Source organism: Acanthopagrus latus, chromosome 7, assembly GCF_904848185.1.
Source record: "Acanthopagrus latus isolate v.2019 chromosome 7, fAcaLat1.1, whole genome shotgun sequence".
In the NCBI taxonomy this organism is placed as follows: domain Eukaryota; kingdom Metazoa; phylum Chordata; class Actinopteri; order Spariformes; family Sparidae; genus Acanthopagrus; species Acanthopagrus latus.
This window is the reverse complement of record NC_051045.1, coordinates 18,126,134-18,270,312: the sequence shown is the minus strand read 5'-3', so window position 1 is coordinate 18,270,312 and position 144,179 is coordinate 18,126,134. Positions and strand designations below refer to the sequence as shown.

Sequence of the window (144,179 nt, the reverse complement as noted above, 5' to 3'; positions counted from 1 at the left end):
AACATTCCTGACCAATATCCCATAATGTCACACTTTCTCTAGCTAATCACAGCTAGTGCACCTGAAATTCAATACCCCTGTATCCAGTGCCATGTTCACTGGGGAAACACAGAACTGATTAGGTCCAACTCCATATGTGGTAATGGAAAATTAAAGCAATTTCTTGTTGTTGTTGTTGTTTGCTATATTGAATGTCTACATAAGCTCAGGAAGGTATGAGAATGCCATTTGTCATGTAATTGTAGTAATATTCCTCGCTTTTCTTCTTCAAGATTGGTTAGGAGGCTATTTGTCACTTACTAGCTGCTATGGTCTGCACTAATGGAAACATTCATCATGCTTTAAAACTGTACCACAGTAACTTACATTAGGCCTAATTTTGACCATTACTGGATTTCATTTTTTGACACAGCAGTGTACAGAGTACATTTCTGTACCTCATAAACACATCTTACAAAATGTAGTATAAATGTAATAATATGATTTCATTATTTTGTTCACAGGCACGATATACATCTCGATATTTCTTGATCAAAGCAAAGTATGTGTGGGTGATGGGTGTAATGCTGACATTCTTTCTGATCAATATAAATCTGGTGACAAGTGCATGATAACTACTCTGTCTTTGCTTATATAGTATCTAGATAATACAATAAAATGTTAATGTAAAAGTATAGTAATCTTTCAGACCAGTAACTCCAGCACATAAACTGAAATATACCACTAAGAGCAGCTCACATCTTTTGACACATATAAACACTGCTGTTTAATTGATAATTCTGTATCAACAAGAAATCATACTCAGTGAAAATGAATTACTATATACATCTATAATTAATTGTACACTGTTTATGCAAACATTTAAATTGGATGATTTTTCAGTCCTGGAAGAAGCGAGAGCACCAACCATCTATGGGAGGAAGATTCACTGGGGAATATTCCACATCTTCACATATACGGAACTTCAAAGATGCAATAAAATCCTTGCTTAAGGATTCCTAAAAGGCTTTGCCATGTTCTGATGAATCAATGAGGTAAGTCAATATTTGAAACTCCAGTCGTCTCTCAGGCGCTCACCGGGGGATACAGAGCAAAGCAAATGTAGTTTGAAGAGATTCTGATGCTGGCCAGAAGCAGCACTTCATTTTCACTGCTATCTGCTTTAAATGAACAGTGGTGGCAGTAAAATTACAAGTCTTGTCTTGGGAGCATTTGTTTTGGGTACTCGTAGCATAGGTTAGGCTCACATTATTTCTGTCTTAAAACAATAGTCACATTTGCATTTAAACAGTTTTCGGGCTCTGTAATCATTCCTCCTGTTCATTCTGGCTGTGAAGAGATGAATATTATTTCAATGTGAGTGATGTGGGGACAAAATGCACAGTGTTCTTTCTGTGTAGCAATGAATCCTAGCATTTAAACCAAGCTACTATCACAGCTGCAATTGTTGTTGCGGTTTCAATTAGACAAATCAAGCAGTTATCCTCCAAATTTACAGTCTTTGATGTACAATATGTGCTCGTTTTCTTACTGTGCCACCCTGCAGCTCAGCGGGGAAATATTTTGTGGGGAAACAACAACACAAGGGGATTTCTGCCCTAACTTGAAAGACACCCACTAGATAAGACCAACTCAGGCTGTTTGGAGCTCATATAAGCTTCAAAACTGATTTTTTTCAGAATGAGGACTGATGATTTGCCTTGAGGACGTGAATGAACAGGAGGAACAGTTATGGCGACCGATAACACTTGTATTGTGCTTCTGGATTAGAGCTGTACTGAGAAAATGATGCTCCGAAGCTTCATTAATAACATTAACATCTGAATCCTGAATTTACATTCATATGCTGCACATTTCTTTTTTGTATTATTAGGGAAGCATGATATGTTTTATTTGTTAGCCAACACTGATAACAACAAGAACCTGTTTCTCATGGCCAATAACAATAATATTACCAATAATTTTAACACATATTTGTATTCTAAAAGAAGGTCTCTGTCGAAGCTTGCAGACTTTTTTCCATCTCCCAACCCTTGTGGAACACGTGTTGTAAAAAAAATAAAACAAAAAACAAAACAAAACACTGTCCCCGTGTTATTGGCCAGTGGCAAACCAGCTTTCAGGGTGCAACCAGCCACCTGCTGTGGCAGAGTTTGTAAATGCTGCGCCTGTTCAGTGAATAAAAGCAATATTGCTTCATAATTTCTCCATTCATCAGCTAGAATTTCACAGATTCACCAGTGCTGTATTGAGATGGACTGTAAAATGTAAGCCTTTATACAGTAGCACAACTCAACACAACCTTCAATGAAACCATCACATAAGCGTCATTGTGACTGCCACGCATTTCAACAGGGCAGAATGAAATGTTATAACACCATTGTTGAATATTTGAATATGACTGGCCAGTAAACACAGTCAGAGGGGAGTGATGTCTGAATACTTGAATATCTCATCAGATCAATCCACACTCAACTGTGGATAACTTAACATGAATAATTTGGAATTATTCTGAGAGCCAAACATCTGATTGTTAGTTAAAAAGCCTTAACAGCAATCGTAATGGATTTGTTTACATTTATGTTTCCAGTGTTGCTAAATTGTAGCCCTTCAATTCCAACAACAGATGTTTTTGTGATTTTAATCCTGCCAACATGTTTTAGGCAGATGTTTGTAAATGCTTTCAAACAATATTTTGCATCAAACTATTTGTGTTTGTGAGAAGTGGTTGTGTAGTGAGAGGGAATATGTACAGTGGGCTTCACAGCAGAGTCTGTGTTTCCTGATTTCTCTTTCAACTCTTTATGAATATTGCCGTGCATTAATTGAAGAAACACTCCATCTTCTCTCTCCAGTCCTTCAGGATAATGAGCTGCTTGTTGAATAAACTGGAGCTTTGTTATTAATACATCGTTGTGAGCATTCTCTACATAACCAGGTTACGACTGCATGACAAACCCACTTCTGTCAGTTGGAGACAGCTGATGGAGTGCTGGAAGTGACTTGCTGTGTGAAGGTTAGCTGTATCTGTGTGGAACAAACCAGATGCAGCCCAACCATAGCGCCTCTTCTCTGTTCCCTCGCACTCTCTCTCTCCTACTCACTCACTCACACAAACAGCACACGCCCCTGCCTTGGGCAGTTCAGACCCTCGGGGAAGGGGGCTGGTTAACTCCCAATGAACTCACTACGGGAACGACTTCCCCTTGGCCCTACTGCTCTCCCACGTAGCTGATGCCGACTGTTTGAAAGAAACGCTTCCTAGTCTGGTTAGATAAATTACTTAGAAGCACCTATCTAACATTCTCACACTGTGCTTTCTCCAGCCGCTGGTGCACATCGCCACATAATGCTTATGAGGTCTTTCTCATAACGTTGAGACTTTGGGGGCCTATCATTATATTGCACCATACTTGTCTTGGAAGCAGAGGATATGTAATGCAAAACCCTACTGAATATTAATGCTAGGTTACTCTGTGTTACCAACTGTGCGTGAGCCTCAAGAGTGAGGCAAGGGCTGTGCAACACAATGCTTTTCAGAAACGATTTGCCCTCTGCGCCTTTGTTCAGCACTAATTTGCTTTGAATAGATAACTGACGGTGTTTTCCTAACGCCATGATTGAAAAGGAATGTTCAATGGTCGTGTGCAGTTCAGACTGCAGACTTGGATTGTCTCCTTGAAGCTGTTTGTCTGAGATCAAATCTCTGTCAGGTTTGTGACATCACCATTCACTTGTCTATATATTTAAGAGAAGGCTTAAGTAGGACATAATATGTGATCCAGACTTGTGGTGTAGATCCTAATCCCACAGTGAGTCACAGTTCCCTGAGGAGAGCCTCATTAGACATCCGCTGATGTGTATTGGATTTAGTGATAAGTGGTGCTAATTGCCATGTAGGCAAATTTAGTTTCCTACGTGCGGTTGTGCCTTTGAAAAGAGATGCGCGTGCACAAACAGATACACACAGCGGCAGTCACACACACACGCACGCACACTAATTATTTTAGGTCCCAGCTGTGAGGAGGGGCTGCTGATTTGGAGCATGGCAACATGAAAGATTACTCATTCCTCAAGATACTGTGCTCATGCGACAAAGCCCTTATTCATCTTGTTCTGAAGAGAACTAGCATTTGACCCTGAACAGTTTGTAAGGCAGGAAATTTAGGTCTCTCATTAAAAGCAAGATCAATGACAAGATTTCTGTACTACTACCAGTGCAATCTCAATTAGGGCAACAATTGAGGGGCTCTTTAAAATGAATGACTGCACATTCCACGGCTAGATAAAGCCCCTCTGACAGAGATAGAAACCTTGCTTATTCTTCTCCATCAGAATTCACGGCTGGGGGAAAAAAAAAAACAACAAAGAGAGATAGCTGCTACACACAACTGAAGGAATGTTGTATGGCTGCCTTCAGCTGCCAATGAAAAAAGACAACAAGATGAACCTTTCCTCATATTTGTAAAATTGGTGGAAAGCTTGGGGTGCTCTCTTTGCCATAAAACCTCTTAGTTTTCCATTTTACCTCTAAGTGCCAGCTGCTCTATATGCCAAGGCGCGATCGCAAAAAAATCTATAAATATCAATTCATAGCTGCTGTGCTAACAACATAAAAAAAGATGTTTAGGATGCTTACCTGCCAGACAATCCACCAATGACAGCAGCAGAACAAGTTTCCATAGCAACTCCATTTTAATGGTCTCAGGTCAATACAAGCTCACATCCAATCACAGGTGTGTAGAAGCCTGGCTTTGTCCTTTGCAGCACTTTCACCGTTCTTCTGTCAAATGAAAGGAAAAGGAGGGGGAGGCCATTAGACATTCAGAGCCACTGGTCACTGGTCTCATCAGATGGGGTTATTTCACAGGGGCAGTGACTGTCCGTGTTTGCCAGGCGATGAGTTTAATGATATAAAAACACATGAGGACAGTAAAAATCACATCCTGAAATGCACAACTATTTGCAGATAACAGTAAATCTTTGGGGACACTCTTCAGATCTAGATGACAGTGAGTACTATCTCTGTTATGATTTGCAGATGCTGCGATGAACCGGGTACGATGTATATCTGTGAGAATAATCAAGAAGCGGCACAGAGAAAAATGATTTGTGCAAGCAAAGCACTTACAAAACACTTGTGCTTTGGAGTTTGCTTAAGAGTGCTTAACATTGCATAATAGGGATCATGTCTGCAAGAGGAACATAAAGGGATTGCTTGCTCGCACTCAAACCTGCTGAGACAAAACAAAAAGCAAGCGGGTTGTCAGACACATCCCTAGCATGTAATAAAGCACTGTCCTGGCTCCTTGAATCTGTCTGAGCTAGAGGGATTATGTATTTCTGACATAAAGAGATGACTGTACGCTGGGCAAAACCATTTTCAGTCCCCCAGGAGACTCACACAATTGATTTTCTCAAGGACTTAACTGTAATCTATCCCTGCTAAGACTCAAATGAAGTCCCAAAAAGAAAAAAGTTGTGAAATGATAATGAGACATACTCCCACTATCGCTGACAAAAACTGATGTATTTATCCGTCTAAATACCAGAACACCGCCAACATGTTGATGGGTAAGATCCCTCCTGATAAAGCAGCAGATAAATGTTTGCCTATGATAGGACAGTTATGGAGTGAGAGGATGAAGAGGAGGAAATTAGCCATTGTCTTTGCTCAAACTGACTCTGCCTGCTACATTTAACTGACTGATGGCACAGTTCCCTCTGACTACACACCATGAGCCCGCTGAAAGAAATGAGAGGACAAAATTAATAAGAAAATGCAGTATAGTCTATCAAGAGGCGGGTGCCAAAAAAGCAGAGACAACTGAAAGATTACACATTCGTAGTTTCTCAGTTATCTGCTCGGCTCTTATCTTTGCACCACTGAAAGGCATGACAGAGCATACTGATGCTTATGTGAATAAATCAGCTGCGTCCCTGACACGTTCGCCTACACTGCTCTTCCTTCTGTGTGTACCAAACCATTAAAGGCAACACTTTTACCCTATAAATCTCATTATGGAGATTGGGTTTAGAGTGTCATCTTAGTTCCAACTTATCTTGCAGTTATTAGGATGCAAATGTCATGAGTAAATGTTGGCTTTTAATAATAAAACAGAGAGACTTCAAATCCCTTCTTATGCTCCTGGATATTTTTGGAGTGCTCCTCCTTTGAGGGAATAATTGTGCAAGATGCGCTGAATAAATTACTCCACACAATGTCTTTAAAAGAAAAAAAAAGAGCAGCCTAGAAATTCAGCAAAACTTTGTATTCCAGCCTCACACTTCTACCAAATATTTGGTTATCGTCTAACATTTCTACACAATCAGACAAATTACAGAGTGTTATTTTGACGACACAAGTAAATACATGTGTTATCATCTGGCTGCAGATTAACAGTTACTGCAATTCATACACTTCTGACAAGTGCTTCATTTTCATCAAAAACTTTTCTGGTAATTGTTTTGTCAGCCGTGTAAATGTTTGAGACGCCGGCCGTCTAAAATTAATTCATCCTGCCTTGACAACACCACAAGCTAACACAACCTCACCATGTGAACTGTTGACACACACCATACATAAAGATATCTGTTGGCCCCTAACAGCAATCTCTTGATCTCTATTACTCTGCAAGCACTGAGACACAAGACATCAGACGGCAGGGTTAGCAGGGGGGATAAAAGACAGCCTTTTGATCCAGAGAAGCTCTGATGATGGCTGGGGGGGCCGGGGTGTCCATGGCAGTATTTGACTTCCCCTTCAGTACAAATTAATTACCCTCATGACCTTAAGTGGTAGTGACAAGGCCAATGACTTACTTTCATCCCAAATCGATTCACTCATTTGTTTGCTATATAAAATGAAAGTTAATGATGAGGAAGGCTTTCAAACTTTGCCTTTCAAGTTCCACCCTCTTTCATGTCTTTGGAAAAAGCCAGTGGTTGAAAAATGGTAAATGATCAAGGCTGGAATAACAGTCCTAGCTAAATGTTTCCTGACCTCATTTGTGCAAACTCAACAGCATTTAAATGGAACACAACGCCGATACATTCAGTCTCCCATTTCACAGATATGATGACACAAATGAAGAATGATTTACAAAATCTCAACTAAAAAAAATGATGCAAAATTACATATTTTTCTTTCTGAGGAATAATTTAACCACTGCTGACCGTCTAATAAGGAAGCTGCATGCAGCATTCTTCTTGTCAAGTGCCCCACATTTATAACTATGAAGCTGACATTTCAGCTCCAGTACTCACACAAACATGTCAATAACTGGGGGAAATATAAATGTGATTTGCAAAAATTCAAAAGCTTTGGTTTAAGTTGGTGATTGATGTGAGGAGATAAAACATTTTAATTAGACACTTGTCATCATGATGAGGAGATCTGCAAAATGTCAGGTGTAGCTCAAAGAGGTCGTCTCTGACTTCATGCTCTGTGGGAAAATAGATGTTCACAGTTTCTGGCAAAGTTGTGTTAAAGCCCAAATGTCAAGTAATATCATAATAACACACTTCGAAAATTATGTCTCATCTTATATGAAGACTTCAGTAAAAGAGCAAGACCTGTGCAATAAAATGACAGCGTAACGTTGAGGTGAGTAATATCAGTAGTAATAAGGATACTAACTGATATTAAAGTTTGATAGTGTGATTAAAATATATTGATGCAAACTGCAATGAATCAAATAAAACCTGGCTTATTAGAAACATCATGTCTTTTGATAATGGCTTGTGACATGTAAACAGCTAATCATTTAACAGGTGTGCACCATCAACTGACATGTGACACAACAACAGAAACAGCCTGGAGTGGTGCCGATGGTGAGGGAATTATTAATAAGAAGGGAGAGTGTAACACAGCACTAAAAAAGTGTGGAGGCTGAATGGGACTAGATCACCAGTAGTTAGGGCAGTGACAGTGACTTCACTACAACAACTGGACTCTGCTGCAGTTTTTTGGCCACTGTTTGCACTCAGCTGTTGGTGAGAAACGTTAGCTTTAGCAATCAGTAGTTTATTTTTTCCACAGACAGTTTCTTGGATTGTATTAGTAGCAATAACAATATGAATATTTTCAACATCCAATAGAAAAGCACAATTAAGTCTTAACATTACTGCACGATAAAACCCTAGTATACCCAAGTATTGAAAGAAAAAAGTGGTAAATTCAACTGTTTTTCCTCATGGTCTTTATTAATAATAGGTCTACAATGGCACAATTTTAAAAATTATTGTTATTGACTGAAGTGAAACATTTTATTATGATACATTTTCATTTCATCCAGCTGCAATTACATCAACAATTCTAATTTCTAAAAAAATATCTATTTATACTATGTACCAAGCAATCAAGCAATTCTACCAAATTCATCAAAAATGAGAATTTGATATTTTCATTTTTTATTTTCATTATCTCTTTAATATTGGACTGTTGGTCAGAGAAAACAAGGAATAGGATGACTTCACCTTAGGTTACTTGTGCTGCAGGAAATTGTGATTTTCCTTTTTGATTGATGACACTTCAATGCCATGTAGTGGAGCACTGAGCACTTCAGTTTATTTGACTTTTTAGGAGATGCAGCTGCTTTGAGGGAAGTCTCGTATTTGTAGAAACAAAGTCCTTCTCCAAAACTCTGTGTTGTCAAAGTGTAACCTCTTCTCCTCTGCCTCTCTGACAGCACCAGCTGGAGCTGGTAAACCACAGATTGTAGTTCAGTCAGCCACAGACGCTGACAGTGATGGCAGTTGATTTGACCCTCTTCACTACATCTGATCTCTCGGCTGCCATCAATTTTTCAGGGCTCAAAAAATGTATTAATAGAAGAGTTCTCCAGGTCCCGTTGGTTGAAGAGTCCAGATGAAGATAAAATTCACACTAAAAGCCCCCCACCCCCCGCACACACAAACACACACGCACATACACACACCCTGGAGCTCTAAATCATGAATGAGCCCAGACTCCCACACTCTGCAGGAATGAGATGAGACGAGGAAAAATGGCATACAATGCTGCATCTTTAATCACCTGAGCTGTGACTTCACTTGATCTGCAGACACCAGCTCGATCAGTGTTTTCCTGCATGTGAGGCTCATCTCACGGCTCTGAGTGCCTCTAGTCATTTAAAATTCATTTTCTGGTGGTGCTCGAGTCGAGACTAGTAGTAGCAGGAAACGTGAAATTTCTACTCAACCCTGCATACATTGATTCACTGCATACGTGAATCACAGATTAACCAAGCGGCTCTGTGGAAGAGTGGCAGCAATAATGATATCAAGTCGTTGAGCCATTTATAGAGCTCAGGTTGTTTTGCACTAAATACTCAATTATCAAATCAAATATGTTATACAGCAATTAAGACCATTGTATGTCGTTTTTGACTGTGTGGGCTTCTAGGGCTGCAACTGTGAATAATCTGTCCAAACCAATGTTATAAAAGATACTTCTTCAGCCAACCAACAGTCCATTTAAGGTCATTAATGAATAGATATCTGCATATAATTTGGCCGGAATGTTTTTATTTATTTTTACTCTACATTAAACCCATCCCTAGGGAGCAGTGAACAGCTGTGACGAAACGGTGCTGACCACTGTGCCACCATGCTGCCTCCAAAATTAGCCTATTAGTGTGTTTGTTGTCCAATATGCGCAGATATGAAAACTTTTTAAAAAAATACTTTAATGCTAAAAAAAACGTTTGGGGTCATTTATAATTATAGCTGATTGCTGTAAAGTTGTTGTTGAACTGTCAAATATCATGCCTCTGCTACATATCTTTGCTGTGTTTGATTACCACATTTGAGGATTCACTTGAATCAATGTATGTATATCAGCTGATATATATATCAATATCTGAATTTTTTACTGCATGATTTTGGTATTGGCATCGACCCAGTGACAATGGAAAGCAGCCCATCCTCACATTTCAGAGCCTGTTACCCACAAATATTTGACTTTGTGTGAAAAATTAAAATAGAATTTAATTTAAACAGTGACCAAGACCAGAGCTTGTTATCATCAGAAACATTTTGATACCAGTTACAACGATGATTTTTCTAGATTACATGAGCCCTGTCTCTTTCCGTAACTTACTAGTAGTAGTAGTATAGTAGTAGTAGTATAGTATACTAGTAGTATTTAACCTGTATGCCTGGAGACAGCCAATCATCCGCATTATCTTGGTACAACAAGCATGACTAGGCTCAGTGATAAGATTAACTCTAACCGCAAGACATTTTTCAATAGTCGATAGTATCAAGGTTATTCGGTCAGTGTCACATATCGTAAGTTGTGTTATACCTACTGTATGTTAAAGTGGCTGTCATGTCTGTTGATCCCACAAAACGTGCTTGTAGCCTCCCGTACAACCACAAAGAACAATGACTACTTCCGTAGGTATTTTGGAGGTGCTTACTTTTGTTTGTACTGACTGTCAACATTGAACTCAAGGGTACTTTAAAAGTTGCAGCGACATGACAAATCCACCCAAAACATTACCTCAACTTCCCTCTGCCAATCCTGCTCTCCAAGAATCTATGCAGCCCATATCAATGCGCTCATAACTTTGGTGAGCTGAAGCTTTGGTGCGTGCCAACACAATTTTTGACACTCTTCTCAAATGGCACGCCACAGGAGTCAAGGAAGTGCCAACGTATTCCCAAGCCAAGATTCCACCTCAAACAGTGGCACAAGACAAAGAGACTAATGGTGTTTTGATCTAAGCACACAAGCCGCAGGCATGACATAACACATGCCAGCTTCTTCATTCCTCCAGACCACACCAGGGGCTCTCCACGAAAGAGTTCCTCCCAATCTCCCCTGTGACAGGAGTGACTGAGTCTGTTGAAAGGTTCTTCCTGCCTGCACGCATGCTCCCACATGATGAGCGCAGTATATGGTAATAATTTACACCGGTATAGAGCTATTCATCAAGATACAGTCATAAACCCTTTAATTATGCATGATTCATTAAACAGTTAAACCTCAAGCAATGGACTCATTTTTAATACCCTAAAATAAGTCACAGAATTACTTGAATTGAAAATTAATTGTGATTTTTTATTTTGTTGGAACTAACCTTGATTGGACTGGAGTGGCCTAGATTTTAATCACCCCCTAATTAGGCACCTGCAGTACACATATTGTGTGTTCATCCCACAACTGATGCTAACTCTGACTCAAAGTGTTTGTAGGCACAAGTGATTGACTATTCCAGTGCACCTGTCTTTACTAGGGTACTAATCATGGATCCCATTAGGATTTAAAAGCCTGCCAATTAATACTTCATTAAATGCACAGATCTAGGTCTTTGGCAAAACACTTCGGTGGAACTCTGTAGTTATCATGGGAGGCAACTTTAAGCACATGATGGAGGAGAAGGTAGGCTATTAACACTGTAAGTAATGAAAAATCCTCTTACAGACAGAGAACCTTAAGTGTCAGATTACAACAATCTTCAAAATGTGTTTTGTGTCTGATCTAAAGCTGATGTTAAAACACACGTTCACTTATTTTACTTGCTTGCAAAAACAGGAAATAAAAGACGTTCAGCAATACTTATCAATCCCACCACAACTTGAGAATGCTTCTTTCAGTTTCTGAAAGTGAAAGCTCAAATAGCACAAAAACCAAGAAAACACAAATAGCGAGCAAATATCTTCTTTATCTGACTTTTATGATTCCCCATGCTGTGGAGTCTTTCGACATCGTATTCTCATACTGAGTTTGTCCGTGTGCTTTCATTTCTATGGATATTGCACCTCATTCTGGCACTTGATACTCCTACTACTCATTTAGAATTAGTACATAATATGCAATTTCAACGGATCGGTAGACAGAGTAATCATTGGGAAATTGATGCTGCTCATGCCTTGTTAGAGTGGTCAAGATCTGGAAAATCATTCAGACATTCATTTCTCAGCTTGTAGCTGACAACTGTTAAATAATTATCAACTGATTTGATAATAGATCAATTGAAGTGCCTGAAATGCCTAGCCAGTAGTCCCACCTTCACATCTGTGACTTGACATCACACTACATCACACATTTTCATAATTTATGCCTCTATTCATGGTAAATTTGAAGTCAACTGGAAGCTGAAAACACAATAAAGCTGACTGGAGACACGGTGAGCAGTACTGGCTCAAGCGTGTGTGAGTTGACCAATCAGAGGAGACCACGTATTAAGAAGGAGGGGCCTCAAAGAGACAGGAGTTGAACCGGTTGTGTTTTTGGAGTGTTTAAGCATGTGAACCTATTCTAGAAGTTATTCAAGATAACATTTTGAAAAATGCGCAAAATAGGCCTCCTTTAAAGAAGAAAAGAGTCAAAATTCTCTGATTTATATGTAAATATCTCATGGTTTCTTCCGGTTGGTAACAAGCCATCTGAGGTCATCGTCTTTGGCTTTTAGAAACACTGATCCACAACAGATGAATCAACATGGAAACATTTTAGTTGACTGCAACCCCTTATCCATTTCACTCACTTTATATAACAATTCTGTGGAATTGTTTTGAACATTTGACCAAAAGTGTGAAAAGCACAGAAATACCTTCAAAAGCAGCAAATATTAATATAGAGAGTTTGTGTGGAGGAGGAATCATCTTCTGCGACTTGTATGATTTTTCTCTGCCAGCAGAAGATTATGTTTATGGATGGACGAGTCTCTGAAGATGTCGCTGACACAAAAGCAGGCTGGACAATGAACTTTGTAGCACCTCACTGAGCAGGTGTGCATGCGAAATGGTAAAAACAACAGAAGCAGCAAAGGAGGGTATTTTGACCTGCATTATGAATCAGGGTTTGCAAACATTTTGAAGGCAATAGGTCTATGTAGATCAGAATGTTTTGGCATGCTGCTGTTTTAGTATTTTATTTAGTGGATCCCTCAAAATATAACTGTCTCTGCCCCCAATGTGCTTAGTTTTGAATAAATGATAAAGATTAGTTTAGCTCTGTGTCTGCGGGTAAAACCCTGAAGAATGAACAGCAGAGACATGAAGACAGATTTTCTGTAGAAACCATGTAAATCATACGACTACCCTAGCTTGAAACGCTGGAAAAATAATAACCCCTGCTTGCACGCGATCAGAATGCACATAACATTACCTGCATCCGCCAGCAAGTCTGTTTTCCCACTTCGAATGCAGAACAGGCTCCATTCAGTGAGCTACTATGAACTTCATGTTCCACCCTCCTCTTCATTCTGAGCCAGTGACATCACCAGAAACGTGTCCAGCCATAAGCATGCTTCCCCGAGGAGATGTGTAGTAGCTCTACTATTCCAACCACTTGGATGGAAAAAGGTAAGAAGAGCAACTGCGCTCTACTGTAGTGTTTGTGTGGGGAATCAAACCACGAGCTTTTGTTAGTAACAGTTGTGGCTGAGGCACATCCAGCTGGCATTAAGTCAGCAGGAAACACAAACACAACACTGGGACTTTCCTTGCAAACAGCGAGGTTGAAAATGACACAAATTGTTAAGTGCAGGACAGGAGAGAGTTAACTGTCAGAAGATCCCTGAAACCACCTCTAATTGTCTTAATAGTGGAATCATGATGTGCAAAGGCAGCTCCCTCTCAGACATATGGACACTTGATTTCAGGAGGATAACCATTTCCAGCAGAGTCGCACGCTAAAGGACTTCAGACAATCTGAGCTGCAATCAGGCACGGGTGCAATCAAAGAAGGGGAGAGATGATGAGACTGGACGGAGTCCAATCCCCCTGTTGATCACTGACGACAAATGAGATCTGCCAGCCAGAGGATTTAAATGAGGAAGAACTGATAGGTGGATTTGTGCCCCTTTTATAGAAGGGGGGGGGGGAAACGATGCATGGCATAAATAATGGCCATGGCAATTAGAGGACACAGAGAATGTTATTATCTCTGATGGATTATGTGGAAAATGTACAGCTCAATAGGGAAATGGAAATCTGTTGTTCCATTTATTTAATTATTTATTTATTTATTTATGTTCTAACTGACACATGGCCATAGATGCATGGACACACTGCGTGCATGTGCAGTCACAGGCTGGACATGTAGTAATATTGTATGTGTGTGCTGCCTGTTATATAGCCTGTGAGAGAGAAGAAAATGAGGATGAGGATGATGATGATGATGCTCATGTTGCTGAATGAATGTGAAGAATATTGGGTTCAACGCTGCTTTACTGAGCAGAAGTTTGTGGGTTAGGGTACGGCACGAATAAAGCAGAACATGTTAGGAATATTTAGAGAGGGGCATACAGTTGAAGTTATTTACCTGTGTGCGTCCCCTGTGGTGTTCGCCGATGTTTATCCCCTCTCGGATATCCATGTTACGCCGCGCGTCTCCTCACTCCTCCAACAGCTCCCAGCATCGGGTCGACGGCGACGCTGAAGTTGGGTCTCTCCAAAGTGCGGGTGTTGCCTCTCGTAGGAAAGAAAAACGGCCCCCAAACTCTCTCCTCTCTCACCTCTTCAGGTTGGGGCAGGTTTTGAAGAAACAAGGGACGCTGTCGTCCACTCTCTCCACACCGAGCGCCTTTCGGTGCTCTCAGAGTCCGAGTGGCAGCGAGCAGCCTCCGACCCGCTCTCCTCTTCTCTCCGCTCTCCGGCACATTGACTCAGGGCGCCCCGGCAGTCCCCGTTCCCCCCCAACTAACCCACCAGGCACTTACGAACCGAACCCGCAGCGGTGGTTTGTCTGCGTCGTGCGGGTGCTGTTAAAGCTCGCCGTCTCGTTTCATTTCTTCCGGAGCAGAAAGTGTTCCGATGTGTGTTTGTCGGCGGTGTGCAGTCGGTGTGACCGTCCGGCTCGTGCACACGATGAGGACTGGACTTGTCTGCGCGCGGCGGCGGCGGTGGCACATGGGACAGAGGTGGACTCACTGTAGGTGTGCTGCGTTCACGCTGCAGGTTCACGGTGTGTTCTCCACAGTGTCCCGTCCTCACCAGCTCACAAGAAAACTGTTTGTGTGGGAATGAATGAATTAAAAAGTAAAACAAACAAGTGTTATGTTCTTTGTCGGGATGTACGCTTTAACATTAAGTTGAATATGAAACACGATACAGTAAAGCATCCTGCATTCAAACACATTCTTCTAAACAAAAATAAAGCAGCCTACATGTAATCGGGGGGAAAAAAGTACAATAGAAGGTGCGGTATGTAGTTTAAGTGGGAGATTCATCATCCCTTTTAAACTCTTTGTTTTCATGACTGAATAAAGTGAATGAAAAAAACTGACCTTAAAGGACAGCACAGTTTCACACTGTTTCAGTTTGTTTATATTTGACAGACCCTGCCACCTTTTAAGCTTCAAAGAGGTAAAGAAAAAAAAAATTCTTGGTGCACCTTTGTTCTTCTGAGAACAGCTTGTTTACTCAGTTATGGACAAAGTATTATTGTATCATCACATTAGAAATATTCAAAAAATAGTACAATTCTAAACCTTTAAGTATCAGATTTAAAGTTGCAGAGAGGACGTATTATCTTTTGTACATTTGATTTATAGCTGATGAATTAAAGTGCAAGCAGCCTTCTAGATGGTCAAGGTAGACCAATTTCCAACTTACTCAGGCTGCCTTTACTGCCTGATGATTCAATCAATTAACCAACACATCCTAGTTTTTCATATATTTTGTGTGAAACATTTTAACAGACAAGTGTTTTCACTTATGCCTCCACTTTACAAACAGTGCTTGATTCACATCTTCCTCACCCTTACCCTTGTTTCATCATACCATTTATTGTGGGGGCCGCCTGAGCGTTCATCATACTTATAAATGAGATACCTTACGAGAACATAAAGTTGGGTATTGTCACGAGATAGACCCTTTTTTTCCCACGGCAGACATCTTGACCTGTCAGAGCAGGGAAAGCACAGGTTTGGCTTAACAATGTGAACAAGGGCTCCACTCTATTAAGTAGTAAGCCATGTCAGTGAGTGGGCCTGCACAATGGACGACCAGAGCTCTGGAACTGGCTCACCTAAATAGAATACAGCTGTCATTTTTTTTTTTTTTGTCATGAGTTTCACCTGAACCTTTCCCTGCTCTGAACATGTGCCGGGAAAAAGAGGTCTATTCTCAGCCGAGCTCCACTCAGCATACACCTGGCTAGAGCTCTAATCAGCCAGAGTCAGTGGAAACAGCTGTGTGGGCATGCAGAGCCTGTAGTTGTGACTACAGCTGTCAAACATATCAGGTGGGGCTATTTCTCTCTGGAGGTAGTGAAGGAGAAGTATAAAGTAGTATAACATGGAAAGACTTCAGTAAAGTCCAGATAGCTGAAGATCTGTTGGAGAAAGTGTACTTTTTTAGAAAAGTGGCCAAGGCTGAACTCGCAATGGTAAACAGTGACTTTAAGGTCGTCATTCTATTGGCTTACATCCTCCAGCCACTATCAACAGCATGTTGTCCTGAATCAGCTGTAGGAAAAATGGTGTAATAAATACTTGGAAGAGACTTAAAGCTTTAACTCAGCCACTGCTTGTGGGGGTCGCAGTAGCTTCTATACAACACTGTATAGAGCGCTCGAAGCCGGTTGTTTGTTTACGTTGGCGGATTCCATTTCGAAGGTATCGCTAGCTACCACCGCAGAACGAGCATTAAGTCGCAAGGAATCTGACCCGAGTCCTCCACAAAGAAATCCGCAGTCTAGCAGAATTGAAGACCTTTTAACAACACTTCCACAAGTTATTGAGCATCAGGTTTTTCATGGATTTCCATTTTGGTACTATTTTATACTTCTACTCCATCACATCTATTCTACAGCTATATTTCTTAAATATACTTAGAGGAACATTACGTAGAAATTGTTATTTTGTGCAGGATTTGGCACCGTCCCCCCCATTTCCAAGTGTAAAAAAACCACTGTCGAAAATACAAATCCCAGGTCTGTAACAGTTTAGATGTACTGTATGTCAGATGTACAATGGGCACTAGCTACAAACAAAACTCATTAGGTCGTGTGTTGAAAACTTGTATGTTGAGGTAAACATGCATGTAACACTGTGATCCGACCCTCTCACTGAAGTAACATAGTGCAGAAACAAGTGATGGGGGGGCGGAGTGGCTGAGACAGAGACACCATTCGCCCCCTTACCAGACACCATGCCATCAAAATTACGCTGAAGCCGAAAAAACATAATGTTGCTCTGACAAATTATACAATTTTCCACGTGAAACATATGATCAGCTTATGAAATATGACAGCTAACCCCCATGTGCATTTGACTGGCAAATTAAATAGTTCTGCCTTTTTTTTCTCTCTGCAGATGCAATGGGCGTTAGGTAACAGAAGACACGCTTTATGCCTCCGGAGATCTGTTTGTGTCCTGCTGCTTTGAAAGTCTCACAATGGAGCGATGATTATGGCGCCGCGCCTTCGTAGCAGCGGTTGTAACTGTGATAAAATAAAAAAAAAAGAAAAGAAAATTCACAGTCTCAGCAATCGTACATGAGGTGTTAACGTTATTTTTCCACCTCCTGCGTGCACAATGGTAAATTAACGCGCAATTAGCATGAGACATAAGAGAATGAGATTAACACGGCTCTGTCAGGTGAGACGTGCATTTGTTTCTGTCGTTGCTGTGCTTCCGCCGCACAAAGCAGGACAGACTGCCAGTTCATGAAGCTGGAATAGTCAGAAACACGTTATGTGCACTACGCCTCTGGCTCATAATCCACTCAATGTTGAGTGGGATTTTAGAGAATCTACTTCTGTTTGAGCCAATGGGAGAGTGATAATTACAGCAGAAATTACTGAATACCCTGCTGAGCCTTGGAAAGGCAAAAAAAGGGGGGAGGGGGGAGACTATTTGGATTAACCAACTGAATGAACATGAAGTGTTCTTTGGCCATCCATACACACAGCTGATAATGGCACGTGAAATCTCCGAGGAACACTTGATGGTTTAGATAGGCCAAACACTAATACCTGCAACCAGGCTTGAATTTTTCATGAATTCTTTAATGCTCAACACTGGAGGGAAGTTTTTTTTTTTCTTTTTTTTTTTTTTCTCTTATCGTTTTTACACTGATGATTTCCTCCAAAGGAAAAACAAACTGAATTTTACCTCATGCGGTTTTACTCATTTCCCTTCTGCTCTCCAAGGGGACAGATACAGCACGCAGCCGTCTCTATGTGAAAATGAGCTTTTCATTGTTGTTTGGGAGATGTCATTTAAATACGCGAATTACGTTTTGTCCCGAGGCAGTAAATGAGATGCTGAAATGAGCAACTTGTCAACGCAGCCAGGAGTCAGAGAGACGAGCGTTCTCAGGGCCATGTCTCCGAGAGCAGGGCGGGAGGCTGGTTGCTCTCGTGCAGAGGTGTCGCGCTGACGCTCTCTCGCAAGACACGCACAAAAGAAACGTTAAATGAAATATTGTCTTTAATCACAGTTTCACCGACCTGCCGTGCTGTTATATGTCGAGGCTCTTTAGATCTGCTCTTGATTTTTCCAAGATCAATTAAACTTCTAACCTAGTTAACTGAAACAACAAAAATAATATTCATTATCCCCTCATTAGTTCTTTGTCTTTTAAACACTTACTTTTGTTTCAAAAATAAACCGACTGCCTACATTGTTTTTTACAAGAAAGAAGCAAATGACCTGTATTCCCGTCGGCATAGTGGCAGCGGTGGCTTCTATGCGGAGGCTAATGTGGATGCAGCCATTTTTTTCACTGGCCAAAAAAAGCTCCTTTAATATCCTGACACAGTATTTGTTGCTTCTCCATGGCAGCCGTGATACATAATCTGAAATTGCCTTGCTCTAGTAATCCTGTTTTTACATTACAATCATTTTCACATCTTTTTTATTTGCTCATTTTTCCTCTCTTCAACCTGCATTTTAGGTGAGACCGGTTTAATTAGCGCTCGCCAGAAGCAACTGAGGTGAAGAGGGATTTCACACGGGCCCTGCACTGTCTGTTATAGAGCAGAGTTTTTGGCACAGATGGCAGCCAGGGTACGCGCTGACTGAGTTAGGGCAATCCTCCCTGCCCTTGTCTCTGCATGGCGTCATTCATTTTTAATCGAACGAAGGACAGTCAACAGCTCCGTCACCTGCTCAGAACTGCAAGTCTGCAAACAAAACACCGTCAACTTTCTCAACTGCTGTCCCTCAGAAATGGTCACGTTGAGCATTGTTTTATTATCATTGTTTTCATATTCCAAATCATACTTATATTAATATTGATCCTCGAAGAACAGGGCTGCTTTATCTTTGATATTTTTGTCGTGATGTGTCTATTGTTATGCACCAATGCACCAAAGCAAATTGTTTGTATGTGAAAATATATTTGACGTTAAATATGATTCTGATTCTGAGGCAGGCAGCCCCCCGGTGCTTATCCTTCAGTATAGGGGACATGGAGGTAAAGGTGCAAAATGTTGTCATTTTAGTTGAAAACATTTAAAAAATAATTTTAAAAACATGTATCTACATATTGAAATAGATATCCACTAAAATTAGCATGCTAATTAGTCAGCATGTCCCAGTCTGCAGCTCCTGTTCTAGCAGCGTAAACACTAACGCTCCTAATCTGGGCCGACAGCTGCAAGGCTAACTTAGCTAACTAAAAAATGCTGACAAACGTGAAATGCTGCCCCCCAGTTTGTTTAGATTTTGGATTTCACCGGCAGCCAATTCTTACACATTGCGGACTGATATAAGACTGATGCCTGATGTAATGCTAACAGACTGGCTATATCGTAAAACATGGAATAAACACACAAATGGTTTGTTTTTGTCTGTAGTAATATACGAAGAGTCTCTCTGGTACGTCACACCAGTTTTATGGATTGATGATGATGTTGTTTGAACCACCTTAAAAGACATAACCTTGGGCTCCTGGAGTTTGTGATGGACATTTTACCCATTCGTGAATTCACTGTAAAATCAGTAGCTGCAGTGCTGTCCATGTGAAAGTGAATTCTCTTCTCAACAGTCCACCGTCATCGACTGATTGATTTTTTTCGGACCCGCAGTTCACAAGTGTTGCTCGAGAGGCTTGATGGACAAGTCGGTACACACTGTATGATCAGGGCTGAACGTAGGAGAGGAGGCAGCACACATCCCTCTGGCACACCTGGGCAGGCAGCCGGGGTTTTGCAAAGTCGGTGCCTTCGATCTGTCAGGAAGTCTGACCCCCGCCCACTCATTTAGGTCTAGCAAATGTACAGCTGGAACACATTGCTGGAGAACAGGTCTGGGATAATAGTATTAAAGGCAGACATGTGGCGCATAAATGGTATCCTGGCAGAGACACAAGGAGCACAAAGTGTGGGGCTTTATGTGACTGTATTTATTCTACACTAAAGGGCAATACTGGCAAACTCGAAGAGTCTGAAAGAGCACGTCTGCACCAGGCAGAGAAAAGGTGAGTGCCAGCAGCCTGAAGTCACTGACGCAGGCGACACAAAGAGTGTCCTTCATGTGCAAATGAATGGCAGTGGTCTCTGCAGAGATACACTTCAAATGAAGACAAATACCTTTTTTAAATGAGTAATCAACATGAAGCAGAATTGTAAGTGCAAACTTTGCCATCATCACATGTGTTTTGAAGGACACATGACTGCGTGCCTTTTGACAAGAGGAAGAATGCACAGAATAAAATAGACAATATCGATAAACACATTTGTTTCCCTGCTATCAAAATATATATGTGGCTGTTGGGCTGCAACATGAAAAGAGCTGTTTGTTTCCACTTTGAATGCAGGGAACGAAATTTCCATACTGCGATCAATAATGGATAACTCAACTTAGAACTGTTCATTAGGAGTGAAATCCTAAAGTGGATGCTGTGCAGAAAGGAAACAAAATACATTAAAAGTGAGCATTGTGCAGATGAATTCAGCATCCTGTAAATCATCATGTTGATAATGAAGATACAGTACGTTTGTTGACAATGCAACATCATTAACAGCTAATGGGATGAGAGGTAAGCACCGGATGCGCAACTTTTACCGTACAGCGGAAATGTCTAGCGAGCTACAGTACTGGAGTCCATTTCCATGATGGCACAGTGTCCTTTTTTTCATATGCGCAGCTGATTTCCCTTTAACACCTTAAGAGTTGACACGCAGCAGACCTCTGCTTGGGCCTTTAACATAAGATGTACTTTACAGGCCTTTTTCTGTCGAGCATTCTGCGTATAATATCCGTATGAGATAAATGCTTCCATCTTGGTTTAGTTTTCGTACTAATTAGTTTGACAGTTTCCCATTGACTGCTCCGTATGAGCATGATTTATGCTTTTACTTGCGTCACTTTTTGCGGCTATACCAGCTGCTCACACTTACCTGCTGCTGGTCATGTGAAGAGAAAACCGGAGCGAGCCACAGTGTTTGCAAGGTTTTGCACTTAGTTGAATAAATAACTGCAGTCAACCGAGACATGGTGGTGTGTGCTGTAATTACTGCGAGATCACAGTTTCTGCCAGTTTCTCTGTCAGAAAAAAAAACAAACAAAAAAAACAACCCCACTCCTTATGAATGCAGCTCAACTGACCTGAGCTTAATTAAGGAAAGGAAGTGTTTTGACAGGTAAACTTGCTGTCTAATGACACACGTATAATACCAAGCAAGCTTAGAAATACCTCCGCAGGAAGACTTGACTTTTTTTTTTTTTTTAATTACTCACGTTTGTGCGAAGTAGTGGACTTTGGTATTGAACTGCGACTCCTGGCACCTCAGGGCCAAATTGTCTTTTTGGAGGTATCTCACAGAAAATCAAGAGGTAGAGGCTTTCTCTCTTACCTCCAGCCCTCACTTGCTGCACACTAATGACTGTCTAGCCAAAGCATTTAACCTTGAGCCAATCTGTCTTCTCACTTAGAAAAAGCTGAGCTCTTGAACCATGAAATGGAGGTAGTTGTCCCTCTGAAAGGAGGTTACAACCCAGACCGCTTCAAGATAATCAATTATTGCCATTTCAAATGTCGGGAGGTCGTCAGCTGGAAACATTATCAGATTTTTTGTTATTTCATTCTGCTTTGGTTTCACAATAGATTTCCGACTGAATACGGTTAAAACGCTGGATCAGGCTGTGCGCGACGGGTATTAAAACAGGTTTACGTGAAAGGACTGCATACCTGTCCAAACTGCAGCATATGCAATGACACCTAAGCAGAATTCATTTGTCAGATTCATCCTGATCTAAAGGGACTCAGCTGCCAGACTTGGTAAACTTTATTTATAAAAAAGTGTGGGTCCAAGCCTGTACCCAGCTGTCTCAATGCGACCAGGGGGCCATGTGAGAGAGGAGGAAGGGACGTGGCGGAATCACCCACTGAATGTAACACAATCAAAGCAGACCCTGCATGAAGACTCTGTGTGTGTGTGTGTCTGTGTGTGTGTGTGTGTGTGTGTGTGTGTGTGTGTGTGTGCATTTGTGTGTGTGTGCATTTGTGTGTGCCAATTTTATATTTCTGAAACACATCACACTTCTAAAAGGGGAATCTGAAAAGCACCAAAAAACATTCATCTGATACCCATTTCTCCTTGAGTTCTGAGTCACCGTAGTAGTTAAGAAGTGTTTCAGATGTGAGGTGACAGCTACCTCTTCAAACAAACTGACTCAATCTTTCCTGAGCATTCAAATCAGAAGAAGTTGTGTGTGTGTGTGTGTGTGTGTTGCGCAGCAGGTACATGCATGTGTGTGTGTAAATGCATGCCCTTGAGGTGTTTTCACTGATTTCTGTGAGAGGTGTATAGGGGAGGGACGTATGTGTTCGCTATTCTATAATTATTTCTACGTTTTCGTGGATGTTTGCCAGTCTCTTTGAATGTACAAACAAAAGCAACCCACTTGCTGTTTGTGTAGAAGCTGCATAATTAATAATAATAATGATGCATTTAGCCCGACTTTAATGAGCTACGGTAATTTTAAAAAAATTATGTCAATACACTCTTCTACTGATGATGATCAGTCTTTCATATGCTATTTACAGTGGTTGTATGCTGCTTTTGATTAGATTCCTCGCTCTCATCTCAGACCTTGGAAAGAAGTCGTTCTATAAATGAACTGAGTGGCAAAGCGAATCAAACGATGTGTTGTGACAATGACTGTACTCAGTAAAGCATCATCCATTTATGCAGGGATATCAAATACAATTCCTCAAAGTCAGTCTGCCCCTTGGGTCATGCTAACTTTCCTCACCTACATCACTGTTTATCTATGTTGGTTGACTGCAAAGGGATTAACATCTGCCGTCTTTTCCCTGCAGCTTACAGTGTGACGTTAAATCACAATGGGTCAAGGACGGGTGGCAGTAGCACGTCCGAACCATAAATGCCCCTTTCTTATAAAATGGAGCCTTGATCATTTGATTGGGCTGGCATCTGTCTTTTTTTCCCCTAGTTAATTGCTGAGAAGACGGTATAACTGCAGTGACAGGTAGCCACACACATCAACAAGCCGGTGTGTCTGGGTGGAGAAGTCAGAGACGAGTGCTTCATATGAATCTGGTAAAAAACAGCTCTACAACAGAGTTGGCAAGTGCATGGTCGTCATGACCTGTGTAGTCAAAACAACTGGGGGAAATGTACCTCAATTTCTATAATATTCACCCTCAGATAATGACGCTCGCTTTTGTACCTCCTATGCTGTCAGAAGTAGTGTAATGCATTTGAATTTTTAGAGGTCCAGCAGCTGGTCACCGGGCAGTAACCCTCAAAGCTCCACCCATTTTTACCCCTTTACAAGGGTGCATGTATAGTGCTGATATAGTCGGTATCTTAAGGGTGCAAAAATGTATCCCTGGGTGACAAAAGTGGACCTTGGAAATTAGGCCGATTTGGCCTTTTAGATGATACTGCCCCAGCACCAAACAGCATGTTCCTTATGATGGCAGGTTTGTATCGAATATAACAGTCAAAAATAATGTTTTATCACGTTTATTAAGGTAAACCTTCATTACATCGTTCATTATTGACATTTTTAACACTTTCATCAATATCTAAGGGTTTGCCGATATTGCTTCCCACAGAAAGCAACCTCCTCCTGACGTTCCACAGCTCCTCACCTGACTGACTATATAACAGCAGCAACAGTCAGCAGCACTTAGCAGTTCCTTCGGTGATGATTACCAACAGGTGACGGATTCTTACACAAGCCCTTCTTTATGTCAAGGTAAGAGCTAAGATTTCTTCTTTCCATTCGCATTAGCAGTTTTGTACTTGAATTTTTAATGCACAGTGATCATATATGTACATTGGCTTTTGGCCTCAGCACAACAAGACAGAGAACCCAGCGGGCCTGCTGCAGTAAAGACCTTGCCCTTGTCTCCATTTCGAATGTTTACAACGACATCAGAAGGCGCGTTTTACCTTCCCCGACAGAGGGAGCGACAGAAAGCTTAACACAAGGAACTGCAGCACCTCCGCTCTGAGATTTAAAGAACGATACGGTTAAGCTTTCGTATTCTTTGTCTCCTGTACACCTCTGCAGTGGCAGCAGTTGTGACTGTGTCTCTCCTGTCTAATGAATAATGCACACAAAGACATCCTGAGTTATCCAAAACCAAGTCCCTCTTATCCCTGTTAGAGTGCATTGATTTCCTAGCTCTCACCAGCATCTGCAGCGGCTCAAAGGCTCCTCCTCTGTGTTGGTTAAGGGATAAAAGACCAACAACACGGCAGGCATTACCCTTGTAGTGCACTCATGGACACTCACTAAAGTTCACTGCCCTGCGCTTGGATGAAAGTGCAGGTCACATCATTATAGTCCCTGTGATGACGTGGCGTTAGAAAAATTCCGTTAAAGCTGGTCCGCGGCGCCAACTTCGCTGTGATCATCCGCCAAACAGGTAGCAGACGCTTGGCCCTGGTGAGGCTTACCCCAGTTTCAAGGTGAGGCCTCGCAGTAAATCCTTTGTAATTATCTTCTGGCACAAGGAGAAAGCTTTTAATGAGCCGCGGACGAGGATGCTGAAACAGCCTCTGTTCTGCAGTTGAAACCAATTCTCATTTTTCACAATCAGTAACATCATTCACCCAAGAGAAACAATTATATGCAACATCTAGTGTAATCATCGTGGCATATTAGTGAGGATGAGAGCAACAATGGTTTATTAATTTGTTCAATATTAGTGGCAGCGAGACAGTGTGTATTTACACGCACATTCATTTCAAACTGTTAAGTCTTATAGCCCAACAGATATATCGGACACTATTTTTTTTTATAGAGCTTATGATACAAATAAAGATGCTTGAGGTGATTTAAAAAGATGAAGTCCTAATAAGTTTACGATTTCAGCGCAAAATTAAGATTATTGTTAAACTTCAAAACACCCTGAATCCATAACAAATCTTTATCACAGGTGCTGGAATTTTTTACTTCCTATTATTCGTATCGGCCGGACTCTATTAAGTGTCCTCCATGACACTTCATATTTCACTGGGAAAGTTTCAAAACGAGGCGTCATCAGAATCAGAATCAGAAATACTTTATTGATCCCAGAGGGGAAATTGCTCGTGTTACAGCTGCTCCCCTTCGAAAGTCTTAGATGATATGCAGAAAAAAAATACTATAGATATGCAGGAATAATACAAATAAAAGAAAAAAGAAAAAAGAAGAAGTCATGCCTGCCTGACATTGTTGAGTTGCTCAGACTGTGCTTCTTTTGTCATTTCTCCTTAATTTTTGTGCTTCTACTGTGGCAGAGTAGGCCAGAAGTTAAATCGCTTTGTTATTTGTCTTTTTTAAGTTTATTTTCAATATTTCCAACCTTGCTGTGATGTAGACCACCAGTCTGCACCCCGTATCTGATTTTCAAAATTGACCGGACGCACTATGCTGTTCCACTCTGACCCTGACTTCCTGTTTGGCTCAATCTGGTCCGGTAGAATTTGGGGGTCACATCTTTTGCTGTAGTTTCTGTTGTAGTGCAGCATTTTATTTAAAGAATTATTCATTTGGATACATTTATGCAGCCAAATGAAACTATGTTTCCTCGTGTACAACTTTCAACTTTATGTCTTGACGTGCCTCTGCTCTGGTTAGGTTTAGGACACTTGGTTAGGGTTGGGAAATGATGATGTTTGGGCTTACCTGATTCTGTCGCCACAAACGGCCAGAAATTGTCCTGACGTCCCATTAAAAATATCCAGCGGTTTCACACTTGCAGATGTCAAACGCAGACTTGAAAAGCGGTATCTGGCTAGGCAGCAATCAGCTGTCACACAACTGCCAGTGGACATCTCCTGACATGAAACATGACAGCTCATATACATGTTATGTGAACACGATATGACATGCATTGTAGAGATGTCAGTATGGTACATTTTGGTTTACAGGAACATACAAGAAAGAGGCTATTTCTAGCTAAAATGTTACTCAGCCCCTTGAGGAGCACTCTGCATTAGACTGCAGAAGGCTTGGCTCTACACAGAGAAGAAGACAGACACCAAAGAAACACAGTGCATTATACTGTAGACAACGGTTTCAGAATTCAAGGTCTTTCTACTGTCACCATCTGTCCCATATTTAACAATTTCAGATTAAATCAATATTAATCTTCTGCTGACCAAAAGGGACTTCACTTCTATTCAAATGAACCAATCCAATTTGATAAGGAGCCAGACTATTTGGATAAGCGCGGCGCACAAATCAGCACGAGATACTCTCTTGGAGATTGTCTATTTTTCTCTTCATCCTTGATTGCTTTAAGGACTTAGTGCACTGGAAAGTAAGTTTAGTGGAGTTTTTCGTCCCTGCTGGGGTCGTTTGAGAAAAGGCCCGCTGAATACTCAATAACTCAAGTGCTGAAAGGCCACACTAGCAAAGTATACGGTGCAATCTCACCTCTTGAGTCAAATTGTAGGAATCAGAGAAATGATGAGTGGCCTCCAGAAACGCCCCATATAATCCAACTCTTGGGAACATTTTTCACTGTGTTCCAAAATGTATAGAAATCAATATTTAATCTGCACCAAATATTGGACAATGCACAAAAAGAGCCTGAGATACTAAACGCAGGGCAGTTACAGCGGTTGGCTGTCAATGGAGTGACTAAGCTTTTGGAAAGGATTAGAAATAAACTTCGTGCCTCTGTTGCATTAAGTGGATTTTGGAATGCCACACTTTGTGTTTGCAGTGGCTCGGATCTCCCATCAACCTTTGCAGGAAGCAGAACAATACGTTTACCCTTGACAGTCACTGGATTCCTCGCTGTCACTTGATGAATAAGCATTTGCAGGGGGATGAGAAAAATATTCCGTGGCGGAAAAACAAAGCATCAGAGTTGCAGAGAGCATCGTGCCACACCTTAACTTGTTGTCTGGTTGAAGGTGACCTCAGCATTAGACAGAACAATAAGTTTGCATGACATTGCGGCTGCTGTGGGTGTGATCAAGATGGTAATTCATGCCTTCACTGTATAACGCCTTGTCTGCCTGAAATTGGTTTGTGTGTGTGTGTGCGTGTATGAGCGTGTGTTTGTGTGTGTGTGTGTTCACAGTTCACAGTCTGAGGGATATGTCTTATGGTTGTTCTAATAGGCTCTGCTCCAGTGAGTGCAGGGCTTACAGGTGTATTGACACACACACACACACACACACACACACACACACACACAGAGTAACATTAGGTTGCAGGAGTCATCTCACCTTACTGCTTTGCATGCCATTTAGGGAGAAGCTGTTTTCGCCACACTAATAAGTATACTGTATATTCAAATGCAGTTGCCTTCCAGGAACTGCAGCAAAATATGTTCTTTATATTTTCTCTAATTTTGCATACTTGTGAACTACAGTATGAAGTAAAAACAAATGAGCAAAATATGATTAAAGCTAAAAAATGGACCCACACATTGTGCTTAAGGGTCTAAACACAGAGGTAAAAAAAAAAAAAAAAAAAAGAGCTGCAGCATTTGATATCAGTTTGCTATTGTATTGGGCCCATTTAGATCTGCATGGACACCTTAGCCCTTTCATATGTGGTGTCTGTTACACAGGACATATATATGGAAGTTATTTTTAACGATTTTAGCTGAGATAGGAAAGGTGAAGCTAACTCAATGACTCCCGCTGCCTCAACAGACAACGAACGGCAAGAAAAGATATTGTCAAGCTAGGAGAACAAAGCAAGTTCAACTCATGTTGTAAGGCACATCACAGAAAAGGGTTGGGTTTACTGAATTCAAGAGCATGAGGGATGTAGGCTGACACCAGAAGAGCACGGCCGAGGACAGGATGAACAAGAGGTCCACACGAGGAAATCCAAAGTCCCACCTGAAGTTGTGAACGCCCTCGGCAAATGATTCGACCAAACATCAGCATCAAGGTTGGGGCCAGGAACAGAACTCGAAATGTTAGGGATAGGGTAACCCAATAAAATGAAGATGGTTAGGGGGCAGCATTGGGGCACAATGTCCACACAATGTCCATCTGGACAAATGTACTTGTAACATCTTAATTAGTTGAAAAACAGTTGTTTTTTTTTCATGTCCGGTGATGGTAACACTGATGCATGTTGTCCACTGCATCGGATATTTACATAATTCCTTCAAAATAACATATATTTACAAGGAATTTATTGTGATTATTTTTCACTTGATTAAAAGTAAAAAACAAACAAACAATTTAAAATAATTATAACTTTGTGATTTAAAGGTATAATTCATAAGAATTGGCCATCTTGAAATCATCCCAACAAATAGTGGCTGTATTGTGTTTACACATCCACGACCATAGCTACTTATAGCTTGTTATCTCAGTTAGCTGAGCAGCTACCAGGGGGTGTTGGTGTTTACGCTTCTGCTGTAGCACAGGAGTTTTGGGACCACTGGGAGAAAGAGGTTTTCAGGCCTGGTACTAGCTCATTAGCATGCCTGCTTCTACACAGTACATGGTTTCTTCATATTCTATTGACAGCTTTGGTAAATTTTCCATATTGCACCTTAAATAATAAATGCATGGAAGGGTTCATGCTTCGAGTACTCACTTGGAAATACTGTATGTGACATCTCAGGCTGAGGACATGAAAGCTGGGCCACTAAACTGGGACACCTGGCAATACACCTGTCACAAATGTGTTGCACACCTCTTGGACTGGGTAGCAGAGTGGACACATGATCCCAGAGAGCAGAGCTAGCAAAGCCCCGCAGGAGCTTCCATCCCTGACAACAGGTACATCTGTTCCTTAAGATATGTTCCATAAAGGACCAGTGGAAACACATTCAGCGGCACAGAGAAGGTGGGTGCAGGGAGCAACGTCAGCATAAACAAGATTATGTTTCCTTGCAGTCACGGAGTGCTCGTAACTTTCCCCTCATTATACAGACAGTTGGTCAATTTGGCAACAAAGATGTTTTTATAATAACTTAATGACTTCATTGTTTGCTACTTTTAGATATACGTTATTGGAAAAAAAGGAATGTGTTGGCAACATTTACAGGCCTGTCACTTAAAGAAAAGGGCCCAGTGAGAGACGGACAGCCGGCCTCACAGTTGGTCACAGCGTCATCTTGCCAAGGTTAGGAAAGGTCAGCGTCACCACATGCTTCCAAACCAGAGCCGTACTACTGATGTACCTCCAAAAAGCCACATTAGATGCACAAACAAAAAAGAGGCAGGGCCCTAAGTGTTGTTTGTAGTCAAGAACAAAAATGAATATTATATCCTGGATTTTAGCACCATCTACTATCCTGTCAAAAAGAGAATTACATATGTAGTTATGTGTTATGAATCATGAAATAACAGTGGATATATATAAAATAAAATAAGCCTGCCCACGGACATGTCTGACTTTTCTTGGAAGCTCAGTATTATGACAAATTCACAGAGGACGCGAAGCATTAATACTTGAAACAGTCTGCAGGAGAATTACGCCAAGCACAGCTTGGTCATAATGAACACTTAAGCCCCCAACAGACTCAGTGACAGTGTGTCTCTAATAGACCACGGATTAATATTTCATGCACATTAGGATCCTTAAATTATAATGTTGCTGTAATTTATATTAAGCAGAGCACCAATATATGAGAGAACATTCAGAACTCTCTTGTTATTGGGTCAACTAGAACATAAATACTGCTTCTGCATTCAAATATTAGAAGATTGTTTGCGATAAATGCTTTTTCATTTTCATATTTTGACAAGTGTCTGTAATTCCAATCCTTTCACTATCTGTAATTGCTTATCCTCACCCCCATGCAAATGATGTCCATAAATGTTGTTTTTACATTACTTTGTGTCAATTCAACAGTGTTAAAACAATATTTCCACCTTATTATCACATATGGCAAGTGCTCATCTTCAAATGTATTGAATAAATATATATTTGACAATGTTTTTCATGGATTTTAAGAATATAACCATGGCTTTGTATCTTGTAATATATGAGGTATAGATTTTAGAAATAGATTTTAAATAGAGTGTCAGTAAATGCGTGTGAACTCTTTCACTGGTTAGAATGTATTTTTAAGATATTGCATCACATTTTCAGTATACCTTATGTCAATACATGGTCTGTTGGGGTTGAAGTGGTTGAAGGGTTGAAAGGTCGTAGCCAATCCCAGTTGACATTGATTTGGAGCCAGGACAGGTCGCCAGTTCATCACAGGGCTGGCACACAGTAACAGGGCAAATTAGAGTCACTAATTGATCCACATGTCTCTGGACTGAAGCAAGTGGAGGACGCTCACGCAGACATGGTGTAGAAAATGCAAACTTCACACAGAAAGGGTCACGGTCCCAAAATATGTATATATATTTACACGTTTCAAAAGTGTTTATTTAAAGGCGCAATATGTAATATTTGAAAGTTGAAAACATTGAGTGTTGAAAGCTCTGATGTTATGATGCCAGTGTAAGCATACCTAGTGGAGTTAGCATGCTCATTATCATGCCCCAACACAAATACTACCCCAGATCCCCCCGAACACCCAGTTGGGACCGCTAGCTACAAGGCTAGCGGAGATAACTAGCTAATCGCAGCTACAGTTAGCAGAGATTAGCGGTCACACTTGCGATATGCCGCCCCCTGTTAGTTTTTTAATTTGACAGTATGGTCAGTTTTTCCATTCTGTGCCTTTAATGCGTTAAGCCCAAGTTGTATTAGTGGAATATGATTCTCGGCTGCACCTCAGGATTTCGTAATACATTTTCACTTTGGAGAGGGTGAGAAGGAGAGAGGCATCCATTTAGATCCATCTGGCTGACATTCTGACATCAATACACAGCTGAGAATAGTTCTGTTGGTAAATAAATCTGCAATATTTTTCTTGCTCGTTGAACCTCACTGTGGGTTCCAATACACATGTTTTTACTGCTTAAATCACTATGTAGTTCCAGAAATGTAAAAATATAAGGCACAGTACCTTGGTGTATACACTTTTTTCTTCATTTGTATTCTCAGAATGCCCCCCAACCACATCCCTTCTTTGTTTCAGTGTTATTTAATCCGTCATGTAGTCACTGGAACCTCACTAACTTATAATGAAGACGCGACATGATGTCAGTCTTCTTGCCCAAAGTCCTCCTGCCAGTGCATGATATCCTGGAAGCCGAGAGGACGGGGAAGTGACTTGGGTGTGTGACTCACTGGAGTGGACATTCAAACAGCGGGCATGCAAACACGGCTCAGCACATAGATCTCACTCAGGAGAAGAGGCCCCCCGCAGGCTACGACATGCAGCTAAAGGTGGAGAGCTCATTGAGGAACATTATAATGATGTTTGTCACTGCTGATGATTCTGCTTGAGTAGCGAACAAGAGGGGCGCGAGTGGCTTTGGACCCAATGGAGCAGAAGAATGGCTGAGAGAGGTGGTGGTGGTGGTGGTGAGAGAGGGAGGGCCGGAGGCGGGGTTTCTTTATATAGGTTGCTACACTGAGCCGGCCAGCGCTGGCTACTGAGTCGGTGTGTGGTGGGAAAAGGTGTGTATCGAGCGGCAAAATCCCTGCCGATGACCTTATTACGTGAACATCAGCTAATGATTTATTGGGATATAATTACCCAGATGTTGTTTGTGACTGTGTAGTGCGCTGACCAGCGCGCACATGAGGCTGTGGCGATGTTGTGGCATACTGGTTTGTTACTCAGAGCAGTGGGAAACATCAGATGTGTCCTATTATGTTTCCTGTTCGGATGCAGTCACGCCACAGTGCAGACCAAAGGCCGTAGCTTCATTTTGATTTGATGCGTATCCCAGTAACCCTGCTGTTTGACCCCATTCAGTCCCAATAACTGTAAGATAACCCAGACTCGGGGATGGACAGCCCCCTAGGCATCGTTGTGGGATCAGTGGCATGACCTGACAACATCATAGTGAACAGTACTCCTTGAGGGAAAAAACCTCTAAAAAAAACCATCTGACTTGAGGCTTAAAACCTAAACCTGCAGTCCTGAGGGAAGTGTCGGGCTATTCAGCGGCTTTGTAAGGTACCTGGCTCAGACTGCAAGGAACCTGGGTGTGGCACAACCAGCTGACCATCACTGCCGACATCAACATACAACAGCATGCTGGACAGACTCGTTCCCCACATCAAGAGGATATATCCATTTATCAACCAGGACCTGAAGGCAAAGACAGGCTCTTGTTTACAACCTTCCCAAGTTCTCCCTCATAACACAGCTCCTCTGCACCCTGCTTTAGCTACCAGTGGCTGCTTGAATCCAATTCTTGTAATGTCCTGCTTTAGCAGCCACGGCGCTATATCAGTCTACATAATGACGTCATTGTAAATGGTGCCATGTCCCAGATAACTTATATCTAATAGCTACAAACAACAATTTGAGCAAGGAGATTAAAAGATAAGCAGAATTCCCCAGATTTCCTTAAAAAAATTGCTTGAATTTTTGAGTTCTTGCGTAACAAGGAACTATTGAGATGTTGCGAGATTCTGCCTATTACAAATTCTGAATTTTTTGGGCCGAGTTGTAAATTCGGCATATGACATATAGCAATTTCTTTCGTTCTTTCTGTGTTTAAAAAAACACTGTGTCCCAGCGATGCACATGTTCATTTGCACAGAACGGAGAAGTAAGATCTGATGACAAGTGGTCACTCGAGATGCCTGTTGAGACGCCTTAACGCCAGGTCAGAACTGATGATGCATGTTAATGCCAGATATGAATCGCCTCATTGTTTGATAACACAGCACATTGAGGATACAAATTCATGGAGGAGACGAACATATATGAAGTGGATCTGCCTGTTTGTCACAGACTCTAGTCTGCAGTGTTGTTCACTAGATTGATAAGGCACAGAGCTGAACAGCAACTTCAGGATCAAAGAAAGTTTTTGTGTCCCTCTGTTCTGTGTCCTTACACTCCCTCTTTCTCGCTCGTCCACACAAGCAGTCCAGTAACAGGTAATGAGCTTGACAGCAGGACGGCGGAAACTGTTCACATCCTCTGTTGCAGGCTGGAAACTCATCTGCTCAGACCACACCACTGCCCATTACGAGAATTATTTCTCTTACTGTTTCCGAATGTAGCACTTCAATCAGTCCAACATATTTAATGAGCGTGATTCTCGCAGATAACTGTAAAATAATGAATGCCGAATGAATGTTCCACTGTTTCCCGGCTAGTCCATTAATTCATTAAACAACATTATGAGGTTGGTGAGAATGAACAACTTGTGCTGTTGCTGAAGTTTGGTGCTGTTCTGAGCACTGATTGTGGCTTTTTGATGGTGGTGCCTTGGTTGGAGGCGTGTGCTGCGATGTACTGTTGTCGTACGGTCATTTCTCAGGTTGCTAAAACTACGTAAGCTAGCGGTCTGCAAACTTGGCCTCTCGGGGGGGTGTGTGTGTGTGTGTGTGTGTGTGTGTGTGTGTGTGTGTGTGTGTGTGTGTGTCTTACTCGGTGTCACGGTGTGTTAGACCATGGATGAAACCCAGAACGCATTAAGGCAGAAGGGATGTTCAGATTGAGGTGATAATTCTCTGCAGGCTCATCACAACAAAAGGCTCCCCATCACACTGTCATTTGATACATCATTAAAAATACAGATTAAAGCTGCTCTGAGTTTATAGTGCAGAAATTATTCCCAATTAAACTGGGTGTACTGGCTGTGTAACCGGCTGTCGTGCATGGGATTTACTGAAATCATCCCTCATCTGAGATATTAAGCAATGGCTTGGTAGAAGATCTTGCGAGGGAGAGAGCGAGGGAGAGAGCGAGGGGCGACGCGTCTCCTCCGTGTCAGACTGCCATAGTCGGCAACAAAAATCTTGAGGACGAAAGAAATTGGATGGCGGATGTGATGTTTTCAGTCAGGAGAGAGTGTGAAAACGCAGAATCATATGTTGCATATGATCGCGGTGTTGGCGAGAACGCGGCGACTGGAGCGGCTGCTGTGTTCAGCCGCTCTGAAGAGGATGCACCTGGCCACTTGTGTTGGCCGGGGCTCGAGAATAGACGCGCAGAGGAAGGAGAGCAGGATCAAACGCTGAAAGATTAAAAAAAACAAAAACAAAAAAAAAACCCATCAGATCAGAGGAGGTTGTGGAGGCGCCCCCTGGAGAGGTTAGAGAGGGTGAGGCCGTGTGTGTGTGTGTGTGTGTGTGTGTGTGTGTGTGTGTGTGTGTCGCGCCGCTCCTGTTTTGTGTGACCCCGCTGCGCAGAGGTTAATCATCATCACACCTCGCCAGCTGTTTCGGTGTCATTCTGTTTTACTTGTCTCGAACATCTCGACACAACAGCTCCATTAGTTTCCGAATGGAAAAAGCTGTTGGACACATGTTGTTTTTGTTGTTCAGCGGAGACTGACCGGAATTTCTCTCGAAAATGACTTTGCGGCAGTTGGAAGCGGGCGCCATACAACGCGGCCGCCGGTTTCCGTCTGTTCCCCCGCGCGGTTAAAATCAGCGAGGCGCGGCTAATATCGTGCATGATTGTAATTCACGCTTGTTCTCCTGCTGGCGATAATTGTGGGTGTTAACATTGACTAAATGTGGTGAAGCTCAGTTGTTAAGGTCTGCGTTTTATTCCAGGACTGTCCCTTTTGACTGTCTGTTAGTTATCACCTTAACCAAGAGTTAAGTTAGCATAATGGTCTTCATGGATGTAGCTGAGATATATACAGTGAGTTATAGTCTTGGTGTTCAATTGTAGATGAAAGCAAAGACATGAAAAGGGTGAAAATAAGCAGCATTTTCTTGTTTTAAATAGACAAAACACCAAAAATGATTAAAAACACACTGGGATCAGGTGGATATAAAAGGAAATTGATCGGACTCATATTGACCGGAGTGCTCGGCACTCTGGGGTGCAGTTCTGACTGGAGAGGTGGCAACAATGTGTTCGACTCTGAAGCTGAGATTTAGTGTTTCCTTGTTATATTTCAGATATATACACTCATTTCTCCTATCCCGTAATAATAACAGTACTTAAGCCACATTCAGACACACTCAAACACTCGTAGCTACATTATCAAGCCTTTGTGTGTTGGGCTGATTTTCACTCAAACTGCTAGTTAGCCAGAAATCAGACAGATTTGTCACACTGGAGCAGAAGACGGCATGCAGGGATATGAATGGTACAGGCACAACGGGATGAGGGAGAATCAACACATGATGCCACAAAGACTGAACTAAAGACTGGACTTGATTACAGACCAAACCGACGAGGGGATGAGGTGTGGGAGAGGACACAGTTGGGGTGAATGAGAGGACGAACCAAGAGAGCAGCGAAGGAGCAGAAAGGTTAGAAAAAGAAACACAGGGAGCAGAGCACACAAGACACAAAAGAGATGCTTTGCAGGCGGGGAGGGAAAGCAGACCGTGGTTTGTGATGTTTTTTTGTTTTGTTTTGTTTTGTTTTTTAATGAATGGTTTACATTTTCAATGTGCCTTGATTATACAGTGTATTTATGCCTTGCACTTATTAAATTAGTGCACATGCTGTTTTGTAAATTTGCATTGCAATATATTGATTGCTTCTTAATTCAGGTGAACGATGTGGTGGGTAAAACGAGGAAACAAAGCAACATAACTGTAATTATCTAATTTCCTGTCAGCAGGAGGTGTCCTTTTATTCACGCTCTCTTTTCAGGGCCGGAGGCACGAAGCGTTGATGGGCTCGAATAGGCAAAAGCAACAAACAATGCCAAAAGCTTTTACTCTTCGTATTCTCGCATCTCCTGAGGTTAAGCCAAGTCGAGTGGTTAAGAAGGCTTATCTTTGTAGACGTATTTCGTGTCTTCGGTTTCCTTTCTTCGGCTGGATAGGTGCAGCCTATAAAGTTTTAGGTCACGAAAACACTGAGGCTCACCACACAAACATTCTAAATCCTCGAGGCAGCACGAACACTTCTGAAGAGGCTCAGCCGCCCTCATATCCACCTCTTGCTGGGCTTGAATGAAAAACACTGTATTAAACAATATTTGCTCAACCTAAACCTAGCTTAAATGATCTTTTTATAAGTAGAGAGGAGTTTGTCTACATCAGCTTCACATTTCATACACGATGACTATATGAAATTACAACCACAACCCCAAAACGTGAAGACATCATGTAATCATTTGCTCATCGTTTTTGACATACACTCAAACGAAAACAGTACAAAGACAATATTTGTAATGTTTACCTCGTCCACTCCATGCACTTTTGTTAATCTATACTTCACGTCAGAAACAAGTTTCAAACACATTTGTCATGTCCATTAAAAGCGGGAAAGAAAGCTGATTTTTTAAACTTATGTTTAATACTCAGCATTAAACCGAGTGAACTGCTTCGTGTTGGTTTGCACGTAACAGTGAACACAACAGCCGTGTGCTGGAGGTTGATCTGAATGTCCCTCTTTCATTTGTCGATCTCACACAAACCTGTATCACTGTGAGCCTGAACAGGATGTCTTTGTGTCTTTGGTCACCATAAATACACACACACACACACACACACACACACAAAAGCTCGGGAGTGGCTATTGTGTGCACCTGAGCATGTGTTGTATGTGGCGTACGGCATCCACCCACAGTCAGTCCCTGCACCCCCGGCGTCTGACTGAAGATTTCGTCCTTGGCTGCCTTTATGAAATGAGACACAAATGTGGGATATCAATGCTGAAGGCAAAGGCTCAAGGCCACTCCACCGCCCTGACCGTCACACCCTTCCCTTTTTACCTCACAATAAATATGAAACCATAAAAACACACTGGGTTTGACTGTGACCGTTGATGGCGCCTTCATACCGTGCTATTAGTGTTATTCGGCGAGAAGCAAATAATCAAGCAATTATTAAACAAAGACAAAACTGCATTCTTAACTATTGCCTCCAATCCCGTCACCTATCATTTTAAGTTAATGACATTTGTGCATAAAAATAAATCTGTCTGGTAGGAGCGGGGCATCTTGCATGTGGATGAGGGCCTGGGGTATGAAGGAAGCTCCCCATATGCCTTCATAAAAGCGGCCATTGGGATAGCAAAGCGGCTCATTTTGCTGGGACAGATGGTGGGGCAAGAAGAGACAAGAAAAGCATCCATTCACAGGTCAGAAAATAGAAAGTAATGACAGAAAGACAAAGGAAGGAGGAATCAGCCAGGCATGCACTCACAGGCGATATTACAGAGGCAGTGACGCTTTCGACGGAGCTTAAGATGGCTAAATCGTTCCAAACACGGTGGTTTTACCACTTTGCCACAAGTTCCGCAAGTTACCTCGGCCTGTCAGAGTTAAGAATCATGGAAGTCGAAACCACTGAAGAGCCAACCTGTTGTGTTATGCTCGTTATAACTTAGCGCTGGTTCAAAAGCGGTAACGACGCCTTTGAACAGGGAGAGAACAATCAGCTCTAACCGAGCTTGAACAGTGCTGGCTGTAATAGCGTCATTCGAGCTGTGCCTGATCACAAAACCACAAAAATCTACCGCTTTGATACAATTCAAATGGCATTGTGCTGTTGTTGCACACCAAAAGAAAAGCCTCCATCCAAATTTAGTGCAGATTTTAAAAGAATTTGAAGTCAGGAAACGTGAAGGGGGCTTTACGTTACAATTTGTACTAATTCATATGTGTTAATCCCTTTTTCATTGGCCATATATGAGCAGATTGTAATGTGATTTGAAAAATAACACCTTCCCCTAAACAAGCCAGTGGATGATTTGTTTAAGTTGTCTAATGCTCCTATCCTGGACTGGATTTCATTTGTGAAACTTTTCCGCGAAAAGTAAATCGCTTTGCCTCTCTCTGCTCCGCTAACAGAAAGAAAAAACAACTAATAACGATGGTTCAGAAATGGCAACATAAACTACCAGCTTCTGGCAAAGCACAGGGGTTCCACTGAGCCCTTTTAATAAATTCTACGTGATTAAAAGAGCACCAGAACCTCAAACAAACAAGAATGTCAGTATGTGGAGGGTTACATCGCCTCTATGCCTTACAAATGTTTTACTGTCTCTTCAGTTGCTCACTGACAGTGATTTACATAGATTCACAATTTGCTTTTTTCCGATACACCAGCTTTTCCACCTTAGCTAAGCATGTTTTGGGCCAAGTTTCCTTTCTAATGAGGAGCAAAGACAAGAAGACAGAAAAGACACTACAGATACTGTAGCATGGCAACAGTACTAATGCGACAAAAAGAGACTTTTAGGACAAACTCTTTTTTTCTGTTCTGTGAGTTAACAGCTGATAAATGCAACACCAGTCTGATTCTTATTTGAACAATGAATATCTATTTATCTTATTGATGGAACAATTAAAAAGCATGGATTTGTATAATGCAACTGATTGAGACAATATGAGTGATATTCCTAAAAGTGTGCAAACCCCCACCCAAAAAAAAAACAATGTAATGTAACAATGTAAACAAGGAAAAAATAAGTCAAACTGAAATAGCATGTTTTAAACTAAATCTGTTTTAAACACAAACATCATTGACACAACAGGCATTTTAAACATTTTGTCAGGACAGGCCTTTTGCATTTTGCAGCTGATGCTTCAAATCTCACTCGAGCTGTTTGTCGACCAGCTACAAGCTAGCTATCGATTTAGCTGTGCCATTAGTTCAGAGTTGAGCTAATGCTAAGTTTAGCTGCCTGCAAATGTGGATGCTGTTCATGTGGTTAAATTTATTATTTTTTTTATGAATCTGATATCTAAAATAGGGATACTACAAGAAAATATGTTCCATTAGGTTTAATTATGATTGAGTTTCAGGGCGACTGATGGTTCATTGTTGCCTGCATGCGTTTCAGATACTCTAGGAAATTCCAAAAATGTGTGGTATGTCAACTTCAAAACAACAAACGGTTCGCTTCTGTACTTTCATTTACTGATTTTTTTTCTTACGGAAAAACTGACACCCCAACATGTGAACTCCTTACATCCATATGCTCACATGCACCCTATAACTGTATGCTACAGAGAGCTCTCAGATCCTCACAAAAGCCTGCCTCACGTAGACTTGAGTGTACTCCTAGCACAGCTCTGGCAGCGCCGGAGAGAGCCGTGTGATGTGTGTCAGGTTCCTGACGCGCTGCTTTGATACTGATAGACCCTCATGGGTGGCACCGGAGGAGTCCTCCTACAAACCAGAACAAACAAACCGGCGAAAAGCATCGCAATTGTCAGAAGTGACATAATGAGGACAATGAGAGCACTTCACTTACAGCTGAACAAGCGAATGCTGTCTGTGGCCATGAGGCACAGTGGGGTGTTGAGATTTCCTCCCCTGACCTTTGCTTGAAAACAAAATGTGTGTCTTGATCGAATCCTGGCCCAGATCACTTAAAGATGATGTTATATGAGCATTTAAGATTTTTTGGACGGTTAGCCGTGATTGGACTTTAGCTCTCTGAGGCGTAGCGGCGCCAATTAAACGACTATTTGCGTGGACAACGACTATATCAAGGCTCTGCCGGGGATCTCCTTTTTCAAATAAACACTCAAAACGTTCCACAAGTCTAAAAAAACTCAATCATGCGTTATCTGTGGAACGGCTCCAGTTTGTGTCTCACCAAACATCTGTCCTGTTTGATTTTTCGAGCATCTGAGAAATGTCGTTTGTCGTTCGCAAGTTTCAATGAGCCGTCGGAGATAATTGGAGAAACATTCTGCCTGTAAAATTTAATTAGAATCTGAATTCTTGTGTGAAGTCTCCATCTGCATATTCTGGGCTCCAAAATGTTTCTTTCGTTTCATTTTTCTCACAAGGGTTAATAGTCGCGCTCCATATTACTCTGGAGCATATAACATCCAGCCAAGTTGTTTTAAAGCCCAATGCTGGCAAGCAGAGGTTGTGACAGAAGAAAATAGATTCTCTGCACCGCTTCCAAATGTACTTCCTCCACATTCAGAAATGTTAAAGTGCGAAAGAGCAACGACGCATGAATCAAACGACGGGGCCTTTATTGAGATTTATGGAGTAATAATGACCCTCAGCAACAATGAGCAGGGACCTGGTCAAATCAGAGGCGATTATTCAGTGGAAAGACAGATTTCTCCCACACAGGCACTTCCCTGTCATCCCGATTCACTCACCAATTCGAAGCCATGACAGAGTATCTTTAGCCCGGACTGTTTTAGATTGGGCCAGCAGGCAATGAAGTTTTACATTTTAACTTGTGCTTACATTCAGGCAAAATGGGAAACGTACATCATGTTTCCATAAATTGATTCCAACTTGGATCTTATTTTCAATGTTTCACGTGTCTGTTGGGTTAGGGTTAGCTATCAACATAGTAGCATTGTTAGATTTCAGTCTAATGAGGCGAGATCAAGCTGTTAGATGATCAGACAGGTTGTGAATAAACCACCAGTGTAGTCAGATTAAAACAGCTTTATTATGTTTGTTAAATGGTTGGAGTTTGGTTACGTTTTAGGACTGGTCAGTATGTGTGATTTATATATCATTATACATGTATAACATCTTAGGTTTTGGACATCTTTATGTTGTTTTAAGGCATAAGTGTTGTCATTTCCTGGTTTTAAAGGCTGCATTAACGTAAAGTGGTCTGCTTTTCTGGCTTGCTGGCATTGTCTAATATTGCCAAGGATAGTTTTACATAGTTTATCGCATGCCAGGTGACAAATTTGTCTGATATGTTTGTAATAATCACACATTGCAAGGGACAATTTTGTGTGTGCAAAATTAAGGTATGGTCAAATTTGAACCACACCGTTGGTCTGTGAATTGTATTAGACACGTACAACCAGTTTGGCTGAGCTTGGGAGTCATAATTGTTGAAACGCTGGTGGTGGCAGTGTCCATTGTGTGTCAGTCCACAGTGACTTGGCTGGGTGTGGTGACAGGGCTGTGGGCCATTTCAAACTTGAAACAGACTTGAAACTCTTAACCAGCGATAGCAGTCGCACATTTCTTCTGCTCTTATGCTGTTCTCTTAGACAGTGGTTCTCAGTTTGTTCCTGGGCTACTTTATGTTTCACCACCAACACACCTGATTCAAACCATTGGCTCGTCACAGAGCTCTGCTGATTTGCTCATTTAAACAAGGTGCGCTGAAGCCAGAGAAACATCTTAAGCATGCCGGGCAGGGCGTCCAGGATTTTGAACAGTATTACTTTTGAAGAAGAAAATAATTGTTTCTTAATTGAGACAATGTGGACTGACTAGTGAAAGGAATAACGAACAAACAACAGAACTTGATTACAAATCTGAAAACTGATTTTTTTTTTGTGAAACATTTCTGTAAAACACGAGACAAACACTTCTCTGATTCCATCTTCCCACATTACTGAAATTGGCATGAACAGATGTTTGGTTTGTGTGTGTTCTACACATCTAACAATCATACAACAATCATCATCAACACATGCCAGAAAGTAGCTTGAAACTTCCTTCAGAACCAGCGTCTTCGAATGAATGCCGGTAATATCCTGATGTAAGTCGGGACGAGGTCGGACCTGGCAGTGATGTGCATAGACAGAGGTTACACTCTCTCTGGCCATGATTGGCTCTGTTCAAACTTACAGCCTTGCATGAGGAGCTGGATGTTCAAGGGCCCTTTTGAATCGAGTGGATTTCACAAGGTGGAGCGAGCGGGTGAAAATGGGCCCCCGTGCTTCTTTGGTGGGAGCTCGATAAGGGTGTGACAGTTACGTTGTCAGGCAGGAGAACAACTGGAGAGGACAGGGGAGGCACTGAAGATAAGAAGGACAACAACAACAACAACAAAAGCGGCACCTGTTTGTCAGGATGCCTTGGCGTGGCGCTCCACTAAAAAGTACGAGGTTCTTCCTCGGGTTTTCATCTCTGCTAGCCGAGGTAACGGCTGGGAGAGGTGTGTGGGGGGGGGGGGGGGGGCACAGCAGAGCGAGTGGTGTTGCTTGTGTGGTGTTGACACCTTTAAAAGAACTCTCTCCCTCCAACTCCACATCTGCGTTTTTATCATCAAACCCCAGGAGTGCAAAAAAAAAAAAGAAAAAAAGCCTCCACAAGCAGCAACATAAATATTTATGCCGCTAATTATTACATCTTCACTTTATTTAAAAAGTGCCTGCGTGTATGCATATATCTGACTTAGCACCGAACTCGGGCCCAACCTTGATCCGCAGCTACCGTCATTAAAACCTCCAACCGAGGCCCACACGAGACCACTTGATTGGATTGAAGTGGTGATGTCAGTTTTGGTTCCAGGGGAGGATGTCTTGACTTTGTGCGGGCCAAACTGATGTCAGGGATGGTGGAAGAGGAGTGGTGGTGGTGGGGGTGGTGGTGAAGCAGCGGCAGAGGGGGTCTCCTGATGCATGCTAAAGTGCCAGTGAGTGGACTGGCATCTATTATTTATCTCCCCTACCCACCATTAAGCCTGTAATGAGCTGGTTTAATTCACTGGGCAAACAGGCTTACAGCAGTCATGTATCAATAAATGTTAATTATCCTGGCTCCTGGTCGCGTCTGAGATGCCCCAGCGCTCCAGTCCCCGGGCTGATTGCTCCAGCATGGAATCCAATATGTTAGATGTCAATGCCGCATCAAATAAGGAATGCGGTGTGTGTTGTTTAGACAATTAGGGCTGCCCTCCCTCGTCTTGGGTTTAGCATAATGGAGCAAGGCCTCTATCGCTACAACAACGCTGGCTCATCTGGATTTTCTGTCAACACGGCTATTGATCCGGCAATGGATCAGTGTTGAATCATTGTCTTATTGCCCTGAATTATGGATCAGGTATGCTGATTTTTTCCATCCTATACATTCAATGCAGGAATCACTGGGAGAATAATGAAAAATTGACTAAATTTAAATAGAATGTGAGCTCCTAAAATCAGAAAATGATATAATGGCAGTGAAATAGAGCCATCCAACTTAAGCAGCTTATCTTCTACATGCTGATTTGTGATGCAATGCAGAATGTATTACATAAAATAAACACTGGACATTCAATAGGTGTCCAGTGCAGGTACAAACGGATCTTAAAGCAGAACTGATGACGCACGCTGATGCGCACTTACCACAGTCAGAGTGTGTTTGGACCCAGTTTTCTTCTCTGTTAGAACAAATCACACTGTTATGAACACTGATGAATTCACTTCCTGTTCTAGTTACTGAGGTGCATTTTAACTGTGATGTGATGACTTAGCTTAGAGAGGGTGGATAAGGTTCATAGTCAAATGAAACTAATAGAATAAGAAACGTAATTCTAACCTGGATGCTAAGAGAGGCGAGAGAATGCTTCTGGACTTGAGCCAGAACTTGACTGACATGATGAGCGGAGCGGCTTGTCTGTATGCACTTTATGTTTTCATTTATATATATATATTCTTATTCTGGCTCTCAGTATTTCAAAAGTGATGAGGAGGGAATTTATTTTTTGACTGGGCAGAAATTAAGAAATAAATTATCTTTCATAAAGTTGTTCTCGACTTGTCAGTGTGCATTTTATGTCCATTGATTTGATTTATTGTCATACTGTGTGAAGAAGTTGGATAAACAGACAGCTACTAAAACCTTGTTTTTCCTCTTTAGAAAGACGGGATGCTGCAGCATCTTTGGGGGAAAGTGGGTTTTAATTTTCTGCACCTCGAGGACTGGAACTGCGACTTGCTTTGACCTGTCCAAGGAACAATTACTTGAAACTTGAGACACGCGTCTACTTATATGAAGGAATCATTAGACATTTTGGGAAATAAGCCGATTCGCTCTCCTTGCCGTGAGTTAGGTGAAAAAATCGATAGCAATCCACAAAATATAAGGCGACAGCCAGCGGCTGGTTAGCTGAAGCGCGGCGTAAAGATCGGAACCTTCGATAAACAACGAGACCGACTCTGGCTGAAAGGTGCCAGATTCCACCCAGTGGCGCATCTAAAGCTCACTAATTAACACATCATACCTGCTTTGTTTAATCTGTGGATAAAACATGCAAAACGTCTTGTTTGTTAAAGGGATTATGCTTCCAGTCTTTATGCTGAGATAAGGTGGCTATATTTATTTTGCTGCAGTTGGTAATGCTTTAGCATAACCATTATCTATAAATGGTAAATATATAGCTAATTAAAATGTATTTCATAAACATCTGCGGTAACTTTATGATGGCGCTCTGAATAATATCTAATGATTGACTACACTTTTTATTGACTATTTCCAGGTTTTAGAAACACAGGTACACTTTACAATAAACTGTTGTTTAAAAAGATGTTTAAAAAGCATCTGATTTTTGGTTATTTGTAAAACAGCTAATGACATACTTAAAGATTGTTAATATACAGTGTTACAGTATTAGGCAAATAAAATCAGACAATCAAATGATGCAATATGAGTGACACATGTTGGTTGTAAAACATTCTGACTGAGTGGTATCGGCCTTCTTTTCTAACTCATGACAAGAATAGTGAACAAGTGCATTTCCTAAAATGTGGAACTGTGTCTTTCACGTGCACGTTTCATGCCTCCGTCAGTGAAGCAACAGAGATGAAACAATAACCTCTGGTGTGGAAACCAATAAATCAAACTCCCATCAGTCCAGTGACTGAGAGGACTCGGCTCCAAAGTCCTTTAAGATTTACAGCTCGGGCCCCCACAGATCACATGTCTCCGACTCATTCAGCTGCATGTACTGTAAGTCACTGCAAACAGAACAACGTCTCTCTGCGATTCTCTCGCTTCTTGAGGGACGACTGCGCGTTGGAAACCATCAATTCTGAAAACAGAACGTGATACATCTGCGCCCACCTTGCCTCTGTCAGGTAGAATCAGCAAGGGTGGCGGTGGAGGAGAAAAAACAATGTTTGGGATTAAGAATACACTTCAGAAGGAATCACATTACTAAAAGTCAAGCATATAGAGCGGCACCACACTTAAATCTCTCTCTGTCTCTCTTTCAAACACACATACAATATACCCACACATACACACACACACACACACACACACACACACACACACACACACACACACACACACACACATGGACACCAAGACTCACACGATTTTCTTAAGACATGATTTGGTTCAGCTGCTCTGGCTGCTCTGGTGCATATTTTCCAGTTCAAGTGCAGTTCAGTCCTCTGATCCCCTCGGCACTCCCTGGGGTTCATCCAGTGAGAGACGCATGACATGATTAATGGCCAACAGAGGTGGCTGATGGGAGAAAGAGAGGGAGAAAAAAAAAAAAGCATTGCATTAGGAAAAATTAGAAATGAGGGCGTGAAGTAAATGAACAGGCCCAAAGTCAGTACAGGTGGAAACTCTCCTTCAGTAGACTTCCCTGCCGGAAACTTATTCAGTTATTTAACTGGACTGTTGCCATGCGCAGATATGACAAAGAGTAAAACAAACTGAATGCGTGTATTCAGTCAGGTCTTGGAGAGTACCGCTGTATGTGCAAAATGAGTCGGATATCTGTATTCTGGATGCAAAGAGAGCTTCATGAATTGGATTATTTAAATGTGGTGGCAGCATCAGCAGGGTCGTGAAGGAAAATGTGAAGGTGTAGAAGTGGGATGGCCAGATTTGGGAAGTCGTTCTTCCAGTGTTGAGCCACGTGGACGTTCAAAAGATGTTGCTTTGCATTTATTGCTCAATGCATTAAAAGACCACGTGGACTGTTTCCAGTATTTGAGTGACAAGGACACTCAAAGGAAACAATACAATGAGCATACAACACATGACTTTGATAAAAGTTTCTGAACATCAGCCCAGTGTTTACTTTCAACATGTTTCAATGTCATGTGACATCCCGCTTGAAACCAAATATGATTTTTTTTAGACAGCACATGACTGCGCGGTTGATTGGCCACTGTTAGCATAACACACACCCAGATCTCTGACCGAACTGCATTGTGGGTAATGTAGGCACCAGGTTTGCCAAGAAATAGTAATGTCTCGAATAAAAGAGATCATATTGCAGGTCCTTCCTTCAGTCTTTATTAATACTGATGGGACTTTGTTACCTTTGAATAACAGAATGATAAACATGTTTATTCATAATGTTGTAAGTAAAATAAGATATTCATAAGCTCTTACAGGAGCCTGTTAAACATCAATAGATTGCTTTAGAATGTTAATAAAGGCGTTTGAGTTTCTTATAATTGATCATCTTAACATTCAAAACAATTAGTACTGATCGATTATGTCCTTGCTAACCTTTACCTTTTCTTTGCTTTCTTCATTTAAATAATGAGTTGCAAAGAATAACCAAGGAGACGATTACATGTCCGTTTTAAGAGCTGAAACGCCTTAACAACTGAAAATGTAATAAGTTGTTTTTACGTTTAGACATTTGACAGATTACAGTGTTTATTAAGATTAACACATACGTTATTACAGGTAACTATGCTTTTTGCAGCTACAACATCTAAGAGAGAGGAGAAAGAGAGAAAAAAAACTTTTTTGCTCAGATATTGATAAGATTAGAAGACATCCAGAAGCCAATATGAAATCATCCTAAAAAGCAGTTATGGATGAGTGCATTATCAACCATGTACTGAACTATGGCATTATGAGGGCCTTGCTACAAGTCTAACAGCGCTGTAGAAGATGGTTAATGTAGTCAACTGAAGTGACGTATTCCTGTGAGGCGACCTTACTGACAGTGAAATTTGAGTTCTCCAGCTGCAGGTCTGTGTGGGACCATGTAGCTCCCAGGACTTGTCCTCATCCACGACATCCTCTGCTCATATTTTGAGAAACCATTTGTACTGTTGGAAATGCAGTTAGTTTACAAGCGAGGGGAACGTTTTGTTTATGAGCAGCAGCACTCCCTCTGGCTATCCAGCGGCTATATCTGAGCTGAAATAGCCTGTGGTTCTACCCTAACAGCAATTACATGACATGGTGTTGGAGGGAGAGCAGATTTTGCAGAAGGAGAACTCGGGTTTTCTCGGTTGGAAAATAGCACACACACATAAGAACGCATTGCTTTAATCGACTACATTTAGCATCAGAAGTGATCGGACGTTTAGATATAATGTGGCAGATTTTGTCGTTGTGGTTTGGTTAGAGCAATAAACACACTTGGTGGTTGGAGCTGGGCTACGATAATGGTTACAGAAGTGAGACAAACAATTGCTGATCTTTTGCAGGACTCCAGTCTAAGACATCAGACGGATCCCCCGCCCACACCCTTCTACACCTCACGTGGACTCATCAGATCCTACGGTGACAGGGAGATTCCTCTCCTCTGCTGAGTACATTTCACAGCTTTGTTGTGTTGCACCTGCCTGTTCCTCAATGCCACCTCTGTCTAACTCCATTACTTCAGTAAACAACAAATCGGAGGCCATGCTCCCTCGATCAGCAGATGACATTTTCAAAGCAAAAAACAAGGCGAAGCAGCCTCAGAAATATACCGAATGTTACCATTATATATGATGTCACTTCATCATTGGCGGAGAGCCAATTTGTCAGCCTCCACAGATATACAGCACAGACCACAGATGTATGCTTTCAATGGAGGACGTTTCCTCTGAGGGATGATCAGATGGGTTCAATGTCTCCTGAAAACAAGCCAAAGCAAACAAAAACAGGCAGGAGTTATGGCGGAGCGGGAGTTAAGGATAATTTCAGGACCTACCCAGTGATGCTGGTCAGTAATCTGACCACTTTTTTCAGTAATGAGTAATCTAACACGCAAATATCTCCAAACCAGTGTTCAGATTAAAGTTACTTATTCAAGTCACTCTGCATTACTATTATTTTCGTAATTTTCCTTCGTAATAATATATATTTTTGCTTTCTTCTTGCGTCTCAGGGAGTGATGTCATGTACAGGACAAGTCACATTTTCAGCATGAGGACAACTCGTGTGTTACACCACACAAACAACAATGAGGGAGGAGAGAGATGCGCGTTTTCTTAGCTGGAAATACAGTCAGTATTGTGAGTTCAGCTTAAGGTGAGAATATTAAAGTTTATCGTACACTCTGTGCTGGTGACAAAATACTATCAAGCTTCAAAAATACAACGTCAAATTTGGCTTTGCAGCACAGCTAAGTTTACAGAGCAAGTCCACCAGTTGGTGTTAAGCAGAGACCCATCACCCAAACAACAAAAGCTGGTTGGTGCAAAACTAATCAGTGGGGGAGAGTTGAAGAAGTTGGTTGTGCGGTATGTTGTAGAGGAAATGCTGCCCTTAAACACGGTTGACCTGCCCTCCTTTGGTGCCATAATAAACAAGATCCCTACTACTATCATTGCGGTGCTGCCTCACAGAACATATAAGTAACCTGAAATCTAACTTAGTCACTTTTAAAAACAAATAATCAGTAATGTAACCAAGGTACTTTTTAAAGAAGTAATCAGTAATTGGATTACTTTTTCAAGGTAACTGGGGCAACACTGGACCCACCTGTGGATGCTGCACAGTGCTCACACTGACTTGCTGCTGTTGTTGCATTATGTGTGTGTGTGTGTGTGTGTGTGTGTGTGTGCGTGCATGTGCATGTGTCGCACGACAAAGAGAAAGGGACAGCGGGAGACAAAATGTGCCCCTCTAGCCTTTGTAATTATCTGCCAATTTTCTCTCCGTCAGTTGCCTTTATCATCCCTTTCAGATCTCACCTAGGGGTCGGAGACTGTCACTCCGTGGCACCTCCATCTCTCAACGTGTGCCGGATGAAATGTAGAAGTCCTCCCGTTGACCTCTGCCTGCCAGCTCCCGCTTCCCTCTCCCCCTTATTTGTTTCCTTGTAACGGGAGACATTTGGAGATAAGGATAATTATCAATCAGCGATCTCAGCAGCTATTTATGCAGCCACTGAAGAGGAGGCAGCGGATGGGTGTTAGTTTCTGACACAGACTCAAGATGGCATGATAGATTATCGCTTTTTGTCCGCGGGCCTCACCCACATAGTCAGGGATTTTTTATTTTTTTTTTGCAGGCGATTTGGACATCAGGGAAAGGCAGAATAATAAGATTGCAGCTTATTTTGACATTAGCGTCAGAGTAAGTGATATATTTTGGATCGATTTGTGTTAAATTTGATGAAATCCTCACAATATCCCAACAGCAGTAAATGAATGAAATGAAAGAAAAATACAGTGAATCGAGCAGGTCAAATGAAATGGCCGGATGGCCTACCTGTCTTTCTACCTACCTACCTACCACACGATTAGCCAGATATGTTGCTAAAGCTATTAGCAAGCTCGTTGCAGGAGAATGCACAAAAAGTGCAGCTGAAACTACCTGATACTGACTCGACAGCAGTGCTAACAACAGCCACGTTCGTTGTAACGTTCATTACGATGACTTTTGATGTTTACTCTGATGTTAGGTGACACGCTTTAGAAGGAGTCAACACATCCTTAAACCTAAACGACTGATCAGATTGGTTGCCAGTGACTTCGATATCCACCAGACAACATGGCTGTTGCAGCATACCAGCGATAGGCATACAGGAACTATGTTTCGTACAAATTGGTTAGGCGTAGGCAACTAAACTACTTGGTTAGGTTGAGGGAAAGATCACGGTTTGGGTCAGAATAAGTACCATATTATGTTTGTAACTCAGGTTACTTTATGTCCTTCATCTAAGTTAACTCTGTTGCAAAGTTAAAGGTCTCATCAAATCCTGATGCTCTGGGCTTCTCCGGGCTGGGGGCCAGTCTGACTGACCAACAGAGGAATGACACTCAATTATCAGCTATCAGCTTTTGGTTTAGTGTCCCTGATGCTTTACCCCTAGCAGCTCTTTTTTCTGTCTGCCGTTATCTGTTCCTCTTTCTCGGTGCACAGCCTAAAAAAGAAAAGTCTCGTCCAGAGAGCTTTGTTTTGACACCTCTGCCACGATGATCCAACACTGACCTCACACTGAAATGCGCAAAGGCTTCAAACTTTCATTACAAGTGACATGAAGTCTCTCTAACAGCCTGTTTTTTTCCAATTAATTTCAATGGGGTAACAAATAATGAGACGTGATACAAATTCTAAAAAAATGCACTCTGCATGCTGACATTTCTTGTGATTTTGTTGGCGTGCCAGAGTCAAGTTTTAGATGGCACACCCGGGCACAGCGGTGGCCACACAAGCATAAAAATACTTTCACACTCAACCTGTACGGCAGTCAACCAACCCCCACTTAGAAGAAATTGTGGCAACTTGGACAAAGAAAAGTCTGACCACTGTGAAAATCTCGCCTAATGCTATTTTGGTCACAATTTTCAGGGCTTTATTCTTCAAATTGCCAAGAAACTTGACATTTTGCAGGAACACCCTCGGGTCCATCGGATGTCAGTGGCCTTACATTCACGCGGCGTGCCACTTTCACCCCGGCACTCTCTGACAAAAAATAAAAAATAATAATAATAATCCCCCATCTGATGTGACATTTGCACAAGCAACAACAAGCACGTGAGGCCAGAATTAAGAGCATTATTGCCGAGTCGAACGCAGCTTTCCTTTCCCATCACGCATGTTGGGGTCATACATGAGGAGGCAAATCCACCATAAGCCTTAATTGTCTGGCGTCCCTCATTTTGTGAAAATGTCACAACTTTATTGCTCACAAAACATTTCTGTCAGCCGAAGGGGACAGGGTATAATTAGAAAATATGTTCAAGCTCAGGAAAACATGATTGAGCTAAGATGCCTCTCGAGGGTTTTTTTTTTTCTCAGCATCACTTGTTTTCCGAGACACATTCGAGCAACATTGTGTTTTAAGCAGCGGTTAATTTCGACGCTTTCTCAACTGGTTTATTTAGCTTTCCTTCTCTCTCTCTCTCTCTCTCTCTCTCTCCCCCGCTCTCTCTTTCTCTCTTTTTTTACAAAAAAAAACATGTCGATGTTTCACGCCCCTCAGGACTCATCTCAGCTCCGAGTGAGACAAACAGTTGTTTTCTTGGTAACAGACATTGACTTGCCAATTAGGTCAGCCTCACTGTGTGATCAACTAAGAGAACTCCAACCGTCCCCATTAAAACAGATTGATTCCTGTTTGGCTGAGGAGGAGGAGGACCAATAGAATTTAACAGTTTGTTGTTTTGTTATTGTTGTTGTTGTCAGACTCCAAAGGCAGTGATCCATTAACCAGTGGTCTTCTTTTCCTCTTTTAAGTTGTATTATAAAAGCCTGATGCTGATGTCAGGTGATGCAGATGTTTGGGAAAAGTCTCTTTTTTTTGAGTGATTCTGTAGCAAAGCATCAGGTGATGTCTCGACGCCTAATGAATGCAGTATCACCACCGACCCACCGACCATTTTAACAATTTTGTTTTGTCCAACTTAGTTAATCCTGCTATTTTTTTTTTTTTTTTTTACTATCTCATGCAGGTGGAATGCTCGAACAGCTGGGTTCCAGTAGGAGGGGATTATTAAAAAAGCTTGCCGTCTTTCAGGCAGAGAAGCCCATCTTGACATGACGAGCCTGGCAGGGTTCTGACAGTTTGGATTACAATGGGTAGGTGCAGTCCGTGCAGAGAGGTATTATTACAACCAAACTTAGAGCCACATCCGCCCACCGCATGTCGAGTCGGGGTGACAGTGTACTGGTTCCAGAGAGCAGAAGTCTTGTTTTTAATTTACAGACACAGCAACTGTTTGTTTGTCCTTTGTAGGAAAGAAGCAACACGACCGTCAGTGTTGGTTACCTTAGATTTTTGAAAAAAGAACTTAATCATCAAGAGTAAGTCTGACACGTGTATTTCAAGACAAAGTCTGCAATATATTGTTGTAAACATGAACATGGTATACCATTGTTAACTCATTATTGATAACAACTCAGGATTTTATTGTCTTTGCTTGAAGGTGCAGAGTAAGAATAAGTAAGAGTAACTATCGATTACGTAATTATTATGTAATGAGTCTACTGGGTAACTACTATTTATGTTTCATTTTACTTTAAGGTGCACAAAGGAACTAATGATTAAGTCATAATTCTTATATGAGTCTAGTGGTTGACTACCTATTATTTTGTTTCACTTTACTCGATGTCGATTCACAGATATTTATGAACTAATCATTACCTAACGAGTCATTCATATTCCATATCATCTCCTGTCTGTTCTCCAGTAACTCATCATTATACGATAAAGTCCTCGAATCACAGTTACTCAAGAATTACTCACTAGCGATATTAACCTGTCGCAAGTTGTTCCTGACTTACCCTCACTCGCTCCTCTGCAACCGCTCACAGTTTCTGTGTGTCTTTGTCCCACTGTAGTCCCGTGAACCATCGTTCTGTGTGTTTATTCCAGCACAATGTTTCAGCTGTAAAACAGGCTGCGGCATTAAGATAACTGTTATCTCTGCATTGTGTCATCACCATCTGCTCTACACCTGGATCGCCAGCTCCCCATGGGAAAAAGTGTCGAACGTTATCACATCTGTAGTTCGCGGGACTAATATCGACTGGTGTTGACGCACCCTACTCTCGTTACACTGTTATCACAACCTTGCAACCTTTGAATTAATTAGTTTTTCGCAAGTCAATTAGCCTCCTCGGCAAATGCACCCGGCCTGTCAAAACACCTTCAGAAGCTGAAAAAAAAAGAGTTATTTCTCAGGTGGTTTGTCTTTGGAAACCCAAGCACGCAGATGTAGTTTAACGATGGGAGGTGTTAATGAACCACCACTGTAATGAAAAGTTTTGTTCAGGTTATCTTTAGTCACTTTCTCCAACTTCCTTGCACTTGGACGGTGAAAAAATGCAGCACGAGGGGCCATTTATTTTGTTTAAAATCACTTTAATGACTTAAATAAGCGGGCCACAAATGGTTTTGCTCACAGTCAGATGTTGCTCGCTATGTTCTGTTGTAAAAAAAACATAAAAAAAAAAAAAATGAATTCAGTGTGACGGCTTACAAACGGAGCATGGGAACGCATGCTTTATTGCTCGCTGCGTGGCGGTGCATATACAGCCTCCCGTTTTGATATGCGTGCATGAGTTTCAAGGAAGCCGCCACCCCCCCACCGAGAGCTGCATTTCATCGCTGAGCATCTCCTGCAGTGAACTTTTGCTCTGAGGGCTCCGTCTCGGGTGTCCAGCTGTGTCCTCGGGCGCTCGTATTAAAGAGGGTGCATGGCAATTACCCAATTTATCAGCTGCTGCTGATGAAAAATTCAAGCCAGGGAGTTTTTTTTTTTTTTTATTTTAGCCCCAGGTGACCATGCTTTATATTGCATGTATACAGCAACTTCAAAAACAAAAAAAAACAAAAAACACTCATTGAAAAGGCCTCCAGTGAGAGATGGCATCATTTAGAATCTTAACTGTGTCAAGGGCATGTTTCTTCCCAAACTGGGTCACCGTAGTGAAGGTCACAATCACAAGGTGACGTGTTGCAGCATTGCACTCATACCCACTGCACTTATTATTAACTCAGTGAATAATCTGTTATAATCAGTTATCAAAACCTTTTTGGAGTGCAGAAACACAAACCGGGCAGCAGCCCATGGTGATGGAGACAAAAAAGCAGGAGAATAAAAAGCGTGGACGATAAACCCACACAGGGAGGTGAAACTCAAATAATACAGTCCAAAAAAGCAAGTAAAGTTCCTCCCAGATCTTTTAGGGGCACCGAGTCGCCGCTTTGGCTTTCAGGTCATGCCTGCAATGGATTTTTCTAGCTGTTACAGTCACTAGGAACATGCCTCAGCTGCCAAGAGCTGGATGAGAAATGGAGCTGTTAGACCTACAACAGCATAAAACAACTATTTATATCACTGCCGGTTTCACGGCTGGATTTATGATTCTTTTAACCTGTCTCTCCAAAAAGCAGTGCTGTCTGAAGCCCAGACATTGTAAAAACACATTGCACCCTGTCGGATTCTCTGAAGAGTGGGCACAGATAAAATATATATATATATATAAATATATATATACTGCAACAATCTGTATCAGTCTGTGCTTGTGCTGTATATATTTTTCTGAATAATCTGTTGAGGTGAGTGTGACCGGAATGTGTTTATCATCACTTTTATACTCACCAAAATACACTCGTCAGTATTTTTTAATGTCAGTTATAATCCCTCGACCGCCCTCGTGGCTACACTAAGGCTCTTTCTCCCGACCAGAAGCTTTCATGCGTTGTCTCAGGCAGCGGTGGGATGGAACGGTATCCAAACAGGTATTTAAGTGAAGTTCTCGACGTGCTTCATTCTTCCATTTTTACAATCTGTTCCGTGGGAAATACTGCAATGTTTACTCCACTATAATTATTCGACAGCTTCAGCTATAATTCCAACAGTATGTACAGTTCGAGCCGTTGGAGTCGATTCAGCACTTAGCGAACTGAATGAAAAATCATTCATCAGTTCATCAGCTGAAAAGTGCATTTCAAGAGGACTTTCCTTTTTGGTTTTTGGACTGGAGGTTTTTTAAATCATTGTTCGGTTTGTAAAAAAAACTGTCTCCATATCTATATTGAAATAAAAAAAATAAAAAAAAAATAGTAATGTGATGATATATAATAATATGACATTCGCAGTGAGACTTACTTTCTGATGTATTTAGATACTTTTTTAAAAGTCACATTTTCAGTGCAGAGCTTTGACAGTCTTTGACTCTGTGGTATCAGAACCTCAAGTCAGGAGCACACACAGTCCTTACCCAAGTAAAGTACAGACACTTGTATTATAAAAAGACACAAGTAAAATCTACTAAGTTAAAGCATCCCTCTGAAGAATGTCTCTGTTTCTGAGCAAAGCTAACTGAACCTGAGTTCTTTGTCCCTCAGGCACTTTCTCATGTCTGCTTCTGTCTTGTTGAAGCCTGCTGAAAATGTAAGGAGTGGAAAAGTACAGATATTTGTGTTAGGGAGTAAAAGTTAAGTACAGATGGCTGAAAATTCTACTGGAATACAGTGACGTATTTGTACTCGAAGCAGGAAGTAGCCATGATGAATGTTTTATGAAGCTTTTATCAAATGCCTTAAGATTATAATCACGATTTTACAGATCAGAAACACGAAGCAACATCGTTTATTTTTGGATTCTCCTTGATAAATTAATTTCACAATTGTACTTTAATTTCCTTAATTTGAAACTTGCTGTCTCGCTGCGTCGTGACTGCATGTCTGATGTCTTACTTTTTTTTGTCATTAATTTTAATTGCCTTTATGCTCCCTGTTTGTTGTTATCTGAAAGGTCGCCCTGATGCACCTCTCCTCCTCGTGCGAATCACCTTGAATTCTCACCGTGTTTCGAAAAGGCTTTACACAAGTTGGCTTGCCTTTTTCCTGCGCTGTGCATTTTATCACTCAGAGCGAGGAAAAATACAGTGCGGAAAACAATGGTGGGAGTGACAGACAGTTAGAGGTGTTGATCCACTTCCCTGGGAAAGCTACAAGAAAACCTGACCTGCTCCCTACCCGTCGAGGCGGCGCTGCTAGTCTTTCTACCGAGAGTCAAAGCTATTAAGATTCATTTTTTTGAAAACTGTAGCTCTTTTGTTTGAGCTAATTCAATGTTTATGTGAGGTTGGTCAGCTCATAGCCGCACAGTGAAAACTGTGTGCATGTTGGTGTATTTTTGTGCGCAGCCCCTTTCTCCTGCTCACGCCTCACGCTGCTTTTAATGGAACACATTGTCATGAGAGATTCATATCCGTTCCTTTCCCACACAACTTGGGTTCCATCTAAATGGCTCCCTTTGTATAAACAGCAAATCTTTATCCCGGAATATAGATCAAAAACAGGGAGAATGCAAAGGCACACTGATGAAAAAATGGCAGCGGAAAAGAGATGGATTTAGTCATGAATTTGAATAAGTGCGGAGGGAAATGGCACAGGTTAATCACGGGGATAAATCATATCTCTCTCGCAGCTTGAGGCTGCGGCTTGTCGATCCTTCTGTGTCGTTAGTCATCCACTCTCAAAGACCTGACAAAAATACAAACACATAAATAGAGGAGACAAGAATCTCTGGCAGCCGTTCTGACCTTGCTTCTCGGAAAAAGAAAAAAAATCAAACAACCAAAGTGACTTGGATTCAGAGGAAGATGGAGCAAAGGCATTTTGCTCGTATCGGCATTCAGGTTTTGTAAATTTTTTTTTCCTCCCCAACTCCACAACATGTTATTTGAAACCTGCATGGCAAAATGAACGTTCACAGCGAACACAATGCGATGCATATTCAACGGAGAATATGTTTTTGTCTTATTCATGAGGATTTCTATTTTGGTGAGAGAACTGCAACAAAGACGTTCATCCAAACGTTGAAAAGGAGAAACACGAGGTGCATAAATACATCTTTGCTCAGTCTATGATTTCCTCATGTTCCAAAGTCAGATGGTACCTAGGTCAATACTCGACCCCCCCTATTAATTTTGCATGGCCGAGGATTCACAGGTAGCAAATTTCACAGCTCATCATTGCGAAGATTGTGTTACAAGCAGGAGTTAGCCGGAAACACAATAGCTCCGCCGGAGATGCGATCTCCTCTGGGGTAAACTGAGGTTAATAATGATAGAACGCAGTGGCTTTCTCGTGTCTTGGGGTCAGACTTTGTGTTCTCAGAGCGCCCGAAATGGATTCATGAGCCAGACGAAAATTGAATGATTCATGCAGGCATTAAGCCGATACTGGAGGACTCTATGCTCGCACAGAAATGTAAGGCATCCCACAAATAATACAGCCCCGGCGGTCGCTCTTTTCTTGCTGAGGTGACACCCGGTGCTTCACATGCCACCGAGATGATATGTGATGATACCAGGGCTAATTAACTTAAGGTCATCCTACGCCGTATCAAAGTGGGACGCCGTTATCAATGAAATATCAACGTTACTGCTGTAGCGTTAGATGCAATTAACAGTCCCAGCTTGATGAGAGCGTGCGCAGCGACTTGAGCAGGGGAGGCAGCTGTGCATTTAATTTACAGCTTGAGCCAACGTCTCCAGCACGCAAGCGCGCCCGTTCAAGAATTTAGCCATTCGAAACTCTTTTCTGAAGCAATTGGCACTAAACGCAACAGCGAGACAGGCGAGTTTTCTCCGTGTCAAAAGGCTAAGCAGGCAGAAAAACAACGTCAATAATCAACAGGAGAAAACTCAGGCAGCAAAGCAAAGACAAGGAGCCGCACTTACAGTACAATCTTCGGCGCCAGCGTTACCTGCAGAAGGTGTTAATTGACACATCTTTCCGGGGCTTTTTTAAAAAGTGCCTGTGAGACTAAGTGTCGAGGAAAAATGTCAAGCGCATTGATTGGAAGCGGAGGAGAAGAATGGAGATCAGACACAAAAGTAGCACAAACTTTTAACAAGCGAGGAGTGTGATAAGGAGCAGCTCGGCAGCGATGTTTGAGCCGCCGTGCCTGCAAGACAGACTTTCAGTCACACACGCTGATATTCACAGTTTCCATGGCGACACATCTTTGATTTTTTTTGGGGGGGGAATCTAACTTTTTTTTTAGTAGGTGGGGGTGGATAAGATAAAATGTCATTAATGCTTCAGTCAACAGGGAGGTTTGAATTTAAACACCATATAAGGTGTATGACAGAGAAACACAGTGACGCAGATGTCTGTATTTTCAGTTTCTTTGTATTTTTTCAACTTGTCAGGTCCGCAAAGGTTAACAGGCAGCGGATCTAAAATGTTCTTGTGCGCATGACTGGAATGCACAGCTGCCGAGATCTGAAATATCAAAACTGCATTAAAACATCATGCCGCAGAAACTCGCGCGACAATCGCTGAGAGGATCGCTGAGCCTTTAAAGAACCGTACGCCATCAGTGTAACTTCTGCCACTCTACCTGATTTGCTGCGTTTCTGTGTGATCTCTGAGGCACAAACACACCAATGACAGTACAAACACACAAACACACACAGCCAAGCGTTCCTGCCTAGCAGCCCACACAGATACATTTCAGGTGAAGGGTGCCAGTGACACTGTCTTTTCTTTAACAAATGTGTTAATGATGAATTAGTGAGCTTTGTTCATTGACAGCCTAGGTAAACATTACTACACTGGCAGGAGATGGATTCTGTTACCAGGGTTCAGAGCCAGGCTCACTGTCGCCCCCTGCTCCCAGTCTTCATGCTAAGCTAAGCTAACTGGCCTCTGGGTCTATTGCTATACATTCAGCGAAGAGACGCGGCAGTTGCATTTATCGTCTCATCTCAGTCTTGTCAAGAATGCTAAATGGGCATAATTCACCCAAAAAAATGAATAAAAAATCAAACCACTACTGTTTTCATGTGGTTCATGTGGTTGAATTGTCCCGTATGAATGAGCTCACATTAGGCCGGGGACGAGGAGGGTGACAAACTGCGATAAATCCTCCGCAGCGATGTTTGATTAGACGAATGAGACGAATAACAAGTGCAAACAGAGCGCCTGTCCTTTCGTGAGCTGCTGCTGCACCTCGTGAATGATAATGAAGGGGGGGGGTTATGTTATGGCTGAGGATTGAATGTGGGGTCTGTCCCTGCGCCTGATAGTGCCCCCCCGTTTGTCTTCGCGTGGAGACGGAGGGACGTTTACGCTCGCAGCTACAGAGCCCCGACATCACACCCGGCACCCAGACACAGACGCAGACGAGAGGCAGAGAGAAGAAACAGAAGAACACAGAGCTTGAGTTATATTTAGAGAATGTCTTCATAAGGGATACCAACACACACACACACACACACACACACACACACACAGAGGCAGCACAGTGATGATGCAGGCCACAGTGCGTGGGCCATGCCCTTCTTATGACGCCAGCTCAGTGGACACACAGCATGCAGGAGTCATCGCTGGCTGCCATGGATAATTACCATAATGAATGTAAAAGCCACAAAGACACACAGACATGAAACTTTTTTTTCTTTTTTTTTTTAAAAAGCCCAGGAGCGTATCCAAAAGAACAACAGTGACTGATGTCTCCGCTACATCAGACATGTAAAGTGAACCCGCCATCTTACTGACGTTTTATTCCACTTTGTTTTATTGATGGTCAGCGGTTTGAAGTTGCTGCTGCTGATGATTATGATGATGGAAAAGCTTCTAGAATATTATATATACATTGTGCCAAATCTGGTATCTCCTCTTAACTGCTGCAGTATTTCCTCTGGGCACTACAGGACATGCCTGCGATTGCCCTGCCAATGCTTTTCAAAGTGTAAATAATCTCGAGGCTCCGCAGATCTTACAGCGTCGTTGAATAATGCATGCTCGAAATTACAGTTGCTCTGATAGCTGCCTCTGCCGTATCGGGGCATTCTCCCTCTCTCTCTCTCTCTCTCTCTCTCTCTCTCTCTCCCCCCAGCTGATCACAGCCCATAATTCCCTCTGTCTAAAAAGTGGGGTGTCACAGAGAGGACTCCGATAAGAGATTCTGCTTTGTCACCCTTTGAAAAAAGGTCCCTCTATCCGCCGTCACACTGCAAGAGGAAATTGCACACTCCAAGAGTGCGAGGTTTAGAAATAATACCTTTGGAAAAGCCTGAAATAACCACTCAGAATACATACATGCTTTTGCCGCAGGGCATTTTCTCTCCGTTTCGCCAAGCTGTTTGCCTCGTTCGCTGAAGACTGATCAACCAGGTACTTGGAGTCCAGAGACAAAACAAGTAATGCAGCCAGATGCACACAAAAATGACCTTTGCCTACAGGTATTATTTGAAACTAGCCGATGCTGTAGTTTAGCATGCATTCATTTCACATTTGCACTCCAAAATGACAAAAGTTTCAATAGTATGGACGATATTTCACTATCAGTATGATTTTCACGTTTAGAGATAACCCAGTTCTTGATAATATACGTGATCAGCATTTTATCAGCAGTAGCTACTCAATGTATTCATAGGGTATATGGTAGGGTTAGCTGTGTGTGTTTTCAGAGATTTCATGGTTAATTGCGGGGTCCATCATTCCCACCCTGGATGCAGAAAGGCCCAGCTTCACACAGTGAACCTAACAAACAAGTTATTTAGCATGTAAACCTCTGACACAGCTGTCAAATGTGAACTGTGACTTATCAATTTCCTGTTTGAGTTGCACTTCAAAAGTGAAAGACAGCATTAATAATACGACTGATATTTTAGTATCGAAAAGGTCCTTTTCATCCAGATAGGATGAAAATGTTCTAATTTGCATTTGTATCGCCGCCCTCAGCATAAAGTTTTGAAAGCATTTTCAACATTCAGAAACAATGTCAGTTCATCACACTTAAAACTATAAAGTCGTGATTCTTTCATCTTCCTGTTTTTGATTAATATATGCAAAAAACATTCAATGTATTTACATCATAGCATTAGCTGCCTTATAATAGATTTTATTGCCAGTGGCGGGGTCCACCACTCCTACCCCTGGAAGCTTGATGCCTGGCTACTCAACAACCATTAATTCCTACCGCTGCGCCGGGTGGCTTCAGGACAAGCAATTTATTTGTAACAGAGGTTAGTACTGACAGAGATAGTTCATCAATTATGCATCTACAGAACGAGACAATTGTCATGTTTTGGCACTTTTGTGACCGGAGTTCAGTTTTTAAATATTTCAGAGGGTAATGGAACAAGAGGGAGCAGCGAGATCTCCGACTGCTCAGCAGGATAATCAGCTCATTTCGCCGTGCTCTGCTGTTGTCGAGAAAAAACACTTGTGTGTTTTATTCAACATGTAACTTTTAACACTTTGCTTTGGGAAATTTGTATTTGTTGTTTTGAAGGTGCAATATGATAATAATAACATAATGTACGCAAAAATTAACATCAACACTCCCCCATGGCTTTTAGCTCCTACTGCTAGCTGCATGGCTAACTGCGCTAACTGAGCTATTGGCAGCCACAGGTAGCAGCAGTTAGCGGCTACTCGGGTGACATGCTGCCCCCATTTGCACAGGAGCACTACTTTTGAAAGGTGGCCAATTCTCGCGTATTGCACGTTTAACTCTACTACAAAAACAATTTCCGGTTCCGCCGTTGTCCCCGGGACGAAAGTAGCCAGGAAGTTCCGCAACTGTGTCGAAAGCTCTGGGAAGTTTTCCCTCCACTCTGCAGAGCAGAGGACAGAGGGTGCACGCGCGCTGACGAACAGCACCGAGGACACATTTCTCTGTGATAGCCGTGTGGTTTTATGACCCGCTGTGTTGTTTTCTGATTATACTCCACTCAGTGCCGTGGACGTCTTCCAAAAACTGTATATGCCACCGAGCTGCCGACTGTCTGGGGGGAGAGAAACACATGGTCCTTCAATAAAAGATAATAGAAATGACAATAAGATTTACCATCTTCATTCATCTTCTTCACTACCATCTTCAAGATACAGCACTGGGGATAAGCCAATGCACAAGCCGCGCAAGCCCAGCAGGTCCACTGGAAACACGGGTTACGTAAGGCAGCCGGTAATTCATTACATTTAATAGGATGCTACGGTGCAGTTGTGCAGTTGTGCTTCAGGGCTACTACTTATTCGCTCTTTGATAAGAGTCATAAAATCTACTCCTTATGAGTTCCTCTGTGGCAAAAACATCTGAGACAGCAAAATCCCCTGAAAAGAAGCTCCTGTGAAACAGATATACCTGTTGTGCCATAAATCCAATATACTGCATGCTTACACAATAAAATAATTTTAAAAAAAACAAAACAAAAAAACAGGTAGTTCCATATATTTTCCTAACTGAGCTTATTTGTCTGTGTCAGCGTGCGGGTGCTGGAGAGCGGTGCCACCGCAGCATCCACACCTTGTTCCTTACAGCACTCAGCAGCAGACAGGAGAAAATTGGTCCTCGGAGGACCGAAGCTGCATTAATGTACTGTAACTACAAAAAAAAAGAAAAGAAGAAAAAGGTCGAGTGTACAGAGTACAATGAAGTTACTTGCCAAAGACACGACCCCGCTGAGGTGCCGGAGCGAGCGAGCCACTCCCCGCAGAGCTTTGAATGATGTCTGAACTCTCTCCCTCCGTCCAGGAATCATCACAAATTAATGATTCCAGCAGGAGGGTGTGAGAGTGGAGCGAGAGGAGCTCGGGGGGTTAACAACTATACTTACAGTTAACTGCTATACGTATGTACGTACATTTTTCTTTCAGCGTCAGAGCCACACCACGATGTGTTTACACTCATCATTCCGCTTTCAGGCCCCCTCCCCCCTTTTTTCTTTTTTTGCTTTTTACATCTGTGCCAGTGGAATGATGGTGTGAAAAAAAAAAAAAAAAAACTGAATGGGTGACTGAAAATTGCCGTCTCGGGCGTGCAAATGTAACCGTCCACGTGCAGCAAATGACATATAGGAAAGACGGAATTTCACACCCCGCCTGCGAAAGAGCGGAATTAGGCCCCATCAGAGCCGAATAAGTATGATGGGGAAGGACAGTGAGAGGCTTTATAGTAATCACGCCTGTCAGGGGAGATTCGTCTCGGGCAGAAAATGTGGACTTAAGAAGAGAGGTGAAGAGCGAACAAACGAGGTGGGCAGGACTTGATGGATTCCAGAGGTGGATGACTGACCCTTAATTGAGGAAGAGTCACCCCCCGTTTTTTTTTTGTTTCTCACTCTCGCATCGCCCGAGACAATGGAAGGCCATTTCAGGTCTCTCGGAGTCATACGGGAGCTTGTAAGGTGTGATGGAGTATAATCGAGGCAAATGAAATGAGGTGATTTAGACTGAAAGATGCAGAGGACGGAGCTCCTTGAGGAAGCGTGCTGCCGCTGGAGTGTGAAAAGTTACAGAACTTAGGAGTCACGAGCCCAGACAAGTCAAACTCTGCGTCCTGCGCTTCTTGCAGCGGACGGTGGAGACGTCGAATCCGGCATCACGGGTAACGTTTTGACGTGGAAGCCAGCTCGGCAAAGGGTGAGCTGTGAACATGAATGTGTGTGTGAGTGTGTCTCCCTGTGTGTGCAGTGCACGCCGGAGTCAAGTCAGGTTTATTTGCACGAGTCCAGAAATGTCTCAGCGGGCTTTACAGCTTGAAACAGCAACAGATCGTGACCCACACAGAAGAAAAAAAAAAAAAAACTTGGCATATGAGGGGGGAAAAAAACAAAAGAGGAGAACCTTGGGAAAAAGAAAAGCAAACACGTAAACCCGGCAGGCGCCTCACACAACTGGGGCAGCAACAGAAAAAATAGAAAATCGCGATGATGAAGACGGAGGATGCGGTTACGACAGTGAGGTGAAATGTAAAATCTGGTAATTCAAACACCAGCGCATTGAATCCAACAGAAGATGTTCATTATTACGTCAAATATGACTTCTTTATGACATTTATTTTAGGAATCAGGTGTCTGGACTGCATCAGTGAATGGGGGTGCTGCTTCCAGAAGGTGATACAGTGCTCTGAATGAAAAAAAGACAAAATGATGACAGACGTCATTTGTAACTCCAGCCCAGAACACGTATCGTAAGCATTTCCCAGTGTCAGGATTTGTCTGTGCGTCGAAAACGTGCCCGGTAAAAGGCAGGCAGCCAACAGTGATGGGGGGGTCTCGTCCTCATTGAGTGAAATCAGAACGGGCAGCTCAGTGGAGAAGTGGGCAGAGTGACGTCAGGGCTCCAGGCACAACTTGGGAACAAGTCCTCCTCGAATTTTCCAAGAAAAACGGAATTGAGAAATGCAAATGAGGGCGTTCGTCCATCCATAACTGTTGTGCGAATATTAGAAGTCGAGTTGAATTAAACGAACGGTCGGCGGTGGCAGTGATTCTCCAGTCAAGCGCCGTCAGAATGCTCACTGCGACGCTGTTTTTTCCTCGCCAGTTTTTCCGTGTTTGAGCGGAGAATAAAAAGGGACGGGTGGAACACATTTATGGAGATGACTTTCAAGCAAAGAGAGAAGCAGAAGAGAATCTACGGAGGACACGACTGGTCTGAGAAGCAACGACTTAATTTCAGATCCAGCAGATGCCTGCAGATCCAGGGATAATAAGCTCATCATGCCAGTCTTATTTATATTATCTTTTGAGATAATAATCTAATTGCATCTTAAAATCATCTAATCCGACTTTGGTGTCCGCATATTTGATTCGGCAGAGGGTTTTTTATGCCCTTTGTGACGCAACTTTTGCAGGCATTTATCCGGGCTCGGGACTGTGTCTTGCCTGAGGACACGCTGACAGGATGGGATTGAACCGCCAACCCTGTGACAAGTGACCGACCCGCTCCACTTCTGAGCTGCAGCCAAGTCACCACGCAAGTTTTTATTACTTAGTTAAGCAAACGTAGACGTGTAACTACAGCGTACTGATTTTGAGCTAAATACGCAGCTCGACAGCACGTCCTCTCCGAATGGCCTCAGGATTCAGATGGCGACTCAAAAAAGTCAACAGTTGCCGGTTTCGCTGAATCGAGTCTGTTCCAAAACATTACAGATGATCACCCCCGGTTAGCGGCGGAGCAGGAGCGTTTTGAAGCAAAATCAGCCAATGGCACAAGTTTTTTCCCAAACAATAACATCCGCGCTGCTGCAACACCACATTGTTCAACACCACATTGTTCATTACCGCCACAATCATTGGGAGCTTTTTTTCTTTTTTAACACATATAGTGTTTGAAGCGCGCCTAGAGGGGGTGTCACATGATTATAATAAAGATTGTAATGAAGAAAGACAGTGAGATATAGAAAAACCCCACTGAACACATAAAACCCATCTGTGCTTATTGCTACAGTCAAGAGTGTGTGTGTGTGTGTGTGTTGGATTGTTTAGCAGTAATGGCACACAGCATACAACAGGATCAAGTGTTTTTGCGGCGTAGCGCAGGACAAAGCCATTACAGTAATCAGTCTGTGTTAAGTGGAATTGAAAGAACCAAATATGCCGGCTTTTCATGTCAGTGTTCCAGCAGGATTTAGGAGTCGATCGTGCGATTATCTCAGGCCAAACGACGCTTTTTGCACCAGTTTTACCCGTCATTTCCATCCATTAGGCCGCCCCCCTCCTCGCCCTTTCACAACAAATTGCAATGTAAAAAGTACAACAAAAGTTGGTGGGAGGGAATCAAAACCTCACAGGCTCAAAAGCGAGCAGCACCTGAGGGAGTCAGGAGTAAACATACTGGACACACTGCAGGGGAGAGTGGCCCAGGTCAGGTGCTGTTTTCCATGAAATTCAGATCTTGGAAGAATGAATGAAAAAAATACAGTTCAGTCCATGTTATGTACATTTGGTAACACGCATATTTTGCAGCAATGCAACCTCTGGTGTCAGAAGGTTTTCAGGTTTTTAAAATCAGTACACGATAACATCGACATTATGGGATCATGCAGGAATATTCTGTCGGACCACATGTTTATTTGTAACGTTAACTTACGGCTGAACTCAATAACACGTTACACTACTGTGTGCGTTTGAAATAAGAGATGACCGACATCAAACTTAAAACCCAACGTGATGACTTTTTTTTCTTTTTTTTTAAACTCAGACTGAAGTCCTGTAGAGCCGCCACAAAGTTCACAAAACTGACTCGCTGGCAGTGCGACCGCATCTGTCGCAATTCGCTGAGAGCTTTTACGTGAATGGTGTCTAAAATGGAATTGCGCTGTCTTTTGCGTAAACTTCGACTTTCTTGACTTACCAAAATGTCTTCTCAAGTGACAAACTTTAGATGTGTAATTCATGGCACAGGATCGAACAATGACAAAACAAGGGTCCCATGGGGCGCAAGGGACGGGGCAGGACCTCGCCTGTCTGTATCGTATGAGTGATTTATCCCTGTAAAGGCCGTGACACCGACGTGTTACACTTCCTTGTTGTGTTTCAACAAGTGTATAGTACTAATGTGCTCTAACAGAAGACACCAGTGCGAAGATGTTAACATCTGTGCAGCCCTAACAGGCGGCAGCATTCACCGGCTGAGGACCATGAACCACTGAACCTACACTAATCCATATATTTCTGTGAAGTCGGGGTCACGTGCCACACAGTACTGACTACTGTAGAAGCACAAAGAGCCGTGCTTCAGGATCTGGCTGGCTCTTTGCTTGCGTGTGTGTGTGTTTGTGTGTGTGTAGCAGGTGGCAACTGATTTCACATTTGACACGTCCCCCGTCGGAGCTACCAATGTTAATGAAGTTCGGCTGTAACCGCGATTTGGACACAAAGGCCGGCGGTTACACCTGCCTCGCCGATGCGGCTTTTATTATTCAATCTGTGCTCATTAGCCTGCAGCCGGGCAGGAACAAGCAGGAAAGGCAAATTTTTAAATATGATGGATGCGCTGACGATTGTGTGTGTGTTTTGTGTGTTTGTGTGTGTGTGTGGGGGGGGGGTGACTTGGGTGTAGGATTGCATTCTGGGGCTGACTGACGTGAAAGTGTAACAGAATTTGCTCCGTCGTTAAAAGAACATCTGGGGAAAAAAAAACACTTTTGACAAACAACCATCAGTGGCCTCCATCAAAATAATTATCATTAATAAAAAAAAATAAATCACAACGCCGCGGCTTCTCCGGTGAAACGCTAATGTCCTCGCGAATCCCGACTCCTTTATCACACTTTATTTACTTTTTCTTCAAGTGGGTTATTGCACCAAAGGGGTCCTCTCTGACCCACTTACAGCTCCGCGTGAGATTTTTTCATCTCAAACTTAAAACCCAGCAAGGTTTATTATCAATGTGCTCTAAGACATTTGGAGTTTTTTTCCCTCCGTGTTGCTGGTCCAGTTTCTCCGTTAAATTATTTGACATGTACACCAGGATCAAAAGCCCTAATGCGTCCTGCGCGGCCCCTGTGTGTTATGCAAATGGGGGTGTTTTTTTAATGAAGGCGTCATGAATAATTCACGAGCGGTGTTCCACGAGGGGAAAAACGCGCCGCAGGAACACATTTGTGGGGAAAGAATTGCTTTGGAAAAATAAAAATTGACGTTTCAAGTATCTCTGCCTTCCGTTTGATATCCAGGGCTGCTCATCATTTGCTTATTAACAGATGTCAGCAAACTGAAATAGCCCGTTTAATTAGTGTGCAGAGTGCAGGGGGAGCGCCGGCCCCGTGTCCACTCCGCTGCTCTGCCTGCTGCCGCCAGCTTTTGGTACTTTAATAAGACTAAAAGTGGATATCAGGGTGAGGTTTCAACTTCATTTTTTTTTTTTTTTTTTTTTGGTTGTTTGTACAATAACAGAGTCTGATTACTGCCTACAAAAAGAAAAGTGGGGGAAAAAAAGGAACACACTTTGAGGTCTGATATTTTTTTAAAATAGCCCCCACTGAATTGTTATAGACAAGGATTGTGATGGACTAAAAATAACAATGGAAACATCACTGCTGGTGAGCAGGTGGAGTCTTCAAAAACGCGAGCAAATAAGAAACTCATTTTTGGTCATGTTCCTCCGGCTGTGGCGAGGTAAAGGATGCCATTTTTCACATGACTCTCTGTCGCGCAGACGTACTGTGTATAGATCGTGGTCGGTTGCCAGGCTGTTGCTGTTGAGAGCCCCGGGCTAAGAAAGGAAGGTGAGAATTATTCACCACCCACACGGCACTTACAAGTCTCTTATCTAATCCTCCAGCAGTAGTCTGGATGAAATCCTTCGCTGGATCAAACTCAGGGCGTGTTGACCTAAAAGGGCCCCCCGATGGTGCGCGCGCGCCCAGGTTGTTTTCCAAGCCGCCGCTCGTCGGGACACCTTTTTCCCCGATGTCATTACCTGGGCGAAAACCAGCGCGAGCATCATTTTCATCATCAGCGGCAGCCCAGTGTCCACTTTGTCCTACAGATGTCTCTGAGGCGCCCCCCTGGTCTCTGACACAGCCAGGCTGACTTTGTAATCATATTACCATTGCATGTCTCATTAGTTTCTGCCATGGCTGAGTGTCTCTGCCTCATCCTGCTCTACTCATACCCTCACACACACACACACACACACACACACACACAAGCGCGCATGCACAAACACCCACTCAATTGCTGGCTGGCATTTGAGAGTGTCTGGGCTTGCATCTAAAGCAGTTTACCAGGGAAATAATAGCCCTCTAAAAGGATTCTCTGTATGCAGAATCATCCCATTCCATTTGCATTCTAGTGAGACAAATTAAATTTTAGCAGAAGGTGAGTACAGCACCATGTTGGGATGACAGAGACGAGAAAGAGAGAGAAAAAAAGGGAGGGGGGGCACCTGAGACCTTAATTAGTTGCAGGAAGTTATCGTAACTGGGACGATTTTTATTTAAGATAAGCATTTTGATTCATATATGTTTTGTTTCTTTTAAACTTGCATCAGCTGCAAGATCGACAGAGGCAGATAAAACCGCATGTGAGACCGTTCCACTAACAGCCTCTCGAACGTCTAGACGCTGCCGATTGCTCCAGCAGCTGTGTCTTTTTCTTCGGATTTCAATACAAAGGTAAGCCCGGGCATTCATCCCACAGCCACTTAATATATACGCCAACAAAGAGCGAGGGGCCGTCGGAGGAATATGGAAGATACAAACACTGTCATTCTGATTGTGTCAAGGTCGCGAGCCGGCTCTCTGAGCTCCCTCTCTTCATCTGCAACGCTGTTGAATAAAGAGTGTGCAGTCAAATAGCCTTCAATACTCAACCCCCCCCCCGCCTTTTTCCTCCACCCACCCTTAACCCCGTTCTCTGGTAGAGTGCTCACAGCTCGTCCTTGAGAGAGAGCGCGCGCATGTGTGTTTGTGTGTGTGTGTGTGTGTGTGTGTGTGTCGCTCTCAAAAGGCCCGACCGGCTGTTTGTCCCTCTAAAAAAAAAAAAAAAAGGCGAGAGCCATGACATTGGTTTAACTCTTGCCACTGATTCCTCCTGCAAATGTTCCAAGTGCACTTTTCCTTCCAAAGCTGCCAAACAGAAGAAGGTCCTCCGTAAGACCACCTCCTGAAACACCTACCACGGCTCCCCTCTCGGTGAACCCCGGCGGCGGTTCATTATTGATGAGATCTGCGTTGCCATCACGCTACCTCCTTATTTACCGCGTAGTTACAGAATCGACTCCATATTTGGCACCCAGAGGAAGCTGTAAATCTTCCCCAGCGCCGCCATTGTTCTGGTGCAGCGTCCTACCCTTGCGGCGTCTTCAGGCGGTTTAAAAAGTTGATGCGGCGCTGACTGGTAACAGCCCGTGGTTACCGGCCTGAACTCGCAGCGTGTGTGAGTACGCTATCGATTTCCTCCCACCAGGCAATTTCCAGGGCACTTAGTCTAAATATCAGCTCCGATCAAATCGACTGAAAGGGAGTGATCCGCTTTGAGCGCCGATCCATGAGCCTCCGTGTGTGAGCCGTGCGGTGGAATCCATCAGCGATAACATGTGCGAGACACCATACAACAAACAAACAAGGCCCGCTCCGTTCTACATGGATCCAGGCGGTGTTAACATCCTGACCTTTACTTTTTTTTTTTTTTTTTTCCTAAGTAAGGCTATTATGACTTTTGAAAGGGTCACCTGCACGTCCTCAAAATAGATTTAGTGGAGCAAAAAAGCAGCTTGTGTGACACTCAGGAGGGCTTCGAACGGAGTAATCTTTTGTTGTTGTTTAGAGGTTTTAACATTCCGCAGAGAAAGCAATTTTAAAACGGATGAGGGCGTAATCCCCGACAATACAGGGATTATCTCCTTAAATGACCTTTATCTTGCCATGAGGCATGGAGTGCTTTTCAACTCCACTATCCTAAGTCTGGTTTGATTACGGCTACAATGCCTATTTATAATCACCCGGCTATGGACAGACTATAGAGCTGCAGGGAGGCTGTGAAATCCAAATGGAAGATAAGGGCCTGCGGGGTGTTTCGCAGATATGCGAGCAGAGGTGAGAAGATTTGAAGCAGGAAAAAAAATCTGAAATAAAAGAACGATAAACACGGTTTTTGTGCAGTGGTTTTTACCTCTTACAAACGCTTGCTTGACTTAAGAGATTCTATAACTCTTGAGTTCTTAAAAACTGCACCTTTAAACATTCAAAAATTAAATGAAATGTTCAACAGAATGTAAAGAAATAATGTATACTGTCTACTGAAGTTAGCATGCTAACCAGCTAGCCCCTGGCCCGTCCTGTCGCGTAATACTGCTCTGAGCTCCTGGTCTGGACCACTAGCTGCATGGCTATCTGAGCTAAATAGCAAACGACATCTACAGTTAGCAGCAGTCAGTGGTGAATCTGGTGATATGCTGCCCCCTATTTGTTCTGTGAACATTATTTGTGAATAAACAGCAGTTTGCATGCTAACCAGCTAGCCCCGACCCATCTGAGTTCAAAGCACCTGTGCTAGCTAGCAGTGTAAACACCAACTCTCCCCTGGAGTTAACTGGATTAGAGAGGCCACAGTTAGCAGCAGTTAGTGATTGCTCAGGTTATATGCTGGCCCCATTTGTTTGGTGGCCAGTTCTTACATATTGCACCTAAATGCATAATAAATGTAACATTTCAATTCCAGTCATTCTTGGTTATCTGTTTAAGTAAAAAAAACATGGTTAAAAAAAAAAAAAAAAACGTCCTTCTTAAAATCTGAGCGTTTTTATTGAAAGGCTGACAAATAATGGAGTGAATCAGAGGGAATTAAAGAGGCTCCCTCCGAACTAGTCGATCATTACCCATCTTCGTTAGCTGGGATTTTTGCCTCATCAAAGGTGCCATATTTTCCCCTCAGAAATTGAAGAGGGAGTGAAAGCACCGCTTTGGTTCAGATAATTGGAGCAGTGGGAGCTGGCTCCACTTATCTAAACCAAATATTGGGAAAGAGATTTCCCAGTGATTGCAACGAGACTGGCGACCATGTCGACTACATTTCTAAGTGCTCCATACTAAAATCTAAACTTTCTGCCTCATGACTACTTTTACTTTTACTTTTTTTTTTTTTTTGGTTTGAAATTGAAAATCTCACCTCACAATCTCACAAAACTGGATCTCTTTAGTTTTCTTCTTTGCTTTCAAAGACGTCTTTGCATCTTAAAGGAGCTCGCTGGAGAATGTTAGGCATGAAAAATAAACCTGTGGCCAATGAAACATTTAACACTTGGTAGCCAGCATCGCTGCTACATCCAGTTTTAAGACGTCTGTGTAAGTAAGGTTGTTGAATCGTCACATCTCATCTTCATTTGACTTGTCCTTGATGAATATTTTAGCAACATGCATTATGCATGGAAAGATTTGCGCACACATAGTGCGGAGATAACGGGAAAATATTTTGGTGGATGTGGAATGTGTTTGACCTTTGTTAATAACGAGCATAATACAGCCATGTTTGCAACCTTCCAGTGTCTCTTTGTGCTTGACTTGGGAACAGAATTTGGCACAGAATTTTGGAGACAGATGAGCATCAAAGAAGAAAGAAAAGAAAAGAAAGAATTTTTCTCATTCATGATGGAAGGACAACTTGAAAATTAGCTGACCATATAACTGGGGACTTCATACATTACTGAAAAGGAATAGAAAAAGATGAATAATTGCCCCTTGTTAAAGAAAAAAAAAAGTAGGAAGGAAGTCCCTGACATTAAGAATCTCAACACAATAAATAACCCGGCTGTCATGCATGATTAAGAAAAAAAAGAAGTGTTTGGTCTGAAAACCTCTCAGGTACCGGAGAGGCCCTGAGGTGAACGCCTCATTCACATATTCGTCTTTGAGTCCCTTAAATAAAAGAGAGATAAATGCTTATCACTTATCATTTTAACCTTCTTGCCGAACCACTCGAAGACTAATTCCCTGCTGTACAGCGATTCCTCCAACTAAGCAGGGGCACGGTGAGTTCATTTAATGCGTGACTTTGTTTGTGTTCACGTTGTTCTGATGTTTATGTTGTTGTCTCCTCTTGGATTACAAAAAAGGGGATGTGATTCGACCCTCTCACTGACGTTACATAGTGCAGGAAAAAAGTGATAAACCCTAAAACATGACTCGTCAAAATGATTTTGAAGCTGTTACTTTAAGGTAAAACAGTTACATGATATGCTTTAAAAACAAACCAAAAAAAAAAACATATAGTAATGTTTTTAGTGTTTCATACATGGTGAGATAAAATTGTTGATCCTGGCTTTTTTTTTTTTTTTTTTTTTTTTTTTAGTGAAAGAACAATATCAATATACACTGCTGAAGATTATTGTAGATAGGTACAAAAAACAGTTTATTGAATCACTGATAAAACCATGAAACACTCAAATGGTACAGGTCATTCTCTTACAGTATGTACAAAGTCTCACATGGTATTCACACTGATGTGTATGGTGGATGTGCTCCCTCCTTCCCGGCCCCCTGGGCAAAAAAAAAAAAAAAACAGTCTGCCTGCTGTAAAATACCTCTGCACATTTGAGTCATTTTTTTTATGCCCCCGTATTTTGGCTATTCACTCTATATTTAATGCCAGTGAAGCTGAATTCAGAAAGTATCTTGAAAGCATTTTGAAGTAGGACCGTTTCAACCGGAGCCCGGCTTTATGCAGTGACGGTGCTGGGTCCGTTGGGCGCGCTACCAGAACCTCCGTGCTTTGATTCAGAATATTCTCCGATAAATGAGCCGTCCTCATCGAATTCTCCTCCACCGTCGGCGTAGTCAACCAGGCTGTCTCTGCTGATGCTGTCCCCCACTGTGTCATCGTCATTCAGGGAGATCAAGCCTCTGGCCTTCAGTGGTTTCTCCTCGCTGTCACTGCCATCAACAACAACAGAGAAGGATGAGCCGGGGTCAGCGATGCGGTGCTTAGACAAATCACATTGTACTGTACATCAGGCACATGCTCGGAAGCAACACGCATAGCCCACTGTCACATACAACAGCTACACGCACGCAAACACAAACACCAGCCTGTACAGTATATACAGATTATCAAATGCTTGGCTGCTCTAACACACACACACACACACATATACGCTCACACAAACTACTTATGGTTTCAATACATCACTACAGGCGCCAGGCAGGGGTGGATGCAGCGGCTGCACAGCAGGAAAGCGAGCACGAGGGAGGCGGGGAGGGCTTTTCTACAATCACTTCACTAATTGCTAATTGCCAAGGCTTCAGGACCAAAGGCAATTTCAAATCTCTTTAGAACCAGCGATGGAAATTGCCAGAGTGCAGTGAGAAAAAAGACGAGTGGGAGGCGTGTGTGTGTGTGTGTGTGTGTGTGTGTGTGTGGAGAGAGAGAGAGAGAGAAAGTGAAGAAGGGTTGGGGGGCTGAGATTGAGAAAGGGAGAAGGAAGAGGGGGGAGATGAAGAGGTGGGGCATATGCAATCCCAGACAAACAGCCTGTCATTCCTGGTATTCCCGAGGGGCCCTCACGCAGGCCGAGGAGATTAGATGCCAATTTAAGGCTGGGCACGCGGCCAACCTGCAGGTGTCTCACAACAAGACGCAGGGTCACCTCAAAACACTGAGGATATTTTTCCTCCCCGTCTTCCTTTCTAATTCCCTAAACCGTCCAATGTTTGGTAACACCTCTATCCCCCCGCTTTGCTTTTGTATTCATAACACAGAGTGTCTGCACTCAGAGGCGACACTCAGGTGGCTGCTGTATGATAGTGCCATTTGAGGCGCACTGTAGTTGACACCTGTGTCAAACTCGAGCTCCGCGTTTCAGCTCGGAGACGTGGTTCAGGCTGCGATTACGAATCGACTCACCTTCACGGGGATTTTTAATAACTAATCTTATCTCTCCCATTTCACAAGGCCATTTACCATGCACGCCACATAAGGTCCGCATTTCAACCCTTATCAAACCTCCTCTCTCTGACGACTCCAGAGCGCCCAAGATAAGTGGCCGTTATCTAAGAGGAGTGGGAATGCCAGCGCCGCTGCAGCCCGCCCACAGTGACTTTGAATACAGCGATAAAATGGGGCTGAGTGCTTTTGAGCCCCGGCTCTCATTCAAGACCTTGGTCGGGATCCAGCTCAGTCTCAGCTGTTGCAGCGCAAAGGCTTACCTTTAGCCTCACAAACAGGTGAGTGATGGAGGTAGAAGGTAATTAAATTTGTCTTGCCATTGACCCGTGCTGACATGGTTTGGGGGCAGCACAGATACTTCAGGTGGAAGGAGGATGTTTTCCCCTCTCTGTGAACCTCAAGTTGTATTTATTTTACTTTAAAGGTGTCCGGAGGAAAATAACACAGCACCTGGTGCCTTCTCCCGATTGCAAATAAAAAAATGTGAGCTAAGATGAAGGAAAAAAAGAAATGAAGGTTAAAAAAACAAAACAAAAATAACAACAGATGAACTCGCACTTTAGGCTAACAGCATACTCCAGCTATGACACCTGCTGTTCCTGTAGTGGACAGAGGGGCAGGGCAGCAGAGGGCTGTCTCCAAAGAGAAATCGTCTGTTGCATAATTACCACTTGTCAGCTCCCCAGACACGTGGCACAACAGCGGGTGGTCTATTGCCTTCAGAGATTCAAAGGGCACAAGAGAGCCGTGAATCCAGCTCTAGAGCCAGGAAAGCAACATCATAGTGAGGCTAAGGGCACTCTGGGGGGACAGTAGTCAGAGCAGCCTTGTGAAACAAACCATGAGAGGATTTCTAAAGAGATAGTCGCATCTGCACCGACTCGTACAAACAGGGCTCCTTCTGCCGTAAAAGTGGTATCAAACCATACTACAACAACAAAACCATGTAACAGCGTGGATGATTACTTATGAGCTCTTGAAACTGGAGATCAATACAATAAACCACGCTTTACTGTAATGCATTACAGCTGAAAACCTGTTCACATGTCAAACTTCAGGAAGCTGTGATAGGCCGTTAAATATTTAAGATATTTCCGCCCCACGCACCAATACAAATATACCTTAACTCCCAATACTGTTCATCTGTACAACAAGAATTGCTTTCATCTTTGTCTCTCAAGCTGGAAACAGCCATGAACATCAGCTTGGGTAACACTCCCCTCCTGCTGTACTGACCCCGGCAGTGAACCGCGGAGGACCTCAATAACCAGCTTTTGTATAAAACTCACTTTGTTTCATTCATTTGGACAACAGGATTTCAGAGAACACCGATTCAAATAGGATCATGATACAATCTCACTTAGTGTTTGAGCACATTCACAAACAATGAACAATCGCCAGAGCGCACTGGAAAGTTCTTTAAATGTATGGAACGGTTGGAGTGTATCATTACTCGGAGCGCCACAATCTCAGACTCTCAGAGCATTCTGTCTGAGGAGACGGCGTGGCAGAGAACCCAAGAGAAGTCAGTGTTTCATGAACAGGTGAAATGGCACATTTAGCTAGGACTACATTTAGTGCTAGCCATGTAGAGATCTAGCTAACACTGCACCAGACAAGAAGCCATATTTAGCCTTGTTTTTAGTCCAGTTGTAGGTTAAGATCACAAACAAAACATTGAAGCCTTTTGGTGTAAATATAGCATTGGCTGTGATTATTAAACCTACATTACAAACAACTTGTACAGCCAAGCTCTCATTTTAGCCTAAAATGTCCGATTGGATTTTACAAACGCAACCTTAATGTAGGACGATTGCAAGGAGGTCCTGGGTTTTATTCCCAGCTGTATATATTCTCCGTGCTTGGGTGGATGCTCCAGTTTCCCCACCAACACGGCATGTGTATGAGATCAATTCTCCATTCAGAGTCCCTGACCATAGCACAGTCACAGAGGGGTTATGGTGTACTATGTGACTGTATGTGACGCATAAAGATTCTTCTTCTTCTTCAAATTGAATTATCACCCATAACAACTTGGTGCTTGAAGGCCACATCAGTCTCCGTACAGCAATATTGATTGACGACTCGATCCAACTCGCATGCGACTCGCATTCAATCATACATATTTGAGCTACTCTAATATCAATAATGTAACCCATAATCTATAAACAGGAAGGCAGACAATGCACTCTTTCCTGTATTACAGAATAACAGTCTTGGCAAGCGACTCAGGGATGCAATTGGCAGCAACCACACAATTGTGAGTAATCGTGCTCTGAATAATATGACGACGAGAGAGTTCAAAGCAGACAGAAGAGGCTATTTTAGGTGATTTCCGTTGCGTGTGCACAAACAAGCACGCCATTGTCACGCAGTCGCTGCAGCGCTGTCAAGCAAAATAGGATTCAGTTGATTCTCCCTAAACTGTCACCGTAGCGGCTAAACAATGCAAACAATGGAAATCCAACAGTGATTATAAAGCACAACAGCTGTCTGCTTTGCGCTTAAAGGCTCGGTTTGTCTACCCATTCGCCATGCTGAGTTTACAGTACATGCCTGTTTAATTGAATATAACATATTTCCCAGCAGCAGTCACTGCATGTCCAGAATTAATCCCTGTGTCTGCAGCGTCCTCAAATCTCACTTGTGTAAGATATTCCACTGAATTCTACAGTAATAATTCACAAAGTGTACATCAGGGTTTTAAAGGAAAGCAGGAAGCAGAGGCACTATAGCAAGACTTCATGTTTCACTAACATCTCCTCAAATACATGTTTCTACATTAGAGGAGGCTAGCACATAACCTTAATAGGTTCACTAGGCAGCTGGTCTTAGAGACTAAATAATTAATCGCAATACTGCCAAGCTGTTGTCTAGGAAATGTCTTGGTTGCAAAGTGAGGTCACAGTACTGCCAGAGCTTTTTGCTCCGTCCTGCCGCTCACTTCGACAGCAACGTTAGACTCCAGTCCTCGGAGTCTTTAGGTGTTCGTATGTATGTGTTTGGCTTTTTGGATTACATGCTTCACGTGTGTGAAATCACATTAGGGAAAGACAGCGAGTGTACAGCAGCATGCTTCCATTCAGTCCCAGTCGAGGGTATATATGTATTCATTGATCTCACGCACTCACAGGATCTGGAAGCAAATCTAAAGCACACAATTCCAACTAAAGGGGAGCAAAGGTTTGGTTACCCACTACACCTAACTACACAGTTGGATTACCTAGCCCATCAAATGATGAGAACAATGACTTCTAGGCTCATCCTGGAAACGCTCATGAATGCATGGTTTGCTTTAGGGATGGGAGAGAAAAACATAACTGTGACACATGACAAACGACTTCCTCAGCCAATGAATATTTACTGCTACTTACTGCTTACTGCTACAACACAATGCATTTCGGGGAGATAAAAAAAATGTCATTTCTTCAGCACACTTTGGCACCGCGGCGCGCCTCTGCAGTGCAGGAGTACAGCTCACCTGTATTCACAGAACGTGTCATCATTCATTCCTTGTGACTCAACGTCAGGGTGGAGGTCTTCCTTCTCTTTCACTGCAGAGGAGGCAAAACAGACATTTCAGCACTACTGTTAAAGAGCAACACTTTCATCCACAGATGAAACTGAATATTACTTACAATGTCGGGACATAAAATCATTTGTAATGCTTTAAATTCAAACAACTATGAAGGATCCTGCCTTTAAAATTTGGCAAGAGAAATTACTCAAACAGAAACATTCATCTTTTAAATGAGCCTCAGTGATTTTCTGTCAAATTCTTGGAAATTGGAGCAAAAGCAAACTCTACATCAATGCATAGCAGGTTTACAAGAACAAATGGCCTGAACTTTTATCTCCTGAGCGTATATAACAGTTGAAATGAAAAGTAACCGGAAAGCTTTTGAGACCTAAACTTAAACTAAATATGACTGTGTAAACATTATATCAAGCATGCACACTGAAAGGATATCTTCCATATGTCTACAGAAAGTGCTATACACCAGCTCTTTGTATAAATATGCTTTAAAAAACAAGACAAAAGAAGGGTTTCATGAAAAGAGCTGGATGGGCAAAAGGGGGAATCCAGAGGAGCTGATGAAATATTCAGTGGTCCATGTCAAAAAGCAACAGCGGGCGAAAAAAAGTGGAATGGTGGGGTGACGGCGGGAAAGAAACCGAGCAAGCAGACACTGCACGTACAAACCTTTGTGGAAGTGAGGTTGGTTCTGATATAAGGCAGCAAAAAGGTGCAAGGGAAGGTCTGCGTAGGTGAGAGGGGGAGCTGGGGAAGAAGGCCGGCTGGTTCCCAATTGTCTGGCTTGACAAGGTACGCAATCAGAGGTACCAGGCAGAACTAACAGGGCCACGAGAGTTATTTCACATGCAGTTAATCTACACAGGCTGCGAGCGTCTCATGGACAGTTCATTTGGGGTTAATTATATTGGGCTTGGCGGGGTTAGCATGCAGAGCTGTCCGACATGCATGCATTATGCATTTCCAAGCAGGGTTGAGGCCCATTGCACATTTTCTTTCTTTCAGGAGGTCGAGCAAAATCAGATCATGAGTCGAAACTAAGTGTTGTCCAGAAAAACTAATGACAATTTAGAGATAATTAAAGGGACACTTCACCCCAAAATTTAAAAAAAAACATAATTTTTGCTCTTATTTGTGGTACTATTTATCCAGTTTTTTTATTGTTATGTTGCAAATTGCCAAGCTCTGGAGGTATCATTCTAAAAACTAAAAACAGCAATGTCCATTTCCAGTTATCATGACAATTATCCTCAAAATAATCCATAGATCTCTTTCATGTCGGAACTATTTTCTTTCTATCGATCTACACCCGCCAAGAGGCTAGTGCTCATGGCTGGGGGATTTAAACATTAATGATGCCTCTTCAGCTGAGCTTTAACGTTAGTCAGCTTAGATAGCTTAGTTAGCTAGCTTATCGCCTATAAGTAAATGCAAGCTTCCTTCTGCAGGGAGATATGGAAAGTCTGTGGATTATCTTGTGTAACTAGGTCATGATATCTGGAAAGAGATATTGTTGCCATCTGGTGCCATTTCATTTGAGAGAAGACGTCTCGATGGCAGATGTTAGCGACTCGAACCAAAACAATCTAGATGGATACACTACACTAAGGAGAACATATGTGTATTTCTGATTATGGTGTGTACTGTCCCTTTAAATGTCTGATGATAACAAAGTCAAACTAGTGTTTTCTGCATGTGCTGCTCATTTCATGAGTTGAATTTTGATTCCTCTCCTGAAGCGAAGCGGCAAAGGGACCCAACCCTGGTCAAAGACTAACTGACCTTTTCCCATGGAGAACATGTCTTGTTGCTGCGGCCGAGGCGGTGGCGTACCTGCATACTTGCCACCTTTGTTTCTCCGCACAAAGCAGGCCATGAGCACAACAAGGGTGAGGAGTGCCATAGCACACATGGTCCCAATGAACCATCCCTGGGTTGAAAAGTCCCTCCGCTGACCTTCCGCAGCTGTGGACAGAAAGGGAAAGGAGGCAGAGAGCTTAAGCATCAACTTTGCGCATCAGTGTATATGAGTGTGACAGCCCCCTCCAGCACTCCTCATACAACTTTATATTTGACTGAAAAGAGAAAAACATGATGGATTCTAGTTTGAGAGGATGTTCTCACATCGTTTTTTTGACTCACATTCCCTTCAGCTATGACACTCTATCTCCTCTGAAAGAATATCAGATAGGGAGGGGAAAAAAAAAAAAAAACGCACAGAGATGCAGGAAAAACAAATAAGCTCACACATCCACCACAGTCAATAACAATTTGTCAGTGATATCCTGACGCTACGGCAGGTTAGAAGTCAAATCGCTAAGCTCTATCGACTGCGACACCTTTTCTCTCCTCTCACCTTTGACTCGAGTCTGGATAACGTCTTCGAAAATGCTAGCGTTATCGAGCAGCCTCTTGGCCATGAGACGCACAGTGTACACCGCTCCGGGTTTGAGCCCATCAATTATGTGGAAACTTTGAGACGTGTTTACTGCCTCTGAAATCCGCCAGATACCATCACCTGCACAGCCAAGCACAAGAAGTGCACAAGCAGCAAGTCTGTATTAGCATCCATGCTATGAAAAAAGAAGTTAGAATGAGCTGTTTACCAAGTAGCTTTTTGTTGTACTATATATAAGTTTCAAAACACATTTTGAGGCAATCGTGGAAATGATGGAAGTAGCCATGCAGGCACTCGGCTTATAATATATTTTTAGATGTTTATATGAAACCTCCCACCTAAACATGATGGCACCTAAAACTCATACAAATGTTTAGCAAGGCGGGGACGGGAAAAGTAGCTTACGGTTATTCTTATAAGCCACATAAAGCTGCGAGTCCTGCTGCTCTTCCCTGGCAGTCCAGCTGATTTTGGCAAAGGTGTCACTCACATAGGAGCTTATGTTCAACAGGGCTGGAACTGATAAAGAGAGAAGAAATAGCGGGAGAAAAATAAGGGAGGAAAGGGAAAACACAGACAGGCACAGAGAAAAAGAGAAAGAAGGCAGGAAAAGAGGATTAGCAGAGGCAAATAGGTTTCCTCCCCCCACAGCTTGAGAACAGTGCAGCGAGCAGAAACCCTTCAAGACGACAGTTCAAAAGGCAACGCTGGGCTCCAGACTTAATTGAACGGAGCTGGATTTTGGCTCATAAAGGGTAGATATAGAGATCGTGGGCGTGAGTGACATCCAGTCCTCACTTTTCTCTTAAGCAAAGCTGGCGTTTCTCGGCGCCCCCCCACCATGAGCGAATATCAGAATAGATTGAAAACACACCACGTCTCAGATGCCATTGTTAGTTGAAAGTTGAGGCAGATCTCAGAGATATCATTGGCTGTGCATGTGTGTGAGTGAGCTATATACCTAAAGGAGGATGAGTGGAGTTGTCTGGGATAGAGCTGGGGAAAGAGAGAGAGCAGTTGTGGCCTGAAAAGAAAGAGGAATCCTCAGATGTTAGGTTTCTGCTACAACGCTGTCAGGTCTAATGCACAACAAGCGAGCTCTATAGACTACATGAAGGCAGGATTGTTAAAGCAAACCAGGGGAAACTGGATTAATGGCAGCAAACTACGCTGGTGCAATTCAGCTGAAACTGAAATTGTAGCAACTTTCTGACAACACATTTTTACAAAAAAAATGTTGTGTTATTCAAGAATTACCAGCACTATGTTTGTAAAACTACAAAGACACTTTTGATGAGGCTATGACCAGCCACTCACTACACCAGCACACTTGTAGCCTACGTCTATCTCTACCACTACCAACTACCACTACAATGTTAGCTGGCCACAGAGACTGCAGGCTGCAATACGTACTGCTCTGAACGGGGGCCACAGCTGGAGTCGGTGGCAAATCTTCAGAGGGATAAAAAGAAAATGAAATACAGCAGAAGATTAAAGATATATAGAAAGCCAGCTTTGAGGTTTATAGACCAGGCACTGACGCATACAGACATGCAGATATGTCGACACACGCCAACAGACGCAAATACGTTGGCAGTGCAAAGACAACTCGCAAACACAACCGCATGCAGATTCATGACTTTGTTGTTGAGCTGATGGACAATAATATCCAATATAACGCAGCACTTATAAGGGAAAGAGATAACAAAATCTTTACATCTTGCTCACTTGTTGGCAAACAGTCCCTTAGTTAAATAGCCAGTAGTTATTGAGCGGTGTTGATGAAACTAAATTGAATATTTCTGAGGGCTCTGTTGTGATAAGCTTTTGCAATGACACAATATTAATTTCCGTTGAGAGTTGGATTCATTTTTGGCCAAGCTCTTGTATTGATGATGGGAGAGTCGGGCCGCTACGTAAAGCCTTCTCCAGCACATCCCAAAGGTTCCTGATGTGGTTAAGGTCTGGGCTCTGTGGTCGCCAATTCCTGTGCGAAAATGAAGTCTCATGCTCCCTGAACCACCCTTTCACAATCTGAGTCATGGTGTTGTCATCTTGGAATATGCCCATGCCATCAGGGAAGAAAAAAATCCACTGATGTAAAGACCTGGTCCTTCAATATATTCAGGCAGTGAGCTGACCTCATTTTTTGGGCACGTAATGTTGCTGAACCCGGACCTGTCCAACTGAAGCAGCCCCAGATCACAACACTGCCCCCACAGCCTTGTGCGGTAAGTTCACCGCATGATGGGTGCATCACTTCATCCGCCTCTCTTCTTACCCTCACTCTTGAACAGGGTAAATCTGGAGTCATCAGACCACATTTTCCATTACTACAGAGTCCAATCTTTATGCTCCTTAGCAAACTGAAGCCCTTTTTTCTGATTAGCCTCACTGATGTGTGGTTTTCTTAAGGCTACACAGCTGTTTAGTCCTAATCCCCTGAGTTCTCTTCATATTATGCATTTGGAAAAGCTCTTACTTTCACTATTAGACATAGCAGTGACTTCTACAGCTGTTTTTTTTTCCTTTTTTTTTTTATTTCACCAATCATTTAAGTTATCTCCGATCACGATCACTCAAGATTATTTTCCCTGTACATTTCTTCCTCTAAGATGATAGTTCACCACTTTCCTTCCAGGTTTTAATAATGCGTTGGAGAGTTCTTGACCCAATGTTATTAATTAAAGTGATATCCTTTTGTTGTTTTCTTTGCTCGATGCAGGCCAGTAATTTGAACCCCTTACAGTACTGCAGTGTTTGATTTTCCATGGACTGAATTTGCAATCATTGGCATAATTGGGCCATGTCTGAATGTTGTGTAATCCCCACTTGAACTCTAAACTCAAAAACTACACTGTTGTACATTCACACAGTCTTTCCTGCTCTGATTGTTGGATCCAGACAGGATCCTGACTGCAGTCATTTATTATCACTAAATATTTTAACATCAGGTCCGAGCCATTCGTATGTTGGGCGATAACAGCTTGGTTGTTCAGATGCTGTGCCAGGGAGCAAATAATTTAATCTCTGGAGGATCTGGTTATTTTTGTGTGACTCTGTGCTTTTTGTCACGTCTGCAGTCCGCTTTATCTCTGCTTCTTTGTTATCTCATGAGACCTAATGGAGAAAAATAGATTTTTTTTTCTGGCTGTTAGCTGTTCCCTCTCAGTTTTTCCTGCACCTCTGTCTCACAGATGTTTCACTTCATCCCTCTGTTTTTTTTTTGTTTTTTTCTTCTGTCTCTCACTTCAGCCACTCAGTTTGCCTCAGAAGCTGCTCAAACAAAGATACACTGAACGTGGGCACATCTGCTCATACTGGCTGTTTTTTGTTCTGATGTGCTAATCTATCATTTGTCCAGACTATTTTTAAATTAAACAACTGTTCAACCTTAATGGCCATAAGCATTTCAAAGCTCCTTAAGGCACAAAGGTGAACTCTAAAAGGATCACTTTATAGCTCGAGCTGGCAAACGCACATGTATTCATTTTTTTCCACTGTCACTCCATCATTGCCCATCAACGTTTCTAAATTCATGGTGCCCCTGCCCCGCACTCTGGGCATCCATAAATCTACTCTGCTGCATTGTGACTAACACACCCTGAGGACAGCGCTCCAAAACAGAACCATTTTATCTCCCCACCGAGCCTCTACTCAACCATATTTGCAAACAATGCATCTAATGGCTCTCAGGCTGGACATCCACCTACAAGATAAAGAGCCTCTCAAAGGAAACATAAAAGCCGGAGAGGAATGAATAACTTTTTATTAAAACATTCATAGTGGACACAGATCCTCTCATGCGTTCACATCTTTTTGCCTGCCAAATAAAGTAAGAAGGAACTTTGAACCAGAGCCGGCCCAAGCCTTTTGGGGGCCCTAAGCAGAATTTGATTTGGGGCCCCCCTCCCACCACATTATTGACACAAATGTCACTCTAATGTTACATTATAAATTGTATTAACACAGTGACGGATTATAAACTACTGTCCCCCTCGGCACAGATGCATAAGGACGCCCCCATCTTATTTGTAACAAAGTGGGTGCAAATGGTGGAAGGGGATCTGGGGGTCCTCCCCCAGAAAACTCTGAATTTGGTAGATGTGATTTCCTGTATTCTGGTATCTTTTTTGGGATGGCAAGCTGGAGAGGGGCAATACCTAAATTCATTCAGATTCATAGCCTTTTGCTTTATGACTTCTTGAGGTAGTGACTTCACACAATGACTTGGGCTTCAGGGCCCCTTGACCTCTTGGGTGATTCAGGCTCATTCAGCAATCCATCCTTGATTTGTCTATGCATGCGAGGTGTCTAGTTTATGTGCATGACTCAAATGGTGGCAGACACAGCAGTTGTAGACAGGTATTTTGATCACTTAGTCAGAATCATCATGTCACTTGTTTAATTTATTTAATATGTAAAAAAAAACACACACACACTATATATATATATATATATATACATACATATATACGTATATATATACATATACACAGTATATGTATATATATATATATATATATATATACTGTGTATATGTATATATATATATATATATATATATACACATACATATATATATATATATATATATATATATATATATATATATATATATATATATATATATATATATGTGTGCGTGTGTGTGTGTGTGTGTATGTACATATATGTGCCTATATCTTTTTTTTCCTAGCACTTATTTTCAGGGTCTGTCGTGTTTGATCAGGGCTGAATGACTAGCTGTCAAACGCAGCTAAATCGGAACGGTGGCAGGTAATGATGTCAAACTAGCTGTGAGTGTGAGCAAATAATTAAACGTAAAGAGACCAAACCTGCATGATTTTGCTTTATATTCAGTTTAGACCAGGGTCAGTCTAATTTCTCTACAAAAACAAAAGACAAATGGAGTGATGAAATCACATACAATTTGACCTAACTAGATCCAATCAGCTCATGTTGAAAGCAACATAAGTAAGGTTTTTTTTACCTTAAAATAACAGCTTCAAAATAACTTTGATCGTACAGTGTCTTGGAAGAGGTTGACTAGCCCGTTCGCCCTCCTCTCACTTGATTCTGCACTACGTGACTTCAGTGAGAGGGGGAGGATCACAGCGTTACATACGTGTTTGTTTCAAGACAAACCACAGTTCAGAGAAGATTAGTCCTCTGAACTTATCTGCTCATTAATTCGCTCAGTGAGTATGGCTCTGTGCTTGAAAAGGATGAACGACAGCCTGATGAACACTAAAGGTCACAGGTGTGGGTGACAGAACATCACAGCAAGAAACCATGTAGAGCCACTGCAAGGAAAAGCTGCAGAAAAGCTGAACTGGAGGTCCATGTTTCATTTATACAGAGCATATAACTTTGAAAGAAGTGCCTCTTTTCCCAAACATTGTGCTCTGCAATGAATTTATGCTGCCTCGAACTCTGACATTCACTTGTCAGACTCCACTGCAAAGACATGAGGAATTTTCTAAATGCTTTAAAAATATAGTTATTATCAAAACTGGTACTGTAGCTAAAAACGACAATCAGTGTATTCACTTAAACAAAACGTAACTTCAGAAAGTAGCCTCGAGCCTAAAAGTCTGAGGAGAAATCCTCCACTTGCTGTCATTATTCAGTGCTTTGAATGTGTTAAAGATTAGACACTGAAATTTATCACCACTTTTCACTAAACTGAGAAGCTTTTGTGCCATCTCATGCTATTGATTCTACAACAAAACCTAACCTGGACAATGAGGTTTCTCATTAGTTACAGGTCTCATTCTTCAAAGCAAGATTGAAGAAATTGTTGCCAGCTTTTTCTGACATCAAACATTATTATTGGGAAGTTCCAGTCAGACAAAGCATTGCATGGGTCTAAATCTAGATTTAGAAAAATTTGAAAACTTCAAAAAAAAAAAAAAAAAAAAAAGAGAAAGAAATGCCCCGCTGATGAGGTTTTTAATTTGATCCGCACAAACATAACTGGGAGCACAGCTTCTATCATGTCAGCTATTGATGTTATCCAGGAAATCACACATCTTTTGTTTGTTAGCTTTGGGAATCTGCTTTGATCTTGTGTGTGATCCTCTCACTTTTCCTGTTTCCTTTAGGTGATGCCTTCAGAGTGCGTAATGTCAATTTTCACAGCTATGCAGATGACACGATAATTCATTTAAGTAAAGCAAAACAAAATGCTTTAAGCTCGCTCACATTCTTTCTACAATCAATAACTAAAAATACACTTACAATACACAATTATTTGTAAGCTTTAAAGGTCTCTTATGCTCATTTTTGGTTGCATACTTTATTTAGCATGTTGACTACTAAAAAGACATGATTTTTTTCAAATTGTCCGTTGCTGCAGCAGTGGAAAGAGGTGCAGCACCTCTATTCGTCCTGGTGCCTGTTTCTTTGAGTTCCCCCTCCTGAAGTCTGTTCAAGCAAGACTAATTCATGCGTTTATCTCAAGCAGACTTCACACACTGGACTTCTTTAAATGGGCATTTAGAGGACAGAAATTGCTCACAATTCTGCTGTTACACCAAAAAATGAACAACTAAATGCATAGCACTCTCGTTTTAGATGAGCAACACTGGCTCGCAGCATCTTTTTGAAAATGCCTGAAGAAAAGCCCTTTTGCTTTTATCTAAAGCTCTAAATGCCTCAAACTGCTTTGACAGTCTGAAAAATCCAGACTGTAACAGAGAACTGATGCAAAAAATCAAAATCTTTGCATCAGAAGATAAAATGTCCTGACTTTTGTTCAGTGTGGGGTGAGCACCAAAAACACTGGATCCTACAAATCCCACGATGCAGTGAAAAGAGTCTTTTTCAGAAGACCATTTCTTATAAACACCCACTTCTCTCTTACTCCACAGCACAAGTGTGTAACACTTTAAAGGCTTTTATGTGAAAAAGCTGAGATAACCCTAATGGCATCATCCTGTGGTATTATTTTTTCATTCTGAATCCTTTGATGTTCAGGTGACTAAAGTGTTGCAGTGCTGCTGTGCCCATCTGAGACAGCCAACCAAGATCAGGTCATTTCTCTCGTCTGCAGACTTGGAAAAGGTAATCCACGCTTTTATCTCCGCCAGACTCGACTGTTGAGATGCACTTTATTCTATTCTATCAGTAGGCGAAGCATCCAGAGACTGCTGCTGATACAAAACGCTGCTGCAAGGCTTTTACCACGTATTGAGAGAAGCAACCACATCGCACCGATCCTTGCTGCCCTTCACTGGTTAACTGTGAGATGTCGAAATTGATTTTACGATTTTACCGCTTGTTCATAGAGCCTTTTTGACCATCAGGCTCCTGCCTACATCTGCGATTTGCTTTCTCTCCCTGAGCCTGATCGCTACTAGAGATCTTCTGGCAACTGGACTTGTCACCAAGAGGGACCAGGCTTTACGCTGCAGACCTGCCTGCCTCTTCTTAAGACTTGTTTTTATCTTGCGGCTTTTTCATAACCGATGGAATTTTTTTGTAATTACCTGAATTATTTCATCTGTTTTATTGTATAAACAATACAGATATCATAAGTTCTTGATCCCTAATTTAGTATGCACTTAATGAGTTTGTTTTGAAAGGAGCAATATTTATAAAAATGGTTTTATCATTATTATGAGGGGTTCAGTCACAAAACTAATTAGCTGTTTTCGAAAGGTTAATTAGTTTGCCCCGTAGTTACAAAAATAGTTTAATGTCTGGTACAGTGCAACCATTCCTATAAATATCTCCATTTTGTATGAACACCTACATTGAAACTACCATGTCTGTTGTGTGCTAAACAGTTGCAACATAATTAGATGTCAACTATTAAATTAATCGCCAGCTCTTTTGATACATGCTGAATCAAAATAATGTTTTTAAGGGGGGGAAAAGTTTCAAAATTCTCCAATTCCAGTTTTTGAATATAAACTGATTTTTGATGGTTTATTCACTCCTCTGTGAACGTAAAATAAAAATATTTGCATTGTGGACAAAACAAGACATTTAAGGATGTCACATGGGCCTCTGGGTAACACAATTAAAGTAATCATTAGTTAAAACACTAGTGGGGCTTTCACTCCTAAACCAATTTGAATGGTTTCTTATTAGCCACCACACGTACACTGATGTCATCTACTCACGGGCTGAAGTGACAGTTCTGCTCTCCTGTGCCAGCGGAGGTCCACAACCCGCTCGAGTGCAGGCACTGAGGTGGAAGCGGTAGAGCCTGCCCTCCTCCAGGCCCCGAAGCCGCAACTGGGTGGTGTCGGCCTTGGTGATGTTTATCTCCTGGGAATCAACCACCTCCAGTGTGGGCTCATCAACTATAGAGGAAGGGGAGAGATGTCAGGTCAGCTCACGAGGCGTGAGTGAACCTACGATGGATCGACACATAAAAAGTCATCACTTCTGGTCTTGTGTTGTATGTTAATGGAACACAGCAATAATGAGGGTCAACGGTTGAGGGAGGAGGGAGATGAAGAGATGTCATGCTAGCTCATGCAGAAAGTGAGCGTGGCAGACACAAGTCGTGACAGGTGAGCTGAGGAGGAATACATTATGAAGAAAGGCACAGGGAGATGAAAGGAGGAGATAGAGCGCTCAAGAGGATGTGGAGGGAGGGAGGGAAGTGAAGTGTGTAAACAAGTGGCAATGGATGAAAAGAGGAGGAGGAGGAGGAGGAGGAAATGATGAAGGAGAAGCTGGAAAAATTGTGTAGTGTAAAAGGAAGATAAGAATTACAACAGGTGGATAAAGCAGATGGAAGACAAAGACAGAAAAGAAAAAAATCATCTTAAGTCAGAGGGAGAGATTCTGTGTAGTAGTAGTAATCACAAGCAGCATAATGTATCACCAAATCTGCATTATAGATCCAAGTACAGTATGTGTGCCTACAGACTGTGGAAACAATCGAACCCCCCATGTTGATGTCATTACTGTGCTGAAACATGCAGGTGCCTCTTTAGAAAATTGATGTTTGTTTGCAGCGCAGAGAACTGGATACCTCATGTGTTTCGTGAACACCGTCGGACTAATTACACAGCCGTTTCATGACTCAACTGGATGTGCAGACGGTGCGTACATTACCACGTGTGTTATAGTGCATCCAGTGCAGTTGCAGCAAAATGTGAAATATCCTTGAGGTTCATGGTGAATCAGTTCAGCTTAAAAAAACTCCGACACCCACAGCCTGCATTGTGTGGTAATATCTGTGTAAAGTCTGACATCTGATATGGGAAAAAGCAGAAAGGAGAGGGGGACAGAGTGTATTGTAGAGCTGGCCAGACTCCGTGGGTGCTGGTGGAGGCGGCGAAGGGCTGTCTCTGCCTTCACATTTTACACAAAAGACTTCAGAAATGTCAGCCAATGAGAGCGTGGGCTTTGAAAACAGAGGAAGCGTAATGAAAGCCCCTCACTCACTTCCTCACCCTCACTGTTCTCAAGCACAAAGGTGGAGAGGGGTTTTTTTGTAGCAATACTTTCTGAGAGATGAATGATAAAGAAATTTGTAGAGGAGGGCCTAACAGCGCTGGCCTAAATGATCATTTCTGCAAGAGCACCTGCAGCACAGGATCATACAAGATAACACTGAGGAGACTGTCAAACCACAATCTAAAGTAGCCATCACAATTGCGCTGCTGCAGACCGTCATGGAGGGTTTGGTGTTAAACAGTGCAACCTAGTGTCCGGTATGAAAACACAAGAGAGGAGAGGGGAGGAAAGACGGGGATGATGATCATGAATGAAGTATCTTTTCATTCCAGCTACACTTCTCCACAATGCCTCACCCCACATAAAAGCTACAGATAATACAAATCTATTCATGAAAACACTCACACGGGACCAAAGTTGTGTAAGTCAACGAGTAATTATTCAAAGACCTTAGTATGTGTGCGTGTGTGTGTGTGCGTGTGTGTGTGTGTGTGTGTGTGTGTGTGTGTGTGTGTGTGTGTGTACATACAGAGGTGGTACTGCAGGAGATAACCAGAGAGGATGCCGTTTGTCTCCAACGGCGGGCCCCATACCAACAAAATGGTGTCTTTCTGGGCATTGGAGGCGGTCAGGATGGGCACTTGAGCAGGAACTGTGAAAACAGTAACATTAATGCACCGACTGTATAGACATGTTTCTCAAACAGCTTTTCTATATGCTTTGCTTGTCTGTTTTACTGTGGAAACAATTTTTTAGGATGTTGGAATCAGCTTGATATTTTCTTTTATGTTTTTTTTTAAATATATATATAAAAGCTTTCTTTAACTGGTTCTTATTTGTGAAACGGATGAAAAACCACACCGATGTCACACATGACAGTATTAAGCGGCTCTGTCATTTCACAGGGCTGCTACAATAGGCAGTCTTAAACAAGTATTTTCACAAGAAACCTTTGATGATTTTTCTCTCCTGGTCTCCAGACATGTTTCGAGACATATAAGAATGCGTATGCTCAATCAGTTTTTTCCACTGTTTTCCAAGGTTTAATTACCTGGTTACATTTAAATAACAGATAGTCCTTCTCCCTCACTAAGGGAAAAATCCACAACCAATGAATATGCAACTGTTTTTGTTTTTTATTATTTCTACAGTTACTAGGCACAAAATGTCTTCTTCACTAAAGAGTCCTTTTTCAGTGTTGGAGGTTTAAAGTGCCCACGTTATCCTGAATGGTGAGTGATTTCCAAACTAGTTGCCATGCTTGCAGGTGCAATGCTCAGCTTTAGAGTGAGCACAGAGAAAAGTTCCCTCCTTCGGCAGGTAAATTTGAAAACAGTCAAAACAGCCCTCTAGTGTCAAGCTCTGTGTGTTTATTATTCTGCACAGAGAAGCACAAACAACCAAGTGAAGTAACAATAAGCATAACACATTTTTGAGTGGCAGGATGCTTGAAAGTAATCGAAATGTGGGCTTTTGTCAAATCTCCTTTTCTTCTTGTGTGATTCACCGTGTCATGAATTTATTTTTCCACAAGCTTCAGTGTATCTTTTGCTCTTCAAGTGTGTGAAGAGCACCTATTTGTTGTATTTTTGTGGGTCCTTACCTCCCTCTGGAGTGTTGAAGGTGACAGGGTCACTGTTGGGCCCATTGCCCTTCTTGTTAAAAACATTGACAGTGAGTCTGTACTCCGAAAAAGGTTTAAGGCCCGGCACAATGGCGTGAGTCCTCTTTCCAGGAAAAGACATGGACTCGCGTTCATCTAAAACCTTGTTGGGATTCAGCAAACTCCGTTTTCTAAACCACTGAACCTGTGAGAGGGAGGTTGAGGACGGTGTTGAGGAACACGACAGAAAAGACCACAGAGTAGAGGGAGAGAAGGAGAAAAGATTAAGACAGAACGGTTAGACACAAAACATTGAGGAGCAGCAATTGATGCCCCAGTTCCCCTTTAATGAGACAGATACCACATATGAACTGTGAAGCTGAGATTTCTCCAGATCACCTCAAGCGACGACAGTGTGTCTGTCAAAACAGCTAATTCACACAATCCTGTTGTCATTGTCATCCTGTCAACCACTGTGCCACCTACATACTTTTAACAACAACACCAATACAGGTGACAGAGTGCATTAATGAAAAATGTGACAAAAATCATCATTTCATATCATATCATATTACCACATCTAAAAAGTGCATTCTGAGTTCACACATCGTTTTTTTTGATAAACAAATTAAAGACTGAAATTCATACACTCATCTTCTAAAAAGTAATCTGGGAACGTATTTGTTGCTCATTTCACATGTCCACAACAACTTCCCTCGAAACTGTTGCTTCTGAGAAAACATGCACGATTCTCACAGTCGAGTTCATCCACCACAGGTGATGCACGGCTTTTTTTAGCGCGCTAATGACAAATTTATTCCACCAGAAAAGGTAGACTGTTCAGAGGAGGATAATTAGTGGAGTTTGAAATGCAGAAAGTTAAGAAGACCCCAAGCAAATCTTACACCAGTACAGAGCATCTATGAAACACTGTCAGATTTAACTGACATATAACTTTGTTTGTAGAGTTTTTATGCTTTGCAAGAAATGTCAGTGTGTCACTCATATTGTACTGTTCATTGTCACACAATTAAGGAAGCTTTGCTATGGATAATAACAGGGTATAGTGAAAAGATTCACTGGTATAAAATCACATAATGACCATTTTGCATCTCTGTCTCAGCTGTTTCCTGCCCCATTAAAAACTGGGGGTGCCACTTTCCAAGGGAGTTGTTTCTGGTTATGACACACTGAAGGAACATGAGTGAAAAAGGGTACAAAAAAGATATATCTAACATAAAAAGGAGACAAATGTGTCCGACTGCACCTAATAATCCAGGTATAGGATTTGGAGCTCATAAAGTCCGCTTCATCATCAAACGTCTTTTTGCAGGCTGCAAGAAGTCAATTCTGAGTAGATCATTTCCCGTGAATGTTTCATCAGAGATCTTGATTTTCCGTAACATTTTCTGTATATATGTTTCACAATCAAACATATTTAATGTGCTTCTTTTTAACAAATCCAGTGTCTTCTTCTCCCTGACACTTTGTGATTCTTCTATACGTCCTTTGGCTGTTTCTAACAGCAGGCAATATGTGAAAATAGCTTATGCTCAGGTCTTCACTGTTTCCTTATCCTATGTGATTCTTTATTAAGTTATTTTCTTAAATAATAAATCTGAACTTCAAAAGTAAAAATTTCCTTTAGTTTCTTACACCCCTCAAAATGAAGAAGTCCTCGCGACCCCCCTGTGAAACTTTGGTGACCCCTAGTGGGGGTCAGGAACCCCCAGGTTGGAAACCAGTGTTCTGAGATGAAACTTTCTTAAATATAAATACCTAGTAAATACTAGGCATATTAATTAACAGGACTCTATATTAAGTTTTTGTATTTTTGCGCATATAATTACAGATCATTTAGGACATGTGAGTTAATTACAAAGCACAAAGTAACAAGTATCTTTTTGAACCTGTATTATCAAGTAACTAATGTTAGACAACAACCCTGTGTAATTAATTTCATTTAACCTGTCTGTACCTATCTTGTGTAAACACTAAGTAAGTACCTTGAAAGTCTTTTGTTATACAACCCTGAAGAAGCCAGGTTGAAGTACTATAGACGTCTTATAGAAATCATGCTTCAGGACCATGAAAACTTACATCGTAGCCCCCTAGATGACCTCTCACTGTTGCGGGTGGAGCCGGGGTCCAGCTAACTCTCAGAACCGTGGTGTTGAACACCTCCACTGCTACGTCCCGTGGTGCTGCAGTAGGGACTGAAGAACATATAGAAAGTAGAAGGTCAGGAATAAACACGCACTGAAAACAACAGAGGCTCCTGAACACTACCATGAAGCCTGTAAAAAGACAGATCCTATACTGAAAAAACACCTTATTAGACAGAATATATATTACTTTGTGTTGGCCGTGCAAAAAGAATCTGTTGTCAGTGACGGCGGTAAATAAAAGCAATGAACAATCACACAATAAATGAAGTAGCTTCTTTGTTCAAAGCAGTTTTTAAGGGACCCATACAAGACTACTCATGAAACAAGAAATGCTCTCAGTATTTTCTGCTCTACATGTCACTGTACTGGTTGCAGGAAAGGATAGAAGCACAGCAAATTCTAGTGGGAGAAGCAGCCAATGTGCAACGGTTGGGCTAAAGTGCATCCCGATCTGTCAAATCTCCCACAGCTTCTGAGACAGAAATGGAAATTTGACATCCCTCTGCACTACAAAGGTTATCTGCCACCTGCTGGATTTAGCCAAGGAGTTTTTTTTTTCTTTTGTCTCTTTTATTTCAGAGGGGAGGAAGAGTCACTACTGCACACCTGGCACGGGGTTAAAACCACGGGCAAAAGAAAATAAAGGAAGGAACTTAACCTGACACATTTTCCCGCAGACAATGCCAAAAGACGACTGAAGACAGGGTGGGAGTCGGTGACACAAAAAGTTCACAGTAAGTGACAAGAAAAAAAACAACAGCTACATGTGCTACTTTAGCCTCAGGGCTAAACATCAGTTTTAATAAAACAGCAGAACTAAAGAGATGTGCAAATAAGAACATGGAACTCTGGGTTAAATACATTAATGATATGAATACATACAGTAGGGAACATATAAAGTCTAAAACTCACCATCTTCTCCGGAGTACCCAGTGACAACTTTGGGATCGGGGCCCTTGCCATGGCTGTTCCTGCTCTGAATTTTGATCTCGTAGGGGACAAAAGTGGACGTGTTCCTCACAACAAAGGAGTGTCTTTTGACCAGATGCTCAGTCCAGACATCTTCCACCCCCAGTTTCCTGTAGCTCACCTTGTACTCCAGACCAGGGCCATTGTGTTCAATAGGCAACAGTGGCTGCAACAGAATAGTGTACTGAAGAAACCTTGAAGAATGCATTTGTGCTATAATGGTTTCTAGTGTGCAGTCTTATGGATAGATGTGCTCTTTCTTTTACCTCCCAGCTAATGTCCATTTGATGAGGAAGATGGCCTTGAATTTTGATGTTTTCTGGGTTCCTATCAGGAGCTTTGAAAAGAAGTTTTACAATCATATAATCACAAATGAAAAAATAGCATGAAGGGTGTATCTCCTTTTCATTATCTACTTTTCAGCTGTAGCTTTTTACTCCTGAAATGAAAGATGTCTACTCATAATGTTCAGCTTAAACAGACCGTCTAGCACAAGTATTCTCATTTCATGCATAAAAGAGAGCCACGGTTAAGCAGCAACATGTGCAGGATGCTGATATTTGGGGACTTTAAGGGCTTTTGTGGCCCAAAAATATCGAAAACCCCTGCTGTTCCAAAGTCTTCTGTCCAAAAGGCTTGCTTCTCCACACAGAGACCCTTTTGCACATTTCAAAAGAATTGCAAAAAAAACTTTGCAGTCACAATGGTCAGATAACCACAGCAGAAAATGTTAATTAAAGGGAGCGAGTCTCACCAGCAGGGGGTGTTCTGTATCTCTCAGTGGGCTCACTGGGGGGTCCAGGTCCGACGGCATTAACAGCAAACACTCTGAACTGGTAGTCAAGATGTCCGTGTAGTGCCAGCTCAGCTGTTGCCTGGTTACCAGGGACTTTCTGTTGCTCCTTCCACCTGCCAGGCTCCCACTGGCTCTCCTCATACTCCACTATGAATTCTGTGTTCATGGAGGAGACGTGAGTCATACACATTCACTTATCACTGTACAACTGATGAATACAGGAGCCCAGAAAGCATTCATTGGACTCCTTTTAATGTACTGTACAGTACATTTTACCTTAGTGATGGTTTAAAAAAAAAAAAACCTCACGCTTGGTTAGATCAACAGAGGAATAGCTTAACATTCTGATTACAATTTTTATTTTCCTCCTTTCTAAAAGTGAGATGAGGGGATTGACACCACTCTCAGGTCTTTGTGTTACGTAGGCAGATATTTTAACTGTGGAGAAAACGAGGCTTGCTGTTTCGCTACACGTCCAGCCTTTAAAGCCATAACAAGTTCATTTATTGTTGATTTTGGTGGCCCCTTTAGATAAGTGTTCCATACACCACCGTCTCCTATGGTAAAGATCTTAATGCATTTGTCTTGAATGTGGTTCAAGGGGTGAAGTACTTTGAATAGTATTTTCCTTTGTTTTAAACACAGCTATTTGTACGGTGCTGAGGTAAGGTATCTATTTGTGGCCATGTAAGAATTAATTAGTATGATGGTGGAGAAACAAAGTAATTGTTTTAGTGCCGTACCACCAGAATACAGAGAAGCTGTTTTCTCAGGCTGAGACAACTCTTAATCACTCCGCCATATAAATTAGTCCAAACACGATGACTTATCTGACCCAGACAAGGCAAATCTGACCCGGTGACAGGCGTTAAGAATAACTATATTACTCTGAAAATGATCTTTTCTCTGATGGTCTTGTTTGCTTGTGTAGGTCATATAGAAACATCAATATTAGACCTGTTTTAAAACCAGTTAAAAAGCTAGGCTCCTTATTACTGCTTTGTGCTTAATTTACAGACACAAGAGTGAAATCAATCTCATCTATCTTGGGAGGTGTAGATCTCAACTGTAGCTACTTCTTGCCAAATGCCCCCGAGGGCAACGCTTCATCCTTGTTTCTGAAATGACAGATGTGTAAATTAGTAATGCAGCGCTACACCTGTAAGCATGTTGAAAAAATGTGTCCAAAGTCTCAGTTAACAACACCCCGAGAATATCTGACTCACTGTTTATCATGTGGGGAATAATAAATGTGTACATGTGGGAGTGATTTCAGACACAGCAATAGCTTTTGGCTATTTCCATGTCAAATTAATTACAATAAATGAATATTTCTACACACATCCACCTGGTGCTGTCTGATCCACAGATATCATTTAGAAAAGAGCCAGCCTAGCAACTGATGTCTCTTGCTCCAAAATGTTTAATTAAACAATTAAAATGACTTCAGTCTGACAAAAGATCTTCCTCAGGCTTGTCTACTCTAATTTCTGATCATAGATTGCGTGTATCAAAGCTAATAAACATTACAAGAGGTGACATTTATCAATTGGTGTACATTTTTGTAAATCAGTAAGTTCTAAAAATAAACAGGAGAGTAAAGATTAAAGCTTCTCTGCTACTTCACAGTTATTTGCAGCCATCGCTTGTTACATAAAACCTTCAGTTTGAACTCAACACAGGTCATAGCCTCAGAATCTGTTAACACGCTTTTTCACAACAGAGGAGACATGAAAACGTTTTAGTGACGTTCGGTGGCTGAATTAACAATAGAACAATCACAATCAAGTATTTCCGGTGATACAGTTCAGCCAATTTCTGTGTGAGAGATCTCAAAGAAATGTTAATGCTCTCTGACTAAATTATTCGTCTCTGTTCTATTATATGGCACTAATACCGCCTGCACTCTTTGCTGTCATAGCCTTCTAATTTTCTTCTTCCTCTTCAGTAACATTTACCTGTTATGGAGCTGTTGTGGTCGCTCCCCGGCACCCAAGACAAGAGGACATTCCTCGGACTCTTAATTTCAGATATCTTTAAATCTTTTGGAGCATCGGGAACATCTGCAACAAATGAAAAAACATAAAAAAACACTTTAGATGTTCAGTGGCAAATGTCAGTTTTGAGGGCTTAAACTTAATGGCATCCAAACCACAATCGAATGACCTGTTTTAATTTATTGATACTGCTGTCTATATTCTCAGTCATCTTATCAATAATTGATGATATTCTACACTTTATTATTTACATAACCCTCTTACCCAGTATGGTGAGTAATGCAGTGGCACTGTCCTCATCTAAGCTGGTTCTGGCAACGCATGTGTAGACTCCCTGATCACTCAGGTTCACATTCATGATCTGCAGCATGCCGTCGTCCAGCACATATCTGAAAATATCAAAACATTTGTCCCTTTATAGCAGGAATACTAATACAATCAATCAGCCAAGTAGAAAGCACTCAGTGAGCATGTGAAGTATGTCCCTATCTATGAAAAGTTGATTTCCTTCAGCTCGTCACAGCCTGGATCTGCATCAAAATGCACACAGCTGTAGCTAAAACTGCTATGGTTTCTGATAAACCACCCAGCGACCAGGCGAACAGAAATATGACCTTGTCTGATACAGAGGACAAAAAAATCCTCCCCAATCTTTAGCCCTCCAGTGATCAATATAAGAAACAAAGCTTCTGGGATTTTTTTTCTTCCTTGACATAAAGACACTGAATAAAGACATCTTATTAACAAACACAACTAAAACCCATGGAAAAAACTTTTAAACCAAAGCCACTGACCTGGAATTTTCCTCAAAGGAAAGTGGGAGCTCCTCTCCATCCTTCCTCCAAACCACCTCAAAGGAGCCCCGCAGGCTCTCATCGTACTCTGTCTGACACTTCAACTGGGCCGTGGTCCCACTGATGACCTGTGCATCCTGAGGTGGACCAACTATTTTTGTTGGGTCTGAAGGTAAAAGAGAAGTCAGGGCGAAGAACACACAGGTACATTAAACTGATACAACAGATAGTAAAATTTGTCTTGTTAGACAAGAGCTGGAGATGTAAATTATTCATTATTCGTCTATGCTTCAAATAAAGTGTGAATATGAGAAGTTGAACCAAATTATTTACTTTATAAACGAGTCTTTCTTGCAGTAACTGCCTCTTTGATTTGTGAAACAAGTAATCAAAATGGAAATGTCTCGATATTGCTCAATAAATTTCCACAGTAATTTGCATTTATGAAACAACCCATGAAAAATATATTTCTAAATATGTTCCACCACATTATTATTTATGCTGCATCTTTTTACAACATCAGTGAAAGATGAATTTTAAATTCAGATGCTGAGATATTTATGTGCTACTCAGTACAAGCATTTTTCAAAGGGGCTAACGGAGACAGACCACTTTGACTGCTTGATCAATCACAGCAGAGCACGTCGAAAAGAAATAAATTCTACCTTCCAGATCTTAAACATCTTGTATTTATGATGTGGTTTTCAGCTTTCTACTGAACAAATGACCGGCAAAAACTGACTTGTCAGGAAGAAAAGTACTTAACCAAGTGTGGTTATAACAACACAACCACACTGACTTCAATTTCAAAGGGTCAGTGCACCTGAATAACAAAAAGAAAAATTCCACCCCATCCATCTGGTCTAGCCAAGCAGATAAACACATGTGAAAACATCCCTTGTCATTTTGGGTGAACTAGCCCTTTAATGCATAATTGTGTGCAGTGACTAGTACTAATCCTGCTTAAGGGAGTCAACACTAATCATGCTGCTGAGATACCTTTCACATCCAGTATAGCAGTGATGGATGACTTGCCCTCCCTGTTAGAGGCGACACACACATATTTCCCGCTGTCCCTTTTTTCTGCGATGATGATTTGCAAAGATCCATTCTGGGAAAAACGCTCCCCTTCAATGGGTCCTGGAGTCTCATATTTGGACCTAGAAGAGAAAGTTTTCACACCTTTTTTTAGAGTCTGTGTACTACTTATACGACAGCACATGTGCACTTCATAGTTTGCCAGTTAAGGTGCCATTTTGCTACAATCTCAGCCTGTGTTTCTTAGTATATTTGGATCAGTTTTGAGCCAAGATATTCATCTCATTTCAGAGGAAGACTCACAGCATATTATCCACAGTATATAGTGTATTATTTTCCAAAATTAATTTTTTCCTTCACACAAGTTCGGACCCTGTGTAAAACACAAATTAAATGCAATCGCTGACAACAAACTGTGTTTAATGACAACAGTTATTTATAGTAATATCTTTTATACAATCATATAAAAGTGGTCAAACCTCACCCCAACCTGTCTGCCACCTGCTGCTGGCATCAAATTCAGAGTAAGCATGATTTTGAAGTTGAATCTAGTTATGTTTTTACACATCGCGAATATTTTGACATTGGCTATATTTCAGTTGATTGAAATAAAATACATGTCTCACTCTGAAATGCATCTCTCTTTCTGAAAAAAAAACTGTGAAATCAAGCTTCTGGTTAGAGTTGCTTGAATACATCTAATGGATTCAGAGGAACGATCCTAATTTTGCAAGGGTCTTTGTCAAGTTAAGAGTGTTTTGTCAGGAACTCTCTGAGATCCTATTTCCCTTTTGTTGGACTGTAGCGGAGCTGCAGAGGTAGTTAATAGGATTTAATTAGCCCAAATTCAAGCAACGGAAGAGGATTATCTCATTAAACAGACATAAGTGTCAAGCATCAGACTGTGACATGCGGACACCCGAAGCAGTGTGGGATTAATAGCATGACTCACAGCCGTTATACTGTACATGTTCTGCTTCTTTCTTTAACGGATCAGTTTAACCAAAAATGAAAATTCTCATTTTTGCTATGAAGATCCAGAAATGTTTTGTTGACCACAAAATTTAACCCAACCTTCCACCACCATCAGAGCGTGAGTAGATAACGAATAAATTTGCATTTTTGGGTGAACGTATCCTTTAAAGTTCTTTCAGGCACAACGGGCACTACTGGGCTCACAGCATTGCACTGAACCGAGCAGCCAGCACAATGAAAACCACGCTGTGCCTGAAATGGCCAACAAGACAGCACAGACACCTGTAAACAGCACACAGTTACACACTGTCATATAAATAGATGAAGGATACAACTTGTGTTTTAACAATACATGTCAAAACATGTACAGACGTCACACAGACCAATACCTGATCTCCTTGGTGATCGCTTACCAAGAGACTTCAGGTGGTGGAGAGCCAAAAACACTGCAGTTCATCGTGATGTCTCCTCCCAGCACTACAGCATAGTCTTGATAGTCCCTTGTCAGTATCCGGGGAGCCATATCTAAGAGCGAGGGGAAGGAGGGGAGATTACAGCAGCTCAAATGTCAAGTGATTGCCCATGAGAATGTTCTCACAAAGAATATGGGCATAAGAACAGATAACTGATAATACAGATATAATTCAAAAGCAGGCACAAGCATCAAAACCTCTGTGTAACACTTCAATTTCCAACATTTCTTAGCGCATTTAACATCTCATAAGACATTTGGAGTGGTGCCAGTTACTAACTCAACCTATTTGTCTAGATATTTGCATATATTTTTATAAACAATCTAATATCATCATTTAGTTCGATTCATGTCAAGTGGCCATGGCTTAGACAAATATGGAAGAGAAGCTGTAATGATCTGTCAATTAGCCAACTGAACATTCATTGGCAGCAATTCTGATCACTGATTAATAAAATGCCAAAGATTTGTACTCTCATCTTCTAAATACTGTGCATACTGGCTGGTTTTCTTTGTCTTCTATGATAATGAATACATTATCATTCATTATCATAGATAACTAAAGACCTTTATCATCAAGCGCTGGACCGCAGATCAGACAAACTGAAATCTGAATATCTAAACTTGAGATGCAAAATTGCAATGGGCGTCTGTTTTTGTTTTTTGTTATTAATATTTTCTGACCCTTCATACTTCAAACAATAAACCAATTAATCACAAAAATAATCAAATAATACATTTACAGATAATAGATCCATTAATGGCAGCTCTGTAGGGCTGTAAAAGCAGCAGGATAGAAAGAAGTACTAGGTAAACACTATTTATATGCAGTTTTGACAGACTTTCATTAGAGCTTTGTGGGGTTTTTTTTTTGGTTGCTATTGTTAATTAATTGTGTTAAAATTACAATGATTCTTATATTACTATAGTATAAACTAATTCATGTTAGAATTTTTCTTTTTTTTTTTTTTTTAAGGCTTGAAGTGGGACTCTCTCCATAGAGGGCCTCTTTATTAGGTAAACCTCTATTTAAATTGCCATCTACTTCTCCAGACTGGAGAAACAGGTGATAATGAGCTCAGTGTTGGAATGGAAAAACTGATTGAAAAATACTTCACTACTGTATAATCTCAGAGGGGACCGATTTGCCTGGGACTTCTGTTGCAGGATGTATATTCAGTATGTAATTTGGGTGGATGTGGCTCAGGTAGCAGAGCAGGTCGCCCACCAGTTACAGTGTTTGTAGCTTCTCTTCTCCATGTGTTGACGACAGTGAACCCCTTGAAAACGCTTCATGGGGCCAGTGGATTTTGGATCAAGGCACTACATACAGCACATGCAGCCATTTACTCTACTATGATAAATGGAAGATCCTTTCATATATCTTCATCGATGCCAAAAGATGAGAGGCTAATGGCTCAGTACAACATGCAGAGCTGCATCTCAAGCTGTACAATCCACAGCCTTAAGCGTTACAGCTGCATCTTAGAGTGATGTGGCTACGATTTCAACCCACAATGAAGATAAAGCTATAGTAGATGTGAGCACAACATGGGCTGATTAAAGAGTGAAAAAAATCTTGCAAATTCAGTCTAATCAACATAAATCCTTGGATCCATCCTTCTAGGCACTGTCTGTCATGGTTCTCCTCTTACTTTCATTTTTATTTTTTAAATGCTAAAGCCTGCACCTTTACTCCATGCCACAAATGTTTAATAATGTTTGAACCCCATTAACCATCCCAAAAGCCAAGGTTGATAGACATCAAAGAATAATTAAAAATGTGAACAGAACGAAATAGCTAAAATTTATCTTATCAAGAAACATTAGAAAATGTTTGTGGGGATTAAAACATTGTCATTATTAAACTTCTGTGGTGTGGAGTAAGTGTGCAGGTGTTCCCTTTTCTCATTTACTGGTGATGATCTTTCCTGATAGCCTTGGATCTACATGACGTTGCTTATAATCACTCTCCTGCCACTTAATAATCTACCCTTAGGCAAATGTTTCCAGGATGATAATGAGCCATAAGAATGTATTTCTTAATCAGGTAAAAAAAAAAGTTTGGTAGAGAGAATCAACCACCACGAGATCTGATGAATCTGAAGGAACTGTGAAAAGCCATTGAACCCACACAAACTACACAATATTTCCCAAATCCTGCAGTACCTGCCACTGTGTTTATTAAGCAGTAACCCTGTCCTCACTGCCAGCGCTCGAATAACATCTTGCTGTATTACTCACTCATGACCATGATGTTGATGTTGGCCAGAATGCTGCCGTGAACGTTAGAGGCGTCGCACTGGTAGACGGCGCTGTCCTCTGGTGTGGCGTTATGGATCACCACAGTGTCATCAAGCACTCGCCTGTTGTTGTCCGGATCATCTGACAGCAACATACACACATAACATCAAAATAATTTCATGCGAACATTTACACTACCACAGTAAAGCACAACCAGCATGGGGTTTAAGGTAGACAGGGATTTCAGTATTTGAAAGTTTAAAAATAATGATAAAAGAGACCTGATAGAGGTGGATGATTAATCAATTAGTCAACCAACAGAAAAATTGACAAAATCCTTGATGATCAGTAAAGGGCATATTTCAGAAATCACAAAATTTAAAAAATTTAAAAAAAAAACATTCTCTGGGTCTAGTTTTAAATGTTTCTAAAATGTGAAGACTTACTGATTTTATCTGTTTTATAACAACGTAGACTGAAAATCTTTGTGTATATGGATGTTCATATCAGAAGAAATTACTTTTGAAGACAATAACTACGGCTGTTGGAAAAAGCAATGGACAGTTTACCTTTTCTGACAAGTGGGCACTATTCTGGAGGAAACCATCAGCAGATTCATCGAAATATTTTGTTACTATATTATACAATACACTATACACTATACAGCTGATTTTAAAAATGCAAAAGAAAAAAGATACATAGAAAAAAAATTGATAAATAAATTATGTGGAAAAAAATTAAGCAAAACACTTAAAAACGCAGTTGCATAATGTCCCAGTTTACAATACAATGTATTTAAACCCAAGTATTTATAATTAGCAAGCCCATAACATCAGCTATCTGACATAACAGTCAACCTCAAGACCTCTCCTGTAAGAATTTTTCACATGTTCATACTTTCCTCTAATTAAACAGTAAAGCAAAGACACTTCTTCGGTATTCTAAATTCTAAAAATATACAAATCCTTCCTGTCAAGGAGTCGAGCCCGTCTCATGAGCTTTGAAGAACTTCCAGCAGATCCAGCAGAGTTGAATGGATGAAATTCGGTGTAGCTGCTGATTGCACTGTCCTCCTGCCCAGTGGCAAGGATGCAGAAAAACCACAGCTCAAATCATTCCCACTCACCTCTGAACAGTTCTCCGTTCCTCCTCCACGTTATGTCTGGTGGTGGTTTTCCAGTGACTGAGCACTTGATGTGAACATCAGACCCAATCACGGTCAGCTGGCCCTGAGGAGGCTCTGTCAGCCACTTTGGCTGCTCTGGGAGATGTTAAGCAGAGCAGTGTTGGTCTCAGTCAAAACAACCTCGGATCCCTGTGTCAATAGCTTTCTTTGAACCAAAAACTAATAACCAACAAATACATGTGTAATTGGTGCCTGGTGTGGACCTACCTTCCACTATTACATCAAAGTAGTGCACTTCCTCTCCAGCAGAGTTCTCGGCTGTGCACATGTATTTCCCCCCGTCCCTCTCTTCCACAGCAGATATGGTCAGCAGCTTTCCATGGCGTTCAACTTTATTCCTTGGAGCCATCTTGTCGCCCATTTTCATCCATTTTACCATCGGGGTGGGACTATGATGGGAATACAGAGACCTTTTTGTGAGCCGCAGGGGAAGACAGCAATGATGATAAATCATTAATAGTGTTGTTGCAGTTGTGATGATACAGCATGTATACATACTATCCCTCCGGTATACACTCGAGCTTCAGTGTCTCTCCCTTCAACAGCACCTTCACTGTCTGAACACCAGAGGGCAGCAGCAGGCTGGGTCTTCTCACTGGGGGGGCTGAACATAGAGGGCCTCCTCAGTTAGATGTAAATTTCACCCTACCATATAACCTGTACATTTTCTTGTAGTCTGTCTGTTATCTGCAGCTTCTTGCAACATGCACACTAACTATTTTGCCTGTTCACATAATCTGATGCATGTTTTGATTCGATTCCTGTGAAGGCTTTGCTGTGTTTTATCACTCACTGGCATCAGCGCTGTCATCAGATTCATTGCCGTTGTTCACTGGAACGACAAACAAAAGAATAACACATGGTGGCAGTGATGGCTTGTCTTCACTGACAATTATTGCTCAATCCACCTTCACAGCAGAGTTTCCCAGAGCTTCAACACGACAAGTCAAGCCCTGCTTCTTGGTATGCAGTACAAAACATTTCACAATTGACAGTTAATAACTGAAAAAACATGCAAATGCTGTCTTTGAACTCCTCTGAAAAAAAGCACAAAGGCCTGCAGTGATCCGCATCATCTGTTTGTATTCTTACTCCTCAGACATCTGTCGTTGATCTCATAACAAACACGTGAGCTACCGTCGTACAGTAAAGCCATGCAAATAGTTTTGTGAACCTACAGCTCTTGACCACAACAGCCATGGCGTCTTTCTGGACGATGGTGCGTATTCTTGGGAAGGCAGCGAAGCAACAATAGTCCTTCCGAGTGTCGTTCTGTATGGCATTAGAGAAGTACAGGTTGCCATCACTGCCCATGGAAACCCTGTTATCCTGCTTAAAGTGCTGGAGACCTGGAAAAGAATAAAAGGGTATCAGAGATATGCAATCACTGCAGACATTGCTTGTGTATGATGTCAAGCTGTGTCTTCGAGATTGTTGCTGGTGAGGAAACGCAAATCGGACAGAACCTTTCAAATACATGAGGGACAAGAAATACATTTTTTTTGCAGCAGCTGGAATGAATGTGTGTAACTATGAATGTGATCAGGGTATTGGTGGAAAAGAGAGAATTGCTCTCGTTGAAAGTCCCCAAGTAGATGAAGGCTAAGTGTGTTTTTTGTCACTGAAAATCAGATTGTTGTTGTAAGTTTTCTGACAAAATTGTGGAAAGTATCTCTGTTGAGATGAGTTTTTGTTGAAAAGTAAGACCCTTTCTGTTTAATCGGAAAGAGTAGCAATCACTCTCCCCAAAGCTTCTTTTACCATCATAAAGCACACGTTTAACACACATTTAAACTCAAGAAAAACAAAATAAACCTCACCAAAACACAGTCATAGTTCATCCTTCAGCTGCTCTAACAATCACTGACTGGTTTGGTTGAAATAAACCTTTAATTCATCACATTAGATGTTAAAATATTGTGAGAGGACCAAGAGGGAAAACAGAATATCTTCACACTCAATGTAGTGGATTATGGCGTTATTTCAACTAAACCAGAGTTGGTGTATTTTGGGACAGCTGAAACACAAAGCACATTGATCTGGTGAGTTTTATTTTGTTTCTGCTGAGCGTGAAATAAATGTGCATTACGATGATAAAATCACTGATTCTGTAAATGGAGTCTGGTGGCTTCGGCCAGAGCAATATAGCAGCTGTTTCTGGTCCTGGCTGCAGCACTCTCACTCAAAACTGGACCACTATCAAAAATAATTGTCCTCATTAGTTGCTTAAACACAAAAAATGGGGAAATAGGGTGCAGGTTGTGGTAATGGTAATGGAAATGCCCTTAAGAGTTTCCTTTCATAGAGCCAGTAAAATCATAAATACCCTGTGACAGCATATTTGGTTTACGTGGAGCCATTACTTAAGTCACGGGTCAGTGACGCTCTGTGTCACTTCTTAGTCAGCCCATTCAAAGTACTTAAGAGCTTCATTTAAGACATAGCCTTGAGTGACTAATTGTTTTGTCAATGTTCAAAGGCAAACTCATGAAAAAGGACATATTTTGTTCTGATGCACGTTATACAGCCCTTCAGGATGGTTCAAAGATGGGTCAGTACTATGGAGCAAACAATATTTCTAACACTGGAAGTAGAGATCACAGTGTTCAAAGACTCACATCATCATTTTTTTTTTTTTTTAATGTGTTCGTATTTTTCGGACAACCATCTGCATTTTTTTAAGTATCTTTAATAGTGTCCAATGTAGAGATTTCTACAACATTCCCTGGAAATATCCATGAGTGGAATTGAGACTAAAAGTATAAAACAAAGGCTTGAAACAAACTTTAAAACTAAAAAAAAGAATTGTGCACAAGTGTTTTTATCTACTCTGTCCCATGCCTCTAGGCACTGTCTTTCTGAACACCTAAAAAAATATCTATAAAAAGTACTGTTTTTCTTTTCTAGCATCAGTCAGTTTTGTTGGAGGCGGCTGAGGAGCTCTCAAGGGGCTGGACTGAAAACTCAACCCCCTTTGACAAAGCACTTCAGACAGAACTATGGTGACATTTACACAGAGATTCACTTTCTTTGGCAGTGGTGGGGAAAGTATCCTAATGTGAGGTAAACTTGTGAGCCGAAGGTGTGTAACTTTATCTCATTGTTCCTGCGAACAGTGATGGCCAGAAAGTTTCATCTACGCCAAATTTCAGCAAGGTGTGGTGCAGACACAAGGTGCTAGCACAATCATATTGTTAAATCGCCACAACATTTCAGCAAATTTGACCAATCATCAGAAGTTCCCAGGAGTCTCACAAATTACAGCTGTCCCTGTTCTGCCATACATGTATGTCACTAAACTTACTAGTTTGTTTCTAGTTGTAAAGAAGTCAACATGACACAACTGTCTTACATTTACTGACAAAAAATGACTGCTGAAACCGTGCAAGGCAATACCATGATGTACTGCACAAATGTAGGGGTAAAGTGCAGTGTTCGTCATGAAATCACGCACAAAAAAGTGCAACGAAATCTTGGAGGGACTGTAATGGCGAGTCTTTGTTTACAGCAGTTTGGCAACATATCTGTTTGACACTGTACTACATAGTTAATTTAAGCACAGAGCCTGTGCAATAGTCTTCATTGGAAAACCCGATCAAGCCACTAACTGACTGCAATGTTCTCTGAGTGTTTGGCCCCTTCAACCTTTGCACATCCAGCACAACAAAAAGTGAAATGCAACTGAAAGTGAAACGGAACTGAAAGTGAAAAGGGTACTTTTGAAGAGTCTTGCTTCTTGCTTACCGAGAGACATCCAGTAGATCTGGCGTGGGGCTACACCTTCGGGAGGGTTACAGTGCAGGGTCATCGGCTCTCCCTCTTTAACAACAATGGGAGGATGTTCCTCCTTCGGAAACTTGGGGACATCTAATCAAAAGACAGATGTTAAACAAGATGAGAACCAGAACAATTATGGTGGATTTGAAAAGCATTAATCAACAGTTAATATGTAGATGAGCTTCTTTTGAAAATTATACTCACTGGGCACTATGAGCTCAATCTCTTCCGTCATGGCAGTTCCGAGCTTGTTAAAAGCGTAACATCGATATTTGCCCTGAAAGTTGATAAGGTGCTTGTGGGGAAGCACAACAGTTCCACCTGTGGGGTCTGTTTTGTTTGTTGTGATGTGCGGAGGGATAAAGTCTTTGCCATCTTTTGTCCATCTGTATCTGTTGGAGCAAAATATATAGTTTCCATCAGTTAATCTCTGACATACAGAGTGTTTTTTTTTTTTCTTGAAGTGATGAATCTCGATCTATTGTCACAGTTCATCTTAAAAGGTGAGAGAGTTTTTTTGGTGTTAGAGATTATGTTGAGGTCACTTACGCTGGGGTCGGGTTGCCCTTGGCTTTACACCTGATCTTTACAGTGGGATCAAATGGAAGGGCGATAACGGGACCTGTTGTGTAGGTTATTATGGTTGGAAGCTGCTCCACTGTAAGATGAAGACACAGAAAGATCACAGAAATGTTAAATGTTATGTTTGGAAGGTTTTTATATATTTTCATGCTTTTTCTTTCATACTTCCTTGTAAGAAGCTCTGAAGTCAGAGGAATGTCAACAACCTGGCATGATCTGGACAAATAAGGTGCCTTAAATACACACCAGACTAAAATAGCACACCAGGACTTCATTGCAAAGCCTTTCCCTAAACAAAGTCACATCTGCTGCAACACTTAAACAATTTACTTCAAGTTGTTATTTGTTAGTCATAATTTTAAAACGCTGCAAACATTTACACTCAAGCTGGGTGGAGAGCTAAAAGTATGACCATAAGAGAGGGGAACTTTAACACATTGAGCAACCAGTTTGGCTTACAGGTAGTTATACTAAGTATCATGACACTCGTACCTTCCAGAGGAATATTGAGGCCTGTGGCCCAAGAGGTCAAGGCCAAAAGCAGAGCAAGCTGCTCGGTCCCCACCAACCTCATCACCCTCTACTGGTTAATGGAGACAGCAGATATCAGGAGAACACTTTGAAGCAGATCAGCAGGCGTCACTTGACATTCATAAAGGCGCAGAGGACCTGGTAGAGTCAGAAAAGGATCAAAAACATGGTCATAAGTCTACTAATTCAGCTGGAAAAAATAAACAAATGGTTTGACTAACGGTGGTCGCAGACCACACGGCAGCTCTGCAAGCATCTGTTCTAATCACAGAGATGTAGGGCTGAATGAACATCACAGAGGGAGAGTTGTTTAGTTCTAAATGGGCTGTGAATAATCGCACTTAATGTAGCAATGTTGAGAACAGGTTCTTTATACAATGTGGCCGACTGCCAAGTGAAAGTAAAGAAAACCAGAAAGCAAGTGCATGAATTAGATCTGACACCATGACAACATCTATCACCCTCATACTTTGCTGTGTTTTATACGATAATACCAATTAAAATGCACTCAAGAATGTTCTGTTGTGATAATTTCATTCCAAACATGCCTCAGGGTAAAAAATATAATACCCTTCATGATGTTTTGCGATAAATTTAGATTACCTAAATGGCATTTATTCGTACTCCAAGGCAGAGCAAGGAGAATAAATCATTTCAAATTATATATTTCTAATCCTAATCCTTACTGGTTGACTGGTAATGTTTTCACCTTGTGTCTGTGTGTCAACATGGCAAAATGTGTTCCTGTTGACACCTTTTGTGGCAGGAACTGCTTCTATGTCTGTCTACAAGATACAGACAGTTTAATGGTGGAAAATGGTGGCCTATCGTAGTATTGGACTACATGATAACTACAAGTGACAGTCAAAAAGAATAGGAAGCAATGCGTCGAGTCTGCAGAATCCAAAGTCAAAGAAAAACCGCCCATTGCTTATATTGTTGTTGTTATTCCTTTAATATTCCCCCATAAACAGTGTGCAGTTCACATACTATTGGTTTCATACCAAGGTTTCACACACACTAAAAAAATCTCACATACTGTTCTAGCTTACTAAAAAGCATGTCGATAAGGAATTACAGACACAGCCAGCTGTCGAGTTTCAGTTTACTCTAATAAAAACAAATGATAATAATATACGTCAGTGGCAGTGAAAAAAGCCTAATTATCGCCATCACCAGCTTCTTTAGCTAGTTGATGAAGATGAAGTTATTGGTGCCCCTCACAATCCCCAATACCTCTTTTACCCCAAAGTGTATGCTGTGTTTTTAAGCAAGTGTGCTACATTCATCATCATGAATGACAGAAAAACTTGGAACAATAGAAAGCACTTTAAAAAGACTTATCATTCTGAATTATCTTTTTTTTTTTCAGAGCTGATGATCGAAGTTTCTCATCTCTGTTGAAAGCTGCACATACTTGTCAGCACCCTTAAAAGCGTTCGGAACCCAACCCTATTGCTAATTATGTATAAAAAAGTGATGCATAGTTTCCCATTGAGGACACTACTAGCGATTCAAAGTCAGTTGTCCCTCATTGTTGTGATGGTGTAGCACAACACATCAGAGTACTTGTCTGGGGATTACCCTTTGAACTGTAAATCCGGGCTGGTGGCATCGCATGGCATGCTTACAGTAAACCCGACTGGCACAAAGCTGCTGTCTGCGACGATCGCTAGATCCAAGATGGCAGACTATAAATTGGTCTAAGCCCATCAGTATTTCACGGCTTAGTTCTCACAGCACTGAGACTGTGGCGGCAGCTCTGGCTATGCCAAATGGGTTCACCCCCCAGCTAATCCTGCTATCAGGAGAATGAAGGCAGGGAGCTCCAGCAGTCATACAGTACACTGCTTAACAATGACTGAGTGCTACCCGGGGTTCTTCTAAGGACACAAAGCTTCATGCGTTGTCCGTCTTAGTGAGAAAGGTTAATGTGGTAATTGCTGTAGACTGGTTGCAGGATTAAGCTGCTTGAATTTAGAATCAATTAAACAAATTGAGAGATTGTGGAAGAGTATTACTTGCAATAAGGTCTTTTTGTGATTATCTTCCCCCGGATTGAATGGTAAACAAAAGCTGGTTCGTGTTTGTTCCAGTGGAGTAAGCATGCATGTTCATGTTGAAATAAAGCTGTAAGCCTCTGTCATTCTTAGTCTAATGCTTTTGTATACTGTACTTCAGATACAGCTTTGGGACCACCAACTAGTAGTGGTATACAGTTATAAAACAGTTGTGACAGTGTTGTGATTTAAATCGGAGACAAAAAACACATCAGCCCAGTAGAGCATGCCAAGTCCCTGTTGCGTTTGAGGCCCAGACCCCACCAGTGACATGAGGTGTGGGACCTTTTATCCAGATTTGTGTTGATCCTGGCAACAACTAAGCGGGCAACTTTCATTCATGTGAAGCGAGTCCACTGTCTGGTGCACACCCAAGGAACCTTTCCATTTGGGTAATTACTGAGCTCTAACCACATACTGCCAATTTAATACCTCACACAAGGCTGACACAGTCCATCTAAAAGGCAAAGTCCTTAAAAACAGGGTGGAGTTACTGTGTAAACAGATAACAAAGCCTTTGTTTTGGGAGTAAAGGATCTATTACCTGAACACATGGCAGATCATGGCCACAAATCCACAGGGATTGTGTTTCTAAACCAATAGTTGGCCGGGGCACGAAGTGTGACTACTACACGACTAATCCCTGCCAACACACACTGTATACAACGACCCCCTCCCTCTCTTTAAAGTCAAACTAAGTACAACTTCCCAGCAGCCCTACAAATGACTGCATGTACATGTAGCTGCCAAGAACAGAATGCAAAGTAATGTAGAAGTTATCGGTACAAAAATAATCTATTATAATACACAGATATGGACTGATAACAGCAGTTTTCATGAAGACTACTCACTGGTTTTTGAGTCATTCCACATCCTAAGTCCACCTCTAGAGGAGGCCGAGGGCAGCTGCACTACAAGTCCATAGAGAAAGTTCTGTACAGGACCATCAAGGGATCATTCACACAACTCTCTGAACCAACATCTCTGACATGTCCTTCGTCCTCAACCTCACGTTTCTCCTCTGCTGCTGCACTGACACGCCTCCCTGCCCGCCCTTCCACTCAAGCGGCTAAAGGAGCGACAGGAGACTCACTCAAGTGACATATGTCGCCAAAGCCTCTCACTTGGCAAAGAGACTCTCTAAGCCTGTGACAATGACTGGGACAAAGCCTGCACTGCAGGGCTACTCAGCGAGCATTAAAGAATGGGCGGAGAGGAAGTACAGGCATGTCTCTCTCACTCTCTCTCCCTTTTTCCAGGATCCCTCCATCCTGCCTTCCACAAACTATGCACGCCCATTTACACCCGGCTTCATTTCAATGATTTTAATGCAATGTGTCTCAGCTCCATTGAAAAGAAGGGAAGGGAGTCATCTTCTCTCAGAGCTTTTGTGGAAGTGTACTTTCATTTCCATGCAATGCTCCAGGGTATTGATAGTTGAAGGCAAGGGAGGAGGTGCCTGAAATAGACATGATGGTGTTGATAGCAGGCCACCAGGATCTTTAAAAACGATTTGTCTTTTTTTTTTTTTTTTTTTTTTTGTAGGGGCATTTTTTTATTTTGCGATCATATTTTCTCATCTGGAGATACATGAAAAAAATATATTCAGTTTATTTCTCTGCATTTCTCTTGACTCCACACAAGCAATCAACTATTTTCACACTGAGGTCTCCGATGTCATCTGTCAGTAAGACTTTCAAAAGACCCAGTTCATATTCCAAGAACTAAAGCAGGGATTTGCGATGCAGGCACACTGTCACTAAACATGATTACACAGTTCATTTAAAACAGCCATCATCAAATGTTGTCAAATGGACCATTTCTGGGAGAACATGGCTTCTGTAAACAAAGAGGAAAAAGCCTCAGAGGCAAAACCTTGGACTAACATGTTCACTGAAAGCTTCACACATGGGACCATGTACGTACACAAAAGATTAAGGTAATCGGAGGTCTAGCTGTTGCAAGGCCAGGGTTAGACTTAACACACGGTGAGGTTGACATCTTTGCTAATGTCTGGTAATTTACTTTACAACATGTCAATGAATCGAGATAATAATCAATAATTGATGATGAAAATGATAGACCCCTGATCAGAGTAGAATCATGAGGAACCATGACATTCCGAAGGAGCAGACCAGGTCCCAACTGCCAGAGATTGGCCAACTAAAACCATCGTACTACATCAGACTGGCAGACTGGATCAAAACAATTTCCATTAATTGTGCTGTTTTGCCATGTCTTAATTTAAAGATATAAATAAGTCTACTGAACCTTTTTCAGATTCAAATAATCATCGCTCTGATAATGACTCACGGCTCACTGGTGACCATCACACAGTCAATTAAAAAGAGGACATTGCACAGGTCTCTGATCATGACCAGTTTCATTGTGCTTGTTCAATTAACATGAATGTTGAAAAACAAACAAGAGGAAACCTCATTTGTGAATTCCATCATCACGTCTCCACCAACACCTCAGTCCCCTGTGGTGACTGACAAAAAACGGTTGCCCTGCCCCGTGCCTCTGGCATGACGCACTTCCTCCCCAACAGTTCTTGCCTCCTGTGCGCTCAGGTAATTACAAGTCAAGTGCTTCTTTCTGTACGCAAAGCTCTGACATACATAGCAATTAGAAAATACCTTCCTAACATGCTTACGAATAGCTGGATGTACTACACCCTGAGTTGACTGGGTCAACCAACTCTAAATATGTGTCTCTGTGTGTGTAATGAGTATAATTTTAAAAAAGGATGGAAAGGCCACTGGGACACACCCAAGTATGTACTGTAAGTCTGTTACAACAACAGCGACAGTCAGGACTAATTCATGACTGTATTATAATCTCTGAGATTGTTTGAAAGAACAATTAAAAAGATCCCAGTGTTTACATATGCAACACAACATGCAGACATGCACACACAAAAGAAACACATTGTGAAAAGCTTTGCTGTCAGTGGACAATGATGAGGAGGACTCACACGTCCATACACATCTGCTGGGGCCGACAGAGGAACCTCGCCTCCAGACACGCTCCATTCAAGAAGAAATACTAGAGTGCTCTGGCAAACAAAACCTTTCCCGTGTCTGCTTTGTGTAGTACACAAGACGACTGAGACCCAGTGGGTTGGGCTTACATAATGGCTCATTCTCAAAATTCACAAAGTTAAACACAAACGCAATAGTAAAGATTGTGTAATCAAGCACATTTTCTGGCTGCTTCAGAAAACCTCTCACGCATGCTTTCAAACTGTGAGTTATCTATTCCGGTTGGTGCCTCGACCTTATCCATCTCAAATTACTTTTGATGTACCTAATTAGTTGTTGTATCTATGGAAGAGGCAAACACAGAAAAATCACATGCTCGACAACAGTGGCTTTGAGGAATGTGTTTCTGATCATTTGACTGAATCGTGATCTGATTTGTGTAATTCTGCTACTGATGCTGTTCCAGTGTTGTTGTTGGCATATGAGTCATAACTGTGATTGACACCTGCAGATGTTCTCTGATTATTCTTTGTGTGGCAAACGCCGTATCTGTCTGCGTTTTTACTATCATGGCTTCATTAACAATACGCTTTGAATGATATATCTACGTTACACATCTAGAGATATTTTTGAAGATTAAAACAGTGGAAGCGCTCAACAGTTAGCTATAGGTCCTATAGCGCTGCCCTAACTCAACGATTGTATCCAATAGATTGTGAGGTGTCAGATACAGTAGACTGCTCATTCGAGATACAAATTCATTTGAGGGATGTTAAAAATTCATTGTTAACCAATTAATCAACATTAAGATTTTAACTGACTGAAAATGTATCAACCAACAGCAAATATATTCAGATGTTCTCTATAATGAAAGAAACTGTATGAGGTTTGCTTGTTTGAGAAACCTTGGGAAAACAACACTTTGACAGAATTTAAGCTAGTTAAGCTCAGGAAATAGAAACTAACCTTACCTCAAAAGGTCAACGCTTCTTTTTTCTCATTGCTTGCCGGTGCAGCGGCGTTAGTCTTGTCTCTGCTTCAGTCCATCAAGTACTGTAACAAGTTAGTAATCTTCTGAGCACAGAATCCACACAAACAACTCTGACACACATCAAACACATCCACCTTCAAACCTGCACTTCCAGTATTATGTAAAGGAGGAGTTTGATGCTTTTTCATTGTTGACAGGAACAACAGGTTTGAAGATAAAAGCATGTAGCGTCTTTAAACCTCTAAGCACTCCAACAAAGACAAAAAGCATATGCATGTGAAGAGCTAGAGGTTTAAAATCATCAGCACTGGATACATCAATAACTTTACACAAACACACACACACACACACACACACACTAGCCAGTATTGTAAAAAGTACCCCAAAGCAATACTTAAAATATTACTGTAGTTAAGGGAAAGTCACTTATATGAACATTACATTCAGGAAAAAAAAAGTCTGGCAATAAATGTACTCGGTAAACATACACTGCAATATCTGACAAAATGACTTAACTTGGAGAAAAAACAATTACCTCAAAATAAGCAAGTTTATTAGGTATTCAGTTTGTTAAATTTGTTGTTAAAATGTCTTTGCTCATACAACCTACATTTAATCATCTTCTGAACTTAGTAATTCAGTTTCCTGACTTTTTAAAATTAAAGTCAACTATTAAAATTTCCACTGCAGGCTAAATAACACATACACAATGTGTACTACATTTTCCTGATTATTTTAATATGGTTTATTTTTCAACCAGTTGCTGATACAATAAATAATTTGAAATTGTGCTACACTGACTCTGATGCACCGTGCAAACTGCAAAGTAACTTGGATAACTAAAGTTTGTTTGTTTTTTTTTTAATGAATTTCTTGCCTCCAAAATGCAAGACCTCAAAATTCTACTGTACAGTGCTGGAGTAAATGTACATTTTATCCATCAGTGCCAATAGCATGTGATTTATTTGGCCTAAACAGATCCCTGAGGCAGCAACCTTACATAGGTTCATGGGTAGTTAAAATACCGTTAATGCCAGAAGAGTGATTTCATTCCTCCATCCTTCGAGTACTGATGTTTGCCGAGGTGTGCCGCTCAATTTAGTAATGCCAAGCTTTGATGTATTCATGCGCTGTCACAGAGCACTTTCTGGAATGTCAGGTCAAGCATTGCTCTACGAACAGAAGGTAGCATGGCACGCAAACAGCTGGCACGCTACATTACAACCTTTAATTCCTGACACCAAACACAAACCTCAATGTTGGGCATTTCCTGAATGAACAACATAGTTTCTCCTCTAGTGCTTCAGATTTTTTGGGCAAAACATTCCCCCACAAAGGAAACGTGGACATGGCTGAATTTCCATTTTAAAAAAAAGTGTGTTGAGTGACACGGGCCAGGAAACAACATAAATCACTATGGGAACGTGTCCCTTGCACAAGTGAAGAGTGACAAACAGTGGCATTCAGCAGCTTAATCCGTTTGCCACAGCTAGCAGCGCAGGGAAAGACAGTGTGGAGACCAGCAGTCACACTCAACTTCCTCCCTTCAAACATGGAGGCCGGGACAAGACCTCTTCACACCTTCCTTCACCCCGACATTGTTCATCACTGTTGCAGAGAGGCTGATAAGGGAGCAGTGCTGTGCTCTATGGCCTGAGCTAAACCAGTAATTAGTTTAAGGGATAATCCTGAAGGCCTTAAGTGGTATTTAGTTGGGTTGGTAAAGTCTTTCGAAGAAGTCCAACAAATGAATGAAATTCTGCTTCATAAATGCCGTTTGTCTAGGTCCAACCCTTCAGAATTTTGACCAAAGCTCAGTTTGTCTGACTCAAAACATGAGGATTTTGGAGGATTGTGTGCTTTGTTCACAAATATGACTGCTAATGCAAGCTACAATGAAATAACAGCTTTATAATGACCTCAACAGTTGTTTTTTAAGTGTTCGTTTTGTGTGTGGACAGCTCCTCTCACGTGTTTTGATGTTTTCTGGTGGAGAGACTGGTTTGTTAATATACCCATCACATCTTTAATTTATTATTATTATTATTATTATTATTATTATTATTATTATTTAGGTCTGTCAATTTTTATGAAAAATCCTAACATTTGTTCAAATGTGGGGTGAAATGTTCATATTTGAGCTGTAATACCCCATTTGAAATTTGTTATCTGTGATCAGCTTGACCCATGGCCCTGTGGACCCATCAGTATTTCATTACAAAATTGCAGGGCAACAGGAGCACCGCTTAGCTTGGTTGGCAGCGCGCACGACCCATGTGCCGAGGCCCTGCAGCGGCCCCGGGCTCGACTCCCGGCCCGGGTCCCCTTGCTGCATGTCACTCCCCGTCTCTTACCCTGTTTCCTGTCACACTCTTCAGCTATCCTGTCAATAAGGCCAGAAAAGGCCAAAAAAATATTTTAAAATAATAAATTGCAGAGCAACAACAAGCACCCTTAGACGGCAAAGTCACAAGTGTTTGTGGACTTTGTAAAAAGGCAACTGTCTTAACTCTTCAATGAAAACAAATATGCAGACTCACCTAGCTTAACCCGTAACTGAGGCACAACAGAAGAGCAGCTCAGTCGCTATGTACAACCTTGTTTGACTGCATATTATTCTGCACACGCGTCTTCAGCAGGCCCCCTGCCAGAGGAATGTAAAAAGGTCATCATGGATAAGATAGAGGGTAAGGAAAGGCATACAGCAAATACTGAGTATATACAGCTGTTGAAAAATCAACATTTGATTGCTGGAAGAATGGGACTAATGTTATGTTAAACAGGCTGTACATTATGCACATCCGTTAATTCTTTTGAACAAATTGCATGTCTTTTGAAATTTGTGTTTGTGAGACACAAGAATGTCGCAGTCCACGTGGTGCGAGTTGTTTACATGCTGATTTACAGTAAAAAATAAAAAATAAAAAAAAAAGAGAGAAAGTAATTGAAAACAATATGGATGAGATGATGGATTAGGATGCATGGAAAGCCAGGATAATTTTTTACCAAAAACTACTGATCGCTTCTGAAAACGTGAAACTGCCAGCTCATATTGGACGAAATCGTAACAAATGCTGAAAAGCTTGTATGTAATATGACAGCAGAGAACAGAGAAAGAAAGAGGGGAGGGTCTGCTGTCATTGGCTGTAGCTCGTTCCTGGCTCGCTGACCTGTCTGTGACTCAACCAGATATTTAGCCTTCTCGAAATCCAGCAGACGTCATCGCCAAGCTCCTTGATCAGGTCTTTGAATAGGACAGAGGACCTTTAATTACAGTGCTGGCACTGTATGTGTTTGTGTGTGTTTCTAATTATGTGCACGATTAGTTCCCAATGACACGAGACAGCATGTAGAAGATCCGTTTCAGTTCTTAAACACAATGCCTTCCCCGAAGAGAACTTGAAATGTTGAGGATCTCCTGTGCATGACTTGCAAAAGTATGTGTTTTTTCATTCTTTATTCACTTTTTTTGTTTAATGGATCAAGTAGGTTGTACTTGCTTGCCTGCTTTTCTCATGCAGCTTGTCTACCTTTCTGAGTATTAATTTTGCATCATGTAACAATCATCCACAGCACTACAAATTACAAAGGAAATGGCAGTAAATTGTCTGAGACAAACTGAAGACAAAGCACAGTGACAGCACCTGTTGACACACTGATTCTCTCATCTCACTATTCTTCTCATTGTAGGAATTTAAAAGAAATAACTGACAGTAACAGCCACCCATGAAGCTACAGACACTTTGATGCACTCAGTGACAAGTTATGATAAATGCCACTTTCTGATGTTTAGAAATAACAGCGGGACCTAGGGGATTAACGCTCCTCTCAAAAGGGCTCACACGCAGTATGTTATGATGGCTCACCTCAGGGTGAGACCTGCCTGGTCTTGTAGCACACCGTTGTGAACACTCAAACTCTCCCATCCTGCCTTGTAAACAACTTGGACTGGTTGCCATTAGTCAAGCCTTAGGTAAAAAAGGTGAAAAGAAAAGAGTTGATTTCATGTCACTTTGGGTCTTTCATCAGGCTGCTTGCACCTGCAGCATAGTTTCTTCTCAAATGGGACACAAAAGGATGAAGAATACTATTTCGACCTCAACATCTGTTTGTCTGGTTAAAGACAGTCTGAGCCAGGGCTGCAATCCCATAAGTGTGTGTGACATTAAGAGGTATCATGTATAATCTGTACAGCTTCAAAATTATAATACCTTTTAATCACCAGCATATGGGGCAATAATACTACATTCAATTGCATAGCAGCATTAAACAAAAAACAAAAAAAGATAAAAGTTAAGCACTTATGAATAATTGTAGATTAAATGAATAGAAAGAATGACAAGTGTTGACAGTAATTGCTAAATATTCTACATTCTACATCTACATTTATAATAAATCATAAATACGCCTTCTCATAATCAGCTGGCAACCAGTGCATTTTGATCTATCTGCTGCAACATGTCAAGAAACTGAGGCTCCCGAGTAACCTCAGAGTGCACCCTCACAGCTATGCAACAAAAATCATTTCATGTAAAGCAAGCTCTGACAAGGGATCACAACATATAATTGAGATAAGTACAACCCATTTGTGATAACTGAACTGAATAAAAGACTGAGAAAATATATCAGTCATCTTATCTCCATCAGTGACAGATTCTACTACACAAACACAATTATTGTCATCCTAATACAAGAATGACACACAGTGTGCTACTATCACATCACTGAAAGCAGCTGAGGTATTTCAAGTTCTCTTTCTGGAAATCGAATTCTCCTGTTTTAACCCAGGTTGCCTGTAATCTGTTCCATCAATGCTGTGGCTCAGAGCCAACAGTGCTTGAGGAGACTCATCAGCTTCTAAATTACTCTCTGGAGAGAAAACATAGGAGCTGTACCTTGCACCACCCTCGGAGGGATAGCCTCACTGCTGTCCAACACAAGCTCATGACAGGGGTACCCCTGTGAAAGTGTCAGGACCTTGCTTCATTTGCATTTCTGGAACACCATGAATGAAAGTGTTTGTTCTGGTCTGTGTGCCCTATTGAAAGGGTCTATTAAAGAGTGTTTTAGAGGTTCCACTGTGTTGCGTCGGAAGTTGGGACCTGGTGTATTGAGCAACATGCCAGAAAAAAGAAAAAAAAATGTGACGAAGGAAAAAGTGGCCAGGATCGATCTGTATGCAGATGATACACCGTTTGACGTCTTTCAGCGTGAGAACAGGTGGGCCAAATAACAAGTGACAGGATACGTTACGTTAATAAATGTTTCAGCACTGACACTAAACATGTTGGCAGGCAGTGATTAAACTCAGTGTGGCTGGTTTCAGATTCAGAGCCAAGTATCATCTGAAGCTTGTTTACTGTAAATCAGAAAGATTGCCACATTCCCCCTGGCAACTCTGCTGACTAACAATTATCAGAATACCTTCACAATCTATCACGCAGAGGCACTTGTAGGAGTAAGGAGGACATTCAGTTTTTAACAACATTGCAGTAAAGCCTCTCAATGAAAAATGAAACTTTGAATGATAAAAATGCCTGTTACCATGAAGAGGCAGAGATGTACAATAATTATAATTACCATGACACATGTGAATCATAGCCTGTGTTTTACTGCTGTTGTTCAACACATCATTTTTCAGAATGATGGATGAGTTTTACTCATCCTGACTCTTAAAAAGAAGCTCAATAGTTAATTTGTCAGAAAACAGTGTTGCTATAAAATCATCTGTGTTGTTTGTCAAAGCACACACACACAGTTGTAAGTGGCTAACCTCTGCACTACAGTGTGCATCGTCTGTGGTGGACCATCTGAACATGCAACATGGAGCTTCTGGCTGAAGAGTTCGTACTGAAGATACAAATAATATTCTTGCATTTTGTAATTTTCTTTTTGTCAGGTTTCCTGTTTTGGATACAGCTGGGAGCAGACAGCCTCATTGGCTCCAATGTCTGACTTACATTTTTGTATTGGTAACAATTTACTACAAAATAGCTCTGACAGAAATTCTACTTTTACAAAGTGTATAATCTTCAACTTGTTAAATACTGATGCTTTGGGTTGGCCAACTCCAAAGCACAGGTATTTGACACCTGAGAATGCACTTTCTCTAGAATTCCTGCCTCAGCTTTAAACACAGATTAATGATAGGGTTTTTTGTTATTATGTAATCCATGTCCTCATATGAAACGAACACAGCCCTACAAGCCTATCCAAAACCAAAATCAATCCGAAGTATTTTTCTGAGGGAAGGGTACAATTATATAGAGTACAATTCAATTTAGCAAATTGCCTCCTTGGGACAAATAAATAACTGACTTAAGTCCTTTGTTTTTTTTGTTTTTTGTTTTTTAAATAGAGCCAGACTGATATATGGTTTGGCTAATAGTATCAGCTGGTATTGGCCTATCCCAGAAATATCAGTGTCTGTGTACATTTTGTCCCATATGTGCGGATATGAAGTCTTTCTTTTACAGAACAAAAATATGTATATTATGTATATTACAGTATATTAATATGTAATATGTACGCATCTTTCTCACAAGTGTTTGATAACCATATTTGAGAGATCTTTGCAAACATGTGTATCTATGTAAATATTATAAGAATATCGGCCGATAAAAGTATAACTGACCGCTACTGTCCTGCTCAGTGCTGCTTATGATCCCTAGCCATGCCTCTGCCAGAGTAGGTTAAGCATGCCGGCCCTGCAGTGACTGTTTGCATCCACAGATGTGTGCACAAACTGGTGCACAAAGCCAAACTGAGTGAAAACATTTGATGACACACTCCACCGTGGCCTCCGTCATAGTCTGATGATTAGCTTATGTGATTGGCCACTGGATCGTGACGTCGGGCTGCGTTTCACCAAAAGTTGGGTCGGCTTCAACTATTCTGCCGGAGCCAGCAGTGACGACAAACACCGCAGCCACCAAAACGGACTACCCTCATTAAAGTGAATGGGCAAACCCGCCTTTCCACTGCAACGCTGAATGCAATGTAAATTTAGGCTTTGATAGGTGTCAGCATCGGCCCCAAATATACAGCACCAGTCAGGCTCTATTTTTTAAGACCACGAAAACTAACCATGCTGCAGTTTGATGAGAAAAAAATCTTCCATCTTCCAATCTTTCTATCTCCCCCATATTTATATATTCAATGAAAAAAAAAACATTTCTGAGGGCAAGCAGGGCAGGGCGATACATGCTGAACTGCCTGGACCTTTACATGGTCTGTTGGCCATGTGGATGCAGATCAACAAAGGTAGAACTGCACATTGCTACTCAAAAAGTCATGTGTAAGATTACCGTGAGCAAGGTTGTGACCTCGTGAAAGCATGAATGTTAGTGAGTGCAAGACTGACAAAAACAGACTGAAAGCAAGAGAGGGGAGAGGGAGAGTTTTGGGGGTGATATCTACGGCACAGGAGATCCATGGGAATTCAGCTCATTAGCATATGAATCAAATTCCATCAGCAGGAAAAGACAGGCATTTACTTCAGAGCCTGTTGTTGGGAATACCAGCAGTGGATGAGCAAAATCATTGCGCTTGGAGTGCAAGGGTCAAAGTTGATGCTACCACGGTGTGCTACAAAAGCAGAGCTAAGGATTTCAGAGGCCTGGGTGAATTATGATAAAGACAGAACAACCTATATTACTGCGACCCACTACAGGCATTCAAACAAGCTCGTACAACACTTGCACAGCATGCTCATCACAGGTTAGCATTAAAAAGGCTACTGCCTTAATGATGATGAACAAAGTCTCTAAGATAATATTTTCAGCTTACAGCATGTGTTGTCATGCATCATCGCACTTTCTGCTCTCTGGTTTAAAGATGTACAGTAAGTAGAGTGGCAAACCTTAGTCAGTTACTCTGACTGAACAGACAGAAAATTAATCAGCAAACTTTTTTTATGATGACATAAACTGATTTAGTCAAAAAAACCCAACATTTGTTTGGCCCTTTAACTGACACTCATATTCAACCTAATAGCCAGAAACATAACAAATAAATGATGATGTTGCTTTGAATCTGCTAGAGCAGCTTTTTGGTATCAAGTCTGTTATATCAACTTAATAGGCGGTGATATGTAGAGGTGGAGACACGTTGTGTCACATCTTGTTTTAGAACGTAGATCAAGATTTTACATACAAACCCCAAGTCCCAAACGATGCATGATGTAGTTAACATGAGCTGCATCTCAACTAGCCACAATAATATGATTAGAGATGGGCAGATACAAATCTTTCACCCCCAGCACTGATTCCAATACACTTCTGTAGTTTTACAGTCAGTCATAACTGAAAAAGAAAATCATCAACAAATAAGTTTGCATGAAGTTACGAGTACATGCTGTATATACAATTTATTGGCTATTTATGCAATGAAGGTGGCGCACAGGTGTGGGGGATGCTGCTGGAAAGTACGACTGTCCTGTTTAATGAGATCTTGTATTGGCTGATACCCGATCCAGCAGTTTTAGTCATTACCAATACCGGTATCAGAATGACCTTTAATGAATGCTGCTTACGCATTATGAATGAGTAACAGTAAACATATAATCATTGGCAACTGGTGACTCAAAAAACTGGCAAGGACAGAAGGAAAACCAACCCACCGTGACATTTTATATTACACTAACTGCAAGAAAAATTATTTCATAAATGACACTGAGATTTGGTTATGAGCCATACCAACCTCCTCTGCTTTCCCCTGCAGCTAAATGCATGTATAAGGCTTTTTTTCCAATTACAAAATGATAATAATATAATGAACCTTTTCATACATTAGGTACATTTTCCTGAAGACACGCATCTGAAAAAAAGGAGTACAGTGGAGATGGAAAGCAGTAGAGACATGTTTTGAGCCTGTTATAAGTGGTGTGGAACTGTTGACTCATGTCGGTCCTCCCAGCCTTAAAGCAAAGGAACATGTATGGACATGGACACCATGCGTCACAGCCAAATTCTTTACCCATCAATTCTTTATCACATCAGATTTGGCATTGATTGTGTGAGATGCGTGACATGATTTTAATGTCTATCATACATTCCCCTCCTGTGCATGTTAAAGGACCAAAACAAAACAGAGTTTTCAGCAATCCAGAGACAAATCTGCAGGAGATGACCACATGCAGAGAGGATGTTTATTTCATAGTCTGGCAACTGGGACTTGCTGTCACTGTAAACAGGGCGATGCGCAGCGTATGTCACAACTTATTTTGGTACTTCTGTCTTAAAATGAGCGTTTGTCCCTGAAAGAGGGGTCTCAACAGTGAGGGCACTGTTCAGAAGCAGATGGATGCCGTGAAGAGCATTTCAAGTGCCAGCAAACCATGTTCCTCACTTGTTAGGAGGAATGCAGCCTATTGTCCGCTGGACTTGCGCAAAAGCTCCTGCGTGCGCAGCACGGGGGGTCGAGGGAGGCTGAGGACAGCATACATGACCACCCTTAAAGAGCCAGAGCACTGTGCTCCTCCTGTGCTCGCTGGAGACACTTCAATTTCTCCAATTGAGGGGTGCAAAGTTATTTGTGCTCGCTGTGTGAGGCGTTTATTTCACCAAACAGTTGTCGGCTGAAGCGGTCATGACCTTTGCTCCTAGTTGTTAGGAGCTGCCAGAGCTGGCAGAAAGCCAGGCACCATGGTAACAAGACTGATGGTATCCACGTCGGAGGGATTTACTAAGAATTTTCAAGACATTTCCGCGGATACAAGCCAAATCCCTGGACGAGCCTGTGTGAAGTATGATGCTAACAAATCTGTCAGCAAATAGACAAGATGGACAGGCTGACGACACAATCATTTTCTGACAGTGACCCCTCTATTTTAAAACCGCAGTGTTGACAGTGGTGAGTTCCTGTGTCGGTGGCTCCTGTAAATATTTCACTAGCATTCCAAATGTGGACTGGCTGTCCTCGGGGGGAGAGCAATAAATTCCCCGACCAAATACACACATCAGTGCTCGACCTGTTTAGTTTCTCTTTCATGGTCATCTTCTGATCAAAGTCAACCAAGCATCATTAAAATATTGAGCGAGAAGCGGGGAAGGGAGTCCTGCGTGTCCTTTTATGGCGCAGAAGCAGGGAGTTACTGCACAAACTAATGCTCACAGCAGGAAAGAGCATGGGAATGACATTGCGCAACCACCTGCCATTCTTTATCGAACATGAAAATCCTCCTGTAGACTCTTTTGACCCGTCGACTGCAGATGATGGATGGCACCGTGAGACTGACGGCTGTATCCTATACAAAAAGATTCTGTCTGCCCGATTTCAGCTCGCACGTAAAAATCAACTCTGTCACTTTGCTCCTGACAGCTGTTATCTTCTCAAGTGCACAGACTGCTAAATTTATTCATGTATGCAGTATTCTCAGATTATCTTCTTAAACAGTACTTAAACAGTTAATCCGCAGGAATGCTTTCTCCGAGCCTATTGATATGTAAAGCATGTGATTATTGTGCTTCTCTAGAAAAGCAAACACGATCACTCTTTATTTTTTATTCATTCTTTATCTGCGGGCAGCAAAATATCTGCAGGAGCCGTCGTGTTATGCTCTCTTGACAATTTTCTTGAATTGATTATAGCAATATTTGTACGATTTGTCCGTGAAATTGTCTCATTTAGAAAATGATCATTTTGCGACTAGCTGTTGTTCCTGCTGCAATTAGAGAGCTTTCCAAGTGAAAGGATTTTGCGTCTGTTTAACGTGTTTAGTATTTTGCTAGGGATGAGAAACCTTTAAATGCTTCAAGCTAAGCAAGCAAACTGGTGGCCTGGTGTTTTGAGTTGATTTTTAGTCTTTATGGCATAAAATCTTGCAATTTGGCAAGTCTGTTCGCCTCCCTCTCTATTCTTTCTAATTAAGGGAATCCCCAACTGCGACTGCCTCGTCAATAAAGTTCCAACCCAGAGATTGATTCCTTGTGGTTCTCAGAACCTGATAAAAAAAATAAAATAAAATACAAACGTCCTCATTGAACCATCCGAAATCCCTCTGGAAGTGACAGAGGAGTTAAGTTATCTGCAATGTAAACCATTAATTCCACCACTAAATTGGATCACTTGGTTATGTTAAAGACTTTCATGCAGTGGCGGCATGTTGATAGCATAATGTTGTTGACTCTAAGTGACTGGATGTAGTTTTACTCTTCCCAGCGCGTCGCTTACTAAGTGGCTGAGAAACTCGCCCCCTGCCTGGTAAGACTCTTACACTGTGCTGGCTGCTCCTGATGGATAACAATGAGCTGCTCTGATGCTGACAGCAGCTAAACATACTCTTTTCTGTCACGACACATTTGGCAGCATTCAGAACTTATTTAAGTCATCGTACAAATGTGCCACGCGTAATTATTCAAAGCAATACGGTAAGGATGTCGTATTTTACCTGATATATCAAGAGAAGTGTTTTTGCTAGTTTACACTTCTGTAATGCCAGGATTTAAAAAGGAGTGCACTACGTGATGAACATACTGTAGGAAAACTCCTCTGACAGGTTCCAATTATACAATTACAGACGTTGCTGAAAGCCCATTACATTTTTCTCATCTAAGGCAGACTACATATGTAGAGACAGCATGCCTGGCGTGTGGCAACACATGCTGGATATTCCTGTTCCAGGGTGACGGCGAGTACACCCTCTCATGAAGTTGCAGAAAGTGATTTGCTGGCACACGTTTATACGTATGTTCTCTCATTGCTGCGACTGGGGAGCCTTGGAAACTTCTCATTTCCATATCACGGTGTCAAATCGTGGTGACATTTCCAGCCTCAATCCACCGTTTGCATTCAAGCACGTGCTTAATAAGAAGTGCTCTCAGACAAACCACTCGCTGATATGACATTTAGAATTTATCATCCTTTCTCTGCCTTTGATAAAGCAGAACATTCCGGCGAGACACAGCATCTGAATGTTCAATCCTTTTTTGTGGAGAATGCTTTAGTCTAAAAAGAAACCTGCATGATGATAAATAAAGATTTAAATCTTTACACTTTAGAACACAGAGCCAGAACGTGTGTGCTGTGAGTGGACTGTATCCAAGTAAAGCTGCAGCAATTACCAGCATATTAACTGGAGGTTATTTTGATAATTTAATTTTTTTTTGTTTTTAACAAAAAAATATTATTTGCCAGTTCCAGCTTTTCAGATATGAGGATTTGATGCTTTTCATTGTTGTAAGGGACAATAAACTGAGTATTTGGGGATTTCTGACTGCTGGACGTGGCCGTTTCAGCTAATTTTGCTTTTAATAACCTGACATTCATTAACTGGTAATTTAGCAGTTCATTTTTGGATTTGGGTGGGAGTCTAAGGAGCTCCAATTCTAATAGGCACAGAAAGCGAAGGATGTCCACATAAAGCACAAGATTACCAAGAAATGTGAGTGCAAGTGCTGTATCGTAGACAACTGGACTTCAGTTTGTTGAAGGCGTTTCACCTCCCATCAAAGACACTTCTTCAGTTCTCTCAGAACAAGAAACTGGACTTGTTTTAGTTTCTTGTAAGACGTTTCACCTCTCATCCAAAAGGCTTCTTCAATGAAGAAACTGTGCATGAAGTAGCTTCTTGGGTGAGAGGTGAAATGTCTACAAAGAACTAAAACAAGTCCAGTTTCTTGTTCTGAGAGAACTGAAGAAGTCTCTTGGATGAGAGGTGAAATGTCTTCAACAAACTGAAACAAGTCCAGTCGCCTATGATACGTCACAGAAGTACCATGACCTGGATGACTGAGAATCTTCATCAACAATAAAGGGGAGGTTGTTCAAACATTACACACTGACAGGTGTTGGGAAACTGTGTGCATTCACAGAACAAATACAGCCTGTGAGCTAAAAAAAACAAACAGCAATTTATACTTTACTTGTTGTTTTTTTCTCGATTCGACTGATGATTCTGTACGTGCACTTCTAATGTCCTGGTGACCACTGAAAATGAATTTATGTCTGGCTCCCCAGTCATTCAGACAGGGGGCTGATCTTGTTAGCCTGAAATAACTACAGGGGGGCATTGCTAAAATGGCTAAAAAGGACTCTAGCACTGTCCAGCAGCCGGTCATCAGAGCTTGCTTGTGTCTCTAACACACTGATCGGCACACGTCACACTTTCTCCTCCCTCGGCTACCTGTGATGTGATACTCTTGGTCTTAACGTGATACAACATAGCGAGAGTACAACAACTAAACTGAAGAGTAGCATCACGCAAACTACATCTGACTTCTTAGCCCTGTTCCCGCACAGAGCTTTGTTCAATACGGAGGGTTAGTGAAGGGTTATGTGTGTGTGTGTACGCAAGAGATGTGAGACCATATGTTTCCAACAAAGATCCCACACTGGCCAGAAATGTGATGAATGTTGCTCACTGTTCTCTAACATTTTACAAAGACAGAGATAAATTGAGAAAAAAATCATCAGCAAATTGATTGATAATGAAAATAATCCTTTATTTGCAGACCCAAAACCAAGATTAAAAATTGTGAGTCCCAATTGGGCTACAATTGAGGATTACGTTCATTATTGATTAACCTGCTGATTTTCTGCTTTATTGAATTTTGCAGAATGCAAGATAAGGTCTTCTAAACATCTTATTTTATCCTACCAACAGCCAAACATATTCAGTTTTCAATGACACAAACAAAGAAAATCATGAGATCTGCACACTGGAGAAGCCCAAACTGAAATGATCAATCATTCACCAAAGAAAGAATCTGAGAGAGAGACGCCACGACTGAATGAACACATGCCTGGATGTGATTCAAAGTTTAAATTAAAAGATGACCTGTTTCTCATGTAACAACTTGCTGTACTGGAAATGAATTTATTCAAAGCTTGGCCCAAACATCACCACAGGGAGCGAGGATCCCAGGATTCCCCAATTACCACATTTCAGTCAAGTTGGGTCATACAAAGAGGGAGACTCTACCCATTTCACTGCGACAAAGCTGCAGAGGCTTGAATAGGCCAACTTCACAGGACCTGAGCATGGCCAATGCTCTGGGCAATTCACCCGCTGACACTCCTCTTCACTCTCTGAGTGACCAGACAGAGCAACAAGAGAGCAAGAGAAGTGAACTCACTTTAAGCCATTTCTATTCATGTAAGGAATTCTAACTTCTGAAAGAGGCAGCAAGCCAGCGAGAAAGTGAGTTTAACGTGACTGTACGAATAAATCACCCAGTCACTGTGAAAATGTAAAACTGTGTTGCTGGAAACCTGACTCTAATTATGACCCTAGTTAAGACTGCTGTATGAAAAGTATTGGTACATGTTACTCAGCATTAGCGATGGTAATAAGATATAACATTTTGGTTGTAACCGGCGAGAGAAAACAGACTTCAAAAACAGCTTAAAAAATGACAAAGCTGACCACTAGCCTGTAGCTGCTCTCTGAGATGTGTTGAAGACCCTTCGCTGATAATGTCAGGACATGGCAATCGGGATTTGTTGATCTTTACAAAATCTAGATGAGAGTCTAATAACAGCACAGAAATCAGTGCTTTCTAAAAACTGAGTAAAAATACACATTTGGAGAATTGCAACACCCCTGCTAATTGGAACTAGCTGTTACAGCCAATAATAATCAATAATCAATATTTTTTTTGTAACATCATGATACACATACCATACATATCTCTGTATATTTATATCTCCTTCACAAATACCAGGCAACAAAAAATCATATGTTTGACCAAATTCCTTCATATGGATACTGGCACTATATTGTAGGGTGCTTTAACAAAATATTAATGCAATGTGATTTTTGATAAATAATTACTGGTAATGTGGGTTAAGGCAAGTATGAGAACACGTAGAACAGTCTGGTAAGTTCAGAAAATCACATCACTTCACCGTCGCGCTGCCTTTAAAGGCAGGGAGAAAAACGACAGGTATGTCCAAAATCACTATATCACTGTATCAGTGTATTTCCTGGCCCTGACCGGGATCAGCTTGCTGCACTCTCATGTTGGTATCACTGACAGGGGCGTGAACACGTGTTATTCACTTGATTGATCTCAGATAACTTTGAAGTCAATGCTGGTACTAGGTTCAGCTTCACTCCGCTGGTTATAGAGAAAAGGGCCAAATGTAAAATACATGAAAGAGATGACAGATTACCAAACAGAGCTGCGACGTGGCTTTAAATATATATAGGACGGGGGATGGCATGCATAGTTGTGTGTGTGCACCTACACTAATGTCAGGATGATGAGAGATGCAGCATTCATGCTCAAAGACAGTGAATAAATAAACAGTGAAAACACCTGAATCACCCGCACAGAAGATGACCTGCCAAGATAAAAACCCAATCATGTTCTGACTCAGTCTTCGATATCACAGATATCACAGAGATCCAGTGATCTGCAGTGGTACTCGTTTTCTGACTGTCTTGTCTCTGAGCTCAGACAGCTCACAGGTGAAGACGTTTATCTGATCTCCACTCATAAACAAAGACGTGATGCAGTTTATTACATTGCATTTACTACGAGCTTTAACGTAACGTACGCTGCTGGTCTCATTTTCTGTCACAAACAAGTTGTCTGAAGCTGTTGTTGGGCTTACCCCATAAGACGAGCACCTGGAGAGATGACAGGAATCTTCTGTCTTTAACAAGCATGGAGTCCAAAACTTTAAAGTGATGACAGCTATTAGTCCGCGTAGTGTGAGTCAGAGCCGAGGGAGTGACAAACTCACACGGCTCCCACAGGAACACTTTGAGACGAGTGAAGTGCGCAAACAGTCTACCTTTTCACCTCGGGCGTCCACAGTGTGAAACTCCTCTTTGACTGGCGGCCAAGAGCTGCGGAAGTTAACAACAACTGCAGCTGTGACTCCGTCTCCACAAGGTCCTTCCTCTATTTTAGCAGCGCAGAGGTCAAAGGACAGGCTGCAGCTCCGAGGACGGACTGACTGACGTGAGGATGGAATGTCTGCTGTCATGTACTATAACCGGAAGGCACCCACACAGGCTTTATGTCAAATATGTGCGCGTGCAAGGCGTGGGGAAATATCTCATCCGGCGTGCGCGCGCGCCCGCGCGGGCCGAGTGTCAATCAAGGGCCTGTCACAGGTCCCAGCAGCTCCGTGGTGCGTTTACGCGCACACGAACGTCCAGGTGTTGGATGTATCCTGCGTGTGTTTTGCTCGTGTCAATGTCAAAAATCTGGAAAAACTAGAGAGGAACCTATATGTGCTATAACCTGGATGACCTCTAGGTGTGGTGTCTGAACATATTGTCTAAAGTGTCGCATTTAAATACTTCCATCCATTATCTGAAGGTTCAGGCTCCTTGAACCTTGAATCCTTGGGCTGAGATGGTGAGACATCAAGACACATCTGCAGGCTGCCAAACACAAACCTTGATACTGTTGTGATCATGTATACAGGGTCATAGATAACATTTGTAATGACCGTAACCACTGTATTTAATTCAAATGCCATATCCCCTATACGATTAAAAAGAGAATAAAGCTCAACAATGGGATCCTTGTGTGCATGTAGACACCTTCTTTCCACAGCGCTGTTAAGATATGGAATAAGCACAGTTGAGCCTCCCTATAAACGTCAGTTACAGTTGTTACAGGTCATTTCAATGGACAATCAGTGTTCATTCATGCACATAATTGCCATTTCTGCATCTCTAAGGATAGGCGCCGCTGAGTGGACTTAGCTTCCCTCTCAAATTTAACGGTGATACAGCTAAACAATATCTTATAATTCCAATGGACAAGTGCTGCTTTAGTCTACATCTCTCATGCACACTCAGAGCGAGTAGGTGAAAATACTGCCGGTGTTTGCACAGAGTGACGCACCCATCTGAATTCACTTGGCCCACAGTACCACACTAGAGTCGTATCAGATCTTTGAGTGAACAAACACACTTAACACGCCAAGAATGAAAAAAGCATGTTGTGCATTGTCACTTTCCCAGAGGTGAGACATTCTGTCAGCTGCAGGGTTCACCCAAGTCTCTCAGAGGAATGTGAAGTGCAGGTATGTGGACACACGTGAAGACACTACACAAAGAGACGTGCACACATATGCAAAACGTGAGCATGCCCCTTTAATCCAATCCAGCTTAATCCAATATCAGATGAAACACACCTAAATCTCAACAATCTGGATTTTAATCTGGAGCTGCAATCTCATGTTACTCCCTCATAGATGCCAGATCTTTTTCATCACAATCCATAAGACTGGGTTGCAGCCATTTTTCCCTTGGACATCAATGAAAGGGTTGATGAACATGTCAAAGAAAGGGACCAAAATTTAAAAACCCTGGATCCCTCTCGTCATCTGGATCTGCACCAAAAGTTAATGGGGTCTATTCTGCGCCAAGACCCATCCTCCATCCAAGTGTCACGGAGATCTATTCACTAGTTTTTGTGAAATCCTGCTGACAAACCAACCAACCAACCAACAAACAAACAAACAAACAAACAAACAAAAGGAAACAAGCGAAAACATAATCTCCTTGGCAAAGATAAAAACAAATTATCGTCAGATGTTCTCAGCTATAAATTCAAAAAATTCAAGCAAGGATCCATCTGATAGTTCAAATCTGGAATGTTTTAGCACATCAGCAGCACAAATCCTCTGCCAGCTGAACTAAGACAGTCTATCCATTTAAACAAAAAATAAATTAATTTGTCAAGCTACTTGTGTGTTAAATCAAACTGGGATTTTGCAAATTGTGATCAGCCTTTTATCGCTATTTCCTTTTAATTTGGACAATTACTTGGTTAATCTGTAAAAACTACTTGTGTTATTAATCAGCATTTTATAATCAGCATTTATAGCAGGCCTATCGGAGCGTTCTGGTGCACAGAAGGCAAGAAAACAAGACTCATGAAAAAGTATTCTCATGGTGCACATCTCAAACTTGGTGCACAGTGCTGTATCAGGTGAACTCAAGAACCGTGTCAGTGACTTTTATAGTCATTTCTCTCCTGATTCAGATGCAAGCACGATCGATTTTACTTTATTTGGTCATGGACCTGCTGACACAGTAGAATTAGCATTTAATTGTATGCACAATATGTCTTAGTTGATGCCGACTGTGTAATCACAGTGAAGTATGTTCTCCTTCTTCCTGTAAACTTCTGTTTGAAAATGGACTTTTGTCAACCAATTGGCTTAGCTGGACTCTAAACTTGAGATTCTAATTTCCATGCATACATTGGTGATCGAGGTTATGCTTGGTGAGGCCTTTCAATAGAACAGTGCTTTGTGTAGAGTGTTCATTCATTGGTTTATTTTCAAGTTATGTATTTCATTAAGAATTCATATGCCTCTTGATACAGCGGTCAGAGTGTGCATCTATTGGTGTTTGACAGCACAAGCCTTGAGAGGTTCCAACTGAGGTATCTTATAAAGTATTGATGAAGTATTTTTTGGATTTTGGACTTTTAATGGATCGCGAACACTCAAAAACACTCAGGCCTCCACCAACACATGTTCACTGTCAGGTTGTCCATGACACTCTCCATTCCCACAAGGTCCAAACATAATTGTAAGGCCTTCGAGAAGCCGCTTACGTTCCAATTAGCACTCGAACCAGCAGTGAACGCCGTTTTGTGAACCTTACATAACCCCTCCATAGAGAGAGTGACACCGGGGCACAGCTTGGAGATCACACATTTTTACCCATTATAAGGCCATTGTGCTACATTGACCTGTAATCTTGAACTCAGGTTGTGTTTCTCTCTGGCTCAAAGCACTTCAACTGCCGATAAGTGAGATCTGTGGATTCCTCTCCACGTTCCAGCCACAGCGTGGATAAGTGGGAGTCATTCTAAACAACATATCTGCCAAATTGAAAAACATTTAATTTAAATGTCGAGTCCGACTCTTCCTGGCCATTCATTCTTATCAATATGTGCAGTCGCTCATGCTGACCTCTGCTCTTTGTTTTTACACTACTGAGAAAACATAAAAAATATATATATTTCTCAGAGGAGGGAGTGTGGAAATTGTAGTTGCCATAGTAATGGATGTATGTTTTATTGGCGGCAGGTATTTCCTCCTGTGGTATAACAATGCCCCCTAGTGACATCTCAGATGGCCTTGCACACCGGGGAGCAGCAACACAAAGCAGAAACAGTATTTCTCCAGTCTTGCACAAGCTCAGAAAGCTGGAAATAATTCAACCAGGCTTTCACTTTCAGTATTCACTGGAAACATTCAAACACTATATACTGATGTAATGTGATTTTAGAGAAAGCAGGCAAATGTCATTTGACTGATGAAGCCAAAATAGTATGTTTAAAATGTCAGATTTATGTTTTGATGTTACAGCAGATGATGATACATTTACATTTCTCAGGTGTATCTGAACATAAAACCTATGCCGGTGCACCGCAAGCGCTTCACCCAGTGTTTTGTTTCTGTTTAAATGTGGTAGATCTGAGTGGATTTTATAGTTGGGTAGACAAGTGATATTCTACTGGTGTTTCTTCTGCTGCGTCTGCCGCGGGCATATTTTATTTATCTGAGTTAAACACTAGAGGGAGCTTCTAAGTGCATTTCCCTGTGGTTTCCCAATACTGTGTATTTATTTCAGCAATGCAGGTCGATAGATCCGACCCACTGCAAAATATTTTATCAAATGGTGAATTTCAAGTAGTAAATAGTTAATTTCCCTGGTGAGGGATCAATAAAGTCTTCGTATCTTATCTTGTTTACTGACCTCACAGTAATAGACAATATTCCACTGTTCATTTAAAGTCTTGCCAGTTGACTGGCAAAATTTGGGGGATCCCTCCTGGCACAGTGGCCTAATGCACACAGTACAAAGACTTTTTTCTTTCCTGTGTTCCGTTCCAGGCAGACCGGAGAATAAGGGATAAATGCGAGAGAAAGCAAGAGTGGACCAGAAAGACAAAACAAGGGCTTTTTTTTTTTTTTTACTTTTAAAAGCAAAACATGTATACTGACCTTCATAACTGACTCTTGTGTAATTCCTCTCAGTCATTACTAAAACCACGCGGCAGTGTCCATGTCTGCAGAGACCTTTTGAGTATTTTGCTGTGTTCAGGACATTTTTATTGGGTGTCAACTTGTGGGCACAAGTCAATACCAGCCTGAGGCTGGAACTCACACTGAAAATATAGTGACAAGGATACATCTCCATTTCTGTCTCTCTTCTCTTCTCTTGGTCTATCATTGATGTATATAAATTGACAGGTACATGTCTGTTTGACTGGCGGCGGGCCCGAGCTACACACATACACACACAGCAGTGAGGCAAACAGTGTACGTGGGGGGAGTGTGCACACAGAGAGGTGTAGGCGTGTTTCTATACAGGCGGATGTTTTCTTTCTCTGATTTACTGCTTTGATCTCCCTAATGCAGCTCCCTCTCACCATTCACACTCTAACTCACTCAACTGGTTTTCCCTTACCTATAAGCCAGTGATTTGACACCAGTCAAATGACTGTTGACCCACTGTTTAAAAATAAGTTATTTGATGTCGGCTGATGGCTGACTGATCACGTAACATCATATGATTAGTATCAATATTGGTGTAACTAAAACATTAACAAAGAGAGTGTAAGATTGGATTGATGTGGGCTCCCTTAGATGACACACTTCAATGCAAACAAATTGTACTTGGTAATAGATTTAGTTCCGATGAAGTTTGGAATCATTGGCCTTATGATTTTCACCTATAGAGGACTTTGAACCCTAAAACCAGCATTTCAGTAGGATCAGCGCTGCCATCTGCTTTTGACAGACTGTCCTTTTGCCATGGCAAAGCTATCATTCAGACTGTGGGCATAAGCAACACTTCAAGGATTATCTACAGCACAAGTCTGAACTACCGCTCACCGTATGAAGTCATCTAGTTATGAGCGTCTTTGTACTGAGACCGAGCCAGTGGGCACGCTGACCTGAAGATGTCAAGGATCTTTCGCTGCATCGATTCCCGTCAGTACGATTTTCATGGCGTGCTGCAGACAGGTGTCCAACCTCACCTTGAAGTTGATACCCACAAGCGCGCCAGCCTTACAGAAAGGAGGTGACTGTTCTGAGAAAAGGCTCTCTCTGGAGAAGAAAAATGTTTCAGAGAACGTGTCTGCATGCCTTTTTTAATGACTGATTGTATGGCGTACACTGCAGTGGGAACATCAAACACAGCATGCTCAATTTCAGTTGTTCTGGCAAACGATTATCTCACATTTGCTGCCCAACAAGATAACAGCATTGCAATGGGCACTAAATGGAGATGGACTGGGAATATGTGTTGACTGATAAGTGCAATCAAAGCCAGCTGCCTCCATTTATTGACTCAAGACCCAGGGGTGTGAGTGTGTGAGAATGTGTGTAATATCAGTGTTGCAGTGGAACGCGAGAAGTTACATCATCACCACTTAACCGTGTTATACAGGCGGCTCGCTCGACTATCGGTGCCCAGGGGAAGAATTCAAAATGAAATGTTAAATGACTTTAATACACGTGCACATTGGGAACATGTGAATAAGGGGTGCATTTATGCTTTGTTGTGTTGTTGTGTGCTTTGGAAACGTGTATTTGTGTGCGTGTATGTGTGTGTGGGGCAGAGACCGAGAGAGCAAGCATGTGCAAGTGTAAAGGTGTGATCATATGTGCACTTGCCTCATTTTTTATATTTATAGCACTGAAAAAATGTTGTTGTTTCTTTGCTGCCATGCAAATGGGAACAGGTTGATGTAACACTGCAAAGCTGGTTCTACCTCAAACAGCCTACACTTCAGTCTGTCTAACCTGGAACATGAAGCCCTTTTCTACAGAGAAAAAGGTGCAATGTTTTTTTTTTTGTTGTTTTTTTTTTAGCCCACTGAACAAATCCTCACACAATGACAGTTGTGAGGGAACAGAATCACTTCTTTGTTGTCATGACATGAAAAAAAGTTTTATATAAAAGTTGAAATTCTACTGTCAAGCACAGGGATTATTGAAAGAACATTCAAGATAACAATTTTAGATAAAATTAATTGCAACGATAGCTGGAAATGTCATTCTCATTTAGTTTTTCTTTAGTTTGCAGTAATGAAGTGCAGAACTAAATGAAAGCATTATGTCATATTAACAAAAAAAACACAATCATATAGTTTCATTACTGTCTCGACAGTGCATGAACAAAGTTTTGTCTTCATACACTTGTAATATAGATTATCTGTTTCATGTTTACTCCTAAGTCAGCATTTTGTGTTAATCACACTGTTTGAATAATTCATGTCTTTGACATCCTGGATGCTCAGCTAGGCAAATGCATTGGGAAACAGATGTGTTCACCCTTAACCAGCTAATGATCATTCATGAAAATCTAAGAGCCAAGCAGATCTACTGCTGTTCATGTCGGTCATTATGAGAAAACATCGCCTTTTTGCAATATTTCCGCATCATTTGTCACCAAAAGAAAGTGCAAGTTAACGTTTGAGAACTGCCAAGTCGTCGCTTGTTACCAGCTGTTTGAGGTTAATTGTGTTTTGATTTTCTTGACTGTGCTGATGAGACCGTTTTGTGTACAGCATGTTGTCATTGCCATTTAGTTGCAACTAAAGCGCATCTTTAAAAATGATCTGAGATCATTTTTTAGTTTGTTTTTTTTAAAAAGCTAATAAGCTTGTAGATTTTAATGTATGCTAAGCACAGGGGATCGTTGTATTATTGACAGGAGAAGAGGGAAAACATTCATTAGGAGGAGACTATTGAAAATCCATACTGTGGTCTGCACCTTGGACCTATATGTATCTAAATTCCATTCACCTGAGATAGATCTTTTCATTGAACAGTTTCGAATAATGTGTGAAAACAAAATTCCAGCAGCCCCAGGCTGCACGCTAGCAGAACATCCATGATGACAGCACTGTTTATGTGAAGGAGGTTGCGCTCTCTGGAGAGGAAGATTCGGATGACATCCCCATTGTTTGTTCCATTATACTGCAGGGTTCACTTACATATAAGCTTCTAATGCTCTCAAAATGAAAGTAAACACAATTCCCAACTGCATTGTTTTCTCATGAAGGAGGTAAACATTTAATTTAAGGAGGTACACCAGAGGGCCAAGCATCGCTCTTTGAGTGAATCTTCAGAATGTTCCACTCTTTTCTGTTGGTAATGTATTTGTTTACTCGTAGATGGTTTTCATCGGGGCTGGAAAACTCATTACAGCTACTCAAATTACCGTGATTAATTATGTTTTTTTGGGTACTTGTACTTGAGTATTTGTTCAGTTCTGTGATTTTACACACACTTAAAGGTGCAGTATGTAAGAATTGTCCACCTGTCATTTTCATACTCAGATAGGGTGCAGCAGATTGATAGTTTAACCACTAATTGCTGCTAAATATGGCTGCTGTTAGCTAGCAAGCTCATTAGCTGTACGGCTAACGGCCTCAAACCAGAGCTGAGGGAGTGTCAATGTCAGCACCACTAACATACAGTACATTAGGACGTTGGACCAGAACAGCCTCTTAGCATGCTAACTTCAGTAGATATCTTTACAACACAGTACATAGACACCATAAGAACAGATAAAGATAAGATAAGATAAGATAAGGACTTTATTAATCCCGAAGGAAATTGCTGTGCCAGGGTTGCAGTACAAGGAAAACAGTATAAATCAAATCAAAATAGAAATAAAAATATAATATAAAAAATACAATGAAATAAAAGTAAATTGCAACTATAAATATGAGCTATTGACATGTAATAGCAGATAAGGTGCGAATCAGCAGCTTAAAGTGTTTGTGGACGTGCAGGGATATTCTCATTGTCCTATATGGAGAAGGGGGAAGAGTTAAAAAGTTTGATGGCCACAGGGAGAAAGGATCTCCTGTGGTGTTCTGTGGAGCACCTCGGTGCTCTCAGTCTGCGACTGCAGGTGCTGCAGTAAGAGTCCAGTGTTGCATGCAGGGGGTGCGATGTATTGTCCAGGATGTTGAGCAGTTTCCTCAGCATCCTCTGCTCAGACACCTCTGCCAGAGACTGCAGTTCAACTCCCAAAACAGATTCTCCTCCTACATCTATATATATATATATATCTATATCTATCTATCTATCTATCTATCTATCTATCTATCTATCTATCTATCTATCTATCTATCTATCTATCTATCTATCTATCTATGCATGTATGTATGTATGTATGTACACTCCAATAATTAACACACATGTAAATTTGTATGGAATAATAGATATAATTACATTCATTTTCTTTCTTTTGTGTCCATATCTGCACTCAAGAAATGTTAAGGAGACCAACGACTGTGAATTCATGTCATTTTTTTGTTTAAAAAATTGTCAATCCCATGTGAACTAGGCTGACCTTGCAGGCTGAGTAGCTTTATTGATTGCAGATTTCAGACAGCCTAATATCAGGCAGCAGAATTGAACCCTGAAAACCCCATACAGTGCTCACATGTCTGCACACACACTCACACACACTAAAGATGAATCAATGGGGAGCTGGTGAATTGAAAGATAAAATATTCATAGGTAATGAATATTCAGCTGAAAGTACTTTTGTATCATCCCCCTCAACAGTTTTACAGTTAAAATATTTATACCACCTTAACTAAATGGAACATCCGCTCAACCTAAACATTGTTGATGCCTAGGTGAGTATATGCCCACAGCACATGAGGGTGGTTGGTCTCTATGGAAACAGTTTCAGGTGTCTAGAAGTGTGATTTAAATCTGTGCGTCTCCTTCGTGCTGTCAAACAAGGTATCCCTGAATATGACAGCAGGAAAGACGTCCTGTCGGAAAAAAAACCTAACACACGGCAACTTGCTCCTTTTAATAATCTCCTCTGCCCATCCTTTACCACAGTTAGCACCTCCCCACCCGCACGTCCTGACTGAAGCGAAAGCATTAAAGCAATTTTGACTCGGTTATCACTTTATGTGTTGCCATTGGCAGAATTTATAACCAGATGAGCGGCACTGAAAATGTCTGTTTAGATTGGCGCGAGGACGTGGGCAGTAATGTGTGCTGCCACCTGCTCCTCTCTCAATGTTTTCTGCTCAGCAGTGCAAGGCTACAGGCAGCGAGTCTAATTCTGTCTGCACTGCGACTTTAGGATTTAGGGACCTTTTACCAGGGCTGTAAAGGCATCGGGAGATGATGATGTCAGTGCAATTTAATCTTGTCAAAACTTCAAGGTTGGCCTAGAGGCAGGGATACTGACTATCAACAAACTACTGTAAGAAACCCCCTCGGGTTTATTCCTGGCACTGGGTGAGGTTGAGAAGGCTATTAAATTTGCACACTATCAACTGCAAGGTGGCTGTTGTTACAGACCACAAACACGGCTAAAGAGCCCTTGAGTAAGACACTAAACCCCAAATTACTGCGAGGCTCCAAAGAGTAAAAGGAAGAGACTTTCTGGCCTTATCATGCCTCCTAAAGTTGCCTTATGTTGACTTGAAATCTCTTTGTTAAAAACCACAATTTTCAGGCCTCTGTTACAGTGAAATCTGACACACACACATACACATACACACACACACACACACACACACACACACACACACACACACACACACACACACTGCTGCTTGGTATTTGATTTTGAAATGTCACACTCATGTAAAGCCTTTTTGTTTTAGCAGCTGTCACCGCAGAGTTGCCGATGATAGGAAAACTGCTTTGGCCAAAGAGAACCATCGGTCACAAGTAGCCCCTCGCCAACGCCAACTAAAGACCACTTAACCGGACATTTGCTTAATAACACTACAAGCTACAGCCTCTGAATGACCATCGAGTTGAATGAACACCTCTGACAGTCTCTGGCACAACTGACCGTTACGAGCCTCACCAAAAATCTCATCCCATTGTGTGTAAATGTCATTTCAAGCTGCTACTTTAAAGCACGTGTGGCATTTTCATCCGTTTATCTTTGTGTGCCGTTTCACTGAAATCAACTGTTAACAGTAAATTACTTGAGTAAGCTTGATATAATTAATGAACACTGTGCTAGAGATAATTAGTATCAGCGTCTGTAAGTGCTGATAAATTATGATCCAGATTATGACCACATTTCGAATAAATGTTGCCTTCCTGTTGGAAAGGAGATGGCTACTGTTTGCTCCCCTGGGCATCACTCTGCACAGATTTGTTGAAATGTGTAAGAGGAATAAGAGCTGATAACGGACAGAGTCGGTCTTTGTGCACCCTGCCATCTGTTGCTGCAAGAAATGTATCCAGGAGTCCTTCCTGTTCGGCATTCGAGCAAAATTCTCTGTGCCATAAACGGAGCTATTTAAGTTTTACTCTGATTGCTTTTTTACGGTTTCTACTATCTATTCTTATTTTAATTTTTTATACTCAGAAAGATTAATCTGTATGTTTCTTTATTATCTTTCATTTTCTGATAAAGTGCCTTCAGTGATGTCACTCAGTCAATTTGCATTGTGGGTCCTGTAACATTGCTGCAAACACACTTAAATGTGTCAAAATTGGGGACTTACCCGTTAAGGTTCATTTATGGGAACTGACAATTTTATTACATCTTGTCCTTGTCAAGCTCATGGAAAATAGAGGTTTAATCCAAGATCTCATATATGCAACACATGCTTACTATGATTAATGGATTCATATAGGCTGTAAAGATATGACATTACCGCCTGTGACGGATGTATTGCGGTTCCATAGATAGATAGACAGATTGTGCGTCTCCATGCTGAATTTACCAGACACAACCCAGGTCAGACTTCGCAAGCTGGTTTTCTACCTACATGTCTTTTCTGTAGCCAGGCAAAAAAACATTTTTTTATTGACCTACAGGAGGATTTATCTCAAAGTGAATCTTTCCCTTCATTAGCCCCTCGCAAAGCCTCCCTATCAGCAGCTGTAGAGAGTAAATTCTTGATCTTCTTAAGTAATGGACCTCCACAGCCATTGAACTGCACTATGCAATAAAAGGTATGCTGGCCCATTACTCTTCTATGCAAAGGCTGTTGAGCACAGCCTGGCTAATGAACTAAGGCTACCGGATACATTTTTATAAAAAGAAAACAACCAGGGAATCTGACTGAGCCAATATGAGCGCGAGAGAGTGAGAGCATCTGTGTGATGTATCAGAGTGAACTGCAGACAACACCCAAATCCTTTTTTGGATTGACAGCCATGCAGGTGGGCCATGGTTTTATATGTTCAGATGTATTATACAATGGAGCAAAGGGGGTTATGGGAAAAGGAGGTGGATTTATGGTTTTGTGAAAAATGATTACAAGGAAAGTGAAAGTGATGTAAGTTTACATATTTGAAGCAATAGCTGTTCAATATTTCATGAAAACATTAAAGTAGGCTATATCGCGTTACCTCCAGTCCTGACAAATTGTCAAATTACTTTCTATTACAAGTGACAAATTGCCCACCATTTCTACCTGTGCATGTTTGCATGTAGATCTCTGTGTGTGTGTATTTCCTTTCCACCTTAGAACCTCCACTCCCCAGTCTCCGAATGTGCGCATTTTCCTCCACACAGCCCGAAGAATTTTTGTCAGGTGTGCAGTCAGGAGTTGAGCAATGTTCTGTGATCAAGAAACATCATAATTAACATCTTTAAATCCCATTTTGAAGTTTGTGCATTTCGAGATTTGCCCCCCCGCTACTCCGAGGGAAATTGCTGTGTTTCGCTGTCTGCTCACCGACCTGCAGAGTGTGCAAAATTAAGCAGCGATGTTTTCGCCTGCAAATCTGGGTTAAACACGGGGGTCTCTGCATTGTGCGATAAGCGCAGATCTTGCAAACATTTGCACTTTTCTTTGTGCTGGCCCAAAATTAGACAAGCTAGTCATACAGGAGAATTTGAATTCAGTCTACTGAATGGTTGAGAAATAAGACCTAATGACTTTTTGCAGCTTAACACATGCATTTAAGGCACAATGCCATTATATGCGCGCACACACACACGCACACACACACACACACACACACACCAACACACACCCACAGACACACACAATGTGAAGGAAGTAATACCTTCCGGGGTTTGCTATTAAGATGGTTAATCCGCAGGCCTCGAGAGGAGCAGGATAAAATATTCCTGGAGGAAGCTTTTCACAACAAGCTCCTAGGATCAAGTGCATGAATAAATTACAGACATAATTAAAGGAAATGTCAAATGGCTGCTGTATGGAGCATTATTAACGATGCCCTGGCCATGTTAAAGGAACCTGGGCCTGAAATGAGGATGATCAATGTAGGTTTAATGGGGTTCCTAGTAGACTGAGGGACTACGGGACCTACGATAATACTGTTCGGCTTCGCTGAGGCCCAGTGCAGATATTGACCTGGTGGTGAATGTACACAAGGGTAACATGACTGTGGTAATAAAGAAGAGGGATCCAGTGTTTGCGTCTGAATAAAAAGAGACAGACAGACAAAAAAAAGTAATGAAGGGCAGCTGTGTGTGCGTGTGTGTGTGTGTGTGAGAGAGAGAGAGAGAGAGAGAGAGAGAGTGTGAATTAAAAAAAACAGAGAGGCAAGAAGCGAGTTGGAAGTGAAAGCAGTTTCGTCTTCAGTCTTGTCATGGGAAATACATCCTTTCACCATGAAGCAAAGCTGTCAGCGGATGCTTATCAAAAAACAGTGAAGCGTCAGCCCTCTGCAACTCAGTGCGAGCAGCAACCTAATTCCTTTCAGTTGGCAAAGGCGGTTAGTCAAGTCAAGTGAAGTAAATTTTCTTTTATAGAGCCCCAAATCACAAATTTGTCTCAGAGGGCTTTACAATCTGTACAACATACAACACCCTCTATTTATCCTTTAGAACCCTCGATTTCGTGAGAGGGAGTAAACAACTTAACTGAAGATGAAAAAAAGCAGAAACCTCAGAGAGAGCAACAGAGGAAGGATCCCTCTTTGAGGATGGACAGGCAGAGTGATAGCTGAAGTAAACAGAGCAGACAGAAGCAGCAGTCTTAGAATTCCTAAAAGAAGAAACAGTATTGTAACTAATATCTAGGAATTCTGCATTCGGATGTCTATAAAAAGTACCAGCTATGCTATATATTAGTTGAATTGCGCAGCTTACTTACATTATCCCAAACGTTTCCAACAATATTCAAACAGAGACAATAACACAAGGTGCAAGGGAATCTATTCATCATTATTACAACACAGAGTTGTAAATCTAAACGGAAGCTTGTAAACTCCCTCATGCGCCGGAAATTACAGACCATGTAGTTATTGCGGTTATTCATATTAAAATATACATAAACACATAGTGCGTGTGCAAGCAGCAGCAGCAAGACGGTGATGATAAGGTGGTCGGCATCTACATATTGCGCATTCGACGTCTGGGAAACACTGTCCAACAACTTTGACTGTGTGTGAGTAAGCATCGTTGCTGTAAACACAGACTCCACTTCAACTTGCTCGAGTCACAGTCTGCCCTGTTCCTGCAACCGGACATTAGCCAGGAGAAGCCTCAAACCCAGCAGGATTAGCATGGCTCTTTTCCGACCCACCTCCTCCCAGGTGTGGTCCGACTGGTCAGGCTGATTGGTCAATGGCTGCTGCTCCTAATCGAAAAAACCTGCTTTCTCCACTGATGATGATGATGATGATGATGATAGCATGTTTGGCACAGGCAGTACATGTTTCAGCAATAAAGTCAAAAAATTAAGATACAGCCACAGCACCGGAGCAGCAGATGTTATATATTGCTAGTTTAAAGCAGCTACCAAAAACTTGTATTGACTTTGTGCCTCCTATAGAGAGAAGTCACCGTCAATCAATAGTGATCTGCTCATAGATGTAACATAGATACCGGATCCTAATTGCAACTCCTCATGTGGCATGTACGCCAAAAACAGTTTCAGGTGCTCGGGGTAGTTTGAGGTTCTGGGGT

The 144,179-nt window shown here is 41.6% G+C and overlaps 2 protein-coding genes and 2 long non-coding RNA genes across 15 annotated transcripts in view; 1 reads left to right on the top strand and 3 right to left on the bottom strand.

Annotated features, from left to right (window-relative positions):
• Positions 1-15,964, bottom strand: part of cntn3a.1 (contactin 3a, tandem duplicate 1) — an 81,905-nt gene extending 65,941 nt beyond the window's left edge. For both annotated transcript variants that reach the window (XM_037104004.1, XM_037104005.1), the window contains exons 1-3: positions 15,790-15,964; positions 14,279-14,964; positions 4,640-4,783 (exon numbers count right to left, since the gene is read on the bottom strand). In XM_037104004.1, the coding sequence (XP_036959899.1) occupies positions 4,640-4,694 (55 nt within the window). In that variant the 5' untranslated portion in view covers positions 4,695-4,783; positions 14,279-14,964; positions 15,790-15,964. The remainder of the gene's footprint in view (positions 1-4,639; positions 4,784-14,278; positions 14,965-15,789) is intronic.
• A 247-nt stretch (positions 15,965-16,211) lies between these two features.
• On the top strand, positions 16,212-17,535 carry LOC119022759. The gene is made up of 2 exons (XR_005076066.1): positions 16,212-16,345; positions 17,274-17,535. It is a non-coding gene; the product is annotated as an uncharacterized LOC119022759 (long non-coding RNA).
• Positions 17,536-45,373: 27,838 nt separating this feature from the next.
• Positions 45,374-49,039, bottom strand: LOC119022225. Its single transcript, XR_005075862.1, has 3 exons — positions 48,914-49,039; positions 47,715-47,851; positions 45,374-45,494 (listed from the first exon to the last, which is right to left on the bottom strand). It is a non-coding gene; the product is annotated as an uncharacterized LOC119022225 (long non-coding RNA).
• A 23,218-nt stretch (positions 49,040-72,257) lies between these two features.
• LOC119023368 (neural cell adhesion molecule L1-like protein) lies at positions 72,258-130,339 on the bottom strand. Of its 11 annotated transcripts, none has more exons than XM_037105237.1 (31): positions 129,899-130,339; positions 114,321-114,402; positions 108,267-108,443; positions 107,742-107,850; positions 107,397-107,584; positions 107,160-107,282; positions 104,594-104,764; positions 104,209-104,247; positions 103,914-104,019; positions 103,623-103,804; positions 103,356-103,490; positions 102,230-102,370; positions 99,927-100,038; positions 98,500-98,660; positions 97,501-97,666; positions 96,971-97,095; positions 96,668-96,772; positions 94,668-94,865; positions 94,180-94,250; positions 93,857-94,079; positions 92,877-92,992; positions 90,777-90,981; positions 89,703-89,825; positions 87,883-88,065; positions 81,164-81,202; positions 80,712-80,774; positions 80,156-80,269; positions 79,709-79,870; positions 79,135-79,317; positions 77,299-77,371; positions 72,258-72,805 (listed from the first exon to the last, which is right to left on the bottom strand). In XM_037105237.1, exons 3-31 carry the CDS (start codon positions 108,346-108,348, stop codon positions 72,592-72,594), a joined length of 3,912 nt encoding a protein of 1,303 aa, XP_036961132.1. In that variant the 5' UTR covers positions 108,349-108,443; positions 114,321-114,402; positions 129,899-130,339; the 3' UTR covers positions 72,258-72,591. The 11 variants fall into 11 exon arrangements, with proteins under 11 accessions (XP_036961132.1, XP_036961135.1, XP_036961131.1 ...); XM_037105240.1 differs by lacking the exon at positions 114,321-114,402 and having other exon boundaries at positions 129,899-129,964; positions 130,082-130,339; XM_037105236.1 differs by lacking the exon at positions 114,321-114,402.
• Between the last annotated feature and the right edge of the window lie 13,840 nt (positions 130,340-144,179).

What these genes read in the sequence shown, in the direction of transcription:
- LOC119023368 (XM_037105237.1), bottom strand. Translation starts at nt 108,348, where the DNA reads ATGAGGTTGGTGGGGACCGAGCAGCTTGCTCTGCTTTTGGCCTTGACC. An exon ending in TGCTATACTGGATGTGAAAG is followed by an intron (nt 97,667 to 98,499) that starts GTATCTCAGCAG and finishes TTTTACCTTCAG; the next exon opens with ACCCAACAAAAATAGTTGGT. An exon ending in ATACAGAACACCCCCTGCTG is followed by an intron (nt 94,251 to 94,667) that starts GTGAGACTCGCT and finishes TTCTTTTCAAAG; the next exon opens with CTCCTGATAGGAACCCAGAA.